The sequence below is a fragment of the Akebia trifoliata genome, chromosome 3 (genome assembly GCF_017979445.1).
Source record: "Akebia trifoliata isolate Shusen 1 chromosome 3, ASM1797944v1, whole genome shotgun sequence".
NCBI lineage: Eukaryota > Viridiplantae > Streptophyta > Magnoliopsida > Ranunculales > Lardizabalaceae > Akebia > Akebia trifoliata.
In genome coordinates this window covers 52,588,536-52,732,714 of record NC_141377.1, presented here as the reverse complement: position 1 = coordinate 52,732,714, position 144,179 = coordinate 52,588,536, and the positions used below count along the sequence as shown (strand labels likewise).

The 144,179-nt window shown below is 34.2% G+C and overlaps 7 protein-coding genes, 2 long non-coding RNA genes, 1 other non-coding gene and 2 pseudogenes across 14 annotated transcripts in view; 7 read left to right on the top strand and 5 right to left on the bottom strand.

The window, feature by feature from the left end:
- The window catches only part of LOC147407905 (bidirectional sugar transporter SWEET4-like), a 2,580-nt gene extending 2,239 nt beyond the window's left edge, over positions 1-341 (top strand). Inside the window, exon 5 of the mRNA XM_086436681.1 lies at positions 1-341. This exon is cut by the window's left edge and continues 30 nt beyond it. Within this exon, the coding sequence (XP_086292807.1) occupies positions 1-174 (174 nt within the window). The 3' untranslated portion in view covers positions 175-341.
- A 2,234-nt stretch (positions 342-2,575) lies between these two features.
- On the bottom strand, positions 2,576-3,966 carry LOC147407904 (uncharacterized). Its single transcript, XR_015175825.1, has 3 exons — positions 3,864-3,966; positions 3,297-3,349; positions 2,576-2,695 (listed from the first exon to the last, which is right to left on the bottom strand). It is a non-coding gene; the product is annotated as an uncharacterized LOC147407904 (long non-coding RNA).
- Positions 3,967-11,661: 7,695 nt separating this feature from the next.
- LOC147407903 (luminal-binding protein 5) lies at positions 11,662-18,543 on the top strand. Its single transcript, XM_086436680.1, has 8 exons — positions 11,662-11,836; positions 14,330-14,597; positions 14,680-14,894; positions 15,009-15,251; positions 16,206-16,685; positions 16,809-16,963; positions 17,508-17,590; positions 17,678-18,543. The coding sequence occupies exons 1-8, from the start codon at positions 11,779-11,781 to the stop codon at positions 18,177-18,179; spliced, it is 2,004 nt and encodes a 667-aa protein (XP_086292806.1). The 5' UTR covers positions 11,662-11,778; the 3' UTR covers positions 18,180-18,543.
- Positions 18,544-18,983: 440 nt separating this feature from the next.
- Positions 18,984-19,054, bottom strand: TRNAG-CCC (transfer RNA glycine (anticodon CCC)). The gene has a single exon. It is a non-coding gene; the product is annotated as a tRNA-Gly (tRNA).
- Positions 19,055-31,304: 12,250 nt separating this feature from the next.
- On the top strand, positions 31,305-38,047 carry LOC147407901 (rsm22-cox11 tandem fusion protein 2, mitochondrial-like; annotated as a pseudogene). The gene is made up of 8 exons (XR_015176928.1): positions 31,305-31,964; positions 32,461-32,544; positions 33,465-33,545; positions 33,736-33,819; positions 33,908-34,003; positions 34,294-34,373; positions 37,204-37,292; positions 37,554-38,047. The product of XR_015176928.1 is annotated as a rsm22-cox11 tandem fusion protein 2, mitochondrial-like (transcript).
- A 9,447-nt stretch (positions 38,048-47,494) lies between these two features.
- Positions 47,495-51,294, top strand: LAC6 (laccase 6). Its single transcript, XM_086436679.1, has 6 exons — positions 47,495-47,789; positions 47,887-48,038; positions 48,170-48,414; positions 48,524-48,652; positions 49,691-50,632; positions 50,989-51,294. Exons 1-6 carry the CDS (start codon positions 47,670-47,672, stop codon positions 51,117-51,119), a joined length of 1,719 nt encoding a protein of 572 aa, XP_086292805.1. The 5' UTR covers positions 47,495-47,669; the 3' UTR covers positions 51,120-51,294.
- Positions 51,295-56,360: 5,066 nt separating this feature from the next.
- Positions 56,361-61,611, bottom strand: LOC147407899 (uncharacterized). Its single transcript, XM_086436678.1, is given in 9 exon segments — positions 56,361-58,072; positions 58,239-58,332; positions 58,453-58,532; positions 59,073-59,124; positions 59,220-59,377; positions 59,544-59,634; positions 59,728-60,494; positions 60,497-60,979; positions 61,396-61,611. Coding segments are annotated over 8 exon segments (2,238 nt in total). The 5' UTR covers positions 60,894-60,979; positions 61,396-61,611; the 3' UTR covers positions 56,361-57,473.
- An 18,639-nt stretch (positions 61,612-80,250) lies between these two features.
- Positions 80,251-91,628, bottom strand: LOC147407898 (histone-lysine N-methyltransferase ATXR6-like). 2 transcript variants are annotated; one of them, XM_086436675.1, is made up of 6 exons: positions 91,281-91,628; positions 91,102-91,182; positions 90,784-91,007; positions 81,620-81,720; positions 81,170-81,382; positions 80,251-80,865 (listed from the first exon to the last, which is right to left on the bottom strand). In XM_086436675.1, the coding sequence occupies exons 1-6, from the start codon at positions 91,546-91,548 to the stop codon at positions 80,703-80,705; spliced, it is 1,050 nt and encodes a 349-aa protein (XP_086292801.1). In that variant the 5' UTR covers positions 91,549-91,628; the 3' UTR covers positions 80,251-80,702. The 2 variants fall into 2 exon arrangements, with proteins under 2 accessions (XP_086292801.1, XP_086292802.1); XM_086436676.1 differs by having other exon boundaries at positions 80,286-80,862; positions 91,281-91,624.
- Positions 91,629-96,499: 4,871 nt separating this feature from the next.
- On the top strand, positions 96,500-106,839 carry LOC147407897 (3'-5' exonuclease domain-containing protein). The gene is made up of 8 exons (XM_086436674.1): positions 96,500-97,074; positions 97,243-97,374; positions 99,199-99,322; positions 102,050-102,495; positions 102,924-103,000; positions 103,085-103,220; positions 103,953-104,156; positions 106,635-106,839. Exons 1-8 carry the CDS (start codon positions 96,634-96,636, stop codon positions 106,692-106,694), a joined length of 1,620 nt encoding a protein of 539 aa, XP_086292800.1. The 5' UTR covers positions 96,500-96,633; the 3' UTR covers positions 106,695-106,839.
- Positions 106,840-113,132: 6,293 nt separating this feature from the next.
- LOC147407896 (uncharacterized) lies at positions 113,133-121,451 on the bottom strand. Of its 3 annotated transcripts, none has more exons than XR_015176927.1 (4): positions 121,047-121,451; positions 118,499-118,653; positions 116,061-117,269; positions 113,133-113,525 (listed from the first exon to the last, which is right to left on the bottom strand). It is a non-coding gene; the product is annotated as an uncharacterized LOC147407896 (long non-coding RNA). The 3 variants fall into 3 exon arrangements; XR_015176926.1 differs by lacking the exon at positions 113,133-113,525 and adding an exon at positions 113,891-115,975; XR_015176925.1 differs by lacking the exon at positions 113,133-113,525 and having other exon boundaries at positions 113,891-117,269; positions 121,047-121,295.
- Positions 121,452-132,144: 10,693 nt separating this feature from the next.
- Positions 132,145-133,859, top strand: LOC147407895 (E3 ubiquitin-protein ligase PUB23 pseudogene; annotated as a pseudogene).
- Positions 133,860-139,679: 5,820 nt separating this feature from the next.
- LOC147407894 (pentatricopeptide repeat-containing protein At5g27110-like) lies at positions 139,680-142,630 on the top strand. Its single transcript, XM_086436673.1, has one exon. The coding sequence runs from the start codon at positions 139,785-139,787 to the stop codon at positions 142,335-142,337; it is 2,553 nt and encodes an 850-aa protein (XP_086292799.1). The 5' UTR covers positions 139,680-139,784; the 3' UTR covers positions 142,338-142,630.
- Positions 142,631-144,179: the final 1,549 nt, after the last annotated feature.

Sequence of the window (144,179 nt, the reverse complement as noted above, 5' to 3'; positions counted from 1 at the left end):
CTGCTTCAACTGATCCTGTACGCCACATTCTACAAATCTACAAAGAGACAGTTGGAGGAAAGGAAGCGAAAGGGAGAGATGGGACTGTCTGAAGTTGTTGTGATTGGTGATTCTAAGAAGATAGGAAGTGTTCCTCATAATGGTCATCATGTTTCCGAGATCCGTGAAATTTGATGAAACGATCGCTACCGTTGGTTGAACATGGGCCAATAAGATATTAGTTGTAATGGAGGGTTCCTTTTCTTGCTCATCATAAATATGATACATGCAGGCACCATGGTAATATGGTGCATGTTAGCCATCATATTACCTTTATCATCAAAAAAATCTCTTATCGATCCCTTTGGTTTTACAATAGTTTTATAGAACTTATACCACAATAGCACAAATTGGTGGGCCCAATATAGAAGACCCACCAACTGAGGCCCATGTGTCTTGAAATGAGATCAGTCCTGAGTATTAGTTAACCCCTTATGGTCTCAGTCAATCTATTTTTTACTGTATTTGGGTCCACCAAGGAATGGGTTGTGTGGCCCAAAAGAGTGCCAAAATATTTGGAAGAATAATGCTGAAGTGACCTCAAGATTGTACCTCATATCGTACATCTTGATGTGAAAGTGTAAGAGTCATACATCTTTTCACCGAGATACGATTCAAAAAGCATCTATGGTTTCTACACACTTTCACGTTAGGATGTGGGATATAAGGTACAATCTTGAGATCACTACAGAACAAGTCTATCCGGAATGACTAATTACCTTAGTTTCCTCATGAGAAAAAAAAAAAAGGGAAGAAATTTTAATTTTTATTAACACACCAACTTTTTTAATAATACCCCAATTAATTAATGAAAGGGAAATGTTCAGCACCCTAAGTTTTACCACACATTTTAACAAACGTTTTTTGTCTTACATGGGTTATAAGTTTTGGAATGGGCTGATTTTTTGTGAGGATGATCTCTATGATTAGAAGATCATCCTCCCTAAAAATCAGCCCATTCCAAAATGTTTAGCCCCATGTTTACACATTGAAAAATCGTGGACCGTCCATTTTTTGTAAACCATTTTTGATGGGGTTAGAAGGTTTGGAATGAGCTGATTTTTGGTGAGGATGATCTCCTCACCATAGAGATCATCCTCACCAAAAATCAGCCCATTCAAAAACTTCTAACCCATGTAAGACAAAACACGTTTGTTAAAGTGTGTGGTAAAACTTAGGGTGCTGAACGGGACCCTTAATGAAATTATATATGAAACACCAAATAGAGAGAAACATACAAAATATACGTCTATCTATAGAGTCTTTCTTCTGGGATATGATGTTCTTTGAAGAAGACCCAAACAAAGACTGAAAAACAAGATAAAGAGAGTGGGAAAATAAAACCCTAAAAGAAGGCTAAGAAATTAAAAGGAGAAAGATTGATAAAGATTGCTTGATCAAGGGCTTAGACCCATAGCTCAGTTGGTTTGACACATTGCAAATCAACTTTGAGCCTTTGAGCCTTTGAGGGCTTAGACCCATATCTCAGTTGGCTTGACATATTGCAAAACAACTTAGAGGTTGTGGGTTCAAGTCCAGCTAACCTTTAAAAAAAGATTTCTCGATTAGATTGACTTTTGCCCCATGGCTCACCCCTCACTTAGGTTGTCAATGGTTTGGATTAGACGCTAAGTCAAATCTGTGCTACTCAAATAATTTAGGGTCTTTGTCAAGGATTTGGGGTCCAATAAGGTGCCAATCTGAAAAGGATCATTCCAAATCAACCATGTTGTCCCTATCTAGTAATATACGAGAAAATAATTAAATTATGTTAATATTTTGTTTGATTATATGATTATGCATGCACAACACTTTTAAGGATCAATGTATCTTTTATCAAATTGGATTTGATTTGATCCAAACCTAATTCAATTAGGATAAATATTGAGATCTAGGTTGTTAATGGATAGTTGAATATTTGACTTTCAATTTGTATTCAAATAAGAGGATATTATTTGAAAATTTCAGATATGGGATTTGAATTTATATAATTTCTTTTATATTCGAATATTATTTAAGTTCAAGCTCCCTCGTTGAACACCCACAAGGATTTATTCTTACTTGTTTGGAATGTGTGATTTGTTGGGTATTACATGTACCCAGGAGATTTGGTTGAAATATGGTATTCTAAGAGGCCAATTGCCTTGCCCATGCTACTTGGGCTTACAGGTCGAACTTTCATCATAAAAAAAATAAAAATAGAGGAGATCATCCTAAAAAAAAAAAAAATCAGCTCATTTTAAAATTTCTAACTCATCTAGGACAAAACACATAGGGCAAATAGTAGGGTGCCAATCATTTTCCATATATATATATATATATATATAGGTCAAATCAACTAGATGAGTATGACAACAAGGCACCATATGGAATCATATAATTGGATTTTCAGATATTATTTAAGTCCGATACGCTTATCAGATGATGAGTCATATCCAATAAAATACAAAAGTGATCCTCATGCCCATCATAAGTCATGTAAGTATAGCTCTTAAGCTCAAAACTCTGTCTATAGAGCACTTATTTATTCTAATAAAGTGGCAACAAAGAGAGAGGATGAGTGAGTCTAAGGTTTCCTTTTGTCATGGTTATGGTTGCTGTCTCCATCCACGTAATCTAGATCTATATCAACCATCATAAGCTTTCTTATCTTCTTCTGCATAATACATTCAACACATGGTGTGTTAGGTTAGCTAAAAAAAGTGGTTGAAGAAAATACATGAATTCATGCTAAGCATGCATGCATATGCTCTCTCTCTCTCTCTCTCTCTCTCTCTCACACACACACACACACACACACACACACATGTAAGAGAATTCCTCATAGTATCTGTTCATCATGGCTTCTGAAAACTACTGATCTTTGGTCATATATGGGCCTTCTAATCTACAACTCATACCTACTGACAAAATTTTAGAGACAAAAGCACTGACAGATGGAGCTATCTTTCTTGTGATCATGACATGGTCCATAACTCCATATACATGTTATTACAATCCATCCTATCTTTAATACTCTATCAAATATGATATGAGATTAGGTATTATTAGAATTTTCACATATGCCATATATATGTTCTAAATGTATTGGATAGTCGTATAACCACTTTGGTTAAGTGCCCAAGTGAACATAATGCAATGTTTAATCCATAATTAATATAATTAAACAAGCATGTCATGCAGATTGATTCATGGAAATACAAGTTTGAGCATATATGCATGTTCACACATCCATAAGGTCATGTAAATTTATTTACCTCGGCCACTAAGTATGTAGGCATCATGCCATCCCCGAGGCTGTCGACTTTGCCTGCAAGATAAGGGAGTAGTAAGGATTATATATGTTGCTTAACCCAAAGATGTGTACCACTGCATTTTTTTCCCCTTAAAAGTAAGATTTTCAGATATAAATATGAAAAGCGCAGGTTAGATTAGTTGCTAAAATTTATAGGTGATGATATCATAGACCTGAGTTCAATTTTCGATGTGACCGAATTACTGATCTCATTAGCAATAGACATACCAAAAAATAACGTATATAATTGTGAATATTTATGGGAAATCATTTTCGGTCTTGGTGGAAAAATATTATTCCCCCAACCCCCATACTAGTAAACTGATTTTTTCATCAGGGAAGGAAAATGCTAACGCTAATCTATCATGCTTATGTATCGTACGTGACCCCTAATTCTCTTTTTGACATTTTCCTAGTATCATTTTGAAAAGAAATTATTCTTTTGTTTTTCAAGAAAAAAAAAATTGTCTCTGCAATCATGAAAATCCTGTAAGTGAACTTTTATAGATGATGAGGAGAACTTGCTCACCTGAAGATGAGCAAAAGAAAAGTAGGAGGAGGAGAAGGAAGGTCTTGGTCTGTGGAGACATGGTTTTAGGATATGTTGTTGATATATTGGTGTTAGAATGTGTGATTGAGTATTTTGAGAGGGGAGGGAAGGTGTGCTTTTATTCTTGGGAGGGAAGGATCATAAGATGACGTTTTTGTGACGGTGCACCACACTAAGAACTTATTAAAATGATGAAATGCAATAACACCAGCCACCACTTCAAAGTCAGCTGCACTAACTTTTGGTACATCAAACTTTCACTCCACCCAAAGTAATTGAATTTATGTGTGTGTGTGTGTTGGGTTGGAGAAATCAATTCGTTGCATAGCTCAAACTCTTCTCTTTTTAGACTTACCTCAGCTTGTATGGATTTGCTTAATTTCTCATTTCCTTTTCCACAATACCTTACTTTCACTAGAGATCACAATGTGAAAAAAAACCTATATTTGACGGTCGTAGATCGTCGAATTTCATAAAATTCAATGGATCAAGGTGTCAAATTTTTCATTGTCAATTTTTTTTCCATGGATTGAAACTATCAAATTAATGGAGGATGAGAGAAATTTGATGGTTCTAAACTATTGAAATTCGGTTTCTAAACTTTGTGAGCTATGTCCCGTCAAACTTTTTTGTCAAAAATTTCAGTTTTCAAGTAGTGGATACATGGTTGATAATCCACCTATTGCTACATCATATGTGGATTAAAAAAAAAAATTCAAATTACAATGAAATAACTTCATCAACTAAGATAATTTTTAAATGTGTATGATAGGAAAATTAAAAAGAAGAAAGGAAGTCAATAAGTGATGGAGATATATAAGTTAGATGCAATATAGTAATGGGTATGATGCGCACTATATCATTGCTAAGGTGCATGTCATTCCTGCACGTTGGGTAGTGTCTCCCAACCCACCATCACATGAAAAAAAAGGGGTAAATTCGATGCTAAAGTCCATAAAATTTACCCTTTTTTCACATAGTGCACACTGTTGCCAATCCAGCCCCTTTTTCACATAGAGTTTAATTATTTTCCCTTATGTCATGGACCAAAGTCCATCAGATCTCTTAAAGATATAAGTTTGCATCAATTAACAATATTAGATGGGATTGATTGATTGTCTTTCCACATTGTCATTGGTGGAGCTTTTGAATCAATAGCCCAATAGGTGGGTTATGTAATCATCATTCAAAAATTCCATCAAAGTTTATTCTCTACAAGAAGAATGTACAAAGAGATCGAGAAAGAAATGGAAAAATACTAACGGGGGTGGATTTACAGTGGGGGCAATGGGAACATTTGCCCCCACAAGAAATTTTGAAGTTTACTAAGATTAATTAGCTATTCCGATGGATAATAGTGGTGGATAAATAGATCCACCACTGCTGCCTCTACAAAAAAATTTCCATTCTTAGTTGCCTTGACATGGGTAAAATGCTGGCTCCACCCTTGAATGCTAATACACCACATAAAATCTGAACCCAATCCCAAATAATAAATAAATAAATAATTCCCATAAACTCTTCGAATTACCCCGACCAAAAAAAATATAAAGCTAAGAATACCAATAGGCAAGTATAATGATCCTTCTATTAGCCTTATTTTATTTTATAATTTTGTCCTCTAAACCTAAGTACATTCTTTATCTAACTTTGCCAAATCAAAAGGGAGGAAGACATAGATTAGCCTAATAATATAATCAATGAAAAGGCATTTAAGCTATTAGTGGGAGCATTAGCAAATTAAAGAGGCACACCACCTGTAAACTTCAACAGATCATATATATTAAGCAATAGATTATGATAAAGATTAAATTAATCCCATTAAGGGGACCAAATGTCTGTAAACTTCAACAGATCATATATATTAAACAATAGATCATGATAAAGATTAAATTAATCCCATTAAGGGGACCAAATGTTGGTAGTTGCGATGTGATTTGTCGGGATGAAAGTGATTTCTCAGTTCCCCTTTATCATCAAATGAAATATGAATAACCCGTCCTCCCTTTTAAATAAGGGATGCTTCTAGTTTATTTTGTCAAATCTATTAACACACATTTTCATGAATAAATTGAGATTTTTTTTGGATAATCAAGTAACCCTATAGACAGCGCATCAATATCGTATATGGGCTTTTGCCCTATCTATAGACCATGGTCTTGTCCAAAAATTAGTCTCGGGGCACATGCAATGCCTGCATATCACACACATCAGGTAAGTGAGGGTGCTCTCTTGCGGATGGCCCTTAAGGAATTAATGCTCTTACTGGGTATTGAATTCACAACCTATGGACACTAACCGCTTATCGGTCCAAAATTTCCATTGGGTGAGCCCCTCAGGATTATAAATTGAGACTGTTAATGACAAGATAACAAACGATAATGTCTCGAGCACAAGTGATTTAACTCCATGCTTGCTATGAAAATAAATAAAGAAGTCATGTATTGTTTTCTCACTTTGTCTTCATTTTAGGTCAACAATTTGACCTCCTAAGGAAGAGATCCACAAAAAAAGAGAACAGTTGAATTCAAATTATAATCGAAGAATTTGCCACTAATTTCTATCCATTTTTAGGAATCGATCGAATGGTTGATTGTCCTAGATTTGCCAAACTGGTCCGTGTGCGGCAGACCTTTGTTGAATTTTGGTAGGATGATATATAATTATTAAAAAAAGATAAAATTATAATTTGCATGAATTTTTTTTCTGAATTATGCCTTTTCATTTTTATAAAAAGATAATATTAAATATATATTATTAAGGCTTGATTATGAAAGAACCATTCCATAGTTTTTTTTTAAAAAAAAATCATAATCTTCAACAGAAAATATTTTAAAAAAATGTATTTTAAACGGTTCACCAACTTGATTTTTAATACATTGTTTTATCCCCAATTCACAACTTAAATTAAAGGATATATTTCTGAGCTATTTAGACATTATTCATATTTTACGAATCCCCTCCTTTCCTCTTAATTTAATCTTTGGGGACCTAGAATGATTGATGCTTCTCTTGTCCTCATTTTATTTTTATTAATTTTTATCCTATAGATCTAAGAACAATCTTGATCTAACTTTGCCAAATCAAGAGGGAAAGCGAACACAGATTAAAACGGAACTTGTTCAGATTAATTATTAATTAACTAGTTTAAATTATTCACGTCTAAGGATCCAAATCTTGGTAGTGATAATGTTTGCTAGATGAAAGTGATTTGTCAATTCGTCTCTGATCATTCAATGAAATGTGAATAATTCGTTCTCTTTTCGAAACAAAGGGTTCTTTGATGACAAAATAACAAAGGATCACTTCATTTTTTTTTTTTGCTTATCATGAGTATCCTCACCTTTTCTGTTAGATTAATCCCACGGTCACATGCACCACACCCTCGTAAAGTCGTATGTACAACTGGTTGAGTCGAGGGTCAATCGAACCCTAGAGGGTGGCCCTAAAGAATTCATTGTTTCATGGGATTTCTAACACTTGACTTACCCTTCCTGAGGAGTTTATTAAAAGCTCAACTTGCCACCAGGCCAACCCCTTAGGATTAAAGGATTACTCCATACGCGCTCAAAAAATACTAGAAAGTTCTTTTGCGGTTAAATGTCATTTTTCAATTTATTATCATTTACAATACTCAAAATCTCCCATCTCTCTCATATTAAAATTTTATTTCCTTCATCTCGTTTGAATCTACTAAATATATTCAATCCTCTCGTAATTTCTTTGAATCGTATTGAGTCATAAATCAACTGTATTAAGTCGACACAAATAACAAATTATTAGAAGTTTTTTTTTTTTTTTTTTCATTTCTACATTTTTTTCATTTTGATGCTCTCTTAGTCATTCAAAAAAGAGCTACAACACTGCGTCCGACACTAAGCTGATGTGGACGTATGCACAGAACCATAGATGCTTTTCCTTGTAGGAAGTCGATTTCATTTTGTACGTGGTGGTGGTGGTGGTGGTACAACGAGTCAATGAGGTGTAATTATTGTCATTTTCATTTTTTTTTATAGTGAGTGCATTCTCCTATTAATAAAATAACGAAAATTTGAAATCAATCGATCACCATCATTTTGCAACACTAAGGTCACAACCCTAAAAAGGAACACGTGGCTACGAACTCCAATCAATGACTAAAGACTCCATGTTTTGTGCCTATTTATTTTTGTCATGTTTATTTCTAATTTTTTAATTTTATTTCTTTTATTAATGGAGAAATTCAGCCCTAAGAAGGAAAAATTAAAATTATCTACAAACAGAAACAAAAATAAAGATGAAACTGAAAGCTCACCAACTACCAACTCTGTAGTGTTAAACAAAGATTTGCTACGATGACGTCATCATCTCTCAATAGTTTGCCACACTTTCAGCAGCGTTGACATTTGCCACACACGTGTCAAAGTGTGATGAAGATTTGATACGATGACGTCATCATCTCTCAAAAGTTAGAATAGCCCCGTTGAGTAGTGATAAACACGTGTCAAAGTGTGATGACACTTTTATACTTTATTATATTATATTACAAAGGAGGGAGCAGATCATCTCCAGCCCATTTTTCCTCTCATCTCTTGTTCAACACTTCATAAAACACCAAAAATTGAAAATAATAATAATAATAATAACAGTTCAGTCCTCTTGTACACATGGTTTAGTTTAGATTGAAAAATATGTATCAAATCAAGTCTTTGAAAATGGATGGTTAGTAAACTTTGGATATAAACGATTGGATGTAACTATCTTAAGTATGCCAGATGACAATATTTAGTTCGAATTATAAAATTTGAATTTTACTGAGAATTATTGAATGATGATTACATATCCCATAAGATTTTATATAGATTCATAATATCCATTAATATAGAAAAATAACCATTCAATCCAATATGATAAGACCAAGCCATTGGTCTTAAGAGGAGTTTTTTTTTTTTTCTTGAATTGGTGGTCTATAATTAATCCCTTCAATGAAACATCATAAAGAATAAATAGTAAAAAATAAAAAAAATCAAGTCAAGCCAAGCCAAGCTAGGCTGATTGATCATTTTAATTGCAAATAATATCAATTAATCTAAATGGAAAGACGTGGATTAGCACACCAATAAATGGCTAATGACTACGTGTGGTGTCATTTCATATGTTTATCTTCTCAATGTTTTTTTCTTTATTTACTAATTTTATTTTTAAACTACTTCTATAATTTTATATGGTGATGGAAAAATACCAAAAACACATTGAGAGTCCAAAGATTAAATAATAATAATAATATTTTGTATGATGGCATAATCATATGTCAAAAGTTCTATCAATATCTATTGCCAACAAACATGGCATCACTTGTTCTAATGTTTTATTTTATATTTTGAATCCACTTATCAATGAATGTTTGGCTTAACTGTTAAAGAAAAAAGAGGAAATCAGGGATTGTTATAATGAGCCAAGTAGTGGCCTACATAGATAATAGATGAAGGAGGTATTGGGTTTGACTAATCTACTTTTTTAAGTGCAAAATACCCTTATTATATTATGAGAAAGATATTTGTTCTCTCAAAATTTTCATTAATTCTGAAGAAAACCTGTCTCATAAGTATATACTATGCATTTTAAAATTTAAAAGTATGCTAAAATTAAATACAGAGAGAGGGTTTCATTTTTCTCTCTTATTCTTTTATTTTTTCCTTAATTATTTTTTAATGTACTAATGCTTTATACTTTTTATTTTGATATCCTGTTATATATGCTTGTAGACTCCGGACTGGGCCGTATCTGGGCTTTGCCCACTCCATAAACCATGGTCTTATCGAAGGACTAGTCCCAAGGCACGTGCAATGCCCGCACATCACACGCACCAGGTAAGTGAGGGTGTGCACTCGTGGGTGGCCCTTGAGAAATTAACACTATGGGTATTAACCGTTTATAGGTCCAAAATTGCTATTCATATGTGCCGGTGCGATGACATAGCCATAGTTTTCACATGCATTGCACCCACCCTTCGTACCACTTGAAATAGAAGATCCTACTCGAGAACTTTTGATATATAAATTAAGAATAATGCTGAAGTGACCTCAGGCTGGAATCTCATATCATGCTTCTTGACGTGAAAGTGTAGGGGAACCATAGATACTTTTCATTGAGATAAGAGGCCACTCCAGCACAACTCATAAATTGTTCAAACTAGTGACATAATTGGACTAGCCCATGCATTTGAAGTGTTGTTATTTAAAAAAGAATCCATTGTAACTATTCGATATAACTTACGATGTCATGGGCATATGTGCTATTAACAATAGCCATGCAACCACACCAATTTGAAGGAAAACACTTCTCCTTTGCGCTTGAGTTTTTAAGAACTATTTGAATCAATTACAACTAACCCGACATATATTGATGACTAAAAGATGCATTTTCATTCAAATGTTTTTTTTTATGTACTTGACAAAATGAGAAAGGGTCCAACTAGCCTTACTACAATAGTGAGGAAAAGACCTCGAGATTTGTAAGAAATCTAGAGGTCTCGAGGTCTTTTGACTGTGGTGGATGAGGTTGGTTTAGAAACGCCTTTTTCCTCACTATCATAGTAAAGAAAGGGTTTTTTTTTTATTTATGAGAAATGATTCCAACAAAAACAAGACCGTTTTCTAGCCATGTTCAAACAAGTATGGGCTTCAATTCAAACCAAGATAGGCCCATTTAAAAATCGGGCCAGGCTAATATAAGTCCATGTAGCCATTATCATATCAGGTAAGGTAATCCCAGTCCACTTGGCCTAGTTATCAGCAAAACCCAAAAAATCCACTTGTGAAAATCTTCTGGACAACTGAGTTTATTGATGTTTGGTCCACTCCTTGGAGAACCTAATTTGGGTGATGATACCATATACCTGGGTTTGTTTCCCTTGTCACCGAGTTATTGATTTCATATGTTTAAAAAAAATAAAAAATGATTCGTAAATTTAATCATCGAGTCCATTTATTGCCCACTTCCATGATGAGAGAAAAACCACCCAAAAACATTAAATCGTTCATGTATATTTGACTTGAAACCTTATATATTGATCTGAAATGATATATAAAAACTTTCAGATATGAAAAATATGTAAAAACAATCTAAAAATTCAATACTTTTTGTTATGTTTTCAAATTGAAGATATACCCTTGACTTTTGTCTTCTTTGAGAAACTATAGCAAATGATCCAAATTACCTCAGCCTTCAACCTCTTGCAAAAAACCCTTTCCTCAAAAAATAAAATTAAGGAAATTGATTACACTTAGATTTTTTGAAAGAATATATATATTAGATTGTGAAGACTGACCACTTAAGGGAAAAATGTGGCAAATTTCTAAGTTTGGTAAAGTCTCTTGGTTTAAAATCTGCCTTCACCAATTAATTACTGACCACTTATCTCACTAATTTTATGAAGAACAGAAAAATTGGTTACGAATGAAGGTGAGGGTATTTAAGTCCTTTTAGTTAGTCTCTCATAGAAGACGTTAAAAGGTAAGTAAGGTCATCAGTTTGAAAACACTGTGGTATCTCAAATATTCACTAAAACCGGAGGTTAGGTTTAACTAATTCAGTAAATATTAAAATATTGAGTGATAGACGGTCCAGATTTTGCCAAATCAAAGACAATTTTCATTGGTTCGGACCTTTGTCCCTTGAAAATTATTGGTCCACATCATCAAAGATGACAGTTTTTTTGCCCCTAATTTCTTGGGACAGAGATCCAACAGGACAACAAGTCTTGTAGAGTATAAAAAGCGCTTCAATCAAAGTTCAAAATTCAGATTTCAGAAAACTATTCGAAGAGACTAGAGAGATCCATCGTTCTGTTTTTAATCTCTGCGAGAGCAAGCGAGCGAGCGAGCGAGAGAGAGAGAGAGAGAGAACTAACGCCATGGATGGATCCTGGAGAAATCGTGGATTTTTGATCGTTTTAGCAATCGTTCTCTGCGGTAAGTGTTGTTGTTTTCTCAGATTTGATTCTTTTTTCTGTTTAGATTTTGTTTGGATTTGATCCTCATGTCTGTCGTTCTTCAGAAAACGTAATATCTAGCTCGATTAATTGTTATTTTGAGTATCGATTTCGTCATCTTCAATCTATTTAGATTTTGTTTCCTGTTTTTCTTCGATGACAGAGGTTCTCATTAGGTCAGATGATCATGATTGTAGGTTTTGATCTTTCATGAGTTGATTATAGCTTGATATATAAAAACTTTTGCTTGGATTGTATATTTGGAACTGTTAGTTGGTTGGATCGAATAATGTGTAGATCTGATGGAATTTACTCACTATTCTTTTTGAGAGATGCTATTGCCACACCAACTTTTACTAATGCCACGCTAATTCCTATGTAAATCACAAAAGAATTGCACACAGTTGGTGCGGCCTTAGTAAAAGTTGGTGTGGTAATACTAACCCTCTTCTTTATATGTATATATATATATATATATATGAGTCAGGTTCAAAGGACAACCATTTCTACACACATATAGACAACGTGTTTTGTCTTATACGGGCAAAAAAGTTTGGAATGGACTGATTTTTTGTGAGGATGATCTCTGTGATGAGGGGATCATCCTGGCAAAAAATCATCCCATTCCAAAACTTGTAACCCCATCAAAATTGATTTACAAAAATTGGACGGTCTATAATTTTTCAACAAAAATTGGACGGTCTAGAAGTTTCATAATGAGCTGATTTTTGGCAAGGATGATCTCCTCATCACAGAGATCATCCTCACAAAAAATCAGTCCATTCCAAACATTTTTGCCCATATAAGACAAAACACGTTGTCTATATGTGTGTAGAAATGGTTGTCCTTTGAACCTGACCCTATATATATATATATATATATATATATATATATATAATATATATATATATATATATATATATATATATATATATGAGGGCGGTTCATGGAACATATGTAAAAACAATGGTTTTTCAAAATATGGGTTAGAGGTTTTGGATTGAGCTGATTTTTTGCGAGGATGGTCACTATGATGAGAAGATCGTCCTCACAAAAAATCAGCTCAATTTGAAACTTCTAAATCCATCAAAAGTGATTTACAAACTATTGGCAAAAATTGGCATAAATCGATGGTCCACATTCTAAATCACTTTTAATGGGGTTAGAAGTTTCAAATTGGACTGATTTTTTTTTTCGGATGATCTTCCCATCATAGAGATCATCCTCACAAAAAATCAGCTCAATCCGAAACTTCTAACCCATATTTTGAAATTTTATTAATATTACATTGTTTTTACATATGTTTTTTCATATGCCCCTTGATCCGTTCCTTATATATATATATATATATTAAAACTTAAAATTGCCTGAATTGAGGCTTCTCCTGACTTTGAAGAGATTAAAGACAGAAACTTAACAGCATGGTTTAAAATCTCAGTATTACGTTTACGCCTCGTCTCCTATAGATACCAAGTTTACTCGCCTGGGTCATCTTAATAATGGATAAGATTGACTGTTTAATTTGGTGTGTAAGCTTTTAATAACATGTATTTGTATTTAAATAATTATAATTTTTATTAAGAAATATCACAAGATCATATTTCCTTCAGATAATAAAATATTTAAATTGTTGAAAATTGATTATTTTATCCAAAAAAAAAAAAAAGAATTTGGGTTGATTCGACTGAGTTTTATTGACTTTGCTGATATTCAGTCGAGTCAATGTGAAGGACGATTCACATTGAATATCTTGCTCGTTTGTGAATGATACCAAGATGACTCGGGTGAGTCATTTTGGACTCGGATTATTTTTAAAACCATGCTTGGGAATATTTCAAATCGAAAAGAGTTTTAGATCTGGGTATGGGTCAAAAAGAATTTTCTCTTCTTTATTGGTAGATAAAGCTTAATGTTGATGACATGGTCTGATTCTCTACGAAGTTTGTTAAGTACTTCTGATTGTGATGGTATCATGTGTATTCATTTGAATTAAAAAAGAGAGGATTGGGACCTTCAAGACCCCTTTGCGGTTGATTGCTCTCCTAAAACAAAGCTAAACCCTTCCGTTGGTTGTAACTGTCCATTAAAATCTATATATACTCTAGTTTACTTCCTACATCTCTAAATCTTAATATTCTATATTTAACTTGGGTTTTCTTATCGTTAGGGCACACGTTAAAGTGCATTAAATACACCTTGGAAGTTGATTTTCCTACCAAAACTGCCCTCGATTTTTTATTACCAAAAATGACCCTCAAATGCTTGTTTCCAAGGTGTATTTAATGCACTATAATGTAATGTGTGCCCTTAGGGAACATGTTAACAAGACCCATTTAACTTTTATTTGGTAGAATAAGATTGGGCAATTGCCATGACTTGTATGTTAGTCTCTTAATATTCTCACTTGATTTGCTTGGGATCTTCCAATATTTGTATAAAATGTGTATTAACATTGCAAGGAATTCATTCACAGGATGTATATCTGCATTTGCTATTGCAAAAGAGGAATCTGCCAAGTTGGGAACAGTTATTGGTATAGACCTTGGTACAACTTATTCTTGTGTAGGTGTTTACAAGAACGGACATGTTGAAATCATAGCCAATGACCAAGGAAACCGCATTACCCCATCATGGGTTGCGTTCACTGACAATGAGAGACTGATCGGTGAGGCTGCAAAGAATCAGGCAGCTGTTAATGCCGAGAGGACAATCTTCGATGTCAAAAGACTTATCGGAAGAAAGTAATTACATTCTCTTTTATTCTTAAATTTGTAAGGGATACATATAAACACCTTATTGATTTGCTAACCCATATCTGGTTAGGTTTGATGACAAAGAGGTGCAAAAGGACATGAAGCTTTTTCCATACAAGATTGTGAACAAGGATGGAAAGCCTTATATTCAGGTCGAGCTCAAAGATGGGGAGACCAAAATCTTCAGCCCTGAGGAGATCAGTGCTATGATTCTAACTAAGATGAAGGAGACCGCCGAATCATTCCTTGGGAAGAAAATCAAGGATGCTGTTGTTACAGTCCCTGGTAAAAGAAACAACATTTTAGTTATGGTTGTGGATTCTTATTCCTCAAAAAATACATGATCTGTATTTTGGGTGTTGAAACAACTTTCTCATTTACCTTTTTTGCACTCCACAGCATACTTCAATGATGCCCAGAGACAGGCTACCAAGGATGCTGGTATAATTGCTGGACTGAATGTTGCAAGAATAATAAATGAACCAACTGCGGCAGCCATTGCATATGGTTTGGATAAGAAGGGTGGCGAGAAGAACATTCTTGTTTTTGACCTTGGTGGTGGAACATTTGATGTCAGTATCTTGACAATCGATAATGGAGTTTTTGAGGTTCTTGCCACAAACGGAGATACTCATTTGGGAGGTAATTGTTCTATTTAGTGCCAGCAATCTGTACTACATATAAGCTGAGACAATAGGTTTGACAGCATCTTGAGAAAAAAAAATTGAAGAAAAGGAAGTAATTTTGCATTACTCAAGGATGTGTTGGCTAGGGCTGCAACTTGGGTGGACCAATCCCGAACCTGATGGGTTTAATCCCACCTTGGGTCAGGTTTGGGCACAATTAGCTAGGGTTCGGGCTTGCATTTGGGGGAAAAAAAGTTTTTACCAAATCAAGGTTGGGTTCGGGCATAGACATCGGATTGCCCAAACCTGAACTTTGCTCAATTTTCCCGAACTTAATATGGTTATAATTTAAAAATATTTATAAATATCTTTGTTTCTTTCTCATTCACAATTCGCATCTCAAACTTTAGTTAATCATCATCTATTTTAGGACAAATAATTGTAAATTTTATATTTTTTTACATTCCACTCATCTTTATTTAAGCCATTATTATTACTAAATTATCTAGTATTAATAGTATTAATGAGGAATGAACCAACCTGTCTTGGGTTGAGTATTTTATGCCTGAGGGGTGAGGCACAGGGACGGGTTGGTGTCTGTCAACTGTGGGATGGGAGCAGGTTGATTTTTTTTTTTTTTTGATGAGTATAAATATTGTTAATAAAAGAAGCCAATAACCCCTTTGAAGTCGGGATAAGTTTACACCAAAAGAATAGAAACCCTAAGACATTCAACACCATGTCACTAGTTGAAGAATCATCCCCTTTGAATATCCTCTTGTTTCTTTTCAACCAAAGCAAGTAACTTCCAAAGAATTCTCTTCCGCCCCGAAAACAGTTTAGCATCCCAACCTTGAAACAAAGACAATGACGACTTTGGGACAACCCATTTCTTCTCTTGATTTTGTGTATGAGGTTCATGTTTTGAGTAAATATGTGATTATGTGCTTAAAATTTGATCCTCCTGCAGGTGAAGATTTTGATCAGAGAATTATGGAGTACTTCATCAAATTGATCAAGAAGAAGCATGGAAAGGACATTAGCAAGGATAACAGGGCTCTTGGGAAGCTGAGAAGAGAATGTGAACGTGCTAAGAGAGCCTTGAGCAATCAACACCAGGTCCGTGTGGAGATTGAGTCTCTCTATGAGGGCTTGGACTTCTCTGAACCACTTACCCGTGCTAGATTTGAAGAATTGAATAACGACCTATTCAGAAAGACCATGGGACCGGTGAAGAAAGCAATGGAAGATGCTGGATTGGAGAAACGTGAGATTCATGAGATTGTTCTTGTTGGTGGAAGTACCAGAATTCCCAAGGTTCAACAACTCCTTAAGGATTTCTTTGATGGGAAGGAGCCCAGCAAGGGTGTGAACCCTGACGAGGCTGTTGCTTTTGGTGCTGCAGTTCAAGGAAGTATCTTGAGTGGAGAAGGTGGCGAGGAAACCAAAGGTATCTTCTCTCACTATTGATATTGATGTTTATATTAGATGTGAAATTCACCAAGAAAAAGACAGAGGGACATTTTATGGTGTCTTCTTTTGTGTGAAAAATGTGTGTTTGATCTTGATGTAGATATCCTTCTCTTGGATGTTGCCCCTCTTACTCTTGGTATTGAAACTGTTGGTGGGGTGATGACCAAGTTGATTCCAAGGAACACTGTTATCCCCACAAAGAAATCTCAAGTGTTCACTACTTACCAGGATCAGCAGACCACCGTGTCTATACAGGTACTATTCTCTTGAGGGATACTTACCATGCATGCCATTTAGTCGTGAATGTCAGGACCCACCAATTTTTTGGTTCACATCATAGTTGAAAAGTAGGTCTGTCATTGGATTGGACTGTGATGATAATTTGGTTTCTGACGAGGATCCTATTTGGTAACTTACCAATCAGTTTGGGATCAACAATGTGCCGATGTGATAATATACTAGAAAGAATATAAATTATAGAGTATTTTGTCTAGCTATGATGTATATCTATATTTTTTTTTAGATATAAAATAAGATTTGATCTTATCGATTTGGAACGAGCATATGGTAAGGATCTGATCCAATAATTAGATTGGTTCCGGATGATTAGTTCCACATTCAATCCAACCCCACTCCGTGTAAAGCCATGTAAAAAAAGAAATCCACCTATTTGGATGAACACATCTACCCAACATGTAGGATATTGCATGGACAGAATTATCAGTTATGGTTGATTCACCTATTTGTAATTACATGAAAGAATATTTTCAGTTATGAAGTTAATTATTACTTGTTTCAGGTTTTTGAAGGTGAAAGGAGTCTCACAAAGGATTGTAGGGAGCTTGGAAAATTCGACCTTTCTGGAATCGCTCCTGCTCCAAGGTTTGTCTTGAGAAATCTCAGAAATTGTGTTTCCCCCATACTATTCATTCAGATATTATAACTAGAACCCTCTACTTGTTTAAACAGGGGAACCCCTCAAATTGAAGTCACATTCGAGGTTGATGCCAATGGTATCCTGAACGTTAAGGCCGAAGACAAGGGCACTGGCCGATCAGAGAAGATCACCATCACCAATGACAAGGGTCGATTGAGCCAAGAAGAGATCGATCGGATGGTTAGGGAAGCAGAGGAGTTCGCTGAAGAGGACAAGAAGGTGAAGGAGAAGATTGATGCCCGTAATAGCTTAGAGACTTACGTGTACAACATGAAAAACCAGATAAATGACAAGGACAAACTCGCAGACAAGCTTGAGTCCGAAGAGAAGGAAAAGATTGAAACGGCTGTGAAGGATGCTCTTGAGTGGCTCGACGAGAACCAGTCAGCTGAGAAAGAAGACTACGATGAGAAGCTCAAGGAGGTGGAGGCCGTGTGTAACCCAATCATTAGTGCTGTCTATCAAAGATCCGGTGGGGCTCCTGGCTCTGGATCAGAGGGAGAAGACGACGATGACTCTCATGATGAGCTATAAAAAACTTTTTAACATTTTACTTTCGTGAGTGACTTAAAATATACATTTTAGTTTAGAGGAGAACGATTAGAACAGGAATTAGTTCTTATTCCGAATTCTTTTTTTCTAAAAAGGTGGGAATGGGAAGTTAATGAAAAGGGGAAAGGTACAAAGTCGGATACATTTGCTTGATTTTCAATCTCTTCTCTTTTCCTTGAGGGGAGGGAAGACATTTATTTAGACACACACAGCTTTTTGTTTTTTGTTTTTTTTTTCTCTACTAAATTTCTTTTGGAACTTAAACTTTGTCTTACGTACTGATTTGTACTTTTTAATTTTATACACTTTCTTTCTTTTTATTTGCATGAATGCATTTTACTTCATTTGGATTTGTATTGGATGTGAAGGGAAGTAATGTGCAGTTTGGCTGAAATTTGCTACATGGATAGGGGGTGGGTTTGGATTTGAGTTTGGTAAAATTTTATAATACCCTAACCTCAACACAACCCATTGCTGCCCATAGTTGCATTTATGCTCAACAACTCTCAATAAGATTTGAAATCTTGCTAAATTAGTCATGCTAACCTAATTAATAAGGTTTGTTCAGGTAACAAACTTATAAAGTAAGGGAGTTTTTTTAAAATAAAATTTGCAAGGTCTGCCCCGGTAAATCCCTTGTAAGTATTCTATATGGGTTTTAATTTGTCTAGTACATCGAGTAATATGGGCACCTTTCAAGGAAACAAAATGGGTAGGAATAGGATCCGATCCATTGATAGCCCTCCGGTATATTATACTACGAGGAAGTGAAAAAAACAAAAAACATGCGCATCCAGGGAATCGAACCCTGGTCAGTACCGTGGGAGGGTACTATGATACCACTACACCAGATGCGCTAGTTGTTGGAAAGTTGCTTAAGTAAATTATACTTTACAATTATTATCAGCGAATAGTTTCAGTTTATTACTTTCCCTTATGGCTGGGACCTGGGAGGGCTGGCCCGAATGGGTGAGTCTGGGATGATCCTAAAAGTTTCAGTTTATTACCTTCCCTTATGGCTGGGACCTGGGAGGGCTGGCCAAGTTATGTAGAAGTTGAGTTGAGCCAAGTTTGAGATATCTCAACCCAATTTCAATTCAGATTGAAGGTACAAGCAACCTGACTCAACCCAAACCCGATGCTATATTACTATATGAATATTTTTATATTAATTATATATTTTTCATTTAACTTTTTATTCTATCTTGTTATGACTTTTATTTAGTTAATATTAATATGAACTTTGGTTTAGTATAGTTTATCTAAATATTATCTCAATGATGCATATGAAGGTTGTATGCGAAATTATTTACTAGTAATTTTGCTTTTTTATGTTGTATATCTTTTTTTCAAAATATAAAATATGAAATTATTTACTAATCAAAATGAAATGAGGGTTATTCAACGAGCCCAACCCGACCAAATAACCTAAAACTACCTAACTCGGACTAACCCGAACCAACCCTATTTTAGAAAATCAAATTCAGGTTGAACTTGGGTTAGTGAACTTAGGTCTGATGGTAGGGTCGAGGGTTTTCCTATTTGAGTTGAGCTTGGGTTTACCCTCCAACCCAATCAGGCTATAGCCCTACTTTCTCTATCTTTTGTAGACTTTAAAGTATCCTTTCAAATGCCTTGACCCATCACAAGTCTTCTCTTCTATACATTTTAGCTGTCTTTCAACGAATAAGCAATCTTTAGATTTTTCTGAGGTTTCTTGTGCTCTTCACTTCATGCACTTAGTACATACTTCGGCTTGAACGCGACAACTTCATAGTCTACTCTCTCCTTAATGACTACCAGATAAAGATAGTGAATATATCTATACAAACAATAGGTTTATAATTATTATTTTTAATTTAATAATCACTCACATTTAATAATTAATTTTATCTTATATTTATTAGTTAATATTTTTTTATCAGTTTTATTAGGTAATATTTTCTTAAGGATATTTTTATGAATAATTATTTGGAGTCAAAAAAGACTACGATGTATATTCTTTTTTTTGTACATTGATTTCATTTGTGATTCAACAATTCCAAATTTTCTTTCTGATCTGGAAAGAATGATCTTTTTTATTTTTTTTATTTTCTTTTTATCTGTTTGATTCAAGACAAATGCTCATATTTGGCGTGGGCCACCTTGAGAACATATATTCTTCTTTATCTTCATTTTTATTTAATTTATGATATAAATTAAATAAAGATGAAGTCATTCCATTGAATTAAAATTGAAAACTTTGTCTTTGGTAAATCTTGTAAATCAATTGTGAAATGCTTTTGTAAAATGCCCAATATCCATTTTACATCTTATATATGAAAATGTTCAATGTGACTTCTCTTTTACCTCGATCGAATGAGGGAAATCAATGAAACAAATCAATAGGTCACGAATTCAGAAGTAGTGGGCTTCCCCCATCATTCCAGTGACTTAGGGAGTTGATAATTGAACTCCAAAGGAAGCTAGTTGTGAGATCATTTTACATCACGTATCATAGATTCTCAAGAGTAAGTACTAAGTACTACATAATGTACATGTTTCAATATATACATATATATAGGGAAATGTTGAGCACCCAACCATTTACCCAACAATTTCTATAACATGTTTTGTCTTACATGGGTTAGAAGTTTTGGAATGGGCTAATTTTTTATGAGGATGATCTTTATGATTAGAAGATCATCCTCACCAAAAATCAGCCCATTCCAAAACTTCTAACCGAATGTTTACAAGTTAAAAAATCGTGAACTGTCCATTTTTTGTAAACCATTTGTGATGGGGTTAGAACCTATAACAACATATGGTGTCTAAGTGGCACGCTTTAATTGGAGATTAAACACATTGGACTGTGTGTTATGTAGAAAACAACTTGGTTAGGAGTCCAATATGTTTTAAACTCCAACCAAAATGTATCACATAAACTCTGGGACACCTTACCCAATCCTTGGATATTTAGAGTGGATTGACTTTTGTCGATGATGATTTTCAAGACATGGATAGTTTATTGTATGGTTAGATTGTCTAAAATAGTACCCACATAACATAAGCCACACAAATGACACAAATAAAAGAAAATAAAATAAAGTTAGAAATATATTATTGAAAATTGGACAGGGGGAGGAAGGTGCAATAAAGTTGGAGAGGTATTATTAAAAACAAAGAGATAAGGAAAAGTAATATATAAAATTAAAAAAGTGCTCTTGAGAAAAGAGGGAAGAAGATGAAAGGTAATAATATTGGAGGGATATTCTTAGAAAGGGGGAGAAGAGAAAAAGACAATATAGTTGTGAGTTCTCAAGATCTGTGGCAAAAAATAATTCTAACCCGTCTAGCAGATTTTTCATATTTTGAAAATGTTTCATAATCGTCTCATTGTCAAAATTATAAAAAAATATCTTTTTTAATGTGTAAAATCAAATAATTAGGGCTTAAAATAGGTCGGATTTTATGCGAAATCCGAGTGATCCAAATCTAATTTTTAACGGGTTTGATTCCTTCTAATATATCCGAATTAAAATATGGATTGATGTTCCTTGACCGAAGTTGGATACAGGTGATTCGGGCATCCGAGTCAATAATAAGATATAATATGAGTAACTTGGACAAAAAAATAATAATCTCAACCCATGGGAATGAATCAAATCAAATCCCGAAGAATCAGAGATATATAATATTCTGAATTTGTTTACGAGATTTGATAAAACAAATAAGGAATGTAAGTCAAAGAATTGAGGAAGTGTATATGGGATAAGATCAAATCTAGATACATGATCTAATCAAGATTTCATTGAATTCTCTAAAAAAACAGATGATCCGAGCATCCGAGGGTACCGTTGTAAAGGAGCGTGGTTAGTTGTAAGATATAATATGAGTAACTTAGACAATAAAAATAATCTCAACCCACGGGAACAAATCAAATCAAATCCCGAAGAATTAGGGATACAAAATATTCTAAGTTTGTTCACAAGATTTGAGAAAACTAATAAGGAATGTAAGTCAAAGAATTGAAAAAGCATATATTGGATAAGATCAAATCTGGATACATGATCTAATCAAGATTTCATCTAATTCTCTATAAATAGAGACTTCAAAACATGTTAGGCAAATTGTTGGGTAAATGGTTGGGTACTCAACATTTCCCTATATATATATTGAAACATGTACATTATGTAGTACTTAGTACTTACTCTTGAGAATCTATGATACGTGATGTAAAAGGATCTCACAACTAGCTTCCTTTGGAGTTCAATTATCAACTCCCTAAGGCCCCGTTTGATTCAGCTGCTTGAATCTGCTGTCAGCTTCTGCTGTTAGAATTTGCTGTCAGAATCTGCTGTTAGAATTTGCTGTCAGAATCTGCTGTTAGAAGCTGAAACACTGAAAAACTTGTTTGGTAGAGCTTTGTAAAAGTGCTGTGCTGTTTACCAGAATCTGGAAATTATTGTTTGATACAGCTTCTAGAATCTGCTGTATTATGGTAAAATGACCAGAATACCCTTAAGGTTGATAGTGCACCTAGAATGCATAAAAAATTATCAGAATACCCTTATAAATATTTAATTATATCAAATATATATATATATATATATATATATATATATATATAAATAATAAATTTATATTAAATTTTATAAAAAATAATTAATTTAATTTTAAAAAGTTTATAATTCTATAAAAATTATAAAAAATGTATAATTATAGAGAAATTTCGGCAACAACTCCTTTTAAAAATGGATATGAAATTTTCCTGATAAATAAAATACCTGTATAATATGCAATGTTGATAATGCACCTAAAATGCATAAAAAATTATCAAAATACCTTTATAAATATATAATTGCATTAAATATATATATATATATATATATATATATATATATATATATAGATATATATATATATATATATATATATATATATATATATATATATATATATATATATATATATATTAAGCCCCTCCAATATCCAAATTTATATTTTGTAGTGGCTAAGATGCATACTCAAATTTTGTATATCTGAGTAACATGGAATCAATCCTCAAAAAGTATCTTAAATCAAAACTTGTGTACCTGAATTACATACTCAACCTAGTAACTTTGAGATGTATGAGATCAAACTCCCATTTTCCTCATTTTCTTTGATCAACAGCACCTTCACCTATAAAGTCTTGGTGTATTGAGATGTATGGGATCAACCCCAATCTTTTCATTTTTTTTTTTTAAACTAAACCACATAACTATGATCTAAATGTTTACACGTATGCAATTCAATTCAACACCACACACCAATCAAATACCATTGATCCTTCCACTTTAACATGATTTTCTTTTTACTGTCTCGTCTTTCACGTTTCCAACAACAAAAACAATTTAAGAAGACCTCTTCTTCTACAAGGCTGCTGTAGTCCAATCACACATTTAATTCTCTTTTTATTTTTTTTTCAACCCTTGAGGTTTAACAAAAGTTGGTGTGTCAAGATAAAAAGTAAAAAAAAACAAAACAAAACTCCTCCCCTTTCAAATCGTTTTTGACAAATCTCCTATTTCTTTTAGGGGAAAAATCAGCAGAGAGATCGAACTCCTCGATTCATGACTATGGATCTTGCGAGTTGAGCGAGATCTCAAGAAAACGTTATAGAAACCTTCACCTCATCTCACTTATGGATGCAACAACATCGAACTCTCCGATACCGAACCTTCACTTCGCTTAATGCAGGAAAAACATAAACGAGGGAGATTCCATTAGAGTTTCTTGATTTCGAAGGTATGATCCATTTCTTTTCAAGATCCGTTGGACGAGACTGAGTTCTTTTTGGATTGATGAATTTGCGATGATTGAAATCGAGAGATTTTTTCTTGTTCTTTTTTAAAAAAAATCAAACAGAGCTTTTTCACTTCATTGACAGAGGAGAAGAAGAGAAGATGAGTGCTGCTGTGTGCGAAAAAACGAGCTGCTGCTGTGTGTGGTTCTATTGCAGAGAAGGGAAGAAGAGAAGTAGAGAAGAAAAATTCGGGGGCATTTCAGTCTTTTTAGCTGAACCGTTTTTCGGTGTTAATATCTCCCGCAAACGCAAACTGGAAAAGCGCCTTTTACCAACTCTTCATATCTGCGTTTAAAAACACAAATTCGTGACGCAAATTCATGACGCAAATTTGTAACAAACGATAATTTCGGATCAAAACGCAGATTTTCAGCGCAAACGCACTGAAATCCGCGTTTTGAAGCGGAAACAAACACCACCTAAGTCACTGGAAAGATGGGGGAAGCCCACTACTTCTGAATTTGTGGCCTATTGATTTGTTTCATTGATCTCCCTCATTCGACCGAGGTAAAAGAGAAGTCACATTGAACATTTTCATATATAAGATGTAAAACGGATATTGGGCATTTTACAAAAGCATTTCACAATTGATTTACAAGATTTACCAAAGACAAAGTTTTCAATTTTAATTCAATGGAATGACTTCATCTTTATTTAATTTATATCGTAAATTAAATAAAAATGAAGATAAAGAAGAATATATGTTCTCACGGTGGCCCACGCCAAATATGAGCATTTGTCTTGAATCAAACAGATAAAAAGAAAATAAAAAAAATAAAAAAGATCATTCTTTCCAGATCAGAAAGAAAATTTGGAATTGTTGAATCACAAATGAAATCAATGTACAAAAAAAAGAATATACATCGTAGTCTTTTTTGACTCCAAATAATTATTCATAAAAATATCCTTAAGATAATATTACCTAATAAAACTGATAAAAAAAATATTAACTAATAAATATAAGATAAAATTAATTATTAAATGTGAGTGATTATTAAATTAAAAATAATAATTATAAACCTATTGTTTGTATAGATATATTCACTATCTTTATCTAGTAGTCATTAAGGAGAGAGTAGACTATGAAGTTGTCGCGTTCAAGCCGAAGTATGTACTTAGTGCATGAAGTGAAGAGCACAAGAAACCTCAGAAAAATCTAAAGATTGCTTATTCGTTGAAAGACAGCTAAAATGTATAGAAGAGAAGACTTGTGATGGGTCAAGGCATTTGAAAGGATACTTTAAAGTCTACAAAAGATAGAGAAAGTAGGACTATTCCCATTTTGAAAGTTATAACCCCACGATTCACGATTCTTCAACTTGTAAATTGGGGTTAAAATTTTTGGAATTGACTGATTGTGTGTGAGGATGATCTCTTCATCATAAAGATCATCCTCACAAAAAATCAATTCATTCCAAAACTTTCTACTCGTATCATACGAAACACGTTGGCTGAAACGCTGGCCATCTACTTGGTTGTTGATCTCTACCCCTATATATATTGGAGTCTATCTAGCCTTAGTAAGTTGGTAAGGATTTCACCCTTATCAAGGGTCCTTGGCCTCACGTTGTGACATCTAAAATCATGATCTAGTGCTTCAAAGTTGTAGAGGGCAAAGTTTTATGAGTATTGAAAGAAAAATATATATTATTTTTAAAAATTATTTTTCACCGTTGGATTCAAATTTTAAATTTTAGAGTTATGGGAAAGTTGGGTAGCCGTCCATTTTCAAAACCTTCGATCAAGTCCAAAAAAAAAATTTATGTTATTGTTAGTTTTTGTTTTTCAATCTTAGTTTTTCGATGAAATTTAGAGGGCTATGGTGTTGGATTGCTAAGTGATAATGCATTTGAGTAAAGCCACCCTTAGTAAGGCTTAAAATCTTACTAAGTTAGTAAGAAAAATATTTCTCTATATATTATTGTGAATTTACATTTTAAATTCAGGTGATTGATGTTCAAATCGAACATTACGCAGATCTATAGTTGAGCCTAAAATATATAATTTTTTTGGACAAAATATCCATATTTGACCCTTTTTTTTTTTTTTTTTTGACAAAATAATTACGTTTTATTTGTTCCAAATTCTTAATCGGGTGGACAAAATGTATCCGGACCCAAGTAATCGGGATGAGATGAGTCAGGTAAATGAATAGTATCCGATCCACTGTTACCCTATCAATGAGCCCAGAGAGTGTGCCACGTGGCATTTAAAAAATAATTGCTCATCATCTAATGTGATCCGCGGTACACCATAAAAAAACCTTTTTTTCTCTTATCCGGTCGGCCCCATTGTTTTTCTTAGAAGAGGACAATAACCGTTCTCTTCCCTCTCTCCCTCAAAAGATCCCCAAAACCGCTTCTTCATCTTCTCTCTCACATCTCGATCTCCGCCTCTTTATTTCTCTTATTCGAAGAAACCCCCAAATTGGATCGAATTTCACTGAGAAAAACAAAAATCTCAAATCCAATCCTCCAAAGATGGACAATTGCGGCCTCATATCGTGCGAAAAGCTCGATCGAATGGCGAATTGGGTCGGCACGAGCGTTGCATCAGCGTTCTTCGCATCGTTGGAGAGGTGTTCGTGCATCAATCTTAGTACCACTGATGCTGAAGATGAAGAAGAAGCGAAAGATCGTCCTTTGATGCTGACCAAATCAATCGTTCATGATCAGCCCGAGAACAATGATGTTGAAAAGCTCCCTGTTTAATCGATTGGTGGTCTGTCGTGATATTTCTTCCACGTTTCTTATGTAGGCTTGCCTTCTCTAACAAATGTTTTTCAATTCTATAAAGAATTATATGTTTTGAGTATGTGAGTTTATGGTGTTATATGCATTTGTAGAAATTTCTGTTGTTATTTGCTGCCTTTGATGTGATTATTGGAAGAAATTTGTGACTAATTTGATTTTTTAAAGTCTCTTTGGGGGATTAATTGTCCGTAATGATGATGAATTCTTTGAATTTTTAAGTAGATCGGATTATCTGTGTTGTTTTGTAGAAATTGGTTTTGAGAAACAATGATAACAATCAAAAAATTAGAATGTAAATCAAAGGAAAGACGGACAAAACTTGACGTGGTTCAGCAAGATTGGCCAAGTCCATAGGTAATGATGAGATCCTTTAACTATATTCATGAAAACCATGGTTGCAATCTCTCAATTCTCTTTTTTTTTTTTTTTCTTTAAAACATCGGGAAGAAACCCTAAAAAGTGTTGACAATGAATTTACAATCGGCACAAAGATGAAATTGCCTGGGAAAAAGTAACAAAATTGAGTAAAAAGTCACCCAAAAAAAAAATTGGGTTTTGGGCTCCATCCACTAACCCTCGTTTTCGAGCAGGGGACATGTTGCCCCCTGCGACCCTTCGGCCAGCTTAGCATCAGAATCATACACAGATTAGATTATCATTGTGGATCAGACCTGAATTTTATGCAGTATGGATAATTGGATTGAGGGTTTCTAATCTTTAATTCTTTCATTTTTCTTTATGGCATAATTAACCATCCTCCTTAATTTAGAATGGTTTATGGGAATGCTATCTTGACTTAGAATAAAAAAGTCCCAATTCGGATGAAAAGATTTGCACAAGTTTGATGCTGGTACCATCTGGGAATCATCTTAAAATTTATGATATGAATGAGTTGGAATATCGAAAACCTCTCATTTCTTAATAAGTTTTACATATTTTCCTTCCATTTTGACTAAGTGATTTTTTTTTTATATGGTTTAGGCATTTAGCGGCTCCCCATGGGATTTTTTTTTTTTCTTCCTGAGTATGCATTTTTTGGGTTAATGGGTTTTTAATCCGTTCCCTTCTTTTTTTCTTTCTATTAGGCCAGTTGATAAAGCAACAAATTTTTTGTTAGATCAATCGATAGGAACCAGTTCCAAAGTCTTTTGTAGGATATGCCAGATTTTGATTGTTGTTGAGTGTTGTGTTATCCGCCTCTAATCCCAGGTGTCACATGCTCACATATCATACTCAGTTCGACCTGTGATCCTCTTATATTTTTGTTATGCCTTTCCCATCAGATCAATTTTTTGGGGTAAATGGTTGTCAACATGATATCTAAACGGTAGGCTTATATAGGTCACGGGTCCGAGTCTCCTCGAAGGAATTTTCCACCCTTATGAGTGAGGGGGATGGTTGAGTGTTGTGTTATTCGCCTCTGCTATCAGGTGTCATGTGCTCACGTATCGTGCCCCAGTTCGACCCGTGACCCTCATATATTCATAGTTGCGCTGTCCCATCAGATCGGTCTTTTGGGGTAAATGGTTGTCAATAATTTGCTTCATCTTCTTAATACACCATTTAATTGTGACTCTTAAGCTTTTCCTTCTTTTGATTATTTATATTATAAATATCATACATGACAATTTGTTCATCACTTTTTCATGCATTGAAGACAAATTAATCTCATTTTCTGCAATCAATCTGTGGAAGGCTTTAAAATGTGTCTTGCTTTTTCGAATCTCCTCACTCAAAATAAATTGTATTAGGAGATTCTTTTGTTGTCACAGAATAATTTGCCTTGTCAAGATTAAAAGGTTTTAAACTTTTTTTATTCCTTTCTACAATACTTGGTTGAGTATTTTCAGGTTTTCTTTCTTTTTGGTTGCTTGACCCTTGCGTGTGCCGACCTTTATAGAAAGGTACTATAAGTGGTTCATCATCATCAAAGCCTTATCTCAACAGGAGATGATGAGGGCATTCTTGTGCAAAAGACGAACTAAATTGGTTTGAGCTGCTTCTGCATTTGGTTCATCACCAGCTTCTATGATTTGCTGGAAATTGAGCTGTTACTACAGACCCAAGTTTCGAATCTTCAAAGTGCTTTTGGGGGCCAAAAAGTGCGGAAAACGCCTCAAAAACGTTTCCAAAAGCTCTACCTGTTAGATATTCTTGATCCTGCAATGTAATGATTCCAAACTACACACTTGGATCAAGATCTACCATACACCCTCGACATCCGTGTTCTCCAAAGACTAAAATAAAATGACCTAAATGTCCTCATTTTCAATCTGTTGCAAAAATCACTGGATTTTCCTTTAAAAAATCTGTAATCTTTGACCTTTAGGATAAAGTATTTGACCTGTCTTCGGTCTCAATATTATATTTTCATCAACCTTCAAACCTCTAGGACAAGACTTTTGGATAAAATAAAGACACTTGATTTTGGAGTAAAAAAATGATGGATGTGTTTGATTAACTGTGAAAAATGGGTTAGATTTTCATTTTCCATGAAAAATTGTATTTTTTTAGTATTTAGTTGACACTCACGGAAGGGTTTCTTTCTAAATAGTCCTTAAGTTTTGTGCGATAACTTAAAAGGACATTTAGTTAATTTTGTCTTTCTTAATAGCCCCTTGTTACTGGCGAACTCACTGTTTTTATTTATTTATTGTCGAGTTCACAACTTTTTATTAATGTTAAACTCAACACTAGTGAAACTCACCCATTTTTTATTTCAATTTTCAAGTTTTTTTCTACTAAAATACATGGAAAGATTAACTAAAAACTTGAGATAACGACTTGTTTCAATGATTTCAACCTAAAAGAACCATTCTTGATCATTTTTCATCCGAAAATTAAGAAAAGAATAATTTTTTTACTTACAACTTCAAAATGTTTGAAAATAACTTCTTCTTCTTTCTTAAATCCTTTCCAACGATATGGAGTCTCTGAAACTCGATTGAGATGTCAAAAATCTATTTTTGGATGAAAACGATGATTTTGAACAATTAGGGCATTCAATCATGTGAAATGTGGGAGATGAGGTCTAGGGACCATTTAGAAAGGAAATGTTTAATAATTGTTCTACCAAGCTATTGTCGAAAACTCAGGGACTATTTAGAAATAAATCCTTTTATGAGGGCTTTTTAAGTAATTTTTTCAAAAAATTATCACCAAAAGACAACTTAATTAAAGCTATCTTTCCCTTTCTTATATTTAGGAAAAATTATTAAAACTGTGGTGAAGGGATTATTGTTTTGTTTTGTTGGTAACCATTTTTTTATGGGTAAGCTGGACTTGAAGAACGAACAACCTCTTGAAGTTGCTTTGCAACGTGTAATACCAAAGCTATAGGGCTACACACTTTTTACAATAACTTAATAGTCCATTAAGAAACTTTTTTATTTTGAAAAATGCTGGAATGAGACAAGCGGAGACACAAAATTAACACAAATGATGTGATGGTGCGCACATAACAATAGATGCTTTTTATTGGTATCTCGCGGAAAAACATCTATGGTTATGTTCGTGCCACCACATCATTGTGTCTCCCTTTGTGTCAACCCAGCATGACTCTTTTATTTTTTATTCTTAATGTCCCATCACCCCACAGCTCTTTCAATTGTCAAAGATCGACCATTCAAATTGTTAAGATCGACAAATCAAATAATTGAAATCGACTTTTCATCCAATGTCCAAGATTTACATTTTACAACCATTGATCTCAGTTTTTGAACATGAATCATTGTGATCTATGATTTAAATGGTGGAGATTGATCTTTTTACACTTTTTGATCTCGACTTTGAGCATGAGTTGTCTAGATAAATCATTCAAATCATTGATTTCAACAAAATTAAATGAATAGTTTATCTGAACGATTTGAGTATTTTGTTTTATCAACATACCATCCCAATGTAAAAATATAATTTTATTAAGATTTCTTGGATGAATATTACATAAGTCCCAATAGAGTATTATCAACCAAGATATATATGAAAACTACCTAATATAAATATTTTAAAATATATATTGATAGTTAGAATCAATAAGTATCTAACAATTTTTTCGGATACGAATTCGAATATGGATGTATCCGAATCAATAAGTATCAGTTGACAGCCGTCGCTATAACCAAATGTTCAACTCTGTGAGTTGGGGGGCGTTCAATGGAAAACTTTTTAGCAAACTTTTTGGCAAAACATTTTTCAAAACATGGGTTAGAGGTTTTGGAATGGGCTGATTTTTGGTGAGGAAGATCTCTACGGTAAGGAGATCATCCTCACCAAAAATCAGCCCATTCCAAAACTTCTAGCCTCAATTTACAAGTTGAAAAATCGTGGACCATCCATTTTTTGTAAATCATTTTTGATGGGGTTAGAAGTTTTGGAATGGGCTGATTTTTGGTGATGATGATTTCCTCATCGAGGAAATCATCATCACCAAAAATCAGCCCATTCCAAAACTTCTAACCCATGTTTTGAAAAATGTTTTGCCAAAAAGTTTGCTAAAAAGTTTGCCCTTGAACGCTACCCCCGTGAGTTATGAATTATAACATCAAACACTATTTCTAAAACCCTACCGTAAACCCCACCAAAAACTCCCTCCCTCCTAGTCTTGCTCGAGAGAATAGAAACCTCTCTCTCTCTCTCTCAGACTGAGCACAATAATGAAGTCTCTAATACCCGAAACAGCTCAGAAACTTTTCACAGCCGAAACGCTTCGAACTGCAGCCGAACAATCTGAAGGAATCCACATCATTCCTCTCCGACTTCGCAGAGCCATCAAGAAATTCCTTCGAGGTTTTTCTCTAATTCTCTTTCTATCATCATTTTGAATCTCTTTGGTTCCGCAAAGCTAAAAAATTTGATTTTCTTTTCCTTTGGAATTTGAATTCGATTCACAAATCAAGTGAAACCCAACATGAAGAGAAAGGTTTTGAGCTTATCTGAATCCTTCAGTGAAATCAAGGACGTTAATCTCCAACTCTGTGCCTCAACTTCAAGGGAGCTAGTTGTTTGAAGTCCATGGAACGATCTAAGAGATGGAAGATCAAGAGTGCTTATGGTGACATTGGGCTCAAGTACAGAGACGACGAGTGCGTAGCTTACGTATCCTCTCGAATGCCTGCTGTCTACTCTGCTTGTCACAGAGTCCTCAAAGAAGTAAAACCCTAGTGAAAAATGTTTAACTATGTTTGCAAGGTATGGTACCACTTTCTTAATTTATTTGGGGTGGTGGGGTGTTTGCCTAACTCGATCAAGATTTTAATGGAGAGTTGGGTCCATTGGGGGACGTTTTTCACCAAGGCATAGCGGACTCTTTGGGATTTAGTGCCTTTTGCAGTGTGTTGGTCGATTTGGAGGGAGAGAAATCAACGTGTGTTTGAGAATAAAGCTAAGGAAGAGCACGAGGTGGTTATGGAGGTTTTAGTGCTATTCTTTTGGTGCAAAAGGTTTAAAGAGTTTAGGGGCATTTTCTTTGAAGACTTCTTAGTTTGGTGGGAGAGGATTTGTAATGTGGATATGGAGTAATTTCTTTTGTGTTTTTCGACGGCTTTCCTTTTGGTAGGTTTTTATTTCTTTCCTTTGATTGGTCTTCTCGACCTCCGTTTTTGGTATATGAAATTATCTTTATCTATCAAAAAAAAAAATCCAACTGTGCTAATTGGTGTTTATTGTTTGTTGTTACAACCTGAAGTCCTATGTACTTGGAGAGGTACCATCACTCAAAGACAGATTTACCATTGTCCGCCAGCTTTGGGATTTAACTCGAGATGTCCTGGTATGGTCTCGAGGTTCAATGTGGGTGATGTTGATATTTTTATTTCGTTTTTACCAATTTCTTTATTTGCATTTTAATGTAAATGATACATGCTATATTCATAGGAAAATATGGGAAATGTTCATATACTACTTATCTTGTTTCGGTGTCTATTTTGATTACTTTTTGAAGTTTTTCATCATTTTATGGTGCTACTATGTTTACATGCTTCATTTTCCTTTCTTCATGGATGTTGAATCAAACCATATAATTATTACACATTAACCATTATATAGGTGTTGTACATGCATATTTCCGTTCCCTCACTAATGTTTACTTGATTCATTTTCTTTTAATCATGGAGGTCGAATCAAATCATATAATTATCACACTTTAACCATTATATAGGTGCTGCAAATGCATATTTCTGTTCCCTCACTATTACTCAGCACATCTGAGTTTGGTGTCTCCTTGCATTGAAATGGATTGCTCTTTTACTGCTTCCCCCTGCCCCCTCCAAAATATAAATAAAGGTAATCTGGGATTTTCTGAAGGACTTGAATCAGTAGTTCATTAGTCTGATAAAAATTCAAAGGCTCACCAAATCGGATTTCTGGTTTCTTTCCAATCTTAGCTTGTTAAAAGAAATGAACATGGCATTAGGAAGTTCTACATGGCTTTTTGTGTAAAGTCTTGTATCTTAAGAAACCCTTGGAACATTTGCGAAAATTACGAGCCCACTTGATGTTGTATCTTGTATCTAACATCTGATTTTAAGGAACTCTCTATGAACAGTTTCATATGCTTCAGTTCATTTATTTTCTTCTTTGGAGGTTCAATGTTGTAATTCATGATGATGGGATGCTTATGGTTCCGGTAGGAATTTTGTGGGTGATCTGTTCTCGATTAATTTTCTGAATAGGATGTCGTGTCTGGAACAGGTTTTGGTTGAACCCGGAACACCACATGGATCTAGGATCATATCTCAAATGTGATCTCATATTTTGTGGATGGAGAAAAGGGTAGGCCTATTGTTTCCAATCATAACTTTGATTTACGTTAAGATCTCTTCCACTGAGGATGCTTAATCGATACTTTATAGGAAGTCACAATGCTTTTACCGATAAAAAAAGGAAGCCACCATGTTTTTATCTATACTTCTTTTAGTGCCCTTTCTATGTGTATACTAATTGAATGTTCATTGCTTTCAAGAAATGCTGTAAATTTGATAATTCAGCTAACGAGGCTTCGAAGGACTTAGTGACTATAAAACATGGTGCATTTGTGATTGCTCCTGTGAGTTGCATAGTTTCAACTTATTCCTCCCTTCTTTTCATTAATTTTCTTGAAGCTGCATTGTTTTTACAGAGAGTTCTTGTTGCAGTGTCCTCATGATGGACCCTGTCCTTTAGAAAATGCTGGAAAATATTGTCATTTTGTTCAACGGTTAGAGAGGACGTCATCACAGCGTGCATACAAAGTGAGTTCCTCTCTAAGCTATGTTTTAAGTCAGTTTTGTGTTCATGAAAGAAAAAAAAATCTCTTGTTAGTTTTTTAATGTGACATGGAGAAGTATCATAATTTTCTAATGTCACCAACTTTATTATATTTTCTTGCACAATGTTCCTGAAATCTTTGTGAAGTTTTCATGGGATCTAAAGTCCAGAAATTATAATCCTGTGCATTGTAGTTGAAATATTTTCTTTTCTTTTTGTGAAAAGGCAATTGGTCATTTATGTTACTTTTTCTTTTGACCATGTTATTTTATAGAAATCCAAGGGTGGACCTTTACGTGGTTTCGAGGACAAGAAATTTTCCTTTGTTGCTTTGAGAAAAGGGCAACAGCCAAGGCAAGTATCCCTCACTGAAATTCATTATTCGGATTTAGTAGCTAGCATTGTTGTCTTCATCTCATGATAAGATCAATGTACTATGCCTAAGACATATGGAGTGTTGTTCTCATGTCCTAGGTTCAAAATCACCCTTTGAACCCAACTTCACCTTGCTAACCACTAACCGTTACCTATAAAAAGGAAGAAGATCAATATATTATGAAAAACTTCAATTTCGTATAGCATATAACTAAGGAAGATATATTGACCATTCTTTTTGCATTTTGCGAACTTGGTCTTTTATTTTTACCTTGCATGTTATTCTTTTATTTGGGTTCTATTGATTGCTATTACTTGTGGTTTGTATGTGCAAGTGTCATCTAACAAATTTAAGTTCATTGCTAAGTAGCACGACAATGTGAAACAAAAGTAGGATATCTTTTGAAATAGTTTGTTTATACATAACTGTAATTAGAGCACTAATTTGAATTACTCATTTTTCGAAGTTTTGATAGAAAGAAGACCACAGTGGAAATTTGGTCCAAGACAGTGAGGGAAGATAAGAAAATATGGGGGGTTTAGGGAATTTGATTTAGGATTGGGTGAACCCAAAAGGTAAAATGAAAATTTTATTTCAATGATTGTAGGTATGACCACAATCCCAATGCAAATGATTAAAGATTTGTAGGATAAGGAAAGTATTAAGGGTTAAAGATTGGGAAAAGAGATTAATAAAATTAGGGTTCAAGAAAATGGGGAAAGGATTAAGGGTAGATTTGTAGGTTTTAATAATCAAGAATCAAGAATAAGGAACTAACAAAAAATCAAGAAAAACAAAAGAATAGAAAAGAGAAATAAAAATTAGAAGAAAATAATGTTATTTGGTCTCATTCCAAAATGGCCTCACACCACACTTATTGTTGAGAAGATCAAGCTCAAGCTTTCTTTTTGTTCATCATTCTTCATTCATCAAATAATTACAAATTTTCCATCGGAATCATTGACCGTTGATTTGATTTGCATTCCGCATTAAAATTCCAGGAAAATTTTAAATTATTTGGCATGATAGTGTCTTTAGTGGTCCTTCCTTTTTGGAAAAATCCTACTTGGTGGTGGGACACAGTTTTGGAGAGTATTCCAACTTAGGTTCAACTATTTTCTACTTTTTATTTTTCTGCTGCATAAAATACTAGCTTTTTATTGTGTGATAATTCAACAGTACATTAGTTGAAATTAACTGTAGGAGCATGCTCAAAGTTATGGGACCATTTACCACTCAATGGATTGAACAGTAGGAATTGATGATCCAGCCGTTCATATTCACATTTTTAATGCTAGATCTGTTAGTATATTTTTGACAAGATGAAATGAGGTGTCAACCAAAATTAAAGACTCTCAGAGGTGCTGAGTTTGTGCATTACTGGACAACACACTAGATTCAAGACGATAATGTGTAGTCTGCAATGTACAATAAGGTTTATGCACTGGGATACATGTAAACAGCACATTGGCATCTCATGTGGAACTACGTCTTCGATATATTCTCTGCTGGAACTACTTCTGAATATGTTCTATGTTGCTGTTCATCATCCCCGAACCACACTAAATGCACTTGTGAACCCAAATCCAGATGTAAGGATCATCTGCCATCCATGAACCGGTTCTTATTTTCTGACTCCTTTATCACATACATGGATTTTCTACTTCAATCCTTGAACCCTTTTCCAGGAATAAGGAAAGGAACCATGTCCGTGTTCATGTAATTTACCACAACTTCTGAATATGTTCTATTTTGCTGTTCATCATCCCCGAACCACACTAAATGCACTTGTGAACCCAAATCCAGATATATGTAAGGATCATCTGCCATCCATGAACCGGTTCTTATTTTCTGACTCCTTTATCACATACATGGATTTTCTACTTCAATCCTTGAACCCTTTTCCAGGAATAAGGTAAAGAACCGTGTCCGTGTTCATGTAATTTACCACAACTTGGAGCATTGAGACCCACCATTCCAGATGGCTGAGAAAACTGTACAGTTTCTTGAATTTTCAAACATTTGTTATTGTATCTTCCATTTACCTTTAGTTTCATGTACTGTGACCTTGGGATTATGGCTTCAGTAAGAAATTTACTTCCAACAGTTCATAGACTTCAACCAGGACGATACTGGGTTCAAATATTCATCTTTAGTTGGTAGCATTACCGGCTTCATCTGATGATAAGAGTGATATTCTATGATAAGCATCAGCCATACATAAGGATTTTCTTCTATTTGAACCATTCCTTGTTTGGACAATTTTTTTTCCCTCGCTTATTAATTGTTTGGGTATCAATTGTTGTGCTATTACGCTGGTGGTTTGTATATGGAATGCCATCAAACAAATTCCAGTTAGTTGCTAAGTAACATGCGAATGTGAGACAAGAAGTAGGGTATCTTATGAAATAAGATAGGTTTATCCATAATTAGCACCAAGTTGAACTACCCATTTTCCAAACTTGTGATGGAAAGAAGGCCACAAATTGGAATTTCAGCAAAATTTGAAATAATTATGCATGGTGTTGTCTTCAGCAGTGCTTTTCCTTTTGGGAAGAATCCTTCTTGGGGGTGGGCCCGCAAGTGGGAGAGAATTCCAACTGAGCTCCAACTATTTTCTGCCTTTATGTTTCTGTTTCATGAAGTAGTAGTATTATAAAGAGTGATACTTGCAGGCCCCGTACTTAGTATGTAAAGGACTCTGCAGATGTGCAGAGATTGTGGTATACACGTGTGTCCTGAACCATGCTCGTACACTATCATACTTACACATGTCTTTTGATGGCTTTGGGTGGTATATTTGAACAGGGGACCTTGGCCACTCAATGGTATGAAATTCGAGACTTTGAAGGAACAACATGCCAAACGGAATCCTGAAGATCTTGAGATTGACTATGGTATGCACCTATTTCATGTTGGTGCCCACTTTTCTCTGGAAACTGTCAATATCTCTATGTTTTTTTTCACTTAACATGCAAATTCTGTAGTTCATACTTCATAGTTAAATAGCAAGTCTAGTGGGAAAAGAGAGTTTATATTACCTCACCAATCTTTTATATATTACACTCCAATTATTATTCATAGAAGATAGTAAACACAAAACTAATTAGTGATATTCTATCGATATTTATAGTGGACTTTGTTTTGACCTTGATCAGAGGACCAATTCAAGTTTGAGGATGAGCTTCTTCCTTACGAAGGGGATCCAGTTTCCTATAATTCTGATGTTACGGAAACAGATGCCATGGAAGAGGACGAAGAAATACAAGAGGAAGAACCTGCCGATCTTGGAAGTGGTTGGGGTCGAATTCTCTTCACTCCTGTTAGGAGGGGCAAGCAGGTAACAATGGATATATGTTGGTTGACTAAAACTGATGGCTCTGAGGGATCATTTGATCGTGTGGTCGGCACTCAGTCTAAGAGTCCTACCCTACACTGGCAAGCTTGTAAGTCCCTCTGGGGGGACTTGTGGCCCTTCTAAGGGATCCCTCGACCAATCTGCCTTTACAGCTTCGTGGGTATTTGAATGGAATGTAAAATCAAAGTTAAATTCTATATCAATCCTGTTGTTATTATGCAGTGATAATACCATTTTTGTATATTTTCAAATAAATATTTGATTAAGTAATTGTTATTGTTGCTGATTACTTGGGGCCTGTTTGGATACCAGGAGCAGAACTACTCTTCCAAAGAACAGGAGTTGAAGTACTCTATGGAGGAGCTGGAAAAGTAATTCTGTGCAGAAAGGGTGTTTGGCAATCAACTCTGTGAAGTACTGGCAGAAGTACTTTTGTGCTGGAAGTCTGTTTGGGAACCATACTGACTTCTCATGACTTCTAAAAAAAAGACCAGAACACCCTTATATTATACTAGTTACTGTTTTTTATCTTTTAGTGTCATAATATGCCTTCAAACTATACTGTTTTTGACATTTTAATTATAAATATTAATATAATATAATATATAAATATTAATATAATATAATATAATTTTTTAAATATTAAATATTAATATAATATGTTTAAATCTATTATACTCAAAATTTTAAAAAAAAAATTGATAGACTGTCTTTTAGTGTCATAATATACCTTAAACTATACTGTTTTTGACCTTTTAACTATAAATATTAATATAATATAATATAATAAATATTAATATAATATAATATAATATTTTAAATATTAAATATTAATATAATGTGTTTAAATCTATTATACTCAAAATTTTAAAAAAAAAATTGACTGACTGTCTTTTAGTGTCATAATATGCCTTCAAACTATATTGTTTTTGACATTTTAACTATAAATATTAATATAATATAATATAATAAATATTAATATAATATAATATAATATAATATTTTAAATATTAAATATTAATATAATGTGTTTAAATCCATTATACTCAAAATTTTAAAAAAAATTGACTGACTGTCTTTTAGTGTCATAATATGCCTTCAAACTATATTATTTTTGACATTTTAACTATAAATATTTTAAATATTAATATAATATAATATAATAATTTAAATATTAAATATTAAGATAATGTGTTTAACTATAAATATTAATATAATATAATATAATAAATATTAATATAATATAATATAATAAATATTAATATAATGTGTTTAAATCCATTATACTCAAAATAAAAAATAAAAATTAATATTAATAAATGTTTCTTTCATTTGATTTAAGGGCAAATGAATTAGGAATATTTTCATAGAAAATTAATAAAGTTAAGGGTATTTTGGTAAAACGATCCATTAAATTTTGACTCCCCGCAAGATGAGTTTTGAGAAATAGGTTTTCTCGACTTCTTCACAAAGAGTAATTTCTTGTTCTTGCGCGGAGTAACTCTTCGAAGGAGTTGTTTATCCAAACGCATCCAAACGATTTCTAACTCCTCGCAAGAGTCAGAAGTAGTCGAGGAGTCCTATCCAAACGCCTACTTGGTATTTCAATTGTTCTTTGAAAGAATAAACTTTCTACTATTTTTGAATAGAAGATTAAATTTTATAGTTGTCATAATTATGGAATGCTCTCTTTAGATCAACTTGCACTAAGAGGCAATATTTCCTCATGATTTGACAAAAAAATGCTGCCTCCATCCCATACTACATGTGTTGATTCTTAAATTATTGAATGCTATCTCCCAATAGAAATTAGCCACGTGGCAAAATGCCTTTTTTTTTTTGCCTCCCCCCGCCCCCCAATTTAGTAGAGGGTAAAAGTAAGGGACACAAGTAAATTGAAGCAAGGCTCTGTGAAACTCTGATTTTTGCAAAATCTCAGCAATTTATAGTGAGGACCAACTAGTTGCACTCCACTCACAACTAATTACACTCCATCATTTAAGAATTTCCATTTGGATGATTGTGCTCCTAAAATAAAAAATAAAAAATATGGCACTCTGTGGTTAGTTATTTATTTATTATTAATATATATATTCTTCAATCATACATTATTGTCACCTTTGCTGATTCAACAATTGTTGTAAGAAATACTTAGTTATATTGCAAATATGTTAAATTATATATATATTTGTTTAAAAGCTTATTTATTAATATAAAGATTTCTAGGGTAATATTTGAAATAGAGAAAATAACCCCATTTCAAGATTTGAATCATAAATACAAATGAACAATTATTGAAGGCATTAGAGAGAAAAGTGATAAAGCAACTAATCTCTTGAGGATGCAAAGGATGTAATTATTTTCCTATATTAGATTCTAGTCAACTCTTCCTTCCTTCGCTTGTAAGAAAATAAAATAACATCATTGATGATCAAAGGTTTATCTCAAACAACTAGGATTGGCTACGCCAATCTTTTTTCTCCATTCAATTATGCTTAGAATGCACCTTTTATTATTAAATATGAGTTTATATCTAAATATGAGTTTATATCTGTGTATGTATATATAGGGTAGCGTTCAATGGCTAACTTTTTGGCAAAACATGAGTTAGAAGTTTTGGAATGGGCTGATTTTTGGTGAGGATGATCTCTACAGTGAGGAGATCATCCTCACCAAAAATCATCCCATTCCAAAACTTCTAACCCATGTTTACAATTTGAAAAATCGTGGACTGTCCATTTTTTGTAAACTGTTTTTGATGGGGTTAGAAGTTTTGGAATGGGCTGATTTTTTGTGATGATGATCTCCTCACCGTAGAGATCATCCTCACCAAAAATCAGCCCATTCCAAAACTTCTAACTCATGTTTTGAAAAATGTTTTACCAAAAAGTTTGCTAAAAAGTTTGCCATTGAACGTGACCCATATATATATATATAGGGTCCCGTTCGCCACCCTTAGTTTTACCACACACTTTAACAAACGCGTTTTGTCTTACATGGGTTAGAAGTTTCGGAATGAGCTGATTTTTGGTAAGGATGATCTCTATGGTGAGGAGATCATCCTCACCAAAAATCAGCTCATTCCGAAACTTCTAACCCATGTAAGACAAAACGCGTTTGTTAAAGTGTGTGGTAAAACTAAGGGTGGCGAACGGGACCCTATATATATATATATATATATCTAGGGAAATGTTCAACACCCTAAGTTTTACCCTACACTTTAACAAACTTGTTTTGTCTTAAATGAGTTAGAAGTTTTGAAATGGGCTGATTTTTGGTGAGAATGATCTCTATGATTAGAAGATCATCCTCACCAAAAACAACCCATTCCTAAATTTTTAGTCCCATGTTTACAAGTTGAAAAATCGTGGACCGTTAAGTTTTTGAATAAGCTGATTTTTGGTGAGGATGATCTCCTCACCATAGAGATCATCCTCATCAAAAATCAGCCTATTCCAAAACTTCTAACCCATGTAGGACAAAACATGTTTGTTAAAGTGTAGGGTAAAACTTAGGGTGGGGAACGGGACCCTATATATATATATATATATATATATATATGGATCAGGTTCAACGACAACCATTTCAACACACATATAGACAACGTGTTTTGTCTTATATGGGCAAAAATGTTGGAATGGACTGATTTTTTGTGAGGATGATCTCTGTGGTGAGGAGATTATCCTTGCAAAAATCAGCTCATTCCAAAACTTCTAACCCCATCAAAATTGATTTACAAAAAATGGACGGTCCACGATTTTTCAACGTGTAAACATGGGGCTAAACATTTCGGAATGGGCTGATTTTTGGGGAGGATGATCTTCTAATCATAGAGATCATCCTCACCAAAAATCAACTCATTCCAAAACTTCTAACCCATGTAGGACAAAAAACGTTTGTTAAAGTGTGTGGTAAAACTTAGGGTGCTGAACATTTCCCATATATATATATATAGGGAAATGTTCAACACCCTAAGTTTTACCTTACACTATAACAAACGTGTTTTGTCTTAAATGAGTTAGAAGTTTTGAAATGGGCTGATTTTTGGTGAGAATGATCTCTATGATTAGAAGATCATCCTCACCATCATTCTCACCAAAAACAGCCCATTCCTAAATTTTTAGTCCCATGTTTACAAGTTGAAAAATCGTGGACCGTTAAGTTTTGGAATAAGCTGATTTTTGGTGAGGATGATCTCCTCACCATAGAGATCATCCTCACCAAAAATCAGCCTATTCCAAAACTTCTAACCCATGTAGGACAAAACATGTTTGTTAAAGTGTAGGGTAAAACTTAGGGTGGGGAACGGGACCCTATATATATATATATAGGTCAAGATCCGTAGACAATATTCTAGCATCGTTCTAGACAACGTATTTTGTCTTATATGGACAAAACAGTTTGGAATGGGCTGATTTTTTGTGAGGATGATCTTTATGGCGAGTAGATCATCCGCACAAAAAATCAACTGATTCTAAAACTTCTAACCCTATGAAAAGTGGTTACAAACCAACGGTTAAAATGAATGATCCACTATTCTTTTACTTGTAAATTAAGACTAGCAATTTCAAAATGGATTGATTTTTTGCAAGGATGATCCCCTCACCATAGAGATCATCCTCACAAAAAATTAACTCATTTTGAACTGTTTTGCCCATATAAGATAGAACACATTGTCTATAATGTTGTATACGGATCTTGACCCTATATATATAGGAAAATGTTTGGCATCCTATTATTTGCCTTACGTGTTTTGTCCTACATGGGTTAAAAGTTTTGGAATGAGCTGATTTTTTGTGGGGATGATCTCTATAATGAAAAGATCCTCCTCACCAAAACTCAGCTCATTCCCAAATTTTTAGCCCCATGTTTATAAGTTGAAGAATCGTGGACTATCCATTTTTTATAAACTATTTTTAATGAGGTTAGAAGTTTTGGAATGAGCTGATTTTTTGTGAGGATGATCTCCTCACCATAGAGATCATCCTCACCAAAAATCAGCCCATTCCAAAACTTCTAACCCATGTAGGATAAAACACGTAGGGTAAATGGTAGGGTGCCGAACATGGCTCGTGGGGTTAGAAGTTTCATAATGAACTAATTTTTTGTGAGGATGATCTATTGGCTATAGAGATCATCCTCACAAAATTAGTCCATTCCAAAACTTTTTAGTCATATAAAACAAAAAATTTTCTAGAATGTTGTCTAGGATTTTGTCAAAAGAACCTAGCCATGCGTATACATACATATAACCTTTATATTCTTTGTTCCTTCTAATTAGATTTTAATCGGCCATTGAAGGTGTCCAAAATGTCTCAATTGACTTTGTATTGGATTTGTTTCTACATTTTTCTAAATGCGTTCATTCCTAATTTAAGAGTTTTCGACATCATCAAAATATTCTTAATCACTAATGAAGACATTGCTCTTTCTTGTTTATGCCCAAATCATCTCAATCGTTAAAAGAAAAATATATATGATATAAATAATTAAATAAAATATCCCTCAACTTTATTTTAAATACATATTTCTTTATTTAAATTTTTCGAAAGGAAACTCAATTAAATCTTATTGGATCATTTGTCTAGCATCCCTAAGTTTTTCATGACTAGGCTCAACATTAAACTATATTTTAGAACTCCAAAACTCAACTCGACTTGGAGTTGAGTTACAGACTTGCAAGTTGACTCGAAAAACACATTCTATACGCTGCCATCCCACCATAGATTCCACTTTTCCATTACTTATGCTTCTGCTTTTGCGATTCTTAGAAGCAAAAGCCCACGACAGGCCCAAATTCCTAAATCAGGGAAGACTACATTGGTACCATATTTATTTTGTTCTTATGTAAATGTTTGTTTGAACCTCATTAATTTACCCAAAGAAGGCAAGCAAAGTGTAGACCATATATATCTGTGTTGGTTGTGATGTAGCTCTCACTTTTCATGTAAATAATAAATTTAAGTATCAGAAACATATGGTTAACTTGGTCGGCCATGCATGCATGGGTCAACGTTCTTCTTATTTTAATTTGGAGACTTTTAAAACAATATAACATGAAGAGTATCTCATCCAAATTGTCTATCAACTTTAAACAAACCAATTTTAATCAGAGATTTCGATGTTAATGGACCAAAAATGTCTTCGGTTGTTAGAATCTTAGTCATTAATTTCTAATACTAAGCCAAGCTCTTACGTTTGTATTTTGTGTTTAGTTCAACTACTCCTAGTTATGATCTGCATCTTTCTTTGCTCTACACGTATAACCTACACACCATTTTTATTTATTTTTTGGTCTTTTTTATTTTATTTTTAATATGAAAGTTGTGCCCGTGATTTAAACGATTCAGTTCAATAGTGGACCCATGATTTTCACCACCTTTCGATGTGAATTTGATCAGTTATAAGATTACTATCTTACCTACTATTATTACTACTACTACTAATAATAATAATAATAAATCAATTTTAGACCATTAAAAGTATTTTAGGCTGGTGTTTGATCATAAGTTAAATTTTGAACTTTTGTAAAAATCTTAAGCTGCATTATGTTTTAGTAAAAAATGTCATTGATCGTTTAATTTAATGATTAAAATACCCTCAATGTATCCTAGAGTTCTAATAAACTAATGTCAAGAGAAGCTGTTTGTTCACCAAAGCCCCATGACTTCTCTAGAACCCCACACTAATATTGCAATGGTTGTCTTACATAGAAGTGTTTAACCCCAAAAAAAAAAAAGTCTTATAGAAGTGATTCTATAGAAGCAGTTAGATTGTAAGCAATACTAATTAACCCAAATGAGGCCTCAATTGACCTTAAAAAGTTGTGAGATAATGCTTTTATCACGATGATGGCCAATGGATTACTGGTCAGGATTAAGATGACCCATTATGATATAGCTCATTTCCAAACCCAAGCAATTAATTACCACACTTAATTAGCCTTTATTTTATGTTCAATGTCATCAATGCACCCTAACCTCTTCAATGCATGCTTGACCCTACAACTCATTGATTTAGATTTTTTAATTGGTCCCACCCACACCATGTTTATTTATGAATTATAAGCAAAAGTTAACCCAATTACCATACTGATCATCCAATCCTTCATCATTAAATTTGCTTTATTTCTTTTACTAGGGTTGTTAAATCAGCGAGTTTTTTTAATTTATTTTCCTAAATAACCAAGAATGTATTAATATATAAAAACTTTACAAACCATCTAAGAATTAGTCTACCTATAGAACGGCCATGATCAAGAAGTTAGTAGGCCATGTTGTGTGTGTGTGTGTGTGTGTGTGAGAGAGAGAGAGAGGGACCAAGCTTATGATTGAGTAGTAAAAGTGTAGAAGAAAGCAAATACAAAGAGAGTCTTCTATTACTCACTTTTTTTGCTTCACGAGTGATGCAAAAGCTAATCAAATCCTTCTTTTGTTGTCTCACACTCTCACTGGTCTTGTTCTTTTCCAGTACTAAAAAACTATGACTTTGCTTCCATCTCACCTTAGCTGTTGCACACAAATACCTGTCCCCATATAACCATCAACAAAGCATTGCCATGTGTCAAGCAATTCTTTTGTGGACCCACAACCTTCATACACTATTGGATTTAAGAAATTTTGATCATGGTCTTCAAGAACCAATATTTTTCATCTGCATTTCTGGTTTCATGATGAAGAAAATAAAAATTCATATCTGACTTCCAGAAATAATTGATGAGGCTGAGTTTTTGTGTGACAGTTAATGGGTCAGTAGTTGGAAGAAGGTGTACAGAGGACATGAGGTGCTTGTGACCAACACCTCATATTTCCTCATGTATGTATCTTGCATTTTACGCTATATCAAATATTAAAATCTTATTAAAATATCTTTACGTGGTCAGAGCATTAGAGAGAGAGAGAGAGAGAGAGAGTTGTTGTGGTGGGGTTTGAAACATGGAGGAGCTTAGAACATGTAGGTCCAATTTTTTTAGTCAAAAGATATAATTCATGGTGAAAGCAGTGAAATGTTTATGAAAGAAAAGGATGTTTTCCTTTTTAGGGAAAATTAGTCAAATACACCTTTGTGTGGAGGAACTTCTTTCTGCATCCACCTTCACCTTTGGAAACTTTTTCTTTCTTAATGTCCCTCACCTAAACAAAAGTTTTAGAATACCACTTTTTCACCTCTTTTATGTACCTGAGTTTTTCGATGACCATTGTGATCTATTCCGATGATTTGTAACAATATGAATCACGAATAGAGAATAATATATTTATAATTTCAAAATTTTAAATGTAACTTTCAATCTAGTTTGATGCATAACAAGTAAAAAAATGACATACTCAACATTTAGAATCTTTGGACCTTATTTTGATATCACCTCTGAAGTTTGAAAATTAAAAATCAGATTTTAGAAGTTTCATTCAACGTCTCCCATTACTGTTTCAAAACTTCTGGATTTTGATTTTTAAATCTAAAATCTGAAATCTAAAACGAAACAAATGAAAATAAAGCTTTTGAAGTCTTCATTTAGATTTTAGAAATGTTACCAAACACACACTTAATCGTTATTCATTGTCACAAATTGTCAAATTAGATACGTTAAAAGAGGTGAGTAAAAAAATAAATAAAAAATTAATACTTCACTTTTGTTATGTTGAGGGGCATTAAGTCAGAAGAGGTTTACTAAACCCTAAAGGAAGGGGGAGATCTAAAAAGAAGAGGTTTACTAAACCCTAAAGGAAGGGAGAGATAAAAAAAGAAGTCCTTCATGTGGGTGCTTTAAGTAATTTTCCTTAACTTGCTCATCATATAGATAAATTTGGTAAATTTCACAAGCCTACTCAAGATTTAATATTTGGACTTACCTCCTTAACCATTAAATTTGACATGAAATGATAAATTTAATCATATTTTTATATTTATTTTTGTAGATACCATTGATCAGATTGTGATTGGATCGGTGTTTGATTTGGAGCCGTTCCATTGAGTTTTAAACAATATATGAAGTCATTATTTAAGCTTTGGACCAAATTCTGATCATAGAAAATTGGTTTGCTCTGGATAGGATCAAATTTGATCTGAATTAAAACATATTTGACATACCTCAAATATTTAAATAAAATATACAATATAACTACTTAATTTGTTTTCTCATATACCATCCCAATTGGTGCAAGCTTCATCAAGAATAGTTAAGATTCCAAATATATATACTAGTTCTACCTCATATTGATAAAATCATAATTTTTTCGGATGTGAACTATTCATCAACTAAATCATCTAATTCATTGAGTCGTGTAGATTCAAATGATCCAAAAGGTATTTGTTTGGCATAAAAAATAAAATTGAACTTTTAATGGAAATATTTTGTGAAAGTGCTCTCTTTGCCTATGTGTTGTGGCCTGTCCAATTTTTTGATTCTTGTCTGATTCCCAATCCTCAATTCATAACCTAAGTTAATTGGTCAATACATATCGACAGACAGCCCGATCCCACGTATATAAATTATGGTTAAAATTTTCTTCTATTAATTCTTGTTAAAAAGTTATTGTGAGAGGAATCCATTTCTATTTTTTTTTTTTTTTTTTTAATGGCAAAGTAGAGAGGGGTAAGTGAAAAAAAGAAAAGAAAAGAAAAGAACTAGTGAGAAAAAGAGAGAGGAATGCTACAAGTTTCCCCACACATATTGGTCACATTGAATTAGTCACGCTTCCAACATCTTATTATCACGAATCCATGTTAGAGGAATCATGAAAGCTGACAAACATAATACAACTCAAACCCACCTCCCCCTTTCCTTTTCTTCACCTCTTCAACTCTTTTTTATTTTACTCATTTATAAATAAATATATGCTTCATCACCCTATTAAAAAGCCTCCCCTCCACTCTCACACAGAAACTCCTCTCTCTCTCTCTCTCTCTCTCTCTAAAAATGGCCAATTTGGTTTCTTCATTTCTCCTTTGTTTAACCTTCATATCCTTCACATTGATTGTTCATGTTACGGCACAACCATGGCCTGTGGATGGATCAACTAGGTTCTATGATTTTAAGGTCTCTTTCTCTCTATCTTTATCTCTAGGTATGGTGGTTATTTATCTACAATCATTTTGATTGTTATATATTAATAATTTTAATGTCATATAATTAGGTACAAACCATGAAGATTACTAAGTTGTGTGAGAGCAAAGACATCGTAACAATCAACGGGATGTATCCCGGACCAGTCATTTATGCTCAAGAAGACGATCGATTGATCATCAAAGTCACCAATGAGACACCTTACAATTCTACAATTCATTGGTATTCCTTCCTTCATCACAACAAACCTTTTAGAAACATTTAATGTTTTAGGGTCAATGTTTCATTATGATCTCGGTCAAAACATTATGAGATGGTACCAAACCTTAAACTAATTACACTACCTTTTTCAGGCATGGGGTACGACAGAGGCTCTCGTGTTGGTTCGATGGACCTTCTTATATAACCCAATGTCCGATCCAACCAAGCCAGACGTTCACATATGAGTTCACCCTCGTGAAGCAAAAAGGCACACTCCTTTGGCATGCTCATGTCTCATGGCTTCGAGGGACTGTCTATGGTGCTATTGTCGTCTACCCTAAGACCGATGTCCCTTACCCATTTAAATACCCTTATGAAGAGCACATCATCATCCTAGGTAAGGCAATTTTTATCCATCGATCAATCTCCGATCCATTGTAACCCTTAATATTGTTAATTTACTTGATTATCTTTGATTGACTCGCTTATTGAAACCAAATTTCCAGGTGAATATTGGCACAAGGATGTAGAACAAATTGAGAAGGAGACTCTAGCGAGCGGTGGAGCTCCTCCACCGGCCAATTCTTATACCATTAATGGCCACCCTGGCCCCAATTACAATTGCTCCAGCAATGGTAAACTTAGATTTTTTTATTTTTTTTTATATATAAATTAATCCAATAATTCTATATCTACAACAAATACTACATATGCATATGGTCCTATCATAATCAAATTTAAGGATTATCTAAATCAACCCTACCCGGCCTAGAAGGTAATTAATCCAGTAAGTCCAATCAATGGTTCTCAACCATCTACTCAATCACTCACTTTTGAATGATCAATCAGATTATGGTCAACATGTTCACTGAAAATTGTCCACTAATTGGATGATTGGATCACCCTAAATATTAGAAACTTTGGTTCTGATCCTAAGTTTCATATCTGCCTTTATTATCATATAATAGAGCTAACTTCCTTTAAAGGTGCCAACTCGGTGAGGTGAAGTCATAATAAAGTAACCTTGTTTTAGTTATGATGTGTGTGGTTGACCCTATATTTTATATCTTTCAAGTTAGGCTCTAATGTCGAACTAGTCGAGTCAACTCAATGACTAACCCTAAAATCAATTAAAATTTGTACTATATAAACGAATTTTAACCTTATTTAATTTATTTTTAATAAGATGGAAATTAATTAAATGTGAGACATTGCTGTAGGCCAAGTTATATTTATAATTTTCAAAGTGGACTCGGATTACCGAACTTCTTTGAGATTGTATTCCGAGCCAGCTCGACTCGATCACGTTTTGATGTGTCTCGTCCAGTTTTAAAACTAGGGTTTGATCGATTATGATATTCAAAAGAAAACACAAAAGCTATGTTCCATGGTCAAAGGGTGCTTATTTTTAGCTCGCAATGGGCTTTAGTCCAGCTTCTACAGGCTAATTATGTGTATAGGCTTGAATCTTGACTTATAACATATGGGCTTACCATGGCCCATGAAACTTACTAATGGGTCAACATTGGTCCTAAAATATATGGCCCATAATTGTCTAGACTGCCAGAGCTCTATCCAGCCAAATTAACACCCCTTAATTAATCTCTACTTGGGCTCACAACATATGTACTGAATTGTTTTTTTTTTTTTTGAAATATTTATTACTATTTCAGATGTCTATAAGATCGACGTAGTTCCAGGGAAGACATACTTGTTAAGGATAATCAACGCAGCTTTAAACATGGAGGCCTTCTTCACAATTGCTAACCACAAGTTCACGATCGTTGAAGCTGATGCAGAGTACACAAAGCCTTTCACTAGCGACCATGTGATGATTGGACCTGGTCAAACGATCAACGTCCTTGTTACAGCCGATCAGAGGATTGGGAAATACTCAATGGCCATGGGACCCTACATGTCGGCTCAGAATGTCGCGTTCCAAAAAATACCCGCGATAGCCTACTTCCAATACTTAGGTGCCACACTAAATAGCTTTCCCTTATCAGCCCAACTCCCCAATTTTAACGATAACCTTGCCGTTAATATGATCATGTCCGGCCTCAAAAGCCTAAACCCCGTCAATGTCCCTATCGTGATCGACAAGAACCTTTTCTTCACAATTGGACTAAATGTCAACAAATGCCATTCCAAACAACCTAACAAGACATGCCAAGGCCCGAATGGAGGAGTCTTTTCCGCTTCTATGAATAATATTTCATTCAATAAGCCCATGATTTCACTACTACAAGCATACTATAACGAGGTTAATGGACATTTTACCGAAGATTTCCCTGGTGTGCCTCTAAAAGTCTATGATTTTGTTAATGGCGCACCTAACAACATCCCTAATGACACTGAGGCATTGAATGGGACTAGGGTTAAGGTCCTTGAATATGGGTCTAGGGTGCAACTTATCTTGCAGGACACAGGGACCGTTAGCACCGAGAACCATCCGATTCATCTACATGGGTATAGCTTCTATGTGGTGGGGTATGGGAATGGAAACTATAATTCTAGCACCGCGAAGCTCAATTTAGTGGACCCACCCTACATGAACACGATCGGAGTCCCTGTTGGTGGATGGGCTGCCATTCGATTTGTTGCTGACAATCCAGGTATGTTCTGATTACATAAATAAAACTTAACTTATCAAATTTTGAATAAGGTAGAAAAAAAGAATCCAGATTCCAAACTAATTCTCAAAGAATGAGGGGTAAGGCGATTGATTAAGAGGAAGATCTCTAGTTGACTAATTTATAATGTACACATTTAACTCTCAAATACTGAAATTAAATATGGTGTTTTTAGTGCACATAATCAAGTATTTTGCTTCGAAGCGAATTTTAACCAATTGAAAGGACCTTTTGATCAATTTCGAGTTATTGAATAAATCGAACGCATTTCTAACACTTGTTCTACTTATAGAAGAAAGAAATTTACATGATTGTAACCGAGTTGTTGTTTCTTGCAGGGGTTTGGTTCATGCATTGTCACCTTGAGATACATTTATCTTGGGGTTTATCAATGGCTTTCATAGTAAAGAATGGAAAGGGTGAGATGGAAACCCTTCCTCATCCTCCGGCCGACTTGCCAAGATGTTAGAGATGATGATGAGATCAAGTGGAGAGTATTTACAATCGACGATTCTGATTTTTCCAATCAAGATTCTTTGATGCAAGTGTGTTATATGTGTGCCCCATTTTCTTCAAAAAATTTGTGTAAAGAACTAAAGATTGGGTGTAATAAAATTCCAATAATCATCTTCTATTTTAATTTAGATTTAAGTTAAAATTGCTAATAGAACCTCGTAACTTGAAAATCATTACGGGCAGTCAATGGTGCAGAATGGGTCCAGACTATTGAGACATGGTTGATCCAAAACCTATGATACACGATCCCAACTGTGTAAGCACAACATCCAACGGTTGGGCTTTTATACGTATCCCTATGATAAATATCTCAATGGATGCTCTTACATGGTTATCGTATGCAATTTCCTAAGTCAACGGACTAAAACTAGGATTAAAATATCTAATGATGGACATTAATGTAAAGTTCTCGACAAGAGCTTTCAAATACATCATTTTTTTTTGCTAACCGAGTGTCCGGGCCAGCTTGCACGCACCACGACTAATCTCAGGGAGGACTACCACAGCAACCCACCGCCATGGTCCCCCAATTAAATCATGAGAAAAACCCAAGAGGGGAATCGAACCCATGACGTGTGCCTAACCCACACTTCACATGCTCGCCCTTACCACTTAGGCAACCCATGGGTGGGTTAAATACATCATTTTTAATGTAAACTAACTTATAGATTAAAAGTAATAATAGTTAAAAATCTTCAAATAAATATTATTTTTCAAAAATAATATGGAGGTAGATATAATTCATTAAGGGTCTGTATGACAGCACAGAAAATAAGCAAGAAAATGCACAATACACTTATGATAGCACATTTTTATGGAAAAACATTTTCACCAAGAAAACAATTTTCTCATCGTGGTGTGAAAATATGTTAGACTCAATCCCCAAAGAAAAAAAAAATCCCGATCAGGAAAATCTTAACGTTACTACCACACGATTACCTCCTTCCAAGAAAACAATTTTACACCCACAAAACATGGTAAAGGTTAACGCTGCAAAGTTCTGCCACAACCCTTTACCTTCTTTTGCAGTGATTTTTTGGGATGGTGAGGTTTTGCTTCATTTCTTAACAGTGTGTTTGGATTAAGAGAAATGAAGAGAAAATAAAAGAAAAAAAAGCGAGTTTCTCTCCATTTTTCTTGTTTGGATTGTCAAGTGGGGGGAGAGAAAAAAAAAAGAGTGGAGAGAAAAATGGGTCAATATTTTTTTCTCTTTTTTTCTTTCTTCAAATTGGAGAGAAAAGAAAAGTTCATGAAGGATATAACATTTAAAATTACAATTTTACCATTTTTTCTCTCCAAACTTAAGTTTATTTTTTATATTGGTAAATCAAACAGAGTAGAAAGAAATAAGATTTCTTTTCTCTTATTTTATTTCCTTTCTCTTAATGATTTCTTTTTTCTCTTCATCTCTCTATCCAAACACACTGAGCGAAAATGTGGGTATGTGTAAAAATTTGTCATAATTTGAAAGAAAAACACCGGACAAAATGTAAGAGCAATTAGAAAAGAATAAACCACACACATGAAGACTAAATTTCTTTTCATTTATTTAAGGTGGTTACGGTTGTACCAAACAAGGCCTTGGACAATTTAAAAAGATCGGTATTTTATCTCTAATAAAACAAGGGTAAATTCTCAAATAATTATCAAAATTTTCAAAAACACGTGACACAACTATCACATAATGTGATAAAATATTATCAAATTATCAACATTACGTGATAACTTTGTCAACATTAATAATATTTCAAAAATATCAACAAAAAAAAATTGTAATTATTTGAGAATTTACCCATAAAACAATTGAAAGAATCACAAATAACACTTCAAAAATTAAAAAATTACTCTCAATAATTTTGTACCATATCAGTTAATAAAATGAGGACTGTTTTAAAAAAAAATGATCTAAGCATTGACATCATGATTTTAAATCTCGTCTGTCTCGGTATTGTCCACCAACAAACAGATAGACAAATCAATCGTTTCAGATGAGATTTAAAATCACAGTTCATTTTTCTCATTGTTAAACAAGACAACTCAAATGTATCAGAAAACTCATCCGAGATGACTCAATCTCATTCATGGGTGAGATGAGACGTCAAAACCAGTTTTAAAACCATGAATGACATTTAAAAAAAAATGGAATAATAGAAGATAACGACCCCATGAGGTGGTTCAAGAACTTTTCGTAGAGAATGATTGGGTGGGTGCAGGGTTAATGTTGTACCTAATTGAAGACCTTGGCTTCTATGGGATGAAAGGGAAGAACCTAAGCAAGTCCTCTCATATGTGTCTCTCCAGGGTCTAGTTCTACTAAAGTGCCTGTAGCATCAATACTCCCGCGAAAGAGAGAGAGAAAATAGTGCTTCTATTACCACACCAACTTCTACTAACACCACCCAAGATGTGTGAATTTTTTTTTTTTTTGGGTGAAAACACATATGAATTGGAGTGCCATTAGCAAAAGTTGGAGTGGCAATAGAATCTCTATAAAAAATTGAAACACACTTTTCTTACTAACTTGGTAAAATTTTAATTCTTACAAAGGTCTTTGAGCTTAAATAGATTATCACATTGACAATCTAATACCACAGCCCTCTTGATTTAACGGAGAAACTCAGATTCAAATATACATAATTTTGACGGATTACCACATTGGCAATCTAATGTGGTTTTCTTTGGGTTTCTATCGAGATCTCTAGGGGTTTAAGGAGCGGGAAGTTTGTGATTTCTCTAGTAGCATCGACATGACAGGTGTGGGGACTCCCAGATATCCAGCAAACGTGACACAATTTAAGGTTGGATCTCCGATGCATTTAACAATACGCTCCAAAAAACTCTAACAAGTACACTTTCAAGAAGAAAATATAATTGAATAAAGGAACATGATTCATTTCAGGACCAGCCAATCCCAAATATTTGGGATAGGATTTCGACAATGAAGAATCAGACTGAATCAGTTGTTATACAGGGTCTGATCAAATTCTTATAGAATAGCATAAGTAGAATTGGATTATTTGAAAGAAAAATCTCTTTTTACATTACCAGAGGTTCCATGATTGAACCGAGTAAATCTTCGAATTTTTATGAACAGAATTATAATACAAAAATTTTGAAAAGATTTATTTTTAAGACAATATTTTTGAAAATATAATATAATATTCATAAATGAGACTCTTTATAATAAAACCTAAGTGGTACAGATCTAATATTTCACCTTTTGTATAATCTACTACATAGAGATGAAAGAAAATAGATACAGAGTATTATATGATCAAAGATATGATTGTTTTCAAAGTAAACAAATCGAATTAATATATTCTTCAACTAAATTGTTTTGGACTTACTCAAATGAGATGGGAAAGAACGGGGATCGACACCTAAGGTAGAAGGACCTTACAACTAAGAGAGATCGATTGAGCAGTCCACGGCCCCACATGGTACAATATATGGGATCAAAGCATCATCTCCAGTCAGCCCGACCAGTTAGGAGTCCGAAGGTCGAAGTTAAGGAAAGAGATTAGGAGAAAATTGTGTATTATAAGGTCAGGAATGAACAAGAAAAATGGGCTTAGCATAGTACAATAAAACTATGTAGTACAGGCATGCTTGTCTAAGAGTACAATAATACAATTAGGGCTCTCCATGAATCTGATCACAACCAAAATCCACTTCATTAACTTTGGTTTTGGACTGAGGATTTGGATTCTGGTAAGGATCCAAAATTGGTTTTAGACCAACCATTACTCTATCCTATAATATATTATATGTTTGTTTATATTTCAAATATCAAACTGGATTTGATCCGATCCAGACCCAAACCAAGTGCCACTGGATCGGATTTTTAGATTCAAATATTACAATTTGATAAGGACCAATTCAATGAATATCGGATTGTTGGTTTGATCCATTCTATTGCCACACCAAATTTGACACACAAAATATTACCACTTAAACCAACACCATATATGCATACACATAAAAGGATGGGATTGGTAGTCATGGAAATGAACTAATATGTTCACAATCCCGACCATGTATTGTAGAGATCCGTGATGTATTTTGTACACTGATGGGCTCAGGCACACCAATATTATAGAATACAGAAACACTACTTTTAAATAAAATTCAAAAAGGAAATTTGAAATTACATCCAAAAAGACAGAATCAACAAAGAAAATATGGAATAAAACCCAGAAATTTGGATTAAATGTTTACTACACAGAAAATATGAAAATGTGTTCCTCATTTAGGCCGGGTTTTCTACTTGCATGAGGAGAGCTGACATGGGAAAAACTCATATTTCCATCTAATATTGGAATTTCAAGATCACTCTATTAATTACCACACTTCAGCATGTCAAACACTAACCACCCAAGGTCCAAAACATTATCATCATCTTTGGTGTGGTGGTAGAAAAGAACCCCACTCAGAGCAAAGAAAAAGTATTATCATCCAAACGGGCACACAAGACGGACCACTGTTCTTTTCACAGGACACAGAAATGTATCCCAAAACTTACGAAATGAAAATATCTTGGCTCTTTCTCATAAGCACAACGAGCCAGAAGTAGATGTACTGAGAACATTTGTTCCCACCAAAAAAAAATATACTGTTTTGAAAATATAAAACAGCACCAAATTTCTTTTAAATTGTATTTATCCCTAAGAAAATGACATTCAAGACCTTGGAGTACTGACAATGTAGGTAAAGATAAATTTGGTAATAAAAGATATCAGATAAGGGTTTCTCATTGGGTCAACCCCTTTTTTTTTTCCTTTGAAAGGTAGGTCCACCCTTTGTTAAGTTTGGTCATGTGCATTGAGGGGTCCATCATGAACATGCTGCACATGGGAGGAGAATAAGTTGCAACAATTTAGGCCACAAATAGGTGTTTATTTTCCTAATTGTCATCCAACAAACTACCAACTTCATCGTCATCATCATTAAATCCTTAGCCCAAATATCTGGCGTGGCAGAACCAAATAAAGTTTCCCCATTCAATTCTATATGGAGCCATATCAAATGCCAACTTAACAGTTCGTAAAAATATATAGCCCAAAGTGGACAACATGACCAACTAATCAGAGGGTCCAAAACAGCAGATCTCTATCATTTTCCTCTATTAATTTTGACATCCTAACCTTTCTACTACAAACACCAACATACCCAAAAACAACAATTTTCTTTCCCGAAAGTAAATTATAGAAACATATATATATTGGAATCATTGATATATATCTTCAAGTTAAGACGACTTGAACCCAAGACCATCCAAAGAGATGAAAAATAAAATTACATGAAACTCAATTAGTGAAATGGGTTAGGGACTACCTGTAGTCCATGCAGGGCCCAGGGTACGTAGCTAGTGATTTGATCGGCCATACCCATGTGACAGTCTTGAGCAGATGAGGTAGAACAAAAAGAGTGGCGTAGGAACCCAAAAGTCGAATCATCAGCATTCTAGAAATTGGAGTCCCACACCAAGCAGAGATAAGTCCTTTCATCTGAAATGACACACACCCACTTAGGGATGGGTCCATCTTAGTGGCAGACAAAATAACTCAATTAACCCAACCAAACAACACATTATGAAAGGTTAAAGTTCTCCGGTTATTTTCCATCTCTTACCCTCCACTCCCATTGAAGAAAAAGCTTTTGAGACCTCACAGATATCTCCATTAAATTTCCATGGATAACTCTCAACCACCAACTCTTCCCCTCCACCACTCCTATTTAAGCAATAGCTCTCAAGACCCTGTAGATACCTTATACACATCGTATTATATACTTCGGATGAACCTCCTAACACGACCCCCTCTATAATACTTCTTTGCGGGCATGCGGCCATGAAATTTTCAAATAAAAAAATTAAAGAATCGTATAAATAAGCTGGATATCGAAATCCAAATGAGCAAACCACAGCCACTTGTTGGATACCAACTGCCGGATTTCACTAGAACCATGGAAAATGTTGCCACGTGTCACGATTTAATTATATAGAACACCACCACCAAAACCTAGATGATGGGCCCCAACCAAAGAAACCAAGCTTTCTCGAATTTCATCAACACTGCACATGCCTAAAAGGAATTATGTGTACCTGGACCTGTTGTAGCCACAGATGCTGCTGATGCGATTTGGGATTACGATCCAAGCACCCAACACAATATACTATCATCCCCACACCCCTGCGCCATCTTTCACATGTTTGGCTCAATCCCAACCAAGGGGGGCCTATAACAGGTCAAAATGCAAACCAAAAATGGGGATCACTCATATCAACCATTCTGGGCCTCTTGAGGTTTCAAAGTCGAACCGGTAATCCATAATTGTGGAACGAACGGATCCGTCCATCCCACCCCGCAGTTACAATCACCAAGCCCCATGCATGAGAAGTAAATGTACTCTGGCAAGAAGTCATTAGAAATTTATAGTGGGATTTGCACATTGAAGACAAAACAGTCAGTGAGCTTGAAGTGGGAAGCTTCTCCTCCGGCCAAGTTGCGGATCCCTTAGGCAAAACATCCAAGAACAACCCATGGCTCAAGAAACAATCAGTAGAAGATAAGGGCTGCAATGTGTTGTGTGAGTTCTGGAAATGCTGCCATCCATTTTCAGGACTAGTTCTCAGGGGGGTCCGTGGCACTTGATAGGATGGATGAGTTCCAGATGGAGCTGAGACAACAGAGACCCCAGACTGCATGCCACACCAAGGTATAGCAACTGATGCATTATTGGAAACGAAACGCTCACAAGACCAAATGCTCTTTGCTTGGGAGAGTGATGGTCCATCCTGACTACTGAAGTTCCAGACATAGACATTAGAATCCTCACTTGCCGAAACAATATGCTTCCCGTCTGTAGTGAAAGATGCTGATATTTGGCTTCCTGCATTCCGAAGACCTAAAGATAGAGAAGACGTATAAGAAATAAAGTTCCAAATTAAACAATTTGAATTTTGGATAAATAGTATATTGAATACCCAATAAACGTATTGGATTTACAATTACAACTACTAATTTAGACCCCTGAACAGGATAAGAAATAATAGGAAAGGATAACTACACACCCCTGTACTTGCAGATCACATCAACTCCATCAAGAATTCGAACTTGTGAATCTGCTGAAGTGACCATTAATTTGCTCAGGTCACTCGGGCAAAACTGGAAAGGAAGAAAAAAGGCATACCAAGGAAGAGTAGGTCATAATAATATGCAAAAAATAGAAATGTAAGGAAAAAAATAGATGTGTAAAACAACCAAGAGATGGAAAGAGATGACTACCTGAAAGCCGGTAATTCTCTTTCCAGGGGACCTCCTTTTTCCCCGTAAGCATATTTGAGCACCCAATTGCAGATGATTATCTGATCATGGGAAAATAAAAATTAGTTGGCATTCAATAAGGCCATCTTCTTTCTGTCAAAAAAATTACATATCAACTATTATTCTGTATCAGTCTAATTTAAGGATAATTTATGACCCAAATTACAATCCAGTATAAGCCAATGCAGTTTTAAAAGAAAATCAATCAAGTTGGGATTTGGCGATATGGGGTTTCCTTTTCTTCCCCAGTAAAGCCTATTTATGGTATACTCAAACTTAAGTTTAGGTTGAATGCAGGCTTACCATCTTGATGTGTTAGATAAGACCAGTGATGGTATGGTTTCGCTTACTAGAGACACAAGGTTCTAGAAACAAACAAAAAAATACGAGCAGCAGAGATGAGTAAAAAATTCCAAAATCAAAGCCATGCACATGTATCCCATCCATCATGTTAAACTCATTTATTAGGTAGCATTTTATCAAATTATGTGCATTATCTGTTGGTCCATTGAAAAATGCTTCAAGTAAAAGCCAAATTTGCTCATGAGAGGGAAATGGTGTTCTGGAGGAAGTTTTCCTACCTGATGCATCATAAAAGCAGCAATTGCCAGTCATGGAACCAACTACTCCTCCCTGCATAAATCAAATACGGAGATAATTTAGTAAAAACAAAGTCACCGTTCTAATTTCAACAATAAGATAAGGGAAAGAAATTCCAGTCATCAAACCTGCCCGTCGGGGCGATAACACACGGCAGTGACAATTTCTCTTATATCAGTCCAATCAACTACTTGACAACCACGAATTGCCCAGATACGAACTTTCCCATCTATTGAGCCGCTGATGAAGTAATTATCATTGACAGGGTTGAACTGAACGCACGTCACTACAGAACATGTTAACAAGAACAAACAAATCAATGTGGGGGTAAATATAGACAAACATGAATCAAAAGATCAATATCATACCCCAACGGACCAATCATTGGTAACTGAATCTCAGTAACCAAATTCACGTCAGTAAGTAACATCCACAAGCAGCCAAGGACGCACCATAATTATTATGTGAGAACACTTTGAGGCAAAAGCTTGATCCTACTTGCCACAATCGAACGGTTTTATCAACAGAGGATGAGAGCAAGTACTGCACAAAGTTTAAAGATTATAAGATAAACCATTTAAAATTTAAATTTCTTCAATAATAGGAAAACGAAGTTATTTCCACAAAAATTCTAACCTTATTCTTTGACCAAGAAAGATCCAAGACCTCGTCACTGTGACCATGGAACTCGTGGAGTGGCGTTTCTGATATTCGGAAGGTGTTGGGGGGCAAAATGACACACGCTGATTCTGATGTTTTCCTTGAGTTCTTGAATTTATCCTTTTTTCCTTTTTCCACAAAGAGGGGGGATAATTCAGAAGAATGGTTCAGAGTGAAGTATATAGAGGAAGGATCGGTATCAGGAATGTTGCCTTCATTTGATCTCTCATTCACCATTATCTGCCACACACGCACGATCCCATCTTCACCCGCACTTGCGAGATACTGCCCATCGAGACTAAACTTCATTGTTGAGATTGAACCATTGTGAGCTTGGATGTCTTGTCCCGTATAAAGAGCTGAGAATTCCTTGGATCGCTTCCTACATGGGCGAACCCTAACTCTCCTAACTCTCGATTTATCACCTTCACCTTGCCTATCCACAATGCAAGCTAAAGCCCCTAATCTCCTTAACCACCCCCTCTTCACTCTCCTCTTAGTCACCTCCACTGAATTGCTTGCTTCCAAAATTTCTCTCCTCGTTACTTGTCGAACCAAAGGAGATAACCTGAGACCCCTTTGAAACTCTTCGACAGTTACTAATCTGTTCGAACCCACTTGTCGAAGTCTACTCAGCATACCATCCTCCCCCAATTCATCTGCAATAAACTCTGTTCCATCGTCCAAATTCTTGATTCTACACTCAAAATTCTCCTCTGAAACCCCATCTTCGATGAATCCAATGCAACATTGGACCAACAAGACATGGAAGATCGACTAGACGAAAATATATCTTCCAATTCCAAATCAGAATGCTCCATCACGGCCCCACTATTTTTCATAATTCGATCAATCTCCAATGTGACTTCATCACCAGAGAGATCCTCAGAGTCTTCGTTCTCAATCTGATCTAGAATTAAACCCGTCACTTTAAGGAATTTGTGGCGCCGTTCTTGAACACTGTCTGGGTTCTTAAACCAAACATGGTTTCGGAAATTACAAGAGACCCAATCAATAAGGCCAAGACTAGAACCAAACTCGAAATTGGCCGGGTAATCGGACCCCGAATCAGAAATTGAAGTAATTTCCTCCCGGGTATCAAAGAACCAATCATCTTCATCTTCTCTTCTGCAACTTCCCATTGTTCCTTCAACTCAACCCATGAAACACCAACTCAAAAAAAAAACTCCCTTTTTTTAAACCCTAGGCAACGTTTCTAAATTCCCTCCTTAAAAAGAGCAAAAAAGGGAGAAAAGAGAAACCCAGAAACCAAGATCAGAAGGAGATCAACAAATGTCAAAACTTCAAGAAATAATAAAAAACATTAAAAGGCCCAAATTTCAATACAAGCCCATTGAACCTGGTCTTCCCAAGTCTCAACTACAAGAATAAAAAACCACGATTTCTAACAAACCTCAGATCTCTAACACTTTCGATACAAATGAGATCAAACCAAATCCTAAGAAATAAGATTATAACAAGAAACAAATATCATATATAAGAACATTTGAAGAAATCATTTACACACTTCACATCCATTTAAATACAATAAAATTACATAAAATTTGGAAGAAGAAAAAATATAGAGAGAGAGAGAGAGAGAGTAAACAAACACAGAGGTGATTCGGGGTGGGGTTAGCTAACCTGGGTTTCCGTGAAAACTCCCTCAAACCTAAAAAACAACTAAATCGTCCATGGCTATTGCCAGCTCTGCAACGCTCTCTCTCTCTCACACACACACACACAACTTCTCTTGTAAGTTGTGAGAGACTGAGAGACTAAAAAAAAAAAACAAGAAATGTAATATTTTTCAAGGGAAGAGAGAAAAATAAAAGCCTCGATTGTCGTGATGTAGGCCCAGTTAACGAGATTTTGAGACGTGAGGTGTGTTTGTGTATGTGTGCGTACTGCGCCTCTCTTCAGTCATTCTCTTTCTTAATTATAGTTTTGCCCCCATTAATAGCTCCACTTCTTTAACCACCACTTCTTAACGGACAAGACTTACTATTTATCCTTCAAATTACCATTGTACCACCACTTCTTAACGGACAACACTTACTATTTATCCTTCAAATTACCATTGTACCCTTTCATAACTCTTAACGAACAATATTACTATTACGGTACTACCTACTGTTTATCCTAGGGGTGCACATTGGATTGGGTAAATCCGAGATCCGAACCAATCCGAAGCTTTTGGATTGGATTGGTTCGGATTAAACACACACACGATTCGGGTACGGATCGAAGAAAAAAAATCCGATTAATTTGGTTCGGTTCCGGATTAGGATATAATAGAACCGAACCAATCCGAAAACCGAACCAATTATATATAAATAAATAAATATATATAAATAAATAAATATATATATATATATATATAATATATATATTTAAAAAATAAAAATTTCGGTTTTTTAGTTCTTTCTTCTTCTTCCTTTTAATTTTTTTATTATCCCAAAGTCCACGTTTAAAAAAAGTCCTACTTGTTTTTAAGGTTTGAAGATTGGAGGAGATAGAATGCTTGGATTGAGGAAGAAGGTATCTATCTTCAATAAGTATGAGAACCGAGAACCAATCCGAACCAAGATTGGATTGGATTGGTTCGGTTCTATAGGGTAATTGGATTTGTTCGGTTTCAAATTTGTAGAACCGATCATGTTTGGTTCGGTTCCAATTTTGCCAAAATCCGAATCAATCCGAACCATGTGCACCCCTAGTTTATCCTTCAAATTACCTTTATACCCTTTGGTCACAATTTCCTCTCTTCTCTTCTCCCCTTAAATATATAATTTTGTTCAAGTAGGAAAGATTAGCACTCTTTGCACCCTACATCTCATTAAAACGCACCCCCACCTTAAAAGAAAAATCACCCGAGTCCCCTTATTTCCACAAAATGCACCCCCTTTCTCTCTTATTCTTCCCCATTATTACCACCTTTCCTTCACAACTCTCTTCTTCTTCTTCTCTATGGAAAAATACTGAAGAAATAAAATAGGGGAAAAGAAAGAGGGTGCAAGGTAAGTCTTCAACTTGGATAGATTGGATTGTGTTGGGAATCAATTTGAACCCAACCCAAACCTAACAAAAACCAACTTGAACCCAACTCAAGTCAGGTTGGTCGAGTTGTTCGGGTTAATTCATTCTCGATTAATACTAGATTATATAGTAATGATAAGGACTTATATAAATGTAAGTAATGCGTAAAAGAATTCAAAATTATAATTATTTATCCTAAAAATGTATTTCAAATTTTACATATATAAAATTATAAGTAAATTTTAAAAAGATGAAGAAAATGACAATTAATTAAAGTAATCATCTCTTTATATTTTTAATGGCAATTTTCAACAAGAAAAAAACATGTAAAGTTATAAGTTAATCATTGTATAATAATAAAAAATTACATAAACAAAAGCATTAATAATAAAGAAATCATTTATTTAATAAAATACATATACATTAATTTTAATATTTATAGATAAACAAAAGTGTACATGGTAAATGAATGCAAAAGAATCCAATACATAAGAGATACTTTTAAATTTTAAACATATTAAGGTTGGTTTCAGGCAAATCGGGTTGCCCAATGCCTATGCCCGAACAAGAGATCGAACCCAAGCTAAATATGCCCAAACTCGACCCAAGGATGGGTTCAACCCAACATGTTTGGGTTTAGCCAACCCACTTTGCAATCATAAGCCAACAATCATGGAGAAGGAAAAAAGCTATAAAATAAAATAAAATAAAAAGAGAGAGAGAGAGAGAGAGAGAGAGAGAGAATGTGAGTAATGAGAAGGTAGGGGAGTCATGAGCGTCTTTTTATTGGGGGAAAATCGCAGGAAGCAACAAGTGCCACTTGGAAAAAAGAATTAGAAATTAGAGAATTCCTCCCTCCATTTGTGCAAGGATTGAGTTGCTCCTTTGAGCTGTGGTCCTTCACCCAATCAGTTAAGAATTCAAATATTGGATCAAATGCTATTTACTAGACCCATCCCACCACATCATATCTATGTTTGCGTATTTTTGTTTACCTGGTTAAGAATTTGGGCAAAATTACCCACAATTATTTTATCCATTTTTTATAAGGTTGAATATGAATATGCATAATTCCTATCCAAATATCCCTATTATGTGAGTTTAGAGTAAATTCGCAATGAGATGTAGATGCATAATAAAAAAAAATATTAGGATTCCTCCATCCTCCTTGCATATAGATATCCTGAAAAAATTTGGGTATTAATAAATTTAAATTTTAGAGACAAAGATTCAAATAGAAAATTGAATACGGATACAAACTTATACCCCCACTTGACTTGATGTTAGCCCCTAGTATACATCCCATGGTTGATTATTCATTTATATATATATAAACGGTTGGGACACATTGATTCCTAAGAATGACTCATGAAAAAAAACATATGATCCCAACCCTTTATACACAAAATCCAATGGTTGAGATTTATGAGTATCTTTGATAGCACAAATCTCAGAGATACTTATTCTGATGATAAAATCTCAACCATTGAATTTTGCATCTAAAGGGTTGAGATCATGTGTTTTTTTCATGAGTCATTCTTTGGAGTCAAGGGATCCTAGCCTATATATAAAACGTAATTTTGTGGGTGATTTCAAGACTTTGGGACATGAATTTTGTTTCATCATATACGTTATCACAATGTCTATCGATGGTCTATAAGTCAATTATGAAAAATATTTTCAAAATAGCCAATCAATTGGATTCCTAATCTGCAGGCCTAGTAAGGGTAGTACAAACTTTGATAAACCTGTGGGCCCAAATAGTATGCCACATGGCAAGTAAAAAGGCAAGAGAAAAAAGTTGAATCCGAATTCCTAGGTACACATGATTGAATGAGATCGAGGTCATTTTTTTTTTTTTTTTAAAGAAGCTACTCTAGTTTTTTAATCTAAGGCATGTTAAATATGCTTATTACAAGTATACATACATATGTGGTGGATGTCTAATCATGATCTAGGGTTTAGGATTTTTAGTTTTATAAGATAAGATTAGTTCCACTAGGCTTGGCAAATAATGTTCAGAATTATCTATTGTCAACTATACTTTGCATCAAAATTCATGAAAGTTCAAATTTAAAATTTTCAACATCTCAATCATCGTATGAATTAGTCTTCGTTTGAAAAAGTTTTGCAAACAATTGTCGTAACGTCACAATTATAATACAAAGAGTAGTTAGATCCATAATTACATAATGGAATCTAAGAATAATCTCAATGAGAAATAAAACAAACGAAAATAATTGAGATGGTTTGACATAAAACGAAGAAAACCACTAGCCACCACTAAAGAAATTTTTATGCAAGTTGATAATTTTAAAAAGGCTAACAAAGGACCATAAGTGACACATATGAAGGCAATAAGAAAAGATATAAAGAGAGATGCCTTGATAAAAATAAATAGATAAATTTTGATTCATGATGTATCAATCTAAAAATTATTTTAATGATGTATCAACATAAAGAAGAAAGATAAGAGGGAGACAAGAGGAGGAGGTGGTGGTCAATGATGGTGACATGTATGTAGTAATGGTGGTGGTAGTGAAGAAGAAAAATAGAGGAGATTAGGATCAGGATTTACAGTGAGGACTGTCAGGACACTTGTCTCCATAAGAATTTTCAATGTTAATGGACTAGTGAGTTATTGCAACAGATTTTAACGACAATAAAAATATATACTATTATTCCCTCCCCCCCCCCCCCCAAAAAAAAATAATAATAATAATAAATAAATAAATAATAATATTAAAAAAATTACATTCTAAGCTTCTCCCACAAAAAAAAATTATAGTCTTCGTTGCCCCCACAATTACAAAATATTGGCTCTGCCCTTGATTAAGATGCTGATTTGGGGATGAAAATTTAAGATGAATTTCATTTTTTCATAGGTATATGTGAAAAAATGAAATATAGCTTCTATTGGATTTTTGAATGAAGGTAAAAATCTATTTTCTATGGAAAAAATGGAAAAATGCAATTCAAAATTAGGATGGTGTTATTACGACCCCTATTACGACTCACATTGCGACACACCATTTGTCTTATATGGGCAAAAATATTAGGAATGGGCTGATTTTTTGTGAGGATGATCTCTGTGATGAGGGGATCATTCTGACAAAAAATCATCCCATTCCAAAACTTCTAACCCCATCAAAATTGATTTACAAAAATTGGACAGTCTAAAATTTTTCAACTTGTAAACATGGGGCTAAAAGTTTCATAATGAACTGATTTTTAGCAAGGATGATCTCCTCACCATAGAGATCATCCTCACCAAAAATCAGCCCATTCCAAACATTTTTGCTCATATAAGACAAAACGGTGTGTCGCAATATGAGTCGCAATAGGGGTCGTAGGAACCCGACCCTCAAAATTATTTTTCAACCTATTTTTCATGCCCAGTCAAACACACCCTAACAAGATTTAACAAAATGATTCTCTAATAAAAAGGAATTTTAAACCCTTCATTTCATAGAGCATCTAAAGTCCTTACCAAAACAAGGTATTTAAAAAACATAAGGTGAAAATAGAAAAACTCAAAAACAGATTACTTAAAATGTCATAAGACGAAATTTCAATAAGGGTGACCTTGGATATTTGAAATGGTGTCAGTGTTGATTTTGGAAAGGCATGTGGAGAAGACTTCCATTGTTGCTTGTAGAATGATATTCGGAGGATACATCTTGTATCCTAAACAAATTTTGACCATTGGATTTCATGTTTTTATTGTCATGATTGTGTATTTTATATGAGTCATTTTTCAAGAATCTATAAATCTTATTCCTTTAAATTATTATTATTATACTTTATTAATTTGCAGGATATTAAGTCTTACATTTACCAATTAAAATTGTTTCGTTTAACTATATATATTAATAAGAGTTTGCCCATACTAACGCGGTTATCCTATTTAGGTTCAAGGGGTAGAAAAGAAAAGATAATAAATATGGGTATTATTGAAAGAAAAAAAACGTGTAATATGAGAAAGATAATAAGTTTGGATAGATATTTTTGAAAAATAATAGAAGAGGAAAGATAATAAAATTAAAAATTATCATTAAAATTCATAATAAAATTAAATCTCAACCATCTGGCCAGGCAATAACGAAAGTTAGGTTGGGCTCACAGTTGTATTTTATCATATAGATTGCTTATACATGTCATTAAATTCCATCCCATAACCTTTTTTTAAAACTTAAAAAATTATGTAAAAAACTTTGAAGCAAATTCGGACTCAAAAGTTATTGTAAAATATTTAGGTTAAGTTCAACGCTTTAACCAACTTTCAAACTCATTAATAGTAACAAATTCTCTAAGTACGACGGTGCAAAAACTCCTTTTCTCCTTCACTTTCAGCATGGTAACATTTTACAAATCCAAGCCTTTTATACTCTCACTTTTTACACATTTTGTTAGTGGGTAACACCCAAATAAATAAAGTAACCATGCAAAATTGCAAGTTTTATAGAATAATTCATTTGAAATACTAACTAAAATAAAGGGCACTTTTGTTTATGTACAATTACTATCGCTGTTGATTATAACTTCTTATTATGATAGGGAAAGTTTGTGAAAATAACGTGTACATGAAAAAAAACATTTATATTTAATGGGCACCATTCGACAACAAACGTCAAGTAGCTATTGTTGAGAGTCAAAATTTGTCCCATATGATTTAAATTTTTTAAATTGGACTGATTTTTTGTGAGGATGATCTCTATGATGAGGAGACTATCCTCACAAAAATTCAGTCAAATCTGAAATTTCTAATTCCATCAAAAGTAGTTTACAAATTAATAAAATAAAGGGTACTTTTGTCAATGTACAATTACTATCCATGTTGATTATAACTTCTTATTAGGATAAAGAAAGTTTGTGAAAATAACGTGTACATAAAAAAAAACATTTATATTTAATGGGCACCGTTCAACGGCAAACGTTAGGTAGCTATTATTGAGAGTCAAAATTTATCCTATATGACTTAAATTTTTTAAATTGGACTGATTTTTTATAAATATGATCTCTATGATGAGGAGATTATCCTCACAGAAACTCAGTCAAATTTGAAACTTATAATCCCCTCAAAAGTAATTTATAAATTAATAATAAAAAATCGATAGTCCACAATTCTAAATCACTTTTGATGGGATTATAAATTTTAGTTCAGACTAATATTTTTTTGAGAATAATCTCATCATAGAAATCATCCTCACAAAAACTTGTAACCCATATACCACGAAAGTGTTGGCTCCCTGACGATAGGTTGGAGTTGGACATATATAATTAATAAAAAATAAAATAAAATAAATGAAAAGAAAATATCTTCATGTAAAAATAAAGAAACAGTGGTGACCGTCGGATGAATGATTGGGGAACGGTCGGTATCTAGGAGGCAGATGGCGAAAGCAGTCTTTTTCTTTTTGGCTATCGTGACACACTCTACTTTTGTTTCCTTCTTTCTTTTAGCTGTGGTGGAATAGTGACGAATGGCACTTCTCCGTTTCCTCTGTAGAAAAAGATAAGGAGCAACCGAGCAGGGCATGGCCTTTTTCAACTTGACCATTATACCCTTATATATATATTTTTATATTAAAATAATATTATATTTATTGGCTTGGGGAGTCTAGAGAAAGTCTGGAAGGACCACAAGGATTGCCACATTTATCCAAATGAGATACATTCATGGTTTGGATTAGATTTAAAAGTAGATGTTTTTTGTGTTTATTTTTATTTGATCAATGATTTCTGAAATTGGATAATTGTTAAACTCAAAAATTTAAAATTTATTGATCAACATTGAAAACATGTCTATTTTTCTTATTTCTTTAGAAATTTTTGTCCTAGATCTAGTGGCACCTGTCATTTGTTTTGGTCAAACCTGGAGACGCAGTTCAATTAAATAGGTGGTCCTGCGGTCCATACAACCCAATCTCTCTCTCAAATGGATCAATCCGATTTAAAGTTGATTTTTTACTTATTAGAAGGATTTTGAATTGAGACTTAGGAATTAGATGAGAAATTGATCTAATTAATTTGATTATCACGAGGTTGATTTTGCATTGACCCTGAGCTAATCCATACCCAAAACATTGACAATTGTGCGTGAGGACATTGGCTTGATTATTTAAAAGGAAAAGAGTCGTACTACACTAACTTCGTTGGACACTACATTTGACATTGCGTTGACGTATCAGTGCACAAATGACCATAGATTTCTTCCTCGAGATACAAGTAAAAAATAATCTATGGTGCTCTATGTACTGTCATGTTAGCACAGTGTTGAATGCAGTGTCCAACTAATTCAGTTCAATATTTTTCTAGGAAAAATTCAACGAATCAAACACATTGCTAAAAAGGGAGAGCAATCATTCCTAGATTGATGTTGATCCGATCTGAATCCAATACCCTAATTTCTTCTACTTATTGTGCCTTCAACTCTAAAATCATTGTTCTTTTGAAAGGGAGACCAAGGGCATAATATTTAATTATGCCTTCATTTTTATTTATAATATTAACAATAGGGTTGCCAATGGGCACCCTTTTGCCGACACCCATTTAGAAATTAATCATTTTGATTCTAGGACTATTTCTTATTCAATACCATAACCTACATTTTTTATATCAAAATCATTCTACATAATTACTTTTGATTTTGAGTTCCTCTAGCATTACTAAGTTAGTAAGGATTTCACCCTTACCAGGGGTCTTTGGACTCAGTTCTAGATATACAAAAAGATGATATGATGCTTCAGGGTTATAGAGGACAAAATTTTATAAATTTTGCACCATTGAATTTCATTTTTAAATTTGGGAGTTATGTCAAAATTCGATAACTGTTCATTTTCAAAACCTTGGACTTAATTCAAAAGAATTTTATCTGATTTTTTTCGATAATACTTAGAGAGTTGTGATGTTGGATTTCTGATGTGGTGATCTATTTGAACAAAACTACCCTTAATAAGATTCAAAATCTTACTATATTAGTAAGAAAAGGGTTTCACTTTAATTTTAGGTGTGTTGTTATAGTCAAATTAGTCCAATTTCGTTTTATATGAAAGAAAACTTTTGGGGGACATCGATCTTATATAATAATATTTTCATAAACCTAATTTTTGCCGGCCCATAAAGTCATCATAAAACATTGACAGATGACAGAGATCTGATAATTCTAGTTAGCTGACGAGACTTTAGATTATTGTGGCATTAAATAACTATGTTGATGTACCAACTTCTCAATTAAAGTTAGGGGTAGTGTAACATCAAGCTACAATGGTGAAGAAAATAAAATTTTAATTACAAAGAGTCTAGGAAGTTGACTTGCAATCAATCTCCAGTTTTCTTTGGCACCATCTGACACAAACTTTTGGCCCCACTCATTAGTTAGAGCCTGATTGGTTATTTTTAAATTGTTGAAATATAAAAAATTTACGAATCGAAAAATAACTTGTCATAAAAATAAATGATCAAAAGCCTTCAAATCAAAGATTCCAAACAAGTAGTATGGCAAAAAAAAAATATAGAGATTTATTGGGCAGACTTACATTTTTATTACAAAAACGCTCTTACCATATCAAATTTATTATTTAACAAATCTTAGAATAAGATCCACATCTTTTAAAAAAATAAATACATGTAACACCCTCAATTTTATCAAATTTTTTTAAAATAAAAAGAATATATTAAGTATTTGATTGAAAGAATTGAGGGTATTATAACTATTTCATCAATTTAAAATATATGAATCCCATTTCAAAAATTGTTAAGTAACGAAAATACTTTACTTATTTAATAAAAAAAGTTTTCTTATTGAATCAATTTGTGATATTTAAAAATATTATTTGATGCCACAAGATTGTAGAGGACAAAATTCTAAGAACTTTCAATTTCTTTTTTCAAAAGTACTTTAATTTTCATTTTTGAATTTTAATTTTAAATTTGTGAGTTCGATATCTATCCATTTTTAACATCTTGGATCAGGTGTAAAAAATATCTTTTTATTTTTTATTTATTTATAATTTCTTTGAGTGTGAGTTTTTCGAGGAAATCCAAAAGTGTATGGTGTTGGATTACCAATGTAATAATCTATGTGGGCCCAACAACCTTTAGTAAGATTTATAATCTTACTAACTTAGTCAGGTAGCATGATTCATAAAGTAAAGAACTTGATAAAGTAAGGGAGTTTTTTTAATAAATTTATAATAAGTAGGTCTGCCTGGTAAATCTCTAAAAAATATAATAACTTAACTTGCAATAATAAAAGATATGTTTTTAGACCAAATTAAATGGAGGAATAAGATTCAATGATGAAAAAAATGGATCATTAAGTTCCATTGATGATAAAAAAAAAATGATCAAATTAATTCAACACTAGATACATCAATCATGTGGATTTTGAACAAACTTATGCGTATCAACGAGCTAGATAGAGCATGCCATGTGGCACACAACAAAGGAGAAAAGTGGGAGTTAGACTACAACCCAACTCTGAGAAGTACAGGATCTCCATTAAAAAAATACAGCAATAAGAATGATTTCGGTGGTGAGAGATGGTCTTTGGTTGTATGCTTCTTAATTAAAAAATATCTCTAAAGATCTCCCACGTTTGGCCAATATTATTACAACTTGCATGAGCTTTTATTCTTCTAATACGACAGACCAGATTCTCCCCCCTAATGGTTGACTTATTGCATGATCTCATGATCATCACGGATTTCAAAACTGTGGGCCCCTATCCTACCCATTCTTGATGGGTGCACCATGCACAGAATCATATAAAACGAGGGGTTCATGGGTTGGTGTGGGTGTGGAGAGGATGAATCTGTCCCATTTCAGTGTAAGTTCGAGAATCACTTTTTTCTTTATTTATGAAATCTCTTGTGGATTGTGGGGTCCACACGTATGGTTCCTTCAATCACTCTTTATGTTGTTAAGGTTGCCGACCTGATTGAAAGTATTTAAATATTAGTGTGTGTTTAAGTAGTATTATATCAATTTTCAATCCGATGCTCTTCATTGGAATGTTCTAGTCGACAGTTGGGAACTGTATGATTGGCCTAAAAGGGTATTATCCCATGTTGCAATGTAGTATGAACATATATACACCTACATTGTACGATCATATCATTTCGATCATCAGATACAAATCCTTTCGATACCTTGGGATACGTGATGCAAAAATGATCACATTATGAACTTTGGAGATCGAGATCCTTACTAAATACATTTTGACATCCAAATCATTTTAATAATTGAGATAGTGTTGGTGAACTGTCAATTTTTTTCGATCATTTTCAATGTGTCCTTTTATTCATTTGTCTTTTAATTATTTAGAATCATTCCTCCTTCGATGATGTCTGAACATTGATCAATTATAGAAATAATCCCATATTTTTAGGGATTCGTCGATATTTCCTTGTACATAAGATAAGGTATCAAGGATTTTCTTTATCTAAATCCTCTTTTATTGGTTATTATAGGGTACCCAAGTCTCAATGACCTATCCCCCCTAATCCCACAATCAAGACGAGGGGCCTACTCTTGCTCATGCCTCGGGAACTTGCATGTTTTCGTTGCACCCTCATGACCCCATCCTTTCGTCAATTAGTTTGATATTTTCTGACAAGGCTCCACGTACATAGATTCGTGGTGCCATGTGTTTGTAAGATATTTTATACATTTTTTTGGTATGTTTATTTCCTATGTCGTCACTCTTGGTATCGCAATATGAATCATTATTCATCATTTGACCAAAGTTGTATTATTTCAATTCACATCATTTTGTATTTTATTATTACTATTATTGCATGTCTCTCGTCTTTTGACGATTTCAACTCGAGTATCTTATATTGTACTATAACATTGTTGAGAAAAATGAAGATTCAATCTATTTTTAATTAGAAATACAAGAAAACAATAACAACATATCTAATATCAACGAAAGAATCGTTAAGAAATTAATGTAACAACTAGCAATCCCCTATCAGCAATTAAGGTAGTGACATTGTAAAGTTTATAAACTTCCACCCTTAAGATTGAACCTCATATCACACATCCTGACATGAAAATTTGTAAGAATCGTAGATGCTTTTTGACACATATTTCAATGAAAATCATTTATGATTCTTATACTCTTTCACATCAGGATGTACGATATGCAGTACAATCTTGTGGTCCCTTTCAGTATTATTCCAACAACAAATACTAAATTGATGCAAGGTTTGTCTTTGTAATAAGATTTATATATAAAAAAAAAAAAAGTCTTGAAAAATTCATTAAAAAAATAGTAAGTAGAATAATTACATTACTTTTGTATACATTATTGTTAATGGTAAAAATCATTCTTTTTTAAAAAATTATCATAATTTATATTAAAATAAAAATATAATTAATACTGAAGATATAGTGAAAGCTTTCATTAAAGGGTGACATAGATAACAATTTTTGAGATGCCAAGATTGAAGAAAATGACTTCAATGCCCTCATCTTCATCCAGTAAGCCAAAAAACCCTTCTTCTTCTTTTTTTTTTTTTTCATTCGACCAATCATCTTTAACCTCAAAGGGAGAAAAAATTTACCTTAATTTTCAATCTTAAGATTCCAACTACTTCAACCTTCAAACAATACTAAAATTAAGATAGAAGTTTGGATATAAAAACCAAGGATTTTTTACAAGGGGTTAATGTGAGGTCGAGAATGAGGATGAAGTGGAATAGATTGAAAATAATATATCATTGAGATTGAAAAGCTTGAAGGTGATATAGTGGCTTGAGAGAAAAATAAAGGATTTTTAACTAGAAGTTGAAGGTGATATTAGGCCATTCTTATTAGTCGATAAGAGAAGACTGAAGTCAAAAGGCCTGTCATCAATTGGAATTTTGAAACGCATAGACAAAATAAAATCATTTTTTTTTTTAAATTTAAAAGAGGAAAGGATTGACTATGACTTGATATTGTTGGCCACTAGAGTTAGTTAGCAATAATGTAAATTACAGAACTACCCTATATAATGTTTAAACAATTATAAAATTATAAATGCCACCAAGGATCCATTATCCATATGTATTTGGTTGCCATGATGTTTTTAAGAATCGTGATAATTTGACCATCCCACATGGCAAACTCAATCGACTATCCTGATGGTGACAAGTTCGAGAATTGTAAATCTGCATTTCTCGAGATACACAGCTGCACTTTCCCATAAAAAATTGTATCTCGAGAGAATTGTGTATCCAAAGGAGCACAGATTTATGGTTCTTGAACTTGTCACGTTAGGTAATTTTTTTTTAGAATGCCATGTGGGGTAGTTAGATGATAACAATTCTATTTTTAAATATAAAATGAAAATATTTAAATACCAAATATATTTTCTTTGGTAAATCATAGTGTAATGATTTTCTAACACCCTTCTCAGACATACACCCCCTCATAGAACCATGGATCATTTGCTTCGGGATACACATAATCATAAATCTTTTTCTTGTGTATCCCAAGGCAAATGATCTACGATTCTGTGATGGGGGTGTCATATTATCATAACTCTAAATCATATTCTCTCATATGTCAATTCTTGTTGCCTTGAACTTCCTATCCAACTTCTTTATAGCCTTTAAAATACCTAACAACTGTTTTGGTTTGAAATCTCTCCAAAGTTTTTCTTAATCTTGAATTGGGGTTGTGTAACTTTCCCTGTCAACCTATTATTTAGCGTAATTCTATGTTGCTCCCTTAACGTTTTGATAATTGCACTTGCCTCCCTTGTTACAGTCAGAATTAACCTTCAAATGTTATCTTACTATTTTATATACCTCTCATTTTATCATTTATCTTTTTTTATAGTAAAAAAATATTTTTAAAATGATAAATTATCCCCATCTAAGCATTCTCACACTAAGAATGAATCCATTTTTTCACAAAGATATTTTTATTAATGAAAACAAATGATATTTTTAAAAAGGATAAAATGATCTTTTTAAAAATTAAAAAACATTTTGTTAATTGTTTGATGAATGGCAAGTAGACGGAAGGGGTTAAGCGAGTCCATAACATAACTATTAGGGAGGTAAGTGCAATTTTTGTGATAATCATCATTTTATAATGGATTGGATTCCCTTGACTCTAAGAAAAATAGCACAAGATCTTGACAGTGTAAATACAAAATTTAACGGTTTAGATTTTATGCATATCTCAATAATACACATTCTAATGATATTTTATCTCGAGGATAATTTTCAACCGTAAGATTTTGTATTTACACCGTCAAGATCCTTTGTCATTTCCCGAGTCATATTTTTTTAAGTCAACAGAACCCGACCCTTTTATGAATATAAGTAATTTAGGAAATATTTATACATATATTTTAATAAAGATAAACCGATTGAACAAATTGAACCATGGTCCCACCAATTTGACAAATCCAATAACCACTTTAAAACATTGATATACATTAATCTTTCTGATTGAAAATCTTTTTAATCTAACTTATAACAAAAATATTATTATATATTTATTTTTTTAAATATAAATATAGAGAAATGCTATTGCCACACCAACTGTGTGCAATTCATTGACGGGTTACAAGATGAGATGACTCATACGAATCAACTCAGTCGGTGCCGAGACAAGACGGCAGGTTAAAAAAAGACAGAAATTACGTAGTGACATCGATGTATGTGATGGGGTCTCCTCCAAAGGCCAAAGTACCACGTCTAGATATTCTGACAATTGAATGGATATGATGTGGTGGTGTAGACACTTTGATGGCTAAGTTGCATACAGTACCACTTTGTCCTTAATCATGGAGTGGGCCCACTTTCTTTAAGCAAAATCTTTTGAGCCAAGCTAGGATATCGACTCAACCTAAAGTAGACTCGACATTGAGGTGAATGGATCCTATTTTGCGTTGTTGGGCTTTAAGCATTTCCGCATCATTACGTAGGCCCATTGATGTAAATGAAAGGTGATGAAGGCATTGAAATTCGTGTCAACTCTATAATTTGGAGCCTTAATGAATCTTATTGGATTAACAAAAAATTTCTTTACTAATTAAGGAAAACATGATCGAACGCCTTAGGATGTAGATCGTAAAGTTGATGCAAGATGAAGAAGAGTCTTTCAATTAATTAATTGATTCTCAAAAGAATACTAAATAATTAGACATAAAAAATTTGTCGATTCACATAAAATACCAAGCAATTGAAAAAAAAAAAGAGAAAACTCTTTAAAAACATAAATTTTATTAATGAAAAGAAGTTTCCGTATTGGAGTTACAATACTATTTACAAAAAAGAATCTCATTCATTCGTAGAAAGACAAATGAAATTATTAAAATAGAAAAAATTATCTAAATATAGTAAAAATAATCTAAGCATGAAAATAAGTAGTCCTTAACCTTGGAAGTAAGATAAAATTGACGGTGTATGATTTTGACTTCTAAAATTAGAGATATTCATAAAATAAAAATTGCCTAAAAATAGGATAAATGAATGAATCAAATCTAAAAACGACAAATTCAATTGCAACATAATTGATCTTGACGTTTTTATTCAAGAATAGATCTCCTCAAATAATTCCAACTCTGTAGTCCGTCTGGGTCCTTGGGCTCATGTGGGCCTAGGCCTTATGTCTTATGCTTGGACACTTAGCGATCCAAACATTCTATGAATTATTCTTCTATGATCTCAGCATAATTTTTTTTTACGATCTTTCAAAGAAAAAAAAGAAAGTATTTTTTCATTGTTGGATGTTAATTTATAAATGTGAGATAATGAAGAAGGAAAACTACCATCTTTGTTAGAGAAATATTTAAGTAGAAGATTAAAAAAGAGCAAGAAAATGATCTAAAATAATGTAAATTAAGATAACAAAGAATGTGAATTTGGACAAAATGGAATTAAGGGAATAGTATTCGCTTATTCAACCCCAAGTCCTAGGTATAAAATTGCAAAATTCATTACAAATTTTTACTTAAATAATTCAATAGCTATCTATCTATATATACATATAACATAGAATATTATTCTTGAAAATCTATTAATCCAATTTATGACTCGCTCAACACCAGATAATTTGGACGAGTCAACTCAGTGGGATCCATTTTGAAGAAAGAAAAAGACAACAAATGATACGGTGACATTGATGTATGTGGTGAGGTCTCCTGCAAAGTTCCAAGTCTGGATATTCAGAAAATCGAATGGATATGATGGGATGGTGAAGAAATTTTGATGGCTAAGCTACATAGAGTACCCACCTTGTCTTAAAATCATGGAGTGAGTCCCTCTTTATATAAGCAAAATCTTTTGAGCCTAGCTTCGACATCGACTTAACAATAATAAAAGTAAGACTTTAATTTGAGGTTGATGGATCATATTTTGCATTTGTGAGCTCTAAACATTTTCCAAAAATATGAAGATGTAGGCCCGTTGAAGTAATCGAAAGGTGATAGAGGCTTCAACAAATCATATTTGGTTAACGTCGGTATTGTGTACGATAATGAAATAAGGAGGTCTGGAACAAGGATAATTGGTTGCGGTTTCACTTGTGTATTAAATTTAAAAATGAACAAAAAAAATGTATAAATGAGAGAAAAAGAGTCTCTCACACTTCTTATTTTTGTGATTTTTTTTTTTTTTAAATTCAAATTCAAATTATAATCGAATTTTTTTGATCTCTAAAGCAAAACTAGGGTTTAAGTCCCAAAATAGCCAGAATGATATCAACATTAATAGGTACTGATTGGTAGTGATTATTAGCAATCCTACTAGAATCCTAATGAAGGATCTGTTCAAACAGATATTCTGACATGAACTTATCTCTAAACATTAATGTATCCATCGAGCCATCAACATGATGGACCACACTATTGATCATGATTTGATAGGTGGTCCATAGGCTGCCCCCAACTAACTAGTCCAGTGGTGGTGATGGTGGGCCCCCAATGGACCACTATAATATTTAGCACCATGAACCATTGGGTGGTCCATATGAAATGCAATCATAAGCTGGGTTACTAGCATTGGTGTCATGGACACAAAATCCAAATTCTTCTCTGCAATTGAAAGAACTATCACGACCACTAGCTACTTAGTAGTCTTTAGCAAATACAATGATGGTAAGGATGTCAATGGATCGGATCAGACCCAAAATCTGATTCAATTGGGTTGAGGATTTGTTAGTTCTAGATCAAACATGATCTAATCTATTAACAACTCAATTTGATAAAATGTCATCGTCATCATCATCAAAGCCTTATCTGGAGAATCTAGTTCCTTCATTCCAAAGTGTGTTCATGGCCCTTTTACTATCTCAATTCACGTTCATTTGGGTCTTCTCTTATAGTTCTTTTTGGACCTTCAACTCGCATATTTTTTCTAATTGAGATTGGTATGTACCCTCGTTGAATATGTTCAAACCATCTCAATTAACTTTATCTTCGTTTAATGCATTTTTCGTGAATAAAATTTGCATTTAGAATCTGATGACATAGTCTTGACCATGATGTTTTAAGAAAGACTAGCATAAAATGACTCAAATGCCTTCAATTTGATCTGTTGCCAACAATCCTTGATTTTTCAAAAATAAATTCATCATTTTGAACCCCTAGAACTAGAGTAAATATTTGTACCCGTCTTCTTCAATCTTATGATTCTATCTCCTACAAAGTTCAAATATCGAGAACATGATAGGGACTTTTGGGAGGTTGACGGCAATGAGTTTGTGAAGAAAAATCAAGTACATCGGCAACAGTTTGAAGAAGGGGTTGAATAGATTAATAACATTAGTCAATGATTTTTCTTTTAAGACGTTGAATATGAAGGTATTTCAGTCATTTTCTAATAATCTCTTACAAGAGACCACTGTCAAGGGATAGGTCATCAGTTTGAAAATGGAGGAGTAACTCAAATATTAACCAAAACCCAGAGGCATGTCTAATTTACTACAAATTGTATATTAAATAGTTTATTTTTGAAAAAAATATGATGCATGGTTCAAAAAATCAAAGTGTGTAGGTGAATAGAGATGCAAAATATTGGCTCTAGGGGTGTCAATGGATGGTCGAAAATGCAAATTTGAAAAATTGGATATTATCCGAAAATTTTGGATATTGAATTTGAAGTCATATAGTTTTATATATTCAAATCCTTATTGGATACGGATTCGGATATTAACATTTCGAATCCGATAATATCCCATTCGAAATAATATATATTATTTTATTTGATTTATTTTTTATATAAATAATATAATATATATTATTTTATTTATTTATTTATTATATACATAATATAATATATAATAGGATTTTTTAATAATAAAAAATCAAATTGGATAAGGAAAAATTGTGTTTTTTTAAAATATACAAATTATTCGAATTCTAATCGGATATTATCTGATATCCAATAAGATAATTGGATTTGAATTCGAATATCGGATAAAAATTTTGGATTTTGATTCAGATATTATTGTATTCGAACTGATAAGCATCCGTTGACAACCTTAATTGGCCTTGAAACATTCACTGTTTTGGTATTTATTGAAGGAAAAATTACTTAAAGATCCCTGACAGAGGATTTTCTTTCTTAATAGTCCTTGAATTCTGGGCAGTAGCTTGATAGTCTGTTTAGTAAACTTTTTTTTTTCCCTTAATGGTCCCTCGTTATTGTCAAGTTCACCACTTTTATTGTCGATCTCACCATGTTTTATTTATTGTTAGGGTCACCATTTTTATTGTTGAGTTCGACAATTTTTATTGTTGATCTCAACAAATTTTAAAATTGTTGAAATCAACACTATAAAACCCACTCATTTTTTGATTTTTTTGTTGTTGAGATTTTCCAATTAAAATACATGAAAAGATCGATTAAAAACTTGACATAGTCAAAATGATTTCAAATCAAAAGAACCATCTTTGATCGATTTTCATAAAAAGACGAAGCAAAAAAAAAAAATCATAATTTTCTACATACCTCTTCAAAATACTTGAAAATGATTTATTCTTCTTTCTCAAACCTTAATGTCAGAAGGAAATCTCCTAAACTTGATTGGGATGCCTAAAATCCAATTTTTTGAATGAAAATAACGAGTTCGAATGATTAGGGCACATTCGACATTTCAATCATGAGAAATGAAATTCAAGGACTGATTAGAAAGAAAAGTTTTATTAAATGGACTATTAAGAGAATTAAAGACTATTTAGAAAAAAGTTCCTCCGTGAGAGACGTTTAAGTAATTTTCCCTTTATTGAATTATATGAAATATTTTGGTAAATATAATATTGATCTTCACTTGAAGAAAACATTACATCAAAATGACATTTTAATACGATACGATGTACATCTACTTTTTGGAACCAAAAGAGGGAGGGTGCAACACGAAGACTTCCCATGAAATCACCCATCCTACAACTACTCTCTCATCTTATATACACGAATATGTTACAAATAATTTATCAGATAGAAACTAGACCCAATCCAATTTTTAGCTAATCAAATACAATCGACCGAATCCAGATCAGATTGACAAGCCCTAAATTGGGTGCAAATATTGCTCAAGCTTGTACTGCAAATCATGTTAGAAATAATTTATTTCAAGAGATGTTTCAACCACAGATCTGCTTACAATTACAGTGGCCTGGTTAAAGATTGCTCAACCATCAAAGTTCGATCGTATTCAGAAAGTACTAGAGAATTACGACATCATCGAATCCTTCTCCCCAAGATTCGAAGTACAAAATTAAGACATCTAAACGATAATTACCCTTACATTTTCTCTTTTCCTTTTGGAAAATTGTTGTTCTTGTAGATTTGAAGTTGAAGCCAACTTGATCAGACCGAGGATGCAAGGAAAAATGGGTTAAGAACAATTTATCCAAAGTCTTTTACTTTTTCCATGACTTTGGATGGGAAATAAGGAAGAGAGGATCAGACAAAGTGATGGGTTGGGTATTCGTGTTCAAGTCCGTTGTAATCGTAATACAACCTCTCACCCTTTGATATGTCTCTGCTTGCGATCAGTAAAACCCGACATTCACCATTGACGTCGTATCTCACACATTTCAGATTCTGCTTCTTCTTTCCATCCCTGCTTTATATAATCATGGATTCGGTCCAAAATGCAATGAAACAAATTACATTAAACTTTCTTGTTACTTCTCAAAGGCAAAAATATTATTCCGTTCTAATGAGTTCCATTATGCTAAAATACATGTATCTTTGCTAAGTATTTGAGCTCGTAAAATTCTTGTATAACTATGAAGAATGTAACAGTCGAGGATATATTTATATATATTGGTAGATCATCCGATAAGGTCCAATATTTCATAGTAAAGATTTTAGAAGGCACTATGTAATGAAGCAATATGTGATTTAGAATGTGAAAGAGAGCTTACAGGGTGTGATTGTTGATGCCATTGATGAAGCGGGCAATATTTGCACGTCTATCAGGACAGATAACAAGGCTTTGAGAAGGATTAGTGGCAGAAATCAGAGTCATCATGCTATCACCATCATCATGTTCACGATTCTTCAAGTAATCAACAACGCCAGTATACTCTGTTATTATTGTTAAATCCTTTATGAATTTGTCTGCCACTACAGTGAACCTGTTTTCATCAATTTAAGTTTACTAAAACCCAAATTCCAAGATAACATACAATCATCATAGAATGAAGAAAGCCATATACACACTTTCGATAACAGAAGACATGGCTTTGGACATAGTGGAATGGAGGAACGTGATTAGTTAGCCAACCCCAAATCCTTGGGATTTGGCTTTGATGACGATGATGATGGATGAATTAAAGAAGAAAAAAAACCCAATGTTTAGGAAATGGTCTCACCCTTCTCGTGAATCAAAAACAACCAATAGGGGAGGCCATTCTCCTCTTTCCATCATGTTCTTGCACAGGTTCAAGGTTTCTGTGTCTTCTCTGGATAAAACCTGAAGTACAATTATTCAAAACATTTCTTACTGGTTAGTCTACGAATGTTGATATCATGACTTGGGTTCAAAACCCACCTTCACCTACTAATTCCTAACAGAAGAATTATGGAAAAGAAATTGTCAAGTCTCAATGAGAGAACTTGACATAATTTAGATTAATAAAAGAATCAAAAGACAAAATAGCCCTTACATGAAAGAAATATAAAACTATAAGCTATTACTAAAAACAATTAGGACTAAAATAGTAACTAGATTATTTCTACTACTCCCCCTCAAGCTGGGGCAAATATATCAACTAAATCCAGCATGTCAAGATGAGAATTAATGATAGAGGGACCAACAGACTTCGTAAGCATGTCGGCACGTTGATCTGAAGAAGGTACGAAGATTATCTGAAGATCACTAGATCAAAATTTTCTCCCTGAAAAAGTGAATATCAACCTCAATATGTTTAGTTCTTTCATTAACAGAACAAAATAAAAGAACCAAAAACAGGAAATCTCAACTTTGTCAACAAAGATCGAAGTCAAATTAGTTCACATGTGCCAAGGGCCATAGCACGATACTCAGTTTCAGCAGAAGAAAGAGAAACCACATTCTGATTCTTACTTTTCCACGAAATAAGATTATCACCATAAAAAGTACAGAAACCAAAGGTAAATCTTCTATCTGTGAGAGAACCAACATAATTAACATATGTAAAATAAGACAAATGCGGCTGAACAGTGAAAGAGTAGAAAAGCCCAAAACCAGGACGCGACTTCAAGTAGTGAAGAATGTGATAAACGACATCAAGATGAGAAGTATACGGAGTATGCATGAACTGACTGACCACACTGTTTGCAAATGACAAGTCCGATCTAGTGTTAGTCAGATAAATCCGATGACCTATAAGTTTCTGATAAGAAGAGGGATTCGATAAAAGATCACCATAGTCAGCATGAAGCCGATGATTATCCATAGGGGACAAAGTAGGAAGACAACCATGCATCCCAGTGTCTTAGCTGTTGTTGTAGGCCCCCAAAAAACCTTCTCTTATAGTCGTAGGTCACCAAACAACCACAAAAAAAATCACAGATCACCAACACAGCAGTAGCTGCTGTTGTAGGCCCCCAAAGCACCCTTTGTTGCTGTCGTATGTCACCAACACAGCAATAGCTGCTATTGCAGGCCCCCAAAGCACCCTCTATTGCTGTCGTATGTCACCAACACAGCAGTCGCTGCTGTCGTAGTCCACAAAGCATACACCAATTGCAATCGTAGGCCCCAGAAGAGATGAAGTTGTTGTCGCATGCCACAAATCAGCCTCCAGTTACTGTCGCAAAAACCAAAAAGTCCAATTCTGACAGAGAGAACCCTAACGCAGGCTAGGGATAACAATGAACAACCTATTTCAAAGCAAAGACCCTATCATAGAGTAGAAACACAACGCATAAACTTTATCGTAGCGTGTGATCAATCCTTATCGCAACCCGCGATTAAAGAATCATGGATAAACACACAAAAGAAACCCCCGAAGGGGAGACCTCCTACGAAGTTCTTGCTAGGTTATTAAGTTCTGGAGATTTTATGAGATAAAAGAGAGGAGAAGAGGGAAGATGCTTGGTCGATGGATATTTTAAGACTCTGATATCAGGAAGAATTATGGAAAAATAATTATTAAGTCTCAATGTGAGCTTGACAGAATTTATATTAATAAAAGAGTCAAAAGACAAAATTGCCCTTACATATAAGAAATATAAAACTATAAGCTATTACTAAAAACAATTAGGACTAAACTAGTAACTAGATTATTTCCAATACTACAATACTAACCACTAATCCACTTTCCAAAAAAAAAGAGAAGAAAATATCAGAAGATAAATAGTCGAACACTGATTAAAGGGAGAAAAAATAAATAGAGAAAAGGGTTGTTTTCAGGTCGATTATGCTTGTTAATCATTCCTATTCATTCAATAGAGCATTCTTATCTATTGCATGAACTCCTCTAAAATGGTGAATCATCCATGTCAGACATGGACTCTATTGCAACCCTTTTGATTTTGATTCCGTCCTTATTGCATGATACTAGTTAGCGTTTATCATAAATTATGAGCAGTATCTTTTTTAATAGAAATTTTCTTTTTAAATAAAACATTGTATGTATTCTTTTTTGTCGGTGTTTTAAATTCCAAGCATGCAAATATTTGGTAATCAAACCAATTCACCATGAGGCAAAAAATAGGGTAAGGTTTTCTACGCGTGTGTTGAGCATGGGATGACAAGGATCCGGTGTCCACTTAAACTAGCCACGTATCTTGGCGGTCATTGTTTGGGTCAAGGAAAAGATTGGTAGAAGTGATAGGACTTGAACCAGGTGAAGGAATGGAAGACCAAGATGGTTAGAGAGAGAGAGAGAGAGAGAGAGAGCAGGTAGAGGCTTCTATTTATGTCCCATGTCAAGGGACCAAACTTATATTCATAATGGGATCTTTCTCTTCCACCTTTGTCCCAAACAAATGAGTGTTATCCGAGGTAGCAAGTGGGTAGGTAAGATATGCCACTGTCTTAGTTTGATTTTAGTTCTTCTCTCTGATGTCTATTTTGCATCAACAGAACGATCAATCTAGGATTGACCTAAGTCAACTTAGGACTTTGTTGGCATTGCTATCAGTAATGTTGACGCAATTCAAACTCGCTCAGTACGAAGTCAAAACCTTACCAGGCTACTTGCCACCCTTGAATATTTCTCAGAAAGCCCACCAATCCATGGTCTCATAATGCTCCCCTCCATGGATTAATCTAAGTCCTTTGCTCTGATACCATAGACGTCGTACGCAAACCGAGTCCTCGCCATAAGCATAGGCGCTATGCTGACGCTCCAGTGAGGTGGTATTAGCACGTATCTGACGCAGTAGTTGATCGAGACATCAACTCAGTACTTCAAGGTCTACTGGTGCCTGGGCAAGGTGCCACGTCGATATCCAGAAGGCTTAGCTAGTGTCATCGAGATTTGTGATGGTGCATGCACAAAACACATATCAACGTTAACCCCCTGCATATGGGGAATGAAGTTTCTTGTCTTGCCTAACTGGATGTTAAGACAATTCTGCATAACTAGGATACTCTGGGATCATTGTGACGCCATAAGGCAAGGGGTAATCTTTGGATGATGCAGAGGCTAGCTCCGATGTGTGACTCCCTGGCGCAATGCCATTGGGCAGGAGTTACCCAAAGATTGTTGTTGGAAACCCCTTTGGTGTGGTGCCATTAAGTAGGCATCACCCAAAAGATCGGTGTTTAGGACCCTTTAGCGTGATGCCATTAAGCAGGGGTTACCCAAAGGTTGTTCATGGGGACCCTTTGGCGTGATGTCGTTGAGCAGGAGTCACCCAAAGATAGTTGTTAAGGACCCTTTGTCATGATTTTGATTAAGCAAGAGTCACCCAACGGGTTACTGGGGCACAACCACACAAGGCACTGGCCTAAACTAAGCCTGGCAATGGATCAATTTGGTATCAGATTAGCACCAACCCGCTACCAATCCAAAATTTTTGTCCCTTGATCTAGATCCAATCTGATTAAAAATTCAATCAATCCAAAACCGATTCGATCCAACCACCAGGAGAAATCAATTTTTCTTCCCCAAATCCATAAAACCCTAAATTTCCACACAGAGAAATGATGGAAAAGGGTTTGGATGGGTTTCACATATAGATGGATAGTGGTGTTTTAAATAGAAAAAGGGAGGGGTGATGTAATAGAGAATGGGAGAGGGGGCTAAAGAAAAATAAAAAAATGGGAGGGGCTTGCAGTGGGAGTTTGGGGAGTTGGGAGGGAGGCGTCCAAAGAGAGGACGTGAAGGGGAGAAATAGATAGGAGGGTGGAGGAGCCTCAAAGAGAAACGAGAGAGAAAGAGGTATTTGAGCCGATTTAATCGTTGGGAGTTGTCGATGTCATGGAGGTTGGATTCAAATCCAAAGCGGTTGCGATTTCCATTTGTCGTTGAGGATTCAAATAATACAATAGTGTCAGAAACCCTAGAAATCAAGTGTGATAGATTAATTAAACTACACAGGAAAATAGAAAAAAATGAGAAAGGAAGAAAAAGAGAGAGAGAACTTAAAACTCTTCATCTCACTGCATAAAGAGAAAAGGAACCCTAAATTGATTTTTTTAGTTTTTATATCTCAATCGTTGGATTGAGAAACCGGTTGAGATTTTTATCGGATTAGATCAAGGTAAATCCAAACCGATCCAAAATTTAATCAAATCTGTAAAATGCAATCCAAATCCGATTCAAAAATCTAAATTGTAGATCCGAATCCTATTTTTTTGGATCAGACCAAATCAGCTATCGGGTAAAATCCGACCCATTGCCAGCTAGATAATGGTTCAAGAACGAATCAGAAGGTGGTGACGAAGGACCCACTCTTTCCTTTTTTTCATGGAGGAGGCAAGACTTACCCTAGAAGACGTCCACGTCTTGATGATGATCCCTTTGTTTGGGGATCAAGCCTTGGATGAGCTAATACTCTGTCACTGACAAAGAAAGCAAGTTAGTTGAGGCACTTTCCTTAGGGCAGGCAATAGCAAAACAACACCCTGACACTCTGTAATGCCCTTAAAATTTATTACATATCTCAAGAAATAAATATAATGGAATTTGTATTTTATTTATCAAAGTTCTGATAAAAGAGTTTTTAGGTCAATTAGGTCTCGTCACTAAATTTGGAATAGTCGCAAACATGACTTTGTGTGAGCCCGATTTGAAGGTTTAAGTTAGTTGACCCAAAAAAGATATTTTAAAAGAATATATATACCTACATATATCTATATAATAAACCACAACCAAGTTGCTACAATTTTCTGTTTAGGAAGGGATAAATATCCCCTCAACAACAATTTTGTGAGTGGACAAACGTCCCATCCTTTTGTGGGGTCCACTTTATTCCTTCCTCTTCACCCCCTCTAACTATATTATAGTTCCTCTTTAACCCACTTTATTATTTTTCATTTTTTACCCCTTTAACCACAATTTTTTTTAATAATACCCCTTCAACTTTATTTTTTCCACTTTTACTCCCCATTAACGCCAAAAAAGATGCATGTGCCATAGGCACAGGTGAACTCTAGCATATATATATGGGGACCGTTCAAGGGCCAAACATTTTGCCAACATGTTTAGCCCTATATGGGTTAGAAGTTTTGGAATGGACTGATTTTTTGTGAGGATGATCTCTATGGTGAGGAGACCATCCTCACAAAAAATCAGCCTATTATGAAACTTCTAACCCCATCAAAAGTGGATTGACGGTCCACGATTCTTCAACTTGTATACTAGGGTTAGAAGTTTCAGAATGAGCTTATTTTCTGTGAGAATAATCTCTTTGATCCATTATGAAACTTATACTAGTGAATGCCCGTGCTTACGGCACTGAACAAATGAATGACCTAAAAACATCAAATATTTAAGTTACAAATTTCATCAATCTTTGATCCAAGTTAATAACAAATATGGAAAATCGAGAAAAGATTCCTAGAATGCTCTATTCCAAATAAATTGGGAGAGTTGTGACAAAAGTAGGAGAAAGGAGAGTCATGTGAGAGAGATGAGATGGGTAGGAGATCGAAATTTGTTTAATCTTCTTATCCTTGATATCCGTGGCGAGTTTAAATCTCGGTTTCTAATTATGTGGGGGTATAAAATAAAGGGGTGGGGGGTGGGACCCAATGTTGTGTTTTATTTTATATATATATATGTGCTAAATCTTATCTATTTTATGTTAAACCTACTGAGAGAAGTCGAATCTAAAAACATTGTTTGTCTCTTGACTTTTAATTTAGGTTTTGATCTTATTAGAAAGTGAATCAAAAGTAAGACTAGTTGAATAAAGATTCAAGACATCGAGTTTAGAAGCTAAGAATTGAATTCAAAGAGGTACAAAATTTCCAATTTCTTAATTGTAGTCGTAGATTTGTTTTAAAAAATATTTTTGTTTCAAAGTAAATGAATCATTTTGAAATTTACATTTAATGTATGTATTTTGCCAAAACTCATGCATGTTGGTTGAGAATTTTGGTATATCGATGTTATATTTATGTTATACGAGATTTTGTCTAATGGCACCAAAACAATCCAATAAAATGTTTTAATTGAAATAATAGAGCATTGTTTTGAGATCAAGGATAGTCTATGATTAATCATTTAGTTTAGAAGTAGAAATATTATAGTGGGAAAAAAAGGATTTTTGGAAGAATTTCATAAGGAAAAATATTGATAACTAAAACAAGTTTTTCTACAATTTCAATTAATTGGGGAGGAGAATTCTTTTATGAAAAATTGGATATTTGATGTTCGAAAATTTCACTGTGATTTCAAAAATGGTTCTCTTAATTTTGAAAAAGAAAATTTCAAGTTTTGGATTGATGGAAAAAATGATCTTTAAAAGAGATTTTGGTTCTTTTATATCAAAGTCACACTGGAGCTGTGATCACTTGTTTCATGGTATTGAGAACGTGATTCTTAGTTGAGTGTGCATGTGGAGTGAATACCCAGTAGTAAAATGCTTTGAGGTACGCCATGTAAATCACAAAAGAGAGATATGAGACATGCTTCGATTTGAGGATCATGTAAGACATGGAGAGGGAAAATAGGAAAATGCTTCGACCGATTGATGTGTAAGACACAAAAAGAAAATAAATGAAGATAAAATAAAAGAGTATGTATTTATGTTGAGTGATAGATTGGGTATTCGGCTCATATACTTGGCTGTTATTTTTTGTTTCATGTTTTGAAAAAGAGAAAGTTTCATGATTTGGAAAGAAAAAAGAGAATAAAGTTTCATATATTTCAAAAAAGAGAATTTTTACTTATATATTATTTAGTGATCTATAAAAAAGATTGTGAATGCTTATAAAGAATAACTTGTTGTGTCACTTCTAAAGCGACACATTATTCTAGGATAACAGTTGCAATGTTTGGTTTATTATGTAGTGTGATGCATAAGAACGCAACATCATACTAGAGATCCGAAAAATTCCTTCGTATCTTTAATAGAGAACAAGATGTATATAAATGATAGAGTTTTATTGAAGATCGTATGCACACCAAATTGACATAAACGATGATGACAAGTCAATGATCGTTAATAGTCTATATTAGTCAGGAAAGAATGACCAACTTAATTAGCCCGTTTCTTAAGGCCTTGGTCAACTGCTAACATGAACCGAGAAATTAGTCACCCAAGTATGGTAGAAGTTGACCATAGAATCAAGAATCAACAATGGGGTTCCAAGTATTGAATCAATCATATCTTGACTAAGATGTTCACATTTTAATGACCCTCAATTCTCTATTATACTACTTTGTCGTTATGTATTGTATTATGAGATTATGCATGTCCCGTTTTCAGGTTTACGTGAGAATTTTAATCTGCTTTATTTTATAGTTGTTTTAGAGTTTTTTGGATTTGTTTATTGTTTTAAGAAATTTGCATTCTTTAGAAATAAGTTTGTATGATTAATCTACATATTACGACCATGATTTAGAAATGTGTGTTTCCTATTGGGTAACTCTCTTGTTACTCACCCTACCGATTATCTCAGTTTGAAGAAGTTCCAACGATCAATGATTCGATTTAGGATTGTTGTGGTTTCGAGATCGGTAAGTTTGCATGTTGCAAGCGTCAATAGATAGAGTAAATTGGTTTATGTTGAGTTGGTTAGTATATTTTTTCAAGTATGTGCCAAAATTTCTTCCTATTATATATAAATAAGGAGAGTTGTGAGTTACAACTATTTTTTTTGTTTATGTATCATATTTAATTATGCTTATGTTGCACTATATGGTATCATTGTTAAAAAGTGTAATATTATATGTATCTATTATATCAATAAATTTATCTTTACCGATCAAAAAAAAAAAAAAATGTATCTATTATCATGTAAGAAATATCTCACACCTCAAAATTCTAACACTTAATCATGGGAATGCGTGTAAGGATTTTGAGACTTGACACCCTCTAAACAAGCGCACCAAGAACGAGCAGTCTACATGAGCAAATTTCGTGGGATAGCGTTGGTGGCTTCCAACTGTGCAAGTTACAAATTGATATGTGAGTGGAGTCAACCTTATTTTCCTCCAAGCCCATCAACCTTCATGGCGACAAAGTCATCATCTAGGTTCCAATCCAAAGCCATGATTGAGAGAACTAGGCTTGGCTTACGAGGATGTGTTTCCCAAAAACTATTTGACATCAATTTCATCAATTAAAGGCTTTTGCTTGGTACACTATAAAATACAAAGTTTTTTTGGGGGGAATAGATATAGGGTTAGTGGTTAGCAAATGAAGTTGGGTTCAAGGGAGTTTGAACCTAAGACGTGGAAACAACGCTCTACACGAACAACACTCTACACGTCTTATCACTTAGATAAGTTGGCACTTCCATAACATAAAATACAAAGTTTTGAAATTATGACATTTAGCAATTACAATGTTTTACTACGCTTTGCTTTGTGAGGGCTTGATAGTAACTCCAAATAATCCTTACAAAGTTTTGCAAGTGCTTGGTTGATGGAAAAATGCAAAAAAATCATAATTTTTTTTATTTAAAAAAAATAAAAATTACTAAATTATTTTTTATGCAAAAAAATACAACTTTACTAGACATGGGACTCACCAACCAACAATTAGGTCTGATAGGGTTAAGCCAAGCATATGTATACCATTCTATGATTTGAATTCAATATACTTGAAATTAAATGGCCAAATTGTGCAATGAGCAAGTAGAGTGTGACTCCTAGCTGTCTACATGTACCCACCAATCCTTAGTCCTTACCAGGGTATCCAGTGAATTGGTGGTAGTGTAGATTGTATTGGAGAAGTTAGATATGATGTACTATAATAAGGCATATTGTAGTATACCAAATCATTTTTAAGATTGGGATTAAATTAGATTAGATCTATCTAGGTTCATTGTAATAATGATTCAACAAAATCAATAGACTTTCATTTCTAGAATTCTTATTTCTGATTAATTGGTATGGAAATAATTATTATGTTTGTTTGTTTGTTTTACCTGCATTCCTCCCTGCTCGAGGGACGCCCTGTTAGCGGACCTCGGAGCCATGCCAGGCGTGTAATTAAGTTCATTACTGAACTCCGTATGGGTAGCTGACAATGCCGTCGCCAATGAAGCCATTTGCTCCAACCTCCTCTTGGGATCCTCAATAGGATTAAATGGCAATAGCTTCCTCTTCTTCTTCTTCAACACCATTATGCCCTTTCGCCTCTTACGGATATCTACGAAAAAATTTATTAAAAAAAAAACACCTCAATCAAACGCATTCAAAAACAAAAAATCTAATGAAACTAAAACAAGCCCAGTGTTTCTTACCCCGAATTGGCTTATGGGTCAGCTCTGAAGACCTTTGTATTCGAAAGAAATCGACGATTTTGGTTTGAATTAGAGGAAATTCTACAAATCAGACCAAAACCCATTAACCCATTAACGAAATTAGATAGAAAAACAAATGGCAAAAACATAGAAATGATAAGAGTAAAAATGGGTGGTACTTTTGAGCTTTTTTTGGTTGGTGCAAGATGAGCAAAACCATGATCCTTTGGGCACTGAGATGAGGATGGGTCTGAGGCAGAAGATATGAAACCCTTTGTCACATTTGTCACAGAGAAGAAGCTCGTCAGCAGCATCGCCAGACCGACATTCCTCGCAGTAAGCATCACTGTAGTCTCCATGGCCTTTGTGGGATTCAGTTAATTGGAGAGGAGAGAGAGTGTTAGGGGCTTGGGTCCTTCTCCTTTTGGGAATTGTTGCAGCAGCCATGGAGAAAGAGCGAGAGAGACACGGCCTTCTGGAGTTGTGGGTTTTGTTTGGGTGATTTAGTCATACCCCCTCTATGTTTTGATGAATATGTGAGATAACCTTTTTTGTTTTTAAACTAATGGCATCCCCTTTTCCCATAGATTATGAAAAATAATTTGAATAGTCTCACCTTCAACCTCTAGTTTAAAAAAAAACTTATAGGGTCTGTTTGGAAGCATAGAGTTGAAGATGAAAGATGGCAATTCATAAAAGTTGTTATTTCTGTACACGTTTGGATTTTGGAATGGTCTACTTCATAGGGTTCTAAATCTTCGACTCTTCATAACTCTCAATTTTTTAAGGAACTATAACTCTATTACAATAAGGTGTGAATTATAACTTCTTCTTTTTTATTGGTAAGCTTGTTTTTAATGAGTTTGGTGACTCGATGTTGGTGAGAATTGAATCCAGGTCTATGGTATTATCATCCCAAGACTTTACCAACTAAGTTAACTGGCACTTAGATAAGTTACAACTTCTTGTTACATGAGAGTTTATAATTCACCTTGAAACTTAATATAAGAAAATAAATGATTGGTCATTGTTAGAATTTGAGTTCTTTGAAACTTCAGGGTGGATTCTCATAAGTAACAAAATATTAAAATTGTACTTAACTCTTGCTATCAACTTTTATAAGTCCAATTTTCAAGAGCAAAACTCTGTGAGATGTCGATATCTAGGGTTTTCTTCTCAAAATTTAGCATCTTCAACCTCGAGAGTAAAAAACAAATTTACCCATGTCTTCAACCATGGGAGTTTGTTGCCATCAACCTTCAAATCTTAAGAATTCGATAGGATTTTTGAAAAAAGTAAATAAAGGACGCCGTTGTAGACACCCGAATTTGAGCGGGCCCTCGACGTAAGATGCCCCCAAAAATTGAGAATTGGAATGGGCCCTGAAGCCCAAACCTACACAAAACCCATTGCATTTTCCATTAATAAATGTTCGAGGCCATTTACGTAGCCCATGGACCCGCACACCTCACCACTCTCATATATCCTTAAAATCAACCCAAACTATTTTCCTACACCCAATCCAACTTAAACCCAATTAACTTAAGCCCAATTCAACATAAACCCAACTCAACACTATTCTATCCAAGCCCACAACCCTACCCAATCCATTACTAAAGACCAAAGCCCAATCCACTACCCAAACTCAATCTAACCCATCATCATCACATCAAACCAATCACCAATTCAATACCCAAACCCAACCCAACCTATCAATCTCATCAAACCAATCACCAAGAGATGACACATGTCATCATCTCCTTCCACCTCCCTCATCTAATCAACTCAACCCATAACCCTACCCAACCGAATCTATGGCCCCATCCTCTCATCATCAACAACCCACAACTCAACCCATAACCCTAACCTAACCTAATCTATTCCCCATCCTCTCATCATCAACAACCCACAACTCAACCCATAACCCTATACACCCTAACCTATCCCTCATTCTTTAACCACCCACACACACAACCCATATCTATCCATCACTTTCCCTAAAAACTCCCATAAATTCAACTCAACCCATACCTCAAACCATACCTCCCATACTCTTCTCTCTAATCATCTAACCACCATCACCAATCAACCAATCTCTCCATCTCTCCATTTGCCATATGTCATCATCCCTTCAAACATCTCAAAATCAAACCAATCACCACTCATCTCTTCAAATCAAACACCATACTTCTTCAACCATCTCAACACTCCTTCTCCAAACAACTCCCTTACACCACCACTCCTCCCATCAACCATCACTCATCTCACCTCACCAAACACTCTACCCAAATGGATTTGGGTAAGATCCAAACCATTTGGGTTAAAACACAACCCATTTCCCTCATTACAAAACTACCCTTATTTCTCCCTCAAATTTCATACCCCTCTTCTTTCAAATCCATGCCATTATCCTTTATTCTCATCCTTCACCCCATTATACCCTTAAAATACCCCACAACCTCTATAAAAACCCCTCCATTCTCCTCTTACAACACCTAATGAAAATTTGAGAAAAAAAATCCTCAAAACACTACAACTCTTTACTTTACTCTTCACTACACTCAACCTTCTCTCATCTCATCTCAACACTCTACTCTCAACACCTCACTCTCAAATCTCAACCTTCTCTCAAGCAAATCAAAGAAGCAAGTCCAAGTCAACTCAAGGGAAGACATACTTGAAGATCAAGATTGGAACAAGGTGGGTTCAACAAAAGGAACACCCCCTCCACATCCCTTCTTCTACTTTCCCCTTTCCTACACACTTGCACACACCTCATGGGTTAAATCACCAAAGGGCCCCTTCTTCATAAGGGTGCCCTTAATGATTGAAACCTACATCGAAAACCCCTCACACTTGAGGGCACACATCATCGATTTTCTTTCATTTTATTTTCTTTTTATTTCAAAAAAAACTGAATCCGAGGTTACCACCTATGGTGGGTGGAGTAGGGTGCCTAACACCTTCCCTACTCCATAAATGGACCCCCTTACCTTGAATCAAGGTTGGACCATACACCTTATCTTACGAGAGTCAACAAAAAATGACAAAATGACATGATTTTTCAAAAATACAAATCCGGGTGACCATTCACACCCCTTTACCAATTTGAATGGTGGCGACTCCAAAACACCCCAAGTGGAGGGATGTTTGAAGAATATTCGAAATCCCGTGTCCACAGCCGTTATCGGGTATAAATATTGAGGATTTTGGACAAGATGCATAAGATGATGGATTGAATACATGGTAAAATAGGTTAAAACATGCTAGGGGTTGGCTGAAGAGCTTGAAAATGACTAAGATTTAGGAGAAGAATTCTATTTTATTTTTTAAGTTGAAGACAAGGGCACTTAAGTCAGTTTAAGTCAATCTTCAACAGTAAACCAAGATCAATGATTATGTCATGAGTCTGAAAATATGTGTATCTCAAATATTCCCCAAAATGGGGAGGGATGTTTCAAAATCACCCTTCTATTTGTGCATAGATTCAAGGTATCACATTATGATGCATGATACTCCAAATCATGTTGTTGAATTTGATTAATCATTTAAAATTTGGGATTAGATCATTTAGTGGTATCGTTTGGTTAAAGTGGACACAATCACCATTTTATTTTTCCAACATGTTATTGAAATTAATATATCAAATTATGAAACAATCCTTTCTTCATCGCGGTATCAAAGCTAGATTCTATTGAGAGATAATCTCAATACATCACTCTTCTATCGATAACAGTGGCATCGTGGATGGACCAACCATCATCAAAGCACTTCAACCAAAACATCAACTGATAGTCATGCCACAACAAGAAATGAAGGAAGCATGCACTAATGGTTAAGTACTACCATTGGACGATAAGTTAGAGCAGGTTTGAAGACCCTAACGACCTAGCAAATATTGTTGCACATTTTATTTTTCTTGATATCACAGGATGACCCCACAAAAGTTTTCTAACATACATCAAATACAAGTCGGGAGGTTACCCAATTTCGAACATATAACCAGATGGAGCAAACCCTTGTCAATAGTTTTACATCTAAGTCAACTCTTGGTGTTCATCCCACATTCTATTATATCTCCCATGCATTCTATTAAATTCCTTAAGATCAACACATTAACCTAAACAGGATAATTCTTGTAATGTACCAAGGGGAGTCACGTGGCACCTATGGATCTGGGTTAGCCATGAAAATCTGATTTTGAGTATTCAGGTAAACTCGATGTCTTGGTTACAATCCAACCATGGGTTTAGATCTTGATTGGTTATGGTGATATTGGGTCAATGACACATGGTGGCGATTCAGTCAGTCAAAATCCCTAAAAATTAAGGATTTGACAAAGTCAAAAATTGTGAGAATCTTGATTAAAAAATATATATATATATCACAAAAAGAATGAATAAATGAATGAGAGAAGGATTTTAATTATAAACATTATTAATCAATGTCCACTTATTAAAAAGGATAAGGATAAAATTAATAACTTGATTAAGCGAGATCCTGGGTTTCACTTATATATTAATAAAGGGATAAAGACACCATAGGGTATGTTTTTTTTTTTTTTTTTCACACATTACATTGTTACTCTGTTATTTTTATTTTTACCTGACTTGGGAATCAAAGAGGTTTTATTGCAATCTGTAGGTATGGTTCAAATTTTTGTTTTTTCGTTTTGGAATGTTTCGATTGAAACATTTTAATTTTCAACATTCCAAGACGGAACTACGGGGAAATCAAAATATTCGATAGTTTCAATATTTTTTCCTTGAGTGAGAGTCCAAGAGATCCCAAAGAGAAGAAAACGAAGAAGAGAGAGAGAGAGAAACCTGTGGCAAGATCATCGGATTTTTGTTGCACGTACTTCTACTCTTTCTACTTCTTCCTTTTTCATATTCTTCTTCTTATTATTCTTTCTTTGTTCTTCTTTTTCTTGAAAAAGTAAAGATACTTCCGAGGAGGGGATGAAATGCCCTTGACTGCAATCTCCACTAGAAGACTTGGTGAGAAAGTCCTTATGTGTTGAGAAAATATTGACTTCAGTCCCCTCTGGAAGGCTTTTTTATTATTATTATAGAGAAAGTTCTCATGTTTGAATAAATGCTTGAGATACCCTGTAATTTTAAACTAATGACACTCCCATTGACCTCGTCTTCAAATTTTTTAAATACTAATTTAATGTATTGAATGTTTCAGCAATGTTTTGATAATGCTTCGACAACATTTTGATTTAAAAAAAATAAATCTAAAACTCCAAATTAAAATGAGATTTTAAATCATGGCTGCAGACACACCTAAGAGCACGACCAAGATTTCAAGTCACCATCACAGAAAGTGCAAGTTTTTTGCATATACAATTACCATAATTCACGGGTCCGAAACAATTTGCGTTGCGAGGAGGGCACAAAAAAAGACATGAACTTGGATTGCTAATTAACTCCCTGAAGTACCAGATATTGACTCGGTTAATATTCTTCTTCTTCAGTTACCTTCGTTCTTCTGCGCCAAAACGCGCCAGTCAACTGTTCTGTACGTATGGATTCGAGTCTGAAACAACTGAAACCCCCAAGGATTCACTGGGTCTCTGCAACCGATTCAGACGAGTTCACTCTACTGAGTTGGGCTCTGAATTGTTCCTCAGTCGTCGGACTCGACGCCGAATGGAAACCCTTTCAGACACAACAATTCTCTTTCCCCACAGTTTCGCTCCTCCAAATCGCTTGCCAAGTCAGTCATCGAGTCAACAACAGAGACTCTGACTCGGTGGAGGAAGAGGAGAAGGAGACCGATCCACTAAGCAATTTATGGGTGTTTCTAGTCGACCTTTTAGAGATTCCTTGCTCTTCGATTTGGGAAATTTTGAGAGACATGTTCGTCTCACCCGACATTTTAAAATTAGGGTTCAGGTTTAAGCAGGATTTGATTTACTTGTCGTCTACTTTCTGTTCTAAGGGTTGTGATCCCGGATTTGATAGGGTAAATCAGTTATTCTCAATTCATACTTTTTATTCCATTTTTTGTTAATTTATAATAGTTGAATTGTTAATTTATTGATTTTTCTTCTTCTTTATTTTGCTAATTAAATTACTATTTTTGTTACTTATTAATTTTTTTTTTTTATAAATTGGGAAAATGTGGGTGCAGGTGGAACCTTTTTTAGATATTACAAGTATATATCATCATATGCAACACAAGCAATCAGGAAGAAAGTTGTCTAAGGAAATGAAAAGCTTGGCAACTATATGCCAAGACATGCTTGGTCTTTATCTTTCAAAGGTTCGATTCAGGCTTGAGGGGAACATTTATTTAGTTCGTTTTGATAATTTAAGATGACCCATTTTGCATTTTTATTGATATTAAATGGTTTGAGGTTTTAGATTTGTGTCATGGTTTGCATTTACACATTATGCAAATTCAATTGAAAAGTGCTTAGACCAATAGCTACATATTGCAATGCAACTTTGAGGCTGTAGGATCAAGTCCAGCTTACCCACACCCGCACACACATAAACTCATTTTGGGATTCGTAGACTCATGGAAATTAACTCATATGTTCACACAATCCTGATCGTGTAAAGGTGAAATCCAGTGATTAGGATTTCTCTTAGACATAGGAATGTACACATTTTATCTCGACTGTTGGTTTTGCATTTACACGTTAGAGATTATGAGTGAACATATGAGTTCCTCTTCCATGAGTTTACCGATCCTGACCCATATATATTTATTGATATGTAATATGCATTAAAAATTGTCCATAAAAAAAATATTAAAAATGATGTAAGATATGACGAGCAAAAATAGGATAAAAAATTACAACACCCCAAGGGCAGACACATTACTTCATAGAAATATCACAAACCTACTCCAATCTATCAAAGGAAATCCTCAAAAACTATAGCCCCTAAGTTCCTTGAAAATTGTACACCCAAAAAACAAGGGCCCAATAGTAGAGAGATAATGATGTTTTGAACGAAATATTCCTTTCCTTTGAAAACATGTCCATTTCTCTCTTTCTCTAGATACCCCAATACACTGCAAATGAGAGGGGACTCCACAACATCCTCTGATGATAGACATACCTTGTTAGTTCTCCTTCTGGATGTATCGGCCAACACCTACTCCTTATTTCTTGAAACCTCTCAATTCCAATAGGCAAAATGAATCCCATTCATGAACTAGCTTCTTTTATTGCACTCCTCTACTCTGCTGCCTTTCCTACTATTCGCCACAGCTGGGTGTTGTGGCACATTGTTTCTATAGGATGCCCTAGCCAACCCTTGCTACCCAACATCTGTTTGCTTTGTTCGAGGGAGGAGGAGACAGCTGCGCACTTGCTTCTCTATTGCTCTTTCTCACGGCAAGTTTGGAGCTTTTTCTTGGGGCTGTTTGGAGTGGAGGGGTGCTTCCCTGTTGCAGTCTTGTCGCTTCTCTTAGCTTGGCCAGCTTGGGGCAGCCCGTTCTTTGAGACGAAACATTTTCTTTAGAGTCTCGCTCCTTGTGAGATTTGTTGGGGATTCGGAAGGAGCGAAACAATAGGTGTTTTGAAGGGAAAGGGGTGGAAGCCTCAGTTGTGTCTTTATCAATCCTTTTTTGTATCTTTTTTTGGTGTAAAGTTGTTACTGAGTTTAGGAGCGTGTCTTTTGATGATTTCTTTGCTAGGTGGGACTGGGTTTGTTCCATTGTTGTCTCTTAGTTTCTCCTTGTTCTTGTGGTCTTCTCGATCACCTTAAATTAATAAATGTTCATTACTTATAAAAAAAATGTCATCTTGTACCTTGTTCCTCTTCTCGACCTTGACACATATGGCTAAGTCATGAACAGGAAAACTGTGTACATGGACTTATGTATTATCGTGATCTTTTATGACATTTTGTGTTTGTTTATTTAGTAACTAAAACTTCAAGAAGGATTCACCACCCCATAACTCTCTGGCTTGTTAACTCATTTTGCTTCCAGGGGCTTAGTCAACAAACCAGAGTGTTACGATGTAGTGTATCCTTCGTGAAGATTTAGTTATTAAATAAACAAATATCCTTCTTTAGATAGTTGACAAATTTCCCTAAAAATTTAGTTTGAGATAGTTCTACATGCCTCCAGGAACTCCAATGTAGTGACTGGTCACACCGTCCTCTCACAGAAGAGCAGAAATTATATGCAGCAGCAGACGCACAATGCTTATTGGAAATATTTGCTATCTTCCAAGGAAAGCTTCTCAAAGAAGGTTTTTGTTAGCTGATGCTTGTAATTTCTCAATGTATATAAATTTTGAGATTGTTTATGTTGGTAATTTGTGTTCCAAAATAATGTTATATGCAATAGAATTGTATGGAAAGATACTTGTTGTTTTATCCATATGCATGCAGGAAAACATCCATTGCTCGTCTAGGAGAACGATTCCTGCATAATAATCACCGGTTAATAGTTAGTACTTAATTATGACTTTGATCGAGATATATTTACAATTTTGCCTTTTGTATGATCTATTGTGCATTTTTATGATATAGAACACATCAAACTTGACGTAGGATCAGTGTGCATTATCCTAACTATCTACACACATTTGGGGTTCTGATGCTACATCTTGTCATAGGGTTTCTATTGCTCTTCGTACGGCCAAAGGGGGGAGTTATTCTACAGCTGATAAGTGGCCCCTTCAACGATCCAAAATTGATGGATTTTGCGCTGTTAATACCACCTGTTGTTTTACTTTGTACTGCCCAAATTAGGCGTTCTAGTGCTGGTTGACACCTCATAAATGGGTCCCACACGCATAGATCGAATGAAATTTACTTGGTTGCTTGTTAGCTTCTTCTAGAGGTTAAGCTATTATTGGTGATGAGACTCCATCAAACCTTTAATGTATGAGACTCTGTACATGTAGAAATTTACCTGGTGTGATCTAATTTAAGTTCTACACTCATCCCATTTTTTTGGATAAGTAAATTTTATTAAGAAAGTAGAAGTAAGGTACAATGAAGGAGGTTAAGGCGACCTGCCTAAAACAGAACCAGAAGAAGGGAAGAGGAGCCTACTAACCACTACTTTTACAACAGGTAAAGTCCCATTTAAAAAAGAAATCTTAAGAAAAAAAAATAGCCCCTTAAAATCAGGGACTGTTTGCATCAAAGAAAGATAAGACCCAAGGCTGCCAAAATTGTTAACCCAAATTAAACTCTATTTCAATCAAAGCCCTTGTTGTCTGTCATCAAAACTGAACTGCTAGATCTTGCTTAAGTCCTGATGAGCTGTTTCTTATGTGCATAATTCACCATTTGTCATTCATTTTTTTTAAAATTAAATGGATGTGACAAGATTATTTATATTGTTAAAAATTGGGTAAATTAGACTTTCACTCCCTATGGTTTGGCATAATTCCATGTTGATCCCCAAATGTTTCGACAATCACACTTACCTCCCCTATAGTTATCAAATGGGTACACTTACCCTCTTCCGTCTACTTGCCATTAGCAAAACAGTTAAAAAACTGAATTTTATTTTTTATGAAGACCATTTTACCCTTTTCTAAATGTTATTCTGTTTTTAGAAACAAAAATATCCTTGTGAAAAAATGGGTTTACTTGTGAATGTTTAGATGGATACATTTTTATAATTTCAAAATTTAGTTCTTTGGTATAAAAAAAGATAATATAAGAGGGTAAAATAGTAAAATAACATCTGAATTTTAACACCGTCTATGAAAGGGTAGGTAAGTGCAATTGTCAAAATGTTAGGGGGTCAAAGTGGAATTTACCCTTAAAAATTTACATAAATTGTCTCTTAGTTTTGATCAACAACCACAACGACATCAACAAAGACTTATCCTAAAGATTTATGGTTAGCTAAACGAATCCTGCTTCTTCATTCTAATCTGTCTAGATCTAAGTTTTCAATTATTTACAATGGGTTCATATTTGCTTTGATTGTCTCCATCCATGTTCTTTTGGGTCTTCCTCTTACTCTTTTAGGACCTTCAACTTGAATATTTCTTCTACCTGAGGCTGTAATCAGTCTTTGTTGAACCTGCCCAGATCATCTCAATGGACTTCCTCTTAATTTATCACATATTGGAGCTACTATTACATTTTCTCATTACACTTACCTGTCTCAACATCCTCATCTTTGCCATTTTCGTGTTATTAACATGATGCTTCTTGACCGCTCAACATTCAGCTCTATAAAGCATAGCTGGCCTTACTACCATCTTATAAATTTTCCTTTTAAATTGAGTGGTTTACGTTTGTGCACTCCAAAAGCGCACCTCCACTTTTATTGTTGTTGATAGATTAACGGAAAAAAACATACAACAGAAGAAGAGGTTGAGGTGACCAAACCAAAAAGAAACCAAGAAAATAGAGAAAAAGAAAGAGCCACCAAGTAGGGCTTGGAAATATTACAATTTAAAAGTGCACCTCCACTTTAACCAACTAGCTTTTAAACTTCATTGCATACACTTAATTGCTTGATTTGCTCAGCTGTCAGTTGAAACTATGATTGGAAATTGCGTGCTTTTGATATTGTTAGTGTCTCATTCTTGCACCTTTTAGTCTCATTAAGTAAAAAGTGGTGGACAAAATGGACAACATATACATTCATATCCTTAGCCTATTTGTACTTCTATTCTTTTCTGTTCATCCCATATGTGCATGGTCATTTTAAGGGTTCTGTTCTGCATATACTTCGAAGGAAAGGAGAAACAGAATTTATGTCCCTTTGCTTCTAATAAAAAATGGTCTGAAGCTGAGGGAAATTATGAGTTCATTTTGCATCATGACCCTCAATCCAATCTCATATGCTAGGTTAATTATAAATTTTTTAATCTTCTGTAAGAGGAGAAGCATGTACATTTTCCCTCCCTCATGTTGGCCCCTCCTTTGTGCATGAAATAGTTTTCAATTTAGGGCTAAATTTTTTGAAATTTTGTTGATAAATCTCTTGGGTTATCATGCAGGCAATTTATTGCAAGGCATTTCTGAACTGCATCCCCCAGATACAGTTATTGGATTGCAGGAGATACTTGAGAAGCATGATTTTTGTGATAATGTTCTACGGGTAAAACTATGTAAAGCTTCAGATATGATCAGATCTGCTACTGCTTCTGAAATTCATCCAAGAATTCATGCAGCCGTGGGCCCTATTTCCAGGTCTTCATGTAGAAATACCATTCCTTTTGATGTTTCTCTCGCAAAGATTGTCAGAAAATATGGTGAAAAAATATTGTTGAAGGATTCTGACAGAAAGCCTAGAACCTCAAAGAAAAAAGGGAAAAGACCGCCCTTAGTGAGTTCAAGTCACAAAGAAAAACTGGTTGAAAATTGCAGTGAGTGGCAAGGACCCCCACCATGGGATTTGTCCATTGGGGGCGATGGTTTCCCAAAGTTTTTGTGTGATGCAATGGTAAGATGTTTCCATAATAGAATTATTATACCTATTTTGGCTGTTCCATTCTAAAGCTAGAAGGTATTTTTTCTAGGCAAGCAAGATTAGTGGTCAGTAATTATTAGGTAAAGTTAGGGTTTGAATCCAGGCTTTGGTATAAATACTCACAGAATTTAATCAACTTAGCAATCTGACATTGGTTTTTCTTATTTGATGGCTTCTAGACCTTGAAAATTCAATGCATATACATATCCACTGCTACTATTTTTGTAACATATTTTTGGTTTTCTCAGTCTTGAATTAGTTTCTCGGAACACATTTACCTTGGAACATATATTGTATTCTGAGCATACTTCTAGGTTATAGCCTTTTTCATGACCATCTTATGCATATCACGTTGAGTTAAATTCAAATCATATTCATGAGGGTAATGGGTATTTATACAGGTGGAAGGCTTAGCAAAACATTTACGGTGTGTCGGGATTGATGCTGCAACTTCATCTTCAAAAAAGCCTGAGCCGAGGTGTTTTCTCTTGTGAATAATACATTCTTGATTTTTAGGGAAACAAATCCCATCATTGATCCTTTGCTCTATGGTCATCTTTAGGCAGTTAATAGATCAAGCACACAAAGAAAAGAGGGTGCTCTTGACACGAGATGTAAAGCTATTGAGGCATGACTATTTGATAAGAAATCAAGTATACAGGGTGAAGAGTCTTCTCAAGAATGACCAGCTACTTGAGGTATGTTAGTGGGATAATTTATCAGCTGTTTTCGTTCTACTTAGTAGTTATTCTGATGTAAGGAAATCATAATCTGTTTTTGATTAAACGAGTTGGGGTAAGTTGTTTCTTTAGTACAATACTATATTATGTATAGAGAGTTACATGACAAGAAGTAGACTTTGGCGAATGGCATGTGATGCCTAATAGGTCCATTTGTTGGAAAGGGTGCAATGGAAATTTAATTTGTATGGTGATGTCATATCTCTAGGGGAATTTTAATATGAAGATAATAGTGTCTTAGAAAGGTCTGTTGTCAGTATTTTGATATATGTTTCTTTTGATAGGTAAAATTTTATTCAATGAAAAGGCGGATGCCAAGGAGGCCACCTAATAGGAATACAACTAAAAATAAATACAAAGGGCAATCCAACTACATGTACTCAAGATGAACATAAGACACCCCATAATGATCCTTTTAAATTCCTTTAAAATTTTACTCCAAGAGAATATGAACCTCAAAATTGATAGAGAAGGTCCTCCTGCAAGGAATGCTCCTTCCCATTGAGCACCGTACTATTTCGTTCCAACCAAATTCCCTAACAAATAGCAAAAGGGATGGACTGAAGACTAAAGTATTCTTCCTTTATGCTGCTTTGGAAACAGATTATCCTTTTTGAATATACCAATTTACCCATATGTAGTTTTCAATCACAGATTTTTTTTAAATGGAGTTTGAGAGTATTCTTTCAGGTGATTGAGATTTTCCAGTTGAAGATTTGTGAGGATCAGCTAATGTCAAGGTGCACCAAATGCAACGGTAGGTTCATTCAGAAGGCACTAACAACTGAAGAAGCTGTCGAAGCCGCCAAGGGATTTCAAGTAATCCCCAGTTGCCTCTTCGATCGAAATTTGGAGTTTTGGCAGTGCATGGATTGCAATCAACTTTACTGGGAGGTAAATCCCCTCAAATTCATTATTTTGCCTTTATTTCCTATCTTTTTTGGCGGTTTAGAATTAAGGGAAAATTATAATATATATATATATACATATATATATATATATATATATATATATATATATATATATATATATATATATATATATATATATATATATTGTAAAAAAAAATCAGAATTTTTTGAAATTATAAGTAGGAACTTTTTTCGGCCCTTAAAGGGTTGAAAATTTCTCTCTCATCACTTCCGTCTTAATTTCCTCTCTTCGAATATTTTTTTTTAAAAATTTAAAAGTTTTGGCCCTTTAAGGGCCGAACTTTTCTCTCCTCAAAATTTTCTCTCTCCTCCATTCACCACTTTTCCCTCCACTTTCCCTCGGTTTCCTTCTTCCATCGACAGTAACCATTTCAATTTGTTCTTCTTTTTCATTCACTGGTTTCGGTTACTAACAAAGGTAAAAAAATTCACTTTTCCCTCCATTTACTTACATCAAGATCTTAATCTTGATCTTGATCATGATCAAGATCGTGATTATTAGATCTTGATCTTAATCAACATGATCGTGATCATGATTGTAATCATGATCATAATCGTGATGAAGATCGTGATCATGATTTTAATCAAGATGAAGATAGTGATTATGATCGTGATCCGCATCGTAGAACAATCATGATCACGTTGATTAAGATCAAGATCAAGATCAATATCTTAAGATCAAGATCAAGATCTTGATGTAAGTAAATGGAAGGAAAAGTGAATTTTTTTACCTTTATTAGTAACCAAAACCAGTGAATGAAGAAGAAAAAGAAGAAGAAGTTGAAATGGTAATTGTTGGTGGAAGAAGGAAATTGAAGGAAAGTGGAGGGAAAAGTGGTGAATGGAGGAGAGAGAAAATTTGGACGGAAGTGATGAGAGAAATTTTTGGTCATTTAAAGGTCGAAAATCCGATTATTTTATTATTAAGTTAAAAAAATACTTTTTCAGCCGTTTAAGGGTTGAAAAAGGTTCTTACTTATAATTTCGAAAAATTCTGAATTTTTTTTTACAATATATATATATATATATATATATATATTTTTTTTTTTGGTTTTTTTAATAATGTCCCCTAGAATTAAAAAGATATCAGATCCCCTATAGAAGGTGGTGTGGGGTCTTTAAGATTTGAACATCATGATCTGGTCATCTTGATAAAAGAACTACAAATTATTTCTTATAAAATTAGAAACTATAACTTCAGTCTACAGACATCATATTTACACTGAAAGAGGTACATGGGAGGGTGACCTGCCCTCTAAAGATATCTCGGGCAGGAATTATAGATGGTTGGATTACTGTTACCAATTGATCTATCATCTAGCAGTTGTGAAGGATTACACATGCACAATTTTTTAGGTGGGACCCATTGATTTTTTGCATGTATAGATACCGTTTATCTACCTTAGTTACTATATTTTTAGGGTAATTTTTACATACCCTTTTGGGTTTTGGGGTATAGTTGAGACACCCCTCAATTTTCAAATTGATGACATACCTCCCTTGACATCTGCTTCTGTGACAGACTAACGAAAATGACCAAAATACTATCATCTTGAACCTCTTTCCTCAAAAATCCTTCAACAACTTCTTCAACCTTTGGATCATCATCAAAGACGATTCCCAAATAGTTGGGGTTGCTTAAAAAAATCATGCTCCCATATCAATTTTGTCCAAGTCTTCTATTATTGGAAGTGTGCTCACGTCTGCTTTCATTATCTCAATCGACGTTCTTTTGGATCTTCCTCTCTTTTAGCACCTTCAATTTATATAATATTTTATCCTCTTCAACCTGTAGAATAAAAACTTTGATTTATTTGGAAACCCTTGAATTTATCACCCCCCACCCACAGCCACTCACACACAGAAAAACCTCTTTATTTTGTTCCTCAAAAGCCCATCCTTTAACCCTCAGTTCTTTAGGAAAAGTCGTCAGGTAAAAATTATATTATTTTATTCTCATTGATTTATTTAGTAATTCATAATCCTCTTGAAATCTTGACACTCAACACTTCTGGGATATTGAAGGAGTCACCTTGTTTTCAACTCTTCAGATGGGTTTTTGGGGAAAAAACAAAAGAATTTTCTTTTTGGAGGGTGGGAGGGGACCAAGGGTTTTCAGCAAGAGGTTTAAGATGATGGTGTTTTAGTCATTTTAACAGTATTACATAGAAGATCATAGTCAAGGGGGTATGTCATCAGTTTGAAAACCCAGGGGCGGTATCATGTAAAAAATACGCCAAATCAGGATGAATACCTCAAATTACCCTTTTATTTTATTGTAATTCCTTGATTAAGTCAATTGAGTTGTGTTTCTTCCTGAATTATAAAGATGTTTAAAGGTAACTATAGGTACTCTGACTCTCCCCATCCCAAGCCCTTAACTCTAGTGGTTGGTGTTGCTGCTAACATATTCATCTGTATACATCTCTTACACTGACAGGGAACGCAGTACCACAACGCAGTTCAGAAGTTCATAGACGTCTGCAAATTGAGTGAGTGAAAGTGTACACCTTCAGTTAGCCCATGTTCAATTATGTAAGCTTTTTTATTTCAATAATTCGTCTTTTGGACTGATATTCTGAAAGACGATCATGATTGGTCGAGAATTAAGTAGGCACGGCAATGCATGTCATGCAGTATGGAAATATCAGGCACAATAAATAATTGATAAAAAAAGAAAAAAGGATTATGCAACACGTAATATAAAAACATTAGAATTGATAAAATATATATAGTTTTTGACACAATTAAATGGAGGCCTCTTGGGCACAGTCAAAAATCAATTTAAATCAATGGATAAATGCCTGCCAAGTTGACTGGTTTGTATTTATTCTTTTTTTTTTCCTTTTATCATATAAATGATTTTTAAGAAATTGAAGGTTATGATTGATATAAAATTAAATTTTGTGATTTTATTTTCTATGGGTTAATCCAGTTTGTATCAGAAAAAGTCATGTATTTATGAACTTTAAAGGTTTGTTAATCAATTTAACATCTTACTTGTTTGTAAGGGTTGACTCATCCGTGTGTGATCAATTTAATTAAGCCAGAGCCAGATTGGACTCAGGTGGGTACAGTCCCACTTAGTGGTGTCAATGGGTGCCCATTTAACTGGTATCGGGGTTTTGGTATAACTTTTTTCTATTCCCAATTATAGTTGAGTCTAAAAGGAATTGAACCGATGGGAATCAAAACCGATTTGGTTTTATCTGGTGAGTACTTAGAATCAATTTATCATACCATTTCTTTTTTATATCTTTTTTATATCGCAGATGGATGAAGGCTTCTGATCTTCTAAAATTAATAGATATTACATAAAGTTTTCCATGTTTTCATATAAAATACGTATTCTAGTTTAATATTGGTCATCTTTTCTAGAAATTTATTACTTGTAAAAAGAAGATGAATTTTACTATAAAAAAAAAAAAAATTATTAATTCATATCTTTATGTTGATGCATTTGTAGATAATATGTTGTGTTCCTAAAGAGGAAAAAAGTTTTGTAATGATTCGTAGGAGGCATTTTTCTCACATTTTTGTGATGGAGAAAAGAAGAAGAAATTATACCATCATTCGAAGTGATCTTTGTCTCATTCGATTCTTGAGTATCAGAAATGATGGGTATTCGTGGTTCCTGTTCCGCTTATTTTAGAATTTGAATAAGAATAAACAAGAAATGGAACAACAAAATTTGATGGTTCTGGTTCTAGTTCTAGTCAACTTAGGAACTGAATTGTAACCGACTCGTTGTGATCCCTACCATCCATTCCGAAAAATTAATTGTAAAATTATGGCTTGGGTATAAATAGGGTTGCAAATGCATTGGATTAGACCCAAATCTGATCCGTTCCATTTTTTATTGATAATTTTGGATCTGGATTGAGGGAAGTTTTTGATAATGATAAAAAGTGAGAAACTACGTAAATTTATGTTATATATTTTGTTTATTTAGATTTTTGTACCTCAAAACAGATTTAATTCAATATCTGGATCTGATTCTATGATTATTGGATTGGATTTGGATCCTTGGTGGGTCAAAATCTAGAATTATAGAGGGATTAATCTCTTATAGCTTGATGGCTTCTTTTCCCTTGAGATTCTTCAGTTGCCTCTTCCTGTAAAAGACTCTGACAATCTAATTAATTGCAATTTTGATAAGTTTGGGCAAAAAGAGATGGAGATTTCTTATATGAGGGTGTTATTTACAGGTTTTATGAGATTTTATGGAGATTTCTTCTCTTTTTCATTTGTATTTTTGTACATGTGCTTTGATGCCATGTCTTGGGCTTGTTCCTTTTCATGTCCATTTGTTATTTCCTATCTTTTTAGTGGTAACAGAGGTAGACATATTTGGATGCAACCATTTGGCACTAGTCATGTGGTGATTGTAGCATTTTGGAATTAATGTTTGAACTCTTTAGCATTTTCTTTTGATTCACGATGTCAAGTTTCGAGATTATATTTCTACATATGATAACTTGTGTAACCCACCCATGGGTTGCCTAAGTGGTAAGGGCGAGCACGTGAAGTGTGGGTTAGTCACATGTCACGGGTTCGATTCCTCTCTTGGGTTTTTCTCATGATTTAACTGGGGGACCATGGCGGTGGGTTGCTGTGGTAGTCCTCCCCGAGATTAGTTGTGGTGCATGTAACCTGGCTCGAACACTCGATTAGCAAAAAAAAAAACTTGTGTCAACTTCTCAATGCATGCATTCTTCATCATTGGCTACCATTATCTGCCTATTTAGAGCAACCTAATCCCTCCCTAGGGCCTGGCTTGGGATTGGCATATGTCAAATAGTGTTTGTTTGATTATTTTTAGATAACTGGTCTTTTTTTATCGGTGTATAATGAAGTGTCATAGTTGTGGGATTGGGGTGCTTCCCCCATTTGTGGAATAATGTCAGCTTGTTTTGATTCTGATCCTTGATCCTAGATAGACTGATTCGATCTGATACGATCCGGATGTTTTGGTGTGATCAATAGACGGTTCTGATTAACAAATTATTATTATTGTTATTATTATTATTATTATTATTATTATTTGGGAAAGGTATGTATGTCGTAGCAAGTTGAGATTATTATTTTGCTAGGACACGATGCACCTTCACCATGACGGCACGAAGGAGGAGGATTTCAAAGTCCAGATTCTTTGTTTGAGTGTGGGACCCACTAGGACTGTGCTTTAGTCTTTTTCACAGATATCTAAATATTCTTCCATGTCAACATCAGAAAGACACGTTTCATTAATTTCGGTTTCATGGGTCCCATAAAAATTTTTTCCACTCGACTGACGGCTGTTATTCGCCGCTAATTTTGATTCCCACAAAGTTGTTGAACCACGTGTAAGCGTGTGAGAATCATCATTTTATGGGTCATTATTTTATTTTTTATAACTTAAATCATTCTCAATAAGAATTATTGAATATTAACTTAAAAATCGAAACATAATTTACAAGACATGCACATTAAGAAAACAATTTGTGATGGAAATATGCTTAGGATTTCCTAATAAATTTGTCAAGAAAATTATCTGCTGATCTCAAGGAAATGGAAAATGCTGAAGTAACATTAAAATTTACATAGATGGTATACGAGTATGATTCCAAGGAAATTTGTGTTGGTAATGTTCGTTTCATATAGTCTTAAATCCATGGTTTTAAGATGACTTCTTGTTAGGATTTTATTTTAATTAGATTTAATTTATATTTTTGTTAGGATTCTATCACTAAGGCTAATTATTGATTCAATAGGTATTTGATTTAGATAGGTATTTTAGTAGAGTCATGATAATCTGATGCCCCCATCACAAATTCGTAGATCATCTGCCTCGAGGTGCATAAGAAAAAAAAGATTTATGATTTTCTATGCATCCTGAGACAAATGATCTATGGTTCCGTGATTGGGGCGTAGTCAGAGGGGTATCAGAAAATCATTATTCATTTTAGTAAGAATAGATTTGGTAAGTTATTAGGACTAGCACTAATCCCCTTATTAGTTAATAGGTAATATTCATTTTAATCTTGTTTTTATACAATCTTTGGTGTGTTGAGCACTCGAGATTGCACTTTCTCTTGTTATCAAAAATAGATTATTCTGGGCATGCCTTAAAACTTGAAATCATAGATGAATGTGTGACTTGTCTTAAAGGATTCATGGAGAACATGCCACCCTTCTTGCATCCATGAAACAAACTTTGGAAAAGGATCAAGAGTCGACTTGACAACTCATCGAGTTTCTGTCTATATAAAGTTCATCGACACATCATCCACTAGATCATATGGTTAAATTTGTTGATGGGGAATCAAGTGTAGGTAATCGTGATGTGTTGATTGAAAATCATGTTCTGAATCGAGCGCAAGAAGATCGATTTGAGAGTCGAGTTCAAACGAGGTGTACAAGAATCAACTTTCCAAAATTGGATGGGTGTAAATCTTTAGACTTTATCTACAATGCGGAACAATTTTTTGCTTACCATCATACTATTGAACATGAACAAACTTTGTTGACTTCTTTCCATATGGAAGGAGTGGTTTTGTTGTGGTATCAATGGTATAGTCGCACTCATTTGCATTGTACATGGAGGGATATGACATAAGCTATGCTAAACCATTTTGGACCCGTGAATTTCAAAAATTCGGGCGATTTCTTAGCCAAGATGAAGCAAGGTGTTTCAATTGTCGTGGGTTACCAAGAGAAATTTGAAAAATTAGTAAATCGAGTTGAAAGATGGTCGGATCGTGTATTCATGGGAGCATTTATTCAAGGCTTACACGATGAGATCGACTAAGCATTACTAATGTTTAGGTTGTCCACATTTCAAGAAGCCATGAGACTTGCAAGACGACAAGAAGAGAATATGTTCCGATTCCAATTTCACTATGCAAACCAATAAAATGTTGGGATTGGTTATCAATGGTCAAACACACCAAAAATCCTCTTCAAATGATCACGACACTCACACGTCGAATTTCATGACATGAAAGTTCAACGGGACAAGGGGTTATGTTATAATTTTAATGAACGTTATACTCTAGACCATCGATATAAAAAGATGCAAATATATTTGTTAGAAGGATAGGATGAAGGAACGATGAAAATATTCTAATTGAAATTATTTTTCCACTACCAAGACATGAATGATTTTAGAGGGGCATTGGTAGGATTCTATTTAGTTAGATTTAATTTTTATTTATGTTAAGATTCTATTGGTAGGTTAGGGTTTATTATTGATTTGAATAAGTATTTTAATAAAAATAAAATTAATAAGTTTTTAGAATTAGGACTCTTTATTTATAAAATGACATAATTCGCTTATTAATCGAAAAAGAATATTTATTACAATCAGTATTTTTATTTTCCATCTGTCTCGGTCTAACCATGTAGACCTAATAGACCTAACAGAAGTGTCAAACGTCATAAGAGGTTTGACGAATGGTGTGAAGTGTCGTTGGAGGTTGGGAGTTGGGTTATGGATGTACATTTTATCCACGACCTGAAAATCGGATTGAACCCGTTTGGTTTTGGATCGAACTGAACCCATGAAAAATTGGTTCGAGTTTAGTTTGACCCCCCAGACTAGATCGAACCCGGTTTGAGAACTGTTACCCTAGATCAAACCCACACCGAATTCGGATTGACCCAAGATTGAAAATCCGAAAATTTTCATTACCCCCCCCCTCCCCCAAATGTTTTATTTTTTATAAATACCCCAAAATGAAATTTAATTTTTTACTACTTCAAATTCTTTCAAAATTCTCTAAATCTCTCAATTTCTTTAATTTATTTTCATAATTTTGTACTAAATTCTCTAAGATCATTATTAAATTAATATTTATTCTCAATTAATTTGATCATCAAGTAATCAATATACTTCTACGTGGTAAGATTAAGATCAAATCATCATCAAAGTGATCAAATTTTCATCAACTGATCAAAATCAAGTCTTCATCAAGTGATCAAGATCAAAGTCATCATCAAGTGATCAAGAATTTCTTCTACATGACAAATATCAATCGACTAAATCGACACGTGGCACAATCAAAATCAAATTTTGGGGGTTGGTAATGATCCGAAACCCTCTAATCCTATTTCTAATCTCCAAATAGAAATTAAAGAAGATTTTAATCTGATGCATGACAACATTTTACTTTAATAGATGTTGCAAACCCAGACAGAAGTAAAATGTAATTATTGTGAAATTTTTTTAATTTATTTTAATACATCTACTAGAACGAATACAATGAATAAACACATTAAAAAATACATATCCAAGAAGAGAACAATCCGATATTATTCAAAATTTATTTAGTTGATCAACCACCGACAACATAAGCACGTGATCATATGATGTCAAAAGGGCGTAACGGAAAATCGTTAAATTTTTTATTATGGAAAAAATGTCATTTCTTGTAATTGAAAAAATACATTATAAATAATTTCTTCAAAAAACGTATTTTCCTAATTTTTACAATTACTTTTATATTCAATGTAATTTACAATTTCATCAATAAAAAAGTAATGGTACATTTTTTATTTATTTATTTTGTGATATATATATTTATAAGTGTAAGTTATATAATTATTTATAAGTAATATAATTTATATAATTACAAAAATAAAATATTTGTATAAATATATATAAATTATATAAATATATATTATATAGTTATTTATAGTTTATAAGTTATGTAATTTATATTTTATATAATTACAAAAATAAGTATTTATATAAATATATTTAAGTTATATCAATATATATATATATATATATATATAAGTTATATAGTTATTTGTAGTTTATAAGTTATGTAATTTATATGTTTATATAAACTTATAGGTTTATATTTATATATGTTTATAAATTTGAGTTATTATAATATATTAATAATTAAAAAGTCTAATATGTTAAGCCTTTCAGCTTGTTGGTAAGGAATTGTGGTTTCTCTTCATTTGTATAAGAGGTCTCAACTCCTCATAAATCCATTTTTTTATAAATTTAAACAAATATGTCAAAAAATGAGTTTACCCAGATTGAACCAAGAATGTACATCCCTAAGTTAGGGGTTGAAAAAATGAAATCGAAATAGCCCCCACTTAACTTAAGATACCCCAAGTTTCTTCGATTACGTCCACTCAACAAACCTCTGACCTTACCTTATTAATTTTAATTTTTCTTCAACTCGACCCGACCACGCACTAAGTGGATCCCACCACATTTGCTTCTAACGAGCTTTCGGTCCCCTTGGACTATTTGCCTTGTCAGCACTCAAAGCAGGACCAGCAAATACTTCTCTTGTTCCATAGCTTTTTGAAATTTTGATGGACCTACCTGGAAGCCAAGGTAACTACTCTACTTCTTGACCTTTCACATACATCAAATAGCTTACTATTTCAAGACCAGTGACCCATGAACACTTAAGTGGACTTGAGCACCAATAATAAACTTGATTGGTGATTTTTATTTATCTGATTCAAAATTTTCATAACTGTCTTATGATGGATTCAAAATCAAATCAAATCAATCTGATTTTATAAATCAAGAAAGTTGAATGAAACATTTATATGAGATTAATGGGTCCATAATAATGTGCCTTGTGGTACTTAAAAGGATGCACAAAGAAGTTTAGTGATTTTCATTTATTTGATTCAAAATTTTCCAGAATTGTTTTATGATGAATTCAAGTTCAAATCAAATTGATCAAGTGGTAAGAAAAGAAGAACATACCACAGTATATATAGTATAGACAACTACACATAAAGCACATCCACAAAGAATACAAATGACAAGAAATAGACATAAACACCCACATAAGATAATGATAGAATAGTAGCATTAAGAAATTAAAGCAAAACCAAAACCAACCATTTGCCTCTCTCTCATCCAAACCACACAGACCCTAATAAACATTCCTTGCTTTAAGAGCAAAGGTGGTGAAATTTCTTCTATTTCAAGACATCAAGAGCTCTTTTTCTTCCGTGGATACTGCACAGTAGTCACAGGTAGGTAGGGAGATCTTTCACTGGTTCATGATCTATATGAAGTTATGATGAGTTTTTCTTCTTGGACATTTTATTTTTCAAGTTGATCTTGAATAATTGTGATTTAAGTTTAGAAAGTAATTCATTTTATAGCTTTGCTGGTACCTTTTTCAGTTCATGGTAGCTATTTCATGCATGTTGTTGCATCTAAATTTTTTTTCAGTTGTTCTTTGTAATCTTGAAAATCATTGCTTTGTTTATTTGTTTCCCATACTTTCTATCTTCTTTTTTCTCTTTTATTCTTTATAAGAATTTTAGGTGATGATCTCTCTCCCTCTCTCCCTCTCCTCTCTCTCATATTTGTGTTTTAGGATTGGATTGGTGAAACCCATGGAAGAAATGGTCTCCAATTCATCATACTCAAGACCTATGTTAGAGAGAAGAGAAAGGCCTCAAAAGGAACAACACTTGAACTGTCCAAGGTGCTCTTCAATCCACACCAAATTCTGTTACTACAACAACTACAGTCTCACTCAACCAAGATACTTTTGCAAGACTTGTAGAAGGTATTGGACTCAAGGTGGGTCTCTTAGAAATGTTCCTGTTGGAGGAAGTTCAAGGAAGAACAAGAGATCTTTTACTCCACCACCACCATCATCATCATCATCAGCTTCAACTTCATCGAAGAAGATCCCTGATCTGACCCCACCAAGCTATTCATCTCATAATAACCCTAACATCAATACTGAGAACAATAACAAATACCCTTCTTCTTCCTCTACTTCATCTTTAGAGCTACTAAGGACTGGAATTACTTCAATGGGTTTGAGTCTGAGTTCTTTGACGCAGATGCCAACCCAGGGTTCAAACACAGACTACCCATTAGGGTTTGGTTTGCAGGGTTTCAAACCAAACATTGATTTTGGTGTTCATGAGATTGGAGGAGGTGGGTATGGTAATCTCCAAGGGGTTCAAGGGAGTGATAAAAAACTTTTGTTTCCTTTTGAGGATTTGAGACAAGTTTCAAGCACAACTGATCATCACTTTGAGCAGAATAGAGGACAACAAGGTGATTCAACTGGGTATTGGGTTGGAATGTTGGGTGGTAGTTCATGTTAAAGAAGAAGAGAGACAACAAAATGGAAAACAAACGACAGTTGAAGCATGAAAAAATAACAGATAGTATAAATGGGTCTTTTTTTTTTTTTTCCCTTTCTTTCTGAGAAAATTTGAAGCTTATTTTAGGTTGTGGCTTCAAAAGAGTGCTAATGAATAGTTGTGTAGTGATAGATGAAGAGGTCAAGAAAGCCCATATTTTTTGCAGGGCACCATTGTAGGAGAGAAGCATGATTGCTACTATTATTAGTTCTATGGCTTGCTCAATGGCTTCTTGATATGTTTCTAGTCACAATATATATATATATAAACAAATGAGCACCTCATGTGTTATATATTATATACTTTTAGCGGGTTTGGTAAAATCTAGTGCAACTTTCTTCTATAACAAAAGAGAGAGAGATGGGCACACCAAGTGTTGTATTATGTATGTTTTTGGTGTGTTTGGTAAAAGTAATATGTTGTTCAAGTTTAAGGTAACAAGAGATCGATTAGTGGAAGAAAAAAGAACAAACAATGGCTTGAGTGGGGTTGACTGGTTATAATAATTTTTGATCATGTTTAGTGAGTTGGAACGATGGCTTTTGGAATTATTTTCAGCCTTTCTTTCTTTCTTTTGTTTTCAAACAGATCTGGAATGGCAGGTCATCATCATCCTTTAGATTCTTCTAGTCATGAAAGCACCTACATATGAAGTAGGAGCTGGAGGAGAAAGAACGAACAAGAAAATCTATTCTTCACCACAAAATACAATGGTAGGTCCACTTACCCAAATGCCACGTGGCACATCTTATCAGTCTGATTGGTGATCTTTGGCCATTTGATCTGAAAATTCTACATCATAAACTTTATGAAGCATTGGGGTGGAAAAATATAAAAAAAATCATTATAGCTAGAGATTAATCACACCAGTGAGTCCAAGTATTAATGTTCTCAGTGGGACCAAAAAGTGTCTCACAATGTCCTATTTCCACTTTAATCAATCAATTTTCAACATCAGATCAAATCAAATCTTACAACCCCACTTCTATTTTTGATCTAGAGGGGCCAACTTGTTCAAAGCAATTCGATATAACGGGCATAAATTGATTAATGCTGTGCTTGGATTGAGAGAAATGGAGAGAAGAGAAGAGAAAATAAATGAGTTTCTCCCCATTTCTCCTGTTTGAATTGTTAGTTGGAAGAGAAGAGAAAAGAATTGGAGAGAAGAGGAGAGGCAAAAAAGGTGAGTTTTCTTTCTCTCCAAAACTGGAAAGAAGAGGAGAGAAATGGAGATAAACCCTTTTAAAATATTTCATGATCCCAACTCTGCCACTAGATCTATTTTAAGATATTTTAAAATTCCAAAGTTATTCCAAGTTCTCTCTTGTCAATCCAAACATGGTGGAGAGAAATTGAGTTTCTCTTCTCTTAATGAGTATCTCTTCTCTCCACTTCTCTCAATCCAAACACAGCCTAAGTGTCAAAATTAAACGATTATTTCAAATGGCAGATATTTTTAAAAAAATTGTGCAAAACATACACAGAAATCCAAACCGGTTTATTTTAAAAGAGGCAAGCATCTTTTAAACTAACAGAAGATAGGACTTTAAATAAAATTACATACAAGATTTATTTAGCCGATCTTTGAATTTGGGTATAATACTTTAATGATAAAAGGTTAGTAAATGAGAGATGGAAGACTTTTTAGGATTAACAATAACCCATTTTTATCAATAGTTCATTTTATGCTCCAATACATTATCTCTCCAGCCTTTCTGTACAGGGGATTATAAACCACGGCTATATAACATTTTCAATAATAATAAATAAAATAAAATAAAACGTAGATATTTACATAAGTAAAACGATGAATATGTTCTTATACGGGCGAGAACTTAATGATCAGCACAAATTCCAAAGATACAGACCTTGTGCACGAGTGTAGAGGAAGAGCATCGGTTGTTGGTAGTCGATCGTGTGTGAGGCTATCAAATTCCTGCCAAATAACCAAAGAGCTCAAAAATCTAGAGATTTCAGGGCATCTCAGGAGGGCTTATTTTGCATTACTTGTACACTACTTGAACAAGTGTGCACTATAACAGATTGTAGTATATCATAAGAGTACAAGTATTACATGTGAACAATCATAGGAGTATCATATCAATCAAAAACCTCGCATACTGAAGAAGAAATATGTCCAAAAAAATTCCTTCAAGAAAACATGGTAAAAATTTAAAAATATTGACACCTACTCTTATTTCAGTATCAGATCTCTAATGAATTGTATCACTTACAACAGATAATGCTATCCTACAACTTGTGTCCTGTTAAGTCAGCTAGAATTCAAAAATACTCTAATTGGCAACGAGCTCGCATTAATATTGCATTGGAAGCTAAGCATCCACAAACATCTTTCATTACATATTTACATTAACTTTGTCAACGATGACCTTTCTCATTCAGTTAGTCTAAGATTCCACCGTAACAAGTCGTCCCAGGCACTTGGATCACCATGAGGTCAAAATACCATGAACAGATTAAACCAACCTTGAAATAACCTTCCAAGTTCAATTACAACTTCAGAGACAAAACAACCAACCCTAATTATTGACCCAAAGAAGAACTTACCAAACTCTTCGATGCATATGCAGGATTAGAAAATATTCCCAATATTAAAAATAGAAAAAAGAAAAAGAAAAGGAAATCTAAGCATCTCCATGGACTAATTTGCCTACTAGAAAAACTACTAAATTATTGTTGAATTTCATATTCATATAAGTAAATGCATTTCACTTAAAATTCCACAACCATATAGACATGAAAACTTCCACTGATTAAGCATTTTTCAATTAAGGAGAGAACCTAAATAATATAAAAAACATTAGCATGCACACCAGTAATAGGCAACCAAAAAACATAATAAATGTGAGAGTTGTGATGAATGCACATGGTTTTGGTACACGGATGACGTATCAAGGGCACAGAACCATAGATCTTTTTCATCGGGATACACAGGAAAAAGATGTGCGGTTCTGTGCCCTTGCCACGTCAGCCACGTACCCAATCGCATGCATACATCGTTATTCTAATGTGATAACAAAGAAAGCAATGAGCCAACAATGTGATGTTATAAAAATCACTGACTACACCTCCAAAAACGGTTCTTTGAAACAGTCAATCCAGAAAGTCCTCGTAAAAAGGCCTATATTGAAATGATATACTCACAACACCACAGGTACAACAGTTGGACATTTTCTGTTACAAGTGAGTTGTTTGGCATTGTCAATCTACTCCCTCCCACCAAATAAGCCCATTTGTAGATGCCCTGGTCTTCAGCAAACGGAGTTCCCTTTCTTCCAATGGAAGAAGTGATATGTTACCTGAAAGCATACTCATTGATCATTCAACAGAAGCATTACACATTTAAAGTAGACATGAAAAGATAATAAGGGAAGTAAAAGGATCATCATCATAATCATCAAAGTGTGATCCCAATAATTTTGGGTATGCCACAACTCACACAAAAGTGGATTGTTTAAGTGATTCTTTCACCATTCTGCTCATTATAGTGTGATCTTTTTTTTTTCTCCATCAAACAGGTGAAAACAGAGTACTTGACCTAGCATCCCTTAGTTCCTCGAGAGATGGACCAAGAACGTTCTTCCCACTTGATCAACAAGCTAACCTTATCTGATTTTGTCATTCCTTTGTATCATAGTGCTTGTGTGATCAAGAACCATCATTGTTTATGGTCATTGTGAACAAGAAGACATGTTCGTACATAGTTCATTAGAACCTTGTAATACATGACATCATGAATTTTTTGCTAGATTGAGGAATATTGACCTCCAATCTGAGTACAGAATCTACCATCCTTGGCAGTTCAAGGACCAAAGCTTGAGGAAGGATTTTCTTCAAGAATGGAGGTTTCATAAGGCTAAAAAACAAAAGACCCATTATTGGAGGGCTCAACTAGAGTTGTTCAAATTAAAATTCTTTCACAAGGTTTTCTTTGACAACATAAATACAAACTAAGGTGTTGTGTTTAGTGGTTCTAGTATAAAATCCAATTGTATGGAAGGAGGGTTGGTTTTGTCATCTTTTCAAGAGCTTTTTTTCCATTGTCCAAGCGAACTTTGAAACTCCCCTTTCTAGGATTTAACAGTGTTAATTGGTTAGCTAACGAGGAGCTCGATAAAGATTTGCAATTGTCACTTGCATTTTTTTTTTTGATAAGAGTCACTTGCTTTTCATGATGACATCCCATGGTATCCTATCTCTAGTTTTTTGAGGTAGTATGGTTTTTAGATGCAACATCGGTATACGAATTAATTGGGTGTAGCTGCATTAGGTGGTGACACGTGTAGAGAAGGGTGGATTATTATCCATTTACTTGCCCCAACAAGTGCAGGTGGTGACAAAACTGAAATTTGATTTTAATCCTTGGTCCAGACAACCAACAGGACAACATTCTTCTTTTCTCATGTCTATGTGAGATTCCTAAAATCCTTAACCAGAAACAACTTTCTTCTCACACAAGTTCATCATTATTAGAGTTTTATAGGATGCATTAGAATAAGTTGTATTGTGATACACCAAATCATCTTATAAGATGAGGCTGAAGATTATGATAGAATATGATTATATTAAATTAGGTATCTTTAAATAGAGTTTGTGTTTATTTAGGATTGTCCACTATTTTCTATACAAACCCTAATAGGATAAATGTAAGTAATCAAAGAGAATCAATCTAGTATTCTTCTTCTTAATGGTATCAAAACCCGAGTTCTGATACTTTCATTAACTAGTGTGTTACTTTCTTCAATAAAAACCTATCTATAATTGCACGAGCCTATTTTGTATACTTCATATTCTCTTGAGAGAGATCTAGTGGGCAGCCTTCTCAAATAGACTCAAAAATGACCAGGACGCAAAAGTGATGGACTTCACATACATGTAGTGATCCCCAACAGTACGATGGACATTTTCAGTAAAATCAACCATTCAACCAATGAAATCAAGGGCTGATTTTAAATGTAACCAATTCAACACTCCTTATTCAAAGGTGTTAGCATTGTCCCATCATCATGGTACTCTTGGGATGGGCAATGTATAAGGCTGGGGTAACCCTCTCCTTGCACGCCGATTTTCAAGGATGAGTTAGGCCCATGGGCTTTAACATGGTATCAGAGCGAGTGTACCTCAGGGATGGGTCACGTGGAGGGGGAGAGCCAAGTGTCTCTAGGCCTAGCACTGAGGGGGAGTGCAATGTATAAATCTCCTTGCAAGTCAATTTTCAAGGATGAGTTAGGTCCATGGGCTTTAACAAAAGGAACGTGTGATTACATAAGGGTATTACAGTATTATAAGATGCATTAGAATAAGACGCATGGTGATACACCAAATCATCTTGTTAGGATGAAAATTATAATAGAATATGATTAGATTGGGTTATCTTTAGATAGAGTTTGTATCTGTTTAGGATTGTTTTCTATTTTCTATAAAACCCCAGCTAGGGTTTAATGAAATATAATAAAAAAGAATCAATCTAATATCATTCTCTATTTCACACCTCAACCCCATTACAAAAATAAAACAAACACCTAATTTTCACACAAAACCCAACAAAATCATGTAATAATCATATTTTTCAAATAAAAACTTTAAAAAAAAAAAATCTAGTAAATGAAGATAAAATCCTAACAACCAACGAATTATAATTGAAATAACATATCCAAGAAAAATTGAAGATGAGGTGATGCTGATTGCTTACAAGGAAATCGAGGAGATTGATAATGGTCCACCACCATTAATTGTTAAATCGAGCTTTAGACAGAGAGAGAAAGTGAGATGTTGTTAGAATCGACACTTGACATAAACCAGAACAACCAGATGGAGAGAGAGGCGATGATGGTGGAAGATAGGTGGCGGACTGGGTATCATGTTTTATAACTCGCTATCGCCCATCTAGACTCGCCCTGTATACTGAGATGACTCGAACGCGTCATGTCGTCTAAGACGATTCAAATCCTTTAAAACCATTTATTTTATTTATTAATAGCTAGAACATTATAAATTTTTTTATTGTTATGGCAAGATGGATTGTTTAAGAGAGTTGCTATTGCCACACCAAGGTTTACTAATGCCACTCCGTCAAAATTTTAAAAATAATTGGTCAAGTCATCTTGAGAATCAACAATAGAAGTTGCATTAATCTCTCCCATGATGGCTGTATCATTGAGATTAAATAATAGAAATCTAAAATTTAACGATGCTTTAGCACTCAGTGGCATATAACATTAACATGTGCCCTAAGGTCACACGTTAACATGCATTAAATACACCTCAAAACTTATTATTTTTTTTTACCCAAAATACCCTCAAATGCTTATTTCGAAAGTGTGAATGAATCTTAACATTATGCCCTTACGTCAACAATAACAACAACAACAACAAATAAAAATAAAAGAAAAAACCCATCAACAAAATCTTTATGTTCATGAGTCAAGTCGATGTTAACTACCCGTCTTTCCAAGTTCCGGTCACAAAATTTGAGTACAAGAAAGATTTTTTAACAATTGAAATAGAAAATGAGGGCAAGTACTTCCTGATGTGTTGATGTTGAAAACTTTGAAGTATTTTGGATCCTCAACAACTAATTGACATCGTAACTTGGAATTAAACGCCCTCGATCTGCATATATTGGTTGCCAAATGGGGCATAGTTGTCACTTACCCATTTTAGTTAAGATTTCTGTCTCTATTGGATCAATTGAAATGGCTTCTTAAACTACTGTATTATATATTTTATACTCCAATTTTTAAGTTCTTTTTGATATTTGCAAATTTTCTCTAAAATGTAATCCTATTATGTTTGTAGAGATTGCACAAGTTATGGTTAATTTAATCCAATAAAAGAAAAATCTGAATTTTCAAGCGAATGGTTGAAAATAGATTTGAAGAAAATATTACGGTTTTTCAATGTCATGGAAAAGAAGAATTTTCTTCAATTGCTTTTTTAAAGCACCTAGACGCATAAGGAAGTCAAAAGTAAGTATGATACCCAAGAACACCATAACAAAATGGTTTAATTGAGAGAAGCATGGTCGGGTTATTGAAATAGAATGAAATAAGATGATCAAAATAATGCCCCACAACATTTATGGGTTGAATCTTTTGCCACTATTGTCCAGCTCATAAATCAATTACCTTTTCAAAACTTTGTATTGCAATCTCATTTTTCGACTAACTACAATAAGGGTCTAGATTATTCGACAATGGAGGCTTTTGGGTATCGATATTTTTACTATCTACATTATATATATAAGGTCTTGTTCAACACCCAATATTTTGTCCAACATGTTTTGTCTTACATGGGTTAAAAGTTTTGAAATAGGCTAATTTTTTGTGAGGATGATCTCTATGGTGAGGAGATTATCCTCACCAAAAATCAGCCCATTCCAAAACTTCTAACCCCATCACAAATGATTTACAAAAAATGGACAGTCCACGATTTTTCAACTTGTAAACATGGGGTTAAAATTTTTGGAATGGGCTGATTTTTGGTGAGGATGATCTCCTCACCAAAAATCAGTCCATTCCAAAACTTCTAACTCATGTATGACCAAATATATTGGGTAAAATGTTGGGTGCTGAACATTTCCCATATATATATATATATTTATGGTCTCGAATTTGTGAGCAAAGAATCAATTTCCCAACACTATTACTCTCTCAAGACATTTTTTAGATGCTCCCATTATCAGTACTCAATCCCTACACCTTGGAAACACGTGAGCTGACCCATTCGATAACATTCACACACACACACACACACACACACGATGTTATCCTTTCCAATCCATCCTCGGTGAATATTCTTGACAATCCGTTGTGAATGTTGTTGGATTAAAGTGGGTGTTCAAAACAAAGGTACATGCATATATATATATAGATCTGTTGAATACATCAGGGCACGTCCTATTAACAAAAAAATACAATCAGATGAAAAGTATTGATTTGGATGAAGCATTTAGTCAGATTATTAACTCAAGGGCACATGTGCATCCAAGGGTATTTTGGTAAAAAATAAATTTTTAAGGGCATTTTCCACACAAAATCCAATTTCCAAAGTGTATTTATTACACTTTAATAATAGTCGCTACCATTACCAATTGGTCTATATGACCGTTACATGGAACGTCCTTCCCAAGATTATGTATTCAAAGTTTCCAAACATCACTCTGTACAAGTTAAAACATTGCAAACTAAGAAAATATTTTGAAAGAGGCCATAATGGCTCTCTTAGACGATCATTTTGTGGATAGAGCCTACAAAAAGATCTTCTAAAGATCTAAAATATGCCATGGCCAATAAAAGAGGCCATGAGGAAGACTATCTGCTCGTGTCTCATTTGATGGGCTTAATTGATTTAAGTTGATTTGTTGAAACTTGAGGAGGTAAAATGAAGATAAGAAATAGAAATGGGAGATTTGAAATTGATATTTGATGCCCATATAATTCATTATCTGTCTTTTGGATTAGATGCCCCCATTCCACTTGAAAATGGAGATGCAATTGGCTTATTGAAAAATCTGTTTTCACGATGTAACATAGTGTACTTTTGCCAAATTATATATTTTTTTCACAGTTTACACTAATTTTGAAAAGTCCTCCGATACATAAATGACTCTTAAAATTTTGGATTTAATTAAAACAAAGACTAGAATTAAAAAGGGAGAGAGTCTGATAAATTTGTTTTTTTTTTTTTTTTTTTTAAGTGTAGATGTAAGTTCTATCTAAACTTAATAAAATCTTAAAATTTAGGATAATTTAGACACACATCTCCATGTTCTGGAGAATATTTGAGATACGCCTAATGTTTTGAAACTAATGACATGCTCCCTCGACCTAAGTATTTTTCTTAAAGACTACTGAAAAATAACCTAAATGTTCTTATGTATCTTCAACCTGTAACTAAGAAAATCTTGATTTTATTTTCAAGTTCTTCAACCGTTATGATAAAATATTTTTAGTCTGTTGAACCTCATTTTTAATTCATTGTTTTCAATCTCACTTTCATTCTTTGTATCTAAAATTTCATTTTTTTTTCTAATTAAAATTCTTATATTGTTTATGAGAATCTTAAGGTTGAAGAGGACTATAAAATGTTCTATAAATATTGAAGCATATAGAATCTTAACATTAAAGAATTTGATACAAATTTTTAATCAAAAGGTTGAAGATGACTTATATTGAGAAGAAATCTCTTACTCAATATTTCACTTTTGGATGGGGCAGATTGACCCACCGGTCTAGTAAGACCTGTTTAGATTGGTCCCAATTAATCAATCAATCAATCAAGTCAACAATCGATTCGGATTTTAGAACATTACTTACTTTGTTTAAGAGCCAAGATATTCCGACTTGAAAATTTTCACTCAGTCAATGTGGTTAATGCACAGAGTGATAAATATTTTTCTTCCTGTATGATTTTTTATTTTAGGATACACAAAAAAAAGATCTACGATCATGCGCACTTGCCACATCAATTGAGTATAGACTGAGTGAAAAATTTTGAGTCCGGTTATGCCATGCACGTGCTATAATTCTCTCCACCAACCAGAGTTAGATGCACACGCATTATTTGATATGATTTGTCTTTGCTGCTAAGCTAGTCAAAGTGAAATGTTGAAATAAAGCTACATTGGAAACTTACGTGCAGGATTGATCAAACATTCCATTTGATTACGCCGGGCCCACTTTTTGGTAAGCCCATCATTGGTCGTAAGCATTCATTGCTTATGAATACATCCAACAAAACAGTATGGCGCACTAATTTTTGTATTGAACCTGTTAATTTGGTAGTCAGTTAACAAACTGACTCCAGGTATCCCTTTTAATGCCAAGTGGAATAATCCCCCCCATAAATGTTTAGATCTAACTTAATTGGTGTTTTGTAGTCATAGTTTTCAATCATTTTCTCTTCATTGGCCATAAAATAAGCCCATGAGTGCAGTGATGAAGCACAGGATGATAGGAGTTGGATTGCTAACGAACTCCAAGGAGTACAAGATATTTACTTTTTTTTACACGTGTCGACTATGGAATAACCGACAAAATATAATTAACTACTGTTATAATCAAAGTCAACCTTTTTATGCTTTCAGATCCTGGATTGCTAGCTTCGTAGTTTGTTGACTAGGAAAAGTAAAACATGATAAAATAGAAAGTTAAGTTTGACCAAGACTGGCAAAAGAACATGAACATCATAATTAAAATCCTACGGTGGTGGTAGAATGGGTGTGCCAACCATTTTATCTTATTTTGACTTATTGTAGTTCGCTGAATTATTTTAGATACGACAAACTCGGTATAACATTGAGAATAGATTACGATGTATTTGTTTAAAATGTAAAGTCCAATTATGCATATTTGCATTTCTTGGTATTATAAAAGAGGGATTTTGTTAACAAGTGTTCTAAGGGCACACGTTAAAGTGCAATAATACACTTTGAAAATTGGAATTTAAAGATATTTGATAAAAAAAATAATTTTTTAAAGGCATTTTCAATACAAAATCCAAATTCTAAAGTGTATAAATTGCAAACCACATGTTAACAAGACCCATAAAAGAGAATGATCTTACTTATAATTTTTTATTGAAAAAAATGCACAATATTCCACGCCCCATTTCACAATGGGTTAACATGGAGGTGTGCATTGAATCACATATGCTTTTCCTTGCTATGCGAGTGAGAAGTATTTATGATTTTGTACGCACCTCCACGACAGCGCAATGTGAAACGCAGTGAGACATATCTAGTAAGGTGGTAATGGAAGTAATTTCTCCACTTAATTTTTTGGATGATGTTAGAACTCCTTGCATTTAAGCTTTAATATGAGATGCTCCTATATTTACAACTAATGACATCCCTCATTTGACCATGTTGCTCCCATTCCCTCACCTATCTCCAATTTTTTGCCCTCTCCCTTCTCAAAGTTTTAGGTGATTAAACACCCTTGTACACTTTGTTGAATATTTAGATACCTTTCCCTTGTTTCTCTTCAAATTGATGAATGCCTCGCTTCAACTTATTTTTCTTTTCTAGAGTAATAAAAATGACTTAGATACCCTCATTTTCAACTTGCAACCACACACACACACAAAATCTTTTTTCTTTTTAAAATTAGTCATCTTCAAATTCTTCAACCCCTATAGAAAACTAATTTTAATCAACTCCATCTACAATCCATCCTTTAAAACATAATTTTAATCCCTTTTATAAAATCTTAGAATTTTCTATTAAAAATCTCATCCTCTTTTACTTCACAAATATTCTCTTGTTATCTAGATTTAAAGGTTAAAGTAGATCTTAAGATTGAAAATTAGGGTAAATTTTTTTTTATCTTAGAGGTTGAAGATGTGTTGATTTTAGGAAGAAATGAATTCGAAAGGTTTTTTGGTTTCAGGTCGAATAGTATAATGCAATCAAATAAAAATTGTCTATTAGATAAGATTGGGGTCGAGTGGCTTGTAGGCACTTTGGTGAATGTTTCATATAGCTTATGTTTTTAAAGATGACGTTGCTTCTTCTTTGGACCTTCTCTTATAGACTAATGAGAAATGACTTAAATACTCTTTTTTCAATCTTTAACTAAAAACTTTTGGATTTTCTCTCCAAAATCATTTATCTTCAAGAACTTCAACCTTACCGTTAATTATAGTTCCCCCCCCCCCCCCCCCCCGTCCCTCCCTCATCCTCTAAAAGAAAATCCTAGCTCTACAACTGAACTTCGTCACTTTAACACGACTTTGTTCTACCCTTTCTCTTTCTTTTATCTACATATTCTCAAACATATTAACTTTAACTTCTTTTCAAAACTTTATAAAAAAGATGAGAAATGGAGAAAGAGAGAGTTAATAATAATGTTTCATCCAAAAATACTCGTGAATAAGTTGTTGTTTCTTTAATACCAAAATTAAAGGTCTTATTGTAATTGTCTAATGAAATTTTTTTAGTTTCACAATATCAAAAATTATTTACGAATATACCATTAAACTATATGTGAAAATAAAATCATTTGCTTTTTTATACTAAAACATAAAATATGATTTTTTTTTTTTTTTGAAGATGCTAACGCTTCTGTGAGATCATAGACATTAGCATTCTCCGCAAGGTATTGTGGACAATGGTCATGCTCCAATGATATAAGATGTACTGGACCTGTGATACTTTTGAATTTACCTCTCCTTTGAGCATTACTTTAGCTCCATGACCTAATTACTGATGTCGTCTATGAGATATCATTGGGATAAAACTCAATATATATCATCACATAACTACATCATTCGACGTACCAAATTGATTTGGATTGTAAGAAATAATTAAGAACAAGTTAACCAACTAGTATTGGGCGTAATGAACCGGGTTTCCCTCAAAAAGGGAGAGGTCTTGAATTCAAACCCCTTCACAGGCCATCCACATGGATTTGTCGTGGTTTACCTGGTATGTGTGATTTTTGGGGTATTGCATGTAACCGAAGGATTTGGGAGAGATATGGTGTCCTAAGAGGTCAGTTGGCTGGCCCTACTAGTCAGTTTATAGGTCCAAATTAGAATTAATTGCACCCATGATGGGCACTTTGACGAAGATCCAAATCATTAGCGGTCCTAGAGATTCGTATTGTAGACATCTCTAGTAATATCTCAGGGTGTGAACTTAGGGCTGATATTGACACTCTACCATGAATAGGATTGGTAATGGATCGGCTTAGGATTGATAATGAATTGATACTGATCTGACAAAAAGTTTATTAGAATCGGTCCTAGACCTATTCTTTTAAGCTTCAAATCATTGTTTAAAAATTGGACAGGTCGTTGACTTGTATGACTGATCGGGTCAGTCCAAAGAGGTTCAACCGGTGGATCAAATTGGTTGAACCCAAAAATGAAATATTAAGTACATATTTTTGGTTTGTTCAAAAATTTAGTAACTTCAACTTCAAAAACACAAATCAATGCCACGAGATGTAGATTACAAGATTGTAAGAACATTTATCGGTATAAAAGAAAGGATATTTTTTTTACCCATCCATATCCAAAGCATGGATCAAGCCAAATATATATATTTATTTATTTGTTTTAAATAAGGTCTAGCCATGAATTTTTAAGGGTTCTAGTGTTATTTTTCCAAAGTGGCGATCCGTGTGAGCACAACAATTAAAATCTTAATAAGGTCATTTTCCATTGAATAATGATAAATTTTCCTTGTTTATCCCAAGGAAAAAAATTTATGGTTGTGTGCACATGCCACGACTCTTTTTCATTGGTTTACAAGAGTAAGGGGCATGTCATCAATTTTAAAGTACAAGGGGCATCCCAAATATTCACCAAATCGTAAAGGGGTAGGTTAAAATTTACCCAAAAGTAACCGGTCCTTTCACAAATCCAATTGGGGTACCGGTTGAACTGGTTGAACTAGGCAAGCCAATTGCTTAAAAAAAAAGTAGGGTTTTTTCAATTGACTCGACCTGTAGAAACGATCGGGTCTGGTCCAACTGGCCGGTTGGGTATAATTTTTGAAACACTGCTTCAAACCCAATCTTATATGATGTATTGTTCCATATCTAATTCGAAAAATCAATATTTTCTCAATAAATTGAAAATATAATATAAGTGTACATCATTTATTATGGAATGGGTCTGATTGAAACTCTATTTCCATCTGAACAAATTGTCCAGCTTATTTAACTGCATAATGAATTCAGAATGTTGGAACATCGCTAGCAAATAAGTTATCAATTGGATTTTTTGTCGGAACGGGTCCTTATCATAACCCAAATCCTTGATCAGAACCTGGAGTTATTGTATTGGGTTTCAAATCTGATCCAATCCATCAACAACCCAACGTGAGGTGAAACTATCATTTACCCACAAATAATACAAGAAGTTGGTCGAAAAATTTCTACCTTTAGACGGTGCTGATCAACAGACAGTTTTTCATCATACAAGATATCTTTAGAAGTACTTACCAAAAAAAAAAAAAAAAGTCGTGATAATATGACTCATCAGGTGGCATACTAAATCGACTCCCTGATGTGACAAGTCCAGGAATCGTAGATGTGTATGCCTCGGGATACACGATTCCACTTCCCTGAAGGAGCCATGTTTCTCGAGGCATACAAATCTATGATTTCGAACTTGTCCACGTTAGGGAATCAATTGAGTATGCCACTTGGCGAGTCATATCATCAGGACTCAAATAAAAATAAAAGTCATGCTAGAGGGATCTCAGTAGGGGACACCTTGACGTGGTGGTGCGCGCATGTCTGTAGATGCGTTTTACTCGTATTTCAGAAAAAATGCAACTACGGGCATGTGGACCATCACATCAAGACGTCCTCATTGAGGTCAAGGAATGACATTAATCTAAAAATAAATAGAAGATCTCTCTAGATGGATCTCTAGGATTAGTGGGTCCAACCCACATTTTAAATTCATGGATTGCAGCATTTCAGCATAAAATAATCTGATCAATTGAGTAAAATTGTTTATAAACAATCAATAATACCAAAGAATAATTAATATAGCCATAAAGGGATGTTTGTTAACATGAACTATAGTAGAATTCCAATTTAGTTTTAATCCTATTTTGTTGGTGCAAAATAGTTCAAGTTCTAATAATTAAGTTGTGCAACTCCATCCTACTCGCAAACAAGAGAAATCTTTTCATGGATAAAGTAGAGTTATAGCAATAGCCAAACATACCTCTAAGCAAACCAACGGGCGGGTTAGGGTCAAGGGTCAAGAACTAAAGCTTGGTCTTAAGAATGAGAAATTCAAAACCGACCAAGTAAAAGTAAAGCTCTACTTTGAGACTTGAAAATTCAGAAGAAGACAATAACAGAATAAAGAACTTTTGCTATTTGTCCCTTTTTTATTAGTTATATTAGAAGACCACCCTCTTTTGAAAATTGGAATTTCCTTCGTTTACCTCTGACTTTGACCAAGTCTAAAAATGACAAGAATATCCCTCTATTATTATTATTTTAATTTTTTTTATTTCAAATCCAGCTCTTATGGCTTGTGACTAAAGCATGAAAAATCAAAATTAATACTGCACTTATGGAAGCAGTTTGAGCATTTCAAAAGAACAAGGATCAACATTTATAATAATATATAATAATAATTATTTGAAATATATTCCATGGTTCATTCAACCCTTCAAACTCTACCAATGTAGTAATTTGGTACGTACCTTTGAAATGTTTGGTGTCTCCATTAATATAGGGGCATGAATGAGCCAGGTTTACTTGTTAACCAGATCGGTCCATATTGCAATGGATCAAGATTTGATTAATTAAATAAGATCGATTCATTTTTGGATTAGGCCTGTTAAATTAGAGAGTTATTGAGTGTGGATTTGGGGTTTTGTTCGTCGGGTAGGATAACCTAACCCGTTTCCACTAGGTATCAAAGCCTCGTATTGAAATTATATATCTATTTAAAACTCGGCCAAATCCATTGACACCCATAGTTAATACTAACATTAATCAATGACTTCAAATTCATAAACTAAATGTCCATTATCGAATCAAGTTGACTTTAGGATTCATAATCATTGAGTTGATAAAATAAATTTAGTAATACAAATAAAAATGTTATTATTATTATTATTATTATTATTATTATTTTAGAATCTAACATCATATTCATTTTCTATTTGTCAAAGAAAAAAAAAATGATCTTATTTGCAAAAAAGAAGACTGAAGGTATGTTTGATTGCACATGGAAAATAGGGTGGAAAATCAAATTCCATGGAAAATGATATTTTTCAAGTGTTTGATTGCACATGGAAATGGAAATTCATTTTCCACCTTAATCAAAAAGTCCACCAAAACATGGATTTCACTTTCCTACCCATATAAATGGGAAAGTGAAATCCACCCATATTTTCCATCTCCAATTTTTTCATACTCATATCTTCTTCTTCACCACCACCACCACCACCACCACCATTACACTAACATCACCATCGTCACCATCACCGTCGTCGTTGCCGTCACCATCGTCGTCGCCGTCACCGTCATCACCATCTCCGACCACCTTTCCTCTCTCTCTCTCTTCTTCTCCTTCTCCATCCCTCACCTCCGCCACCACCACCACCACCACCACCACCATCATGTTCTCCCCTCATCTTCTTCTTCACTTACCTCCGTCATCATCGCCACCGTCGCTATTGCCACCACCGCCATTGCCACCACCACCGCCGCTATCGCCACCACCGCCACCACCACCGTTGCCACCTCCGCTACTGCCAACGCCACCACTACCGCTACCACCACTTATCTTCTTCCTCTCTCCCTTCTCTCATATTTCTTTCTCCTCCTCCTCTCCTTCTTTTTTTTTTTTCTCATTTAATTTTCCCATGATTTTATCCAAGTAAAATCAAACAATAGAATTTGATTTTCCAACCCTACCTATTTTCCATCACAATTTTTTCATGGATTTCAAATTCCATGAAAAGTGACTTTCCATGCAATCAAACATATAAATTCTAAGCAAATGTTAAGTTTGTTAAATAAGGGGAGGGTGTGTTTTAATATACCTATTTAATGATGTAGGTAATCTAAAAAGAAAGAATAGGAAATGAACACCACGCCACTACCTCTAAAGTGTTTCATAACTTCTTCCACAAGAGCCTTGTGATCATATTTAAACAAAAAGAACAAAAGCCGTGATTAATCAGATCATCAAGAGTGACGTGGCTTCTTTTGGTCCGTTCATGTTGTAGCTTGTGTTTCTTATCTTTCTCTCTCTCTACTCACATTTCTGTTTTTTTGACCCTTCAAACAAACAAACAAACAAAAACCAATTCACAATCTCATCTCTTTATCACCCTCTCCCCTCTGTTATAAAACACTTCTCTTCGTAGTTCATACTTCTTCACATAGTACTAATAGCTTACCTATTTGGTTATCTTATTGTTGTAGTCTTTCTGATCAGGTACTTCATCATCCACCCAAGATAACTAAAGAAGAAAGAATGGACGGTCCTGATGTTCCTCCCTTCTTCATCTGCCCCATCTCTCTGCAAATCATGAAGGACCCAGTAACCATCTCCACCGGCATGACCTATGATCGAGAAAGCATCCAAAAATGGCTCTTCTCTTACAACAACACGACGTGTCCCGTTACACAGCTTCCCCTCACCAATCACAGCCTTACTCCAAACTCTACTCTCCTCCGTCTGATCGAATCATGGTGCATCAGCAACCAATCAAAATTGTCTACAAAGATCAATCACTCAAACCCCACCACCGAACTTTCAGTCATTCTTCGTAGTCTGGTCGAAGAGGTAAGAGAACCCAATTCTCAATTCAAATCTCTTAGAAAGATTAAATCGTTAATCCAAGAGAATGGTGATAACAAGTCGTACATCGAAGAAGCTGGTGTTACATTACTTGTATCATCTATTATCATCAAAACAGATCTTAAAGGAATTATACACAATAGCGATAAATCATTAATGGTTGAAGAAGCCATGGCTGTTTTATACTTACTAACACCGTCTTCCGAGACACTAAAGAAGGTATCAGAAGATAAGAATGGCTTACTTATAGAATCACTATCTTTAGTAATACAACATGGGAGTTATCAAGCAAGAATTCAATCAGCCCTTATTTTAAAATCTATCTTCAAAGTGGTAGATAATAAGTATAAGGCAGTACTTTGTGCCGAACTCTTCGATGGAATCACTGAAATATTAAAGGATCAGAATTCAATTCGAGGATCGAAAGCTGTTTTATCGATTTTAATGGAAGTGATTCCATTTGGGAAAAATTTGATCAAAGCCGTTGAAGCAGGAGTGGTTTCCGTGCTTGTGGAATTGCTCGCTGAGAGTAACGAAAAGCATGTTTGTGAGATCATGTTAGGAGTATTAGAGTTATTGTGTCGGAGAGCTGAGGGTCGGTCGGCGTTCTTGGCACACCCAGCTAGCATAGCTGCAGTTGCATCGAAGATATTGTTGGTTTCTCAGATTGCTAATGATGAAGCTGTGAGCGTTTTGCTGTTGGTGTGTAGGTTTTGTAAGGGTGATAGGGTGGTTCAAGAGTTTTTGGAAGTTGGTGGTGTTACTAAGCTTTGCATGGTGTTGCAAGCTGAGTGTAGAATGAAGACCAAAGAGAAGGTTAAGGAGATTTTAGGGTTTCATCTCAAGGCATGGATCAAGTCACCTTGCTTCTCCTCATGCTTCATACTTTGAAGAATTTGGCTGGTTTAGCTTTGTTTCATTTTTTTTTCCCTCTTTCCCTTTTCTTTTGTCAATTTTTTTTTTCTTTTTCTTTGGGGGGAATTCACCATGCAATTTGTATTTTTGAAATACATAAAAAAGAAGTGTAGATGAAAAAAAAAAAAAAAAAACACACAAGGTCACTTTTTGAAAATTTTCTTTTTGTGTGGAAGCCTTAGGATTCAAGGGAAAAACACTATAATAGTGTTGGATTTTTGTTTCAAATAAAATTGGTGTGTGATTGAAATAAAATCACTTTATATTGTCTGAATTGAAATGTAAATGTAAAATTGGTGTGTTTGAAATAAAATCACTTTATATTGTCTGAATTGAAATGTAAATGTAAATGTACAGCTGAATTGAAATGTTTTTTTTAGCTTGATAAATATTGCCACATTTTTATAGGAGTTTGTAGATAAAGAAAAACTCTCTCTCTCTCTCTCTCTCTCTCTCTCTCTCTCTCTCTCTATATATATATATATATATATTATATATATATATATATATGAGGTGGATCTGGAAGCGGATAATTACAAGTGTAACAAAAAAAAACTGATTTCTTATGTGAAGCTTTTCAATGGAAGTCGTGGGTGACCCGTGGCTTTAATACCAGTTTGATATGATCATGATTCATCTATGATTTAAACTCAACTCGGCCGGGTTGTCCATGGAATCGAGTCGTCTTGATGATTCGCTAGTCTACTTGGACAAATCAATTAGGCATATATTCAAACTATTAGTATATAATAAAAGTTTTTTTTTTTTTTTTTACAGTTTTAGATTTGAAAGTAGTAAAAGTGTCAGACTATAATGCCTTGAAATAAGGTGCACTGTGATTAATAGTTGTTGTATATCTTTGAGATTAGGATTAGGTTTGATATTTTCTATATTAGGATATCTTTGAGTCCATTTACGTGTCCAATGGGCGCCATTTGATCATTTTCAGATTACAATCAATCATATTTTGGTTTATCCCAAACTTACCATGACCCAATCGAGACCCATTTGAGCTGGATATTTACTACACATTCTTCTTTTCCTCACATTTGAGCATTTGATCCAACATTTATCATGGTCACTTAATCATCGTGCAACTCCATTACAAGATGCATGCTCACATTTATCATCTCATCATCAACAACACAAATAAGACAATCAACAACTCTTCATCGATCATGTTCTTAGAGGCTGTTGAAACTAGTAAACTCATGATGATCATCGACTGCCATAAGTAAGAGAGAGGGTATTCGAGAAATAGATAATGATTGTAATAAGGTTTATTGTGATATGTACACTTATCATCGTTTCATGAAGAGTATGCTATATTTGAGATTAAAATTAGAATATATTTGTTTTCTAGATTAAGTTGTTCAATTGTTATCTTCAACAGTTTTCTTCTATTATTTAAACCGTCCTTATGGGGTCATTCTAATTCACATGAGAACCAATAGAATTCCATTCTCTTTCAAAAATTATATCTGTTTTCCAAAATAGAATATATATAACTCGAGCTAGTTCTTAATCCAACTCAAAGTCATCCAAGCCATATCCAAAATGGTAGTGGCCTAATCCCTCCATGAACCTGTCGGGGGCATCTGTTTCTGTGGTCGCATCTTGGCGTGCAATATAGCTAGGTTTCTGCATTTTATATGAGCTTCACCAAAACTTGATCAACTCGGCAAATAGATCCTCTTTGAATTTGTGTATCGAGTTATCTTGAATTCCTTGTAGTCGTCTAGGTAGTCGAATATCAAGTTGAGTCATTGAGTTTTAAAACATTCAAAGATCATGCATCACTACATTGTAACATCGAGAAGCCCACGAGGACATAATTTATGTTTTATACAATATTTGAAGGTGCCAGCTTGCTATAGTTGGTTAAAGTCTATAGTTGAGTCATTGAGTTTTAAAACATTCAAAGATCATGCATCACTACATTGTAACATCGAGAAGCCCACGAGGACATAATTTATGTTTTATACAATATTTGAAGGTGCCAGCTTGCTTGCTATAGTTGGTTAAAGTCTATGCGTTGATATCACGGCTAGGATTCAAAATCTGTATTCACCCGCTAATTGTTGACCATTAATCTCGTTTCCTATTGAAGAAAAAATGTGTATAACATTTAACATAAAAAATAGGGTCTTTATAGGTAGAAAGAAGGAGAGAGGTGGGCACATAAGTTGAACCACTTTGTTGTCAAAGCAAACTTTTTTTTTTTTGCTAAGGTGGTCAGAGTAACAATAATAGGCATAACTGCTGAGTAAAGTTTATAAGTTAAGGTTATTTTGTAGTCAAAGTAAACACTGATTAACAAAGATTCCTAAATGATCAAAATCGTTGACTAGTTGAAGTCAAAGAAGCTCAACTTCTAATTTAGTGGGTATGGTGGGATCCACTTATGAAACCCAAATGGAGGATCCACACACCCGCTTCCAAGTTTCAACCACTCCATTTTGAATTTAGGGTAATCCAACCATAGATGCTTGTATAAGTTGGAGAGAACAACAAAAATATTGTTTATTAGCATTGTTTGGTACAATTATAATTCGTCCTAAATCAGCACAGAATAGAAAATTGTAGGTATGTGATGCTTGGATGTCCCTCTTTAAATCTTCGAAATTTTTTGTCGGTGCTTGATTGTCCTCCATCAGTCACAAATCATTGTAAATTCTTGTCTATGCTCGCCATATTTTCTTAGAAGTCATGTAAACTTCATAGAGGCACTAAAAACCACTGAAAAACTTTGGGATGATTCATAGTGCAAAAATTTGTAAATCAATGCTTTGCCAATGTTTTTTAAATGTGAAATCGACCTCAAATCTTTGGGAATAGTTTTATTGTTGTTGTTAGTTTCTATAATTCTATTTTTCTTCTTCAAATAGTAGGTGAAGATATGAAGTTTAAGCCTCATTTCGGAATGATGAATTGTGTGCCCAACATAAGACGTGTGTAACTAGAAGCACTTCTATAAGAATTGCCTTTCACAATTTACCATTTGGTGAGTATGTTGGAATTGCTTTTTGAGATAATTTTTTGGGTTGCATTTTGGTATTTAATTTTTAATTTTAATTTGTTTTCTTCTTAATTTAGCTACTTCTTGAAGTGTTTTAGTCCAAAAACTAAAACAACAAATGTGTGTTGGGGGGGGGGGTCCAATCTTGAGGTCATTTCAGCATTATTCCTATATGATAATCTCATAACTTCAATCTATATAAGATTCTGACAAATGCTAGAAACTGATGGCTGATTTTGGCAACTTTTTGATTTGATCTATTTTCAACTTCTAGCTTTGGCACAAAATGATTCTCAGATATAATAACACCTCTCATCCTAAAATATTACAAAGATAACTCAAATCATCTTGTTATCTTAACGTGACAAAGTCGTTGTTGTTGTAGCTTTATGAACGAAAAACATAAGAAGAATTAAAGAAAAGGAAGGTGAATCTCTCGGGCATCAAGATTGCTTGAACAAGTCATCTCAATGTATATTAAACCAATATCCTAAATTAAATTTGCAATAAAAATGGGAAGCAAACGATGATACCACGCAAGAAATTAGACGGAGTCTTTAAACCTTATAAAAAGATGACGTTTTGATAGAAAAATGCAAGAGAATTGAAGCAAAGCTGGCGAAAGATAACTAAAGAATGTAACCCAATAAAATCTATATTTGTTATTTATTTTCTTTTTTCAAAAGATGATGATAATCACGCAAGTTGATATTAAAGCTAAGCTTGACCCGCCTTGGTTTGAGGACTAGTTTGTTGTCCACGTGGCATTGTAATCGATGGGTCCTACCCAGGAAGTCGATGGCTAAGATAATCTCAAAGAATGTGATGGTTAGATCTTCGTATCCTTTTAAATTTGACAAGTCAAACTTTTGACTCGGTATTAAATGATTTGACTCGGCCTGGTCATGTATGTCAGTAGTCAGAAACTCAAATCAATTTGAAATTTCAAACGGAACTCTCTAAGGTCAACACGTTTTGACGGTCAAATATGGGAATGATGAGTCCCACCCAAGGGCAGGGGGTGCTTGCCCCCAAATATGGGAAGGATGGTCCTTGCCCCCCTAAAAAGAATTTTCGAAGTCTAAGAGTTATAGTCACAGATTTTAACGGTGGATAAAGAAATCTGTCACTATTGTCCCCATAAAAAGAATTCCACTCTTAATAGTCCCTACAATTATTTTTTTTACTTTTAATCATCCCCACAAAGAAAAAAAAAACCTTCTACTCTTAGTTGACCCCACATGGGCAAAATCTTGGCTCCGCCCTAGTCCCACCCCTGAGTCTGAGAGGAGTCAAGACCCATGGAAGCTTCCGAAAAGAAGAACAATGTGGGCTTGATTTAATAAATAGGCCCGGTTAAGAGCAAAGGTCAACATAATTCAATAATCTTAGCCGTTGGATAAGTCAATGTTATAGCATCACTCCGTTCAAACTCATACGAGTTGTCAAGCTCTTTTGAATAGTTGGAAGGACAACTCTCCAATCCTTTGTTGGCAATCTCCCGTTTAATTCGTGGAAAATTTTTCACTTTTTTTAATTAAAGTATTATTCTCCAAGTTCGTGTATTTGAAGCTAAAAAATAATAAAACACGTTTATTTTACGATTTTTACAAATTTTTTAAATCTTGGTCGAAAAAAAAAATAGTACTGTAACTTGTCGTATGTTGTAAAGTTTAACGTGTAAACTTGTAAGTTGTAAGTTGTAACATATAACACAAGTCCAACTTTGAAACGGTCACATTTCAAAATTTTGGAGGAATCCATCTTTTTACGTGACAAATGTTCCTTTCATTATTTAAAAAATAATGACATGCATACTCCTCTACATTTATTTAAGATGCCATCTTAATTTTTCAAACTTATGATTTGTTCATTGACTTTGATTTTGTTTTATAAACTAATAGAACAACAACTTCAATGTCCACATTATCACTATCATATGTATTACCATCACCACTATATCATCACCTTCACCATCACCATCACTATTAACATTATTATCATGTTACCAAATTTTTTATTTTGGAATTTTTGAAATGAGACAAATAATACAAATACTAAGCATATGTCGTATATTTTTCATTTATCGAATTTTAGATCAGATTTTGCAACTTAAAATCAAGTATAACTCAAATTTTTCATATATCAAATTAATTTTTACCCTATTTCATCTAAATTGACAATGGTTTGGTCATCATTACCTCAAACAAAGAAGTAGAGAAATAGACTTAAGGAAGGTAAGTAGATTCAAGGAAAAATTAAGGTTTAGTTGGGAATTTTAAGTTCTCAACCTCTTTCTTTTGAAAACTTAAACGACTTGGTTGAATTTTTTTCATATAAATATAATTGATGTTAGACTATTTTTAAACATGTATAAAGAGAGCTACTATAGGCACCCCAATTTTTACTTATTACATCTTAATTAAAAATAAAGAAAATAAGTAAATGGCTGAGAATAAATAAATAAAAGTGGAGATACCAATAAAAGTTATTTCTCATTTTTTTTTTTTTTTTTTTGTGCTAGATTTCTATTTTTGGGATATAAGATTTTATATGAGCCTAATCATAATTGTAAACAAGTACTGAAATTGTTTGAATGAGTGTTACACCATGCTGTAATGTTGATATAACAATTTGACTCAAACCAACGTAATGTTTGAATCAAGTGTTTTAATTTTCAACTGGGGATGTGATAAATAATTTAAGAATTGGGATGTGATAAGTAAAAGTTGGGGTGCCAATAGCAGCTCTTAGTATAAAATGACGCTTTGTAATTGAGCATAATCTATTAATCTAATTGATAACAAAATAAATAAATATTATTTAAATATAAAGGCATCATCATCTTCTACTTCCCAAAACTTCTATCTTTTGCTTGATGCTTGAAAGTTGAAGGAGATACAAGATTGGTTTGAAGAAGAAAAAGCAAGGGTTTTAGGTGAGGGTGTTTAAGTCATTTTCATTAGTCAGGGTAGAACCTGGTCAAGAGGGCATGTTAGGATTGTTAGAGTTCAAATACATCGGGCTGCGTGCACAGCTTGGTTAAGAGTCCTAGGTGTTTCAAACTCAACAAAAAAGTGCCATGTAGATACCGTACCTTTATTATAGTAACGGGATACCGTATTGGATCTGAGTCGTTAAGAAATAAATAGCTTATCTCGATCTTCAAGAAAGCTTTCTGTTGGTACCTATCAAAGAACTAAAATGGCTTCTCTACTGCTCTCACCAAATTCATCTCTACTGCAGTTCCACCATGATCCAAGTTCTCACCAAAACCCCACTACCCTCTCATTTCAAAGACTAAAACCCACAAACCTCTCCATGAACTCTCCCCTTTGTTTCCTTAATGAACCAGTAAACTCAAGCATCTATGCTTCAATTCTTGAATCCTGTAAATGCCCACAATTGGGTAAACAAATTCATGCCCACTCCCTCAAAACTGGGTTTTGTGGGCATGAATTCTTAGAAACTAAGTTATTACAAATGTATGGTAGGTTTCGGAATGTTGATAATGCAAGCTTGATGTTTGAAAAAATGCCCCATAGAAACATATATTCTTGGGCAGGCATTCTTACTGTGTATACTGATCATGGGTACTTTGAAAAGGCTATTTCTCTGTTTCAAGAGTTACAAATTGAAGAGATTTGCTTAGAATTTTTTGTTTTTCCTGTGATTTTGAAGGCTTGTAGTGGTCTTAGTGCATTGGAATTAGGAAGACAGGTTCATGGGTTTGTAATAAAGAGTGAGTTTGTTTCAAATATTTATGTTGGTAATGCTTTGATAGACATGTATGGAAAATGTGGGAGCTTGGATGATGCCAAGAAGTTCTTGTCTAAAATGCCTGAAAGCGATTGTGTTTCGTGGAATTCTGTGGTTACTGGTTGTGCAACTAATGGGTTGGTATTTGAGGCATTGGAATTTCTAGAGAATATGGAAATATCGAGTAATTTGAGACCGAATCTTGTTTCTTGGAGTGCAGTAATTGGTGGGTTCGCACAAAATGGGTATGACAAGGAGGCTCTTGAGCTTCTTTGTAGAATGCAAGCAGCGGGGTTTAAGCCAAACGCTCGGACTCTCGCAAGTGTACTCCCTTCTTGTGCTAGATTACAAACTCTAATCACGGGTAAAGTAATACATGGCTATATCATGAGACACGGATTTATGTCGAATCCCTTTGTTGTTAATGGATTGGTTGATGTCTATAGGAGATGTGCCAATATGATAAGTGCAATGAAGGTGTTTTTGAAGTTTTCGGTGAGAAATTTAGTTGCTTTCAATACTATGATTGTTGGGTATTGTGAGAATGGTGAGGTGACTAAGGCCAAGGAGTTGTTTGATGAGTTGGAGCTTGTAGGATTAAAAAAGGATACAATCTCTTGGAATTCAATGATTTCAGGGTATGTAGACAACGGGTTATTTGATGAAGCTTTGAAGATCTTTCGAGATTCGCAGTTTGTAGAAGGGATTGAAGCTGATTCTTTTACTTTAGGGAGTGCTCTTAATGCTTGTGCGGATTTAGCGGCCTTGAGACAAGGGAAGGAGATACATTCCTATGCAATTTCTAAAGGCCTACATTTGAATCACTTTGTGGGTGGTTCCTTGGTGGAAATGTACTGTAAATGCCAAGATTTAGTGGCGGCACAAATGGCATTCAATGAAGTAGTGGAAAGGGATACGGCCACATGGAATGCCTTAATTTCTGGCTATGCCCGCTGCAATCAAATTGATGAAGTCCACAAATTGCTTCTTAAAATGGTAATAGATGGATTAGAACCAAATACATACACTTGGAATGGCATCATAGCTGGTTATGTGGAGAACGGGGACAATGAATCAGCTCTACAACTGTTCTATGAGCTACAAACCTCAAATTCGAAGCCCGATATTTATACAATAGGCACAGTTATACCTGCATGCTCAAGGTTGCCAGCGATCGAGCGAGGCAAGCAGATTCACACATATTCGATCAGATATGGGTACGATACAGATGTTCATATTGGGGCATCCCTTGTGGACATGTATGCCAAATGTGGCAACATTAGACACGCATGGCTAGCCTTTAACAGGATATTGAAGCGTAATTTGGTGTCATGGAATGCCATGCTTGCAGGATATGCCATGCATGGACATGGAGAGGAAGGGATTGCTCTCTTCTGTAAAATGCAGGTAGAAGGGATCAGACCAGATGCCGTGACCTTCCTATCAGTTCTATCTTCATGTGTTCACACTGGATTAGTAGACATGGGTCTCAAGTACTTTGATTTAATGGAATGGTACAATATAGTACCTACACTGAAGCATTATACATGTATGGTCGATCTCTTGAGTCGTGCGGGCAGGTTAAATGAAGCTTATGAGCTTGTCAAGAAAATAAAAGTTGAGCCTGATTTGGTCATGTGGAGTGCTCTCCTTGGTGGCTGTATTGTGCATAAAAATGTCGTATTAGGAGAAATTGCTGCACGAAGGCTCATTGAGTTGGAACCAAATAATACGGGAAACTATGTGATGCTTGCGAACTTGTATGCATCTGTTGGGAGGTGGGATGATCTTGGTAGAACAAGGCAGATTATTAAGGATAGAGGAATGCATAAGATCCCGGGATGTAGTTGGATTGAAGATAGAGAACAGATCCATGTGTTTCGTGCCAGTGATAAATCTCATAAACGGGCAGATGAAATCTATGCGACACTAGACAATTTGATGATTCAAATGGGGAAAGAAGGTTACATAATTGATAACTTAACTGCAGCATGTTAGCATGTTGTATGATAAACATGGATGCAGCCTTAACACCAATGTTTACATGTATAATGAGTAGCAACGAGAATTCTCTGCGTTTTATACTGGATTGAAAATGGAGTCTGTTTTATATGTAAATGTTTATATATAGTGGATGAAGGCAGGTTTTGAATCCAGAATGTGGTATCAACTAGGGCTGCAACTTGGTCCAGTTCAAACCGAGGATGCTCTTCAACTTTTAATGATAAATTATTTGTAATCTACTAACCTTATCATCAATCCATCATTTTCAACTCATCTTGATCCCTTGTAGTAAACTCTTGATTTTTTTTTTTTAATTCAAAATCTCTCAATCTTCTAATTCAAAAATCCAATCTTATTCTTGAGGTTTCAAGTAGATAAAAACATGATAAGAGGGATGCAGCGCACCCAATTTTAAGACCCTTAAAAAATTTTAACTAAGCGATGGATTTTAAATTTGAGATGTCAGTGACCATCCATTTTCAAAGCTTTTGATAAAGTGAAAAACATGTATTTGTTTTTCTTTTAATATATATTTTTTTTCCAGAAATCCGATCTAGGCCATGAAATATGGAGGGCTGTTATTTTGTCAACATGGCAATCCATACATATGGTACATAAACAATGGTAAGGAGATTATAATAAAAGTTCTTTTTTTTTTTTTTTTTGTACAGATATAAGTGAGGGCTTTTAGGATATTTTCCAATTTCCATTATCCGAGGACCGAGGTAAAGATGTATGTGACCAGTGTGAAAACTGGGGTAACTCAAACATTCACTAAATGTAAAGGGGATGTAAACATTATGATAAAAGTATTTAAAAAATAAAAAATAAAAATAAAAACTGGCCCATGACCCATACCCAAAAGCCTGGCCCATCCCCAATTTTGTTATATTAAATGGTACATATTATAATACTAGAAAGAATAATGCTGTAGTAACCTCAAGATTGACCTCAACTCACACTTCATTGACCTGGAGGTGTGGACTAATCCATAATGCTTTTCATCGAGATACAAGTGAAAAGCATATATGGTTTTGTGCGCACCTCCACATCAGCAAAGTGTGAATTGAAGTCAATCTTAAGTCACTCCATCACGATTTTACTAGAATACATTTTATGAAATGTTTAAAACAACCCTTTTTAAATTAATTATAATGGCAGTTATACCCTTTATAAAATTAGTAGATTTTGTAAAATGCACATGCCACCCACTAATGAATTTAAATATAATAGCTTGGGTGTGGATAATCATTCCAATCTTTTAATTGCAACACCCTTTTTTCCATGCTACTTCTCTGAATAGCTCTTCAATTTGGCTTTCTACTTGAAGTGAAATGTTCTTCGAGCTCAAAAGGATCTGATTATTAATGTGAGACTGATTGAGGAAGAGAAAAGTCCAAAGAAGACACTCATGTTTGCAAAGAATCCTTATAATCTAATAACAATTGTCCATGGGTTTGTTCAGGTTGAGCCCTAACTCTGCCCTAAAGAGGTAGGCTATAACAAAACAGGCCCTATACCTTTATTGGGCCTAAGCCGAGTAAGTCCTAGATCAAGTCTAATCGAAATTATAGTCATAGTTAACCTACAATGGTTATATATGATACTTAAATTGTAATCACTTTTTACATTTATTTAAGTTTTACTAGAAAATATTTATCTAACTAAATACAGTATGTGACCGAGTAGGATATAATTAAGACCTAGCCCAACCTGGATTTGATAGGCTAGAAATTATTGAGGCAGATTCTATCTTTGAGAACTCAATATGAAGGCCTAACCCTTGTTTTATGGAGTGAACTGGGCTGGGTAAGCAGGCTCAATTGGCACCCCTAA

Bases quoted from the DNA above. Each gene is read 5' to 3' on its own strand.
- LOC147407903 (XM_086436680.1), top strand. From the start codon at position 11,779: ATGGATGGATCCTGGAGAAATCGTGGATTTTTGATCGTTTTAGCAATC. The intron at 14,598-14,679 runs GTAATTACATTC...ATATCTGGTTAG, and splicing joins AAAAGACTTATCGGAAGAAA to GTTTGATGACAAAGAGGTGC. The intron at 16,964-17,507 runs GTACTATTCTCT...TACTTGTTTCAG, and splicing joins AGACCACCGTGTCTATACAG to GTTTTTGAAGGTGAAAGGAG.
- LAC6 (XM_086436679.1), top strand. From the start codon at position 47,670: ATGGCCAATTTGGTTTCTTCATTTCTCCTTTGTTTAACCTTCATATCC. The intron at 48,415-48,523 runs GTAAGGCAATTT...CCAAATTTCCAG, and splicing joins AGAGCACATCATCATCCTAG to GTGAATATTGGCACAAGGAT. The intron at 50,633-50,988 runs GTATGTTCTGAT...TGTTTCTTGCAG, and splicing joins ATTTGTTGCTGACAATCCAG to GGGTTTGGTTCATGCATTGT.
- LOC147407898 (XM_086436675.1), bottom strand. From the start codon at position 91,548: ATGGCTGCTGCAACAATTCCCAAAAGGAGAAGGACCCAAGCCCCTAAC. The intron at 81,383-81,619 runs GTGAGACCATTT...TGATGAAAACAG, and splicing joins GTTTTTGATTCACGAGAAGG to GTTCACTGTAGTGGCAGACA. The intron at 80,866-81,169 runs GTAAGCTCTCTT...GATTATATAAAG, and splicing joins GGCATCAACAATCACACCCT to CAGGGATGGAAAGAAGAAGC.
- LOC147407897 (XM_086436674.1), top strand. From the start codon at position 96,634: ATGGATTCGAGTCTGAAACAACTGAAACCCCCAAGGATTCACTGGGTC. The intron at 99,323-102,049 runs GTTTTTGTTAGC...GTTATCATGCAG, and splicing joins AGGAAAGCTTCTCAAAGAAG to GCAATTTATTGCAAGGCATT. The intron at 103,001-103,084 runs GTGTTTTCTCTT...GGTCATCTTTAG, and splicing joins TCAAAAAAGCCTGAGCCGAG to GCAGTTAATAGATCAAGCAC.
- LOC147407894 (XM_086436673.1), top strand. From the start codon at position 139,785: ATGGCTTCTCTACTGCTCTCACCAAATTCATCTCTACTGCAGTTCCAC.